This window comes from Coenobita brevimanus, chromosome 7 (assembly GCF_032717465.1).
Source record: "Coenobita brevimanus isolate Jiangsu-jjx chromosome 7, ASM3271746v2, whole genome shotgun sequence".
In the NCBI taxonomy this organism is placed as follows: domain Eukaryota; kingdom Metazoa; phylum Arthropoda; class Malacostraca; order Decapoda; family Coenobitidae; genus Coenobita; species Coenobita brevimanus.
In genome coordinates, this window is record NC_136960.1 from 36789881 (window position 1) to 36934059 (window position 144179).

Genomic DNA, 144179 nt, shown 5'->3' on the forward strand with positions numbered 1-144179 from the left:
TGAAATTTAAAGTCCATCCTTTTAAACAGATAAGGAATTTAAGTATCACACAAATCGAGGCGGAAATCAACCTACCTTATCACTGGGTATATTCCTGGAGCCCATTTTTCCACAGCAAAAATGGAGACTGAATATTTGGCCCAAAAAATCCAGGTGGACTGCCCCCGAGTCCTCTTCCCAAATCACTTAATGTTGGACACTTTCTCACATAATATCCCAATTTACATCACGGGTTCACTAAGGTATAATGAAGATGTTAGCCACGCCGAGCACTGTAATCCTTAGCCAGCCAAAGCCATGAAAGTGGTATTATGAGCCAAGCTGGACTGATTACCTCCTCCTTCCACCACTGACTTATGCTTCTGGAAATAGCAATAAACCGTTTGAACGTACCAATAAACCGTCTGAAAGTACAGTCGGCCTAAGAAGTGACGACGGAGTATCCAGAAGTTTTTGGTCAGCGACAGTGCACATACTCTTACTTATATCTCTACGAGGTGAAACCTAATACGTAAAATTGTTACAAAAAACAATAAATCAATGCTAAAGTACCAGTGTATTTCAAAACTGTAGGAAGCAGTTCGTTAGTTACTAAAATGCCCGCCGAGACCGCCACAGGACCTCCCACCTCACCACCCCCCACACCACCGCCGAGCCGCCACCCCACCACCACCCCAGGAGGACACACAGGTGAGGCTAGTGACCTCGGGCAAGAGGGTCATCGGGACATCCCGGCCCTGAGCCCCTATTCCTCGCAAGTGCCCCAACCCCAGGCGTTCAGACAACCTGAACTACTGTGTGGGAGGGGTAGTGACCGTCAGACCAGGGGTGGGACTGAAAAGAGGTCAGTCCCAAGTAGCACCGTCTTGACAGTCTTGCTACACCCTCTAGGGCAGGAAGAGGCCCAAGGCTATGGCCTTAAAAGAGAAATAGACACAGGCTACGGCCTGACAAAGTGTGTAAAGGGGAAGGTGACCCCAGGCTCCGGCCTTAACACGCTGAGGAGAGAGAGTTGCCTGTGTGCATCCCTCTCCAGTTGTACTTTGGCTACGGCCAGAATACGGTCCAGGGTAGAGAGACCCTGCTACCGTACGTGTAGCGCTACCCAATTACGGAAGCGGCGACTCGGGGCCGGCCTCTCGCCGGAGCAGACGGGTGATCCAGTTTCTCCGTTAGTCGATTCCCGTACGGGCAGACACTCAGCTTCGGCTGGGGCACGTACCAGGGTGGAGAATTCCCTGACGGTAGGATCTGTCCGCATTGGAGAGAGTGCGGCCCTCGTGCCCCTCACTCCGGCTTGTTCCCTACTGCGGGAGGAACACCACGCTGACGGCCGCTTGCCTCGGCGAAAGGGCGACCCCGATCACCCTACTGGTGTCCCTCGCACGCCGGACAAGTTCACGGCACCAGCCAAAGTCCATACTAGGGGAAGTGGAGCCCCACCTCAGCCCAAGGAACACACTCAGGGAACCACGAAGAGCGTGAGTCTCCCACAAGCCTCTTTCCCTCCGGGGAGCCCTTCGTCGCCATCCAGGCTTCTTGGCCAAGCGGAGGCGTTAGAGTGGTGGCAAGGCCCGATTGCGGAGTTACCGCCCACACCCGGACGCTTCTTAGCACTGTTGGAGCCCTACAGGAGTCGCTGCCGCAGCCCAGCCCTGACGGTGCGTCTCCCCCTGAGCACCTGCAGACCCCGGACGCCCAGGCCTTCCACCACGTTCCCCGACGACGGCGACCTAGGCTCTCTCACGCCCCAGCAGAAGAAGCAGCAGGCCCGAATCCTCCGCCTGTTCGGTCCTAGTCCCGAGGGCCCCCGATCAGGTCGAGGCCCCCAGACTACGAGGCCTCCCTGCACCCCACCAGTGCGGCCCTAGGAAGGAGCCGCCCCTCAGGTCAAGGCCCTAAACAAGGGAACCTCCCTGGAGAGTAAGTACTAGTGACCCAACTACCCAGGAAACAGGGTAGAACAGTGATAGTGACAGTGACCCCTAATACAGTGACGGTGATCCAATGCACAGTGGCAGTGACAAATAAAAGTTATGTTAAACAGTGATATCGAAGTCGTGCTTGAACATTAAACAGCTCAGTTCCCCCTCTCAGAAAGGAAGCGGGAAGTTTTCTGTGGAGTCGAAGGTAGGTGTGTGAACAAGCCGAAAGGCTAATGATTATTATTTTTTTTTATTTATTTTTTTTTTTCCTATCGACCATTGGGGCCGGAGCCCCTGGTCATTAAGGCAATATATATATATGTATATATATTGACACATATACACATATGTATACGAACATATATATATACATACTTACATACATACACACATCCATGCATATGAACATACACACTTTCATGCACACGTACATATATATATAATAATTTTTATTTTATTATTTTTTTGTAGTTTTATTTTTATTTTTATTTATTTTTTAATATTTTTAACCTTATATGACTTATAATCAAAAATACCTAATCTAAAGACCCTAAAACTAACCACCTAACAGACAAATCACTAACCTATACTAAATCCTAAGAGACAAATAACTAGACCTACACTAATGGTAAAAAAAAAAAAGCCTCGACCAAGAGAACACCATCGACTGCAGATATGTAATGCCTTTCTACATGACATACCTGCACTCATCACCTGGTGACTGTCAGTCAAGGCACAACCTAATATAAGGGACATCAATATATGAAAGGGAACCAGACGAGTCAGGAACATTTCCATATATGTCAGCTGTCGGCCCTAATTAGAATAACTTAAGCAAGATAATATAATGTATTTACATAATTTGTACAAAAAGTGAAGAACCTCGCCCAGCAGACCACCATCGACTGCAAGTGCCCAATACCTTCCTATATTGCACACTTGCACTCATCAGCTGGTGACTGTCAGGCGAGGAACTTGGCTTAATGTAGGGGACATCTATATTAGAAATAGATCAGTGGGAGGAGGAACTATTTAAAATATGTCAACTGTCAACCCTAATTAATATTACAATATATACATATTTACCGTTGATAAAAACCATAACCACACAGTAAAAAAGTCACATCACTCTGATCAGTCCGGTCTCTCTCAAGAAAGCCATCAATTTATCAGTCATAACAATGTCCCCATCACCCAGGATGGTGGAAAGGGTGAAGGGGACGTCTGCTGCGCCGCAGTAATTAATAAGTGAAGCGCGTTCACGAATAAATCGCCGACAGCGCAGGATGATATGACTGATAGATAACACCGCATCACAGATGTCACAGTGCGGTGGGAAGCGTCTTTCCATATATGGTTTTATGTGGGTTAAAACGGTGGCATTGAGCCGTAACCGTGCCAACACTTTTTCTTCTAGGCGACTGGGACGGTTGGCAGTGTCCCAGTCGCCTAGGTACGGTTTACAAGTTGGAATATTTAGTCTGGTCCACTGACCTTGCCACAGAAGATTTATTGATTTCTTTCCGAGAGAGAGACTCGACCGCAGATCACGAGGAACGTCCCAAGTCTCCTCGAGCTCTACAGCCGACTTTGCAAGTAAGTCAGCCTGCTCATTGCCGTAGATACGACAATGACCAGGCACCCAAATCAGCGTGAATGACTTGTTGCATGAATGCAACTTATTAACGATGCGGCCCTGGATCTCGTGAGAGTCCGTAGTACAAGATGCAATTGCCTGAAGGGCTGATTTTGAATCTGAAAATATGACAAATGAGTCATGTCTAGAATTGAGAGCATAGTCTATGGCTTTGTCAATAGCAAAAAGTTCTGAAGTAAACACAGATGTATGAGTCGGCAACCGATACCTGAGGGCACATTCAGTCGACCACACACTTGCACCCACACATTCACTCGACTTGGAGCCGTCGGTGTACAATTGATGGGACCCCAAGTGACGAACAATGATCTTACGAAACAAGTGGTGGACCTCCGACTCCGGCGCCTTGGCCTTTGGTGCTGGGAGCCATGTGACATCGACTGTCAAGCCGGGTGGCTCCCAAGGCGCTATATTTTTAAGCACCAACTTGTCACAGTCACTGGGGTCCACATCAAGCTCCTGAGTCAGTAAGTGGAGGCGAGCGGCAAGTGGCCGACGCACCCCCCGCAGAAGGTGGTGGAATTGACGCAGGGGGGTACAGGCCACATTGCCGATATTACATTTCCTAAATGTCCTTATACCATAGGACAAGGCCAGGTGGTCACGGCGAATACGGAGGGGAGGCACATTCGCCTCCACTTCCATACGAGCTACACGGGTACACCGGACAGCTCCAAGACACATTCGCAAACATTTATTCTGCAACACATCCAATCCTTTCAGAGTGGCATCGGATGCCGAGCCATACACCTGTGCGCCATAGTCTAGCTTCGATCGAATAAGGGACTTATACACCATTAATAAAGATTTTCTGTCGGCACCCCAGGTAGTACCCGCTAGGTACTTGAGGACATTTAACGGTTTATCACAACGAGCAAGCAAAGTATTAACGTGAAGTTTAAAATTCATTCTACGATCAAAATGTATTCCTAAAAATTTTACAGAATTTTGAAAAGGTACCGCCTGATTATCCAAAGTTAAGCACAAATTAGGTACGTTACGATTAGTGAAAACTATAGCGGCACACTTACGTACGGAAAACTTAAATCCCCACTGCAAGGCCCATTGGTGGACGGAGTCAAGGGCTGCTTGAATCCGCCCAGCCGAAAATTGTGCATTACGGGAAGAGTGCCATATTGCACAATCGTCAGCGTAGAGTGAGTATTTAAGATTCCTCGGGATGGGAGCTGATGACAGAATATCATTGATCATAATACTAAATAAAGTAGGACTAAGCACACTTCCCTGTGGCACCCCGTTTTCCTGGATAAATATATCCGATGTTACGTTACGGGGCAATTTGACAGAGAAAGTTCTGTCCCTTAAGAAATTTGAAATGAAAACAGGCAAATTTCCTCTTAAACCATAAGCATAGAGCTTCATTAGTACACCGTGTCGCCAGGTCATGTCATAGGCTTTATGGATGTCCAGGAACACCCCTATCATGAATTCTTTATTGGCAAATGCCTCTGCAATACAATGCTCCAAATTCATTAAATGATCTAGTGAACTTCTGTATTTACGGAAGCCACATTGTTGATCATTTAACAAATTCTTCGACTCTAAAACAAAAAGAAGCCTATTGTTAACCATTCGTTCCATGACCTTACATAGACAAGAAGTCAACACAATAGGACGAAATGAAGTGGGATTCATAAGACGACCAGCCTCTTTGGGTATCGGTATGACGTGCGCAAAGTGCCATGAGTTTGGGAACGTTCGAGACGCCCAAATCTCATTGTACAATGCTAACATCTTAATCAGGTTGTCCTGATTAAGATGCTGGATCATACCGTACGTGATGGTGTCTGGTCCAGGGCTGGTGTCTTTACAGGATTTAAGGGCAAGGAGCAGTTCATCTAGCGTAAACTCTTGGTTGTACGGGGAGTTTACGTCTTCTGTGGCAAAGTCTAATATCTGTAGCTCAGCCGTGCGTTTATGATGTTGGAAACGCGGGTCATAATTGGCTGAGCTACTTACATGAGAAAAACTCCTGGCGAGGATGTTAGCAACGTCCACGGGCTCGTCATAGATGTTATTATTTGTTTGCAAGGTGGTAATGGGGAAATATGGGCCTTTATTATTTAATATTCTTATGGTGGACCAGACTTTACGTAATGGTGTCGTACGAGTCACCGTGGACACAAAGGACCGCCAGGAGTCACGTTTGGCCCTTCTTATTATTCTCCTTGCCTCAGCCCGTGCCTGTTTGTATGCAATAAAATTTTTCTCAGTGGGCTGACTATCAAAAATCCTGTATCTCCTATTGCGTTTTCTTAATGCTTGTCGGCAATCCGGCGTCCACCAATGTGCTCTATGCTTCGCATGAACTGTAGAAGTCTTGGGAATAGCAGCCTCAGCTGCGTGTAATATGGAAGTAGTTATATTTTCGACCTTAACATCTATGGTCTCCCCAGATATATCTAAATTGGCGATCCTTGAGAAGGATCCCCAATCTGCTTTCTTATAGTTAAATTTTGGAGGTGGAGGGTCCGAAATGATGTCGCGTGTATAAGAAAGACAGATGGGTAAATGATCACTTCCCAAGGAGTCGTCGTAAGGGTCCCATGAGAGATCTTGATGTATACCAGGAGGCCAAAGATAAGTCAATGGCCGAAAAGTTACCAGTACGATCATCTACACGAGTCGCTCTACCATCGTTCAGAAGACAGAGGCTGGACTGTAGTATTAGGTCGGCTACTTGCTCCCCACGACCATCGATCCTCAAGCTACCCCATTGATAGTGATGGGCGTTAAAATCGCCCAACACTAACTTATTCCCAGGGAGATGTTCAACTAGTGAATTTAAAGCATCACTATGAATGGGGCCATGTGGAGGACAGTACAGAGAGCAAATAGACAGATACGTGTTATTAAATTTTACTCTGCACGCGACAGCTTCCAGAGTAGAATTTAGAATCACTTCCGTTTGTGGGTGTGATTTATGTGTGTATATGGCAACTCCGTGACCTTCATATCTTCTATACGAGTGATAGTGTCTGAACTGTGGAGGATCAGGGTGATCCTCCAGGCGCGTCTCCTGTAAACAAACAACGTCTGGCCTGTGTATAGAAAGCAAGATTGCTATATTGTGTAACTTATTCCCAATACCTCTACAATTCCACTGTAATACAGTGAAAGCGACGGTTTAAGATTTTCGTTGGGGGCCAGTGTGCTTTGTCTTTTTTTGTCTCCCGCCGGCAGGCGAGCGACTACCGGGGGACCTATCCCGGTGCTTGTTAATGGAAACCTCCATATTGTCATCAATAACTAGGTTCCCAGCCTCCCCCGAGGAAGAGCTAACCTTTCTCTCCCTCGCTGGAGTAGGAACCGGAAAGACATGAGGACGTGACTGTTTCGTGAGGGTGGTCATGTTACTTTTACTAGACTTGTCAGGCTTCGTTTTAGGCCGTACCGATGAAGAGGCAGCAGCAGCCTGAGAGTAAGTTGATGCCTTAGGGATGTCAGTGAGAGAGTTGGAACGGACAGGAGGTCGAGATGGAGATGTACTGTGAGTGGCAGGAGGGAGAAAGACAGGGTCAGTCTGGGTCTCTACAGAGCACATCACAGGACGGGACATTACCGCCGAAGCATAGGACCTATTCGGCGTGGGAGTTGCATGCAACTCCTTCACCTTTTTCCTAGCTTCGTAATAGGAAATGCCCTCAGTTGCCTTCACTGTGCAGACTTCCTTCTCCTCCTTCCACTTGGGACAATCCCTAGAGGAAGTGGAGTGAGCGCCCTTGCAGTGAAAGCAACAGACCGTCTCAGATGTACAATGTTCCGCATCATGACCCTGGCTTGCACACTTGCCACACACTGGCTGGGAAGCCCGACAAGTCTTCGAACCATGCCCATACAACTGGCATTTCAAACAACGGAAAGGGTTAGAGATGTATGGTCGAACGTGAATGATTTCATAACCAACTTTGACTTGACTAGGAAGAGAAATTTTGGCAAATGTCAAGATAATAGTTGCTGTCTTCGTCCTTATGCCTTCCGAATAACGAGTTATGAATTTAGCTTCAATTACATCTTGCTGCGCCAATTCTTGTACGATTTCGTCCTCGCTCATCACCATGAGATCCCTGCAAGTGACAACACCCTTGCAAGAATTCATGGAGACTGGGATTTTGGCTTCGACATCGTAACAGTGGAATTTACGCAGTTTCAGCAAATCTCTCACTTGTGACGAGTTAACAGTTTTTACCAGGAGATCTCCGTTAGCAAGTTTTTTCACTTGTTCGACTTCTCCTGCACAGTGGTCAATCACCTTCTTGATAAGGAAGGGATTGAGACTGGACAGGGGAGTCGAACCTAGAGCATGGATAATGACGAACGTGGCATTGTCAACAGGAACGTCAAGTGGGGCACGAGTTTGGCGTCAGTCAGTCTGGGGGTGGTCAGTCCGGTCGTTACATTCGTCAGGACCACCTCCCCCCCTGAAGGGGGGGGAGGCAGCAGGGGCGTCCGTCATAGCAACCACTTCCCCCTCACGGGGGAAGTGGGAAGAAGGAGAAAAACAAGCAAGGGACAAGGTACCTGGGAAAGACACACCTAGTCTGAGATTACCCTCTCAAACCACTCTCGGGAGGACGCGCCCGTGTATAACTCACACCCCAGAGCGATCAGTGGGGGGTACACTCCAGAGGTGAGTAAGCAAAGGCAATCTCAGGAAACAGATATAGACACTTACTATATCTCTAAAGGGCTGGGAGGAGAATTAGTACTAGCTAACCTAACTTTATTGAAAAACGCCCTAGTGGCGGAGAAAACAAAGCTAAAGCCGGTGAGGCAACCCTGCAGCTAGAGGAGAGCCAGAGAAACACGTCTGCACACTCCACGACCATGCATCAAAGTCCAGGCTAATGAAGTGCTTCCCTGCGACTAGGTGACGGTGTCGGATGTCGCCACACGCACCCTACCTTTATTATAGTATCATATCCCCCACAGACTCCCGATCACAGTGAATATAAGTGAGACTCCCCCGTTTATTATTATCCACCAGTGGCACGACCAGTGTTCTCGATTGACCATCGCAGTGAAGTGATATCTCTCCTCAATAACAGTAACCCATATCCCTGACTGCCCTGTGCCCTGTGCAAAAGTAGATTGGATCCAATTATAAGTGTATTGTTGTATCTCTGTGTAATTGTGTACCAAATGTTGTGTATGTAGCGCTGTAAGGGATAGAATTTAAGCAATAGATGTGATTCGGTGTACTGTCTCTTTTTATGCCCTGTTCCTTTGTTAGTGCATTACATCCGGTCTAGCCAAAGGACCCCGTCCAGTGCTCGTGTTTTTACGACGAGAAGTCGTCTTAAAAACACAGCATTACAGTTACGATAATAGGAAATCCTAAACGGAACTAATTCAAATTTCACAACTATCGCTCAGGGACAGTCAGGAATAATTTGTGGAGTTCAAGTCTAGTATGGTAACACGCAATAATTTTACAGTAGCGTAAGACTGAACCGAAGCAATCTGAAACTCTGCCATCACTTCTTGGGGCAACTGTATAAATGAAACCCCCCGAAAGTAACAACAAAACGATTGAAAGTACCAATAAAACGCCTGGAAATAGCAAGAGAAACGTACCCTACGAAACAGCAAAATAAAACAAAAACGTCTTTTACAGTAGTACTAAAACTTCCGGAAGTACTAAAAACTTTCGAAAGTACTGAACAAAATATGAAACTTCTCGAAGTGGCCCCCCCCCAAAAAAAAAAAAAAAAAAAAAAACACTTTCGGAAGTAGAAAAATCAGTCTGAACATCGCAAAATAAAACGGCTGGAAGTAGCACTATAGAAACGAAAATAAATATCGAATTACCAAGAGCGTGGTTCACTACAAGTCAGGAATTAGCAGTAAAAAGTTAAAAATCTGGAAGCTGAAAAATAAAACGTTTAGAGGTTGCAAATAAAACGTAGGCATAGAAGTAGCAATAATAAGAATCAAGTTCGTTCAAACTTCAGTGACAGCCCGCATCTGTGAATCAAAATGGCGGCCAGAATCTCAAGATAAGCCAGCGGGCTCAAGTCATGGAATGGAGCACGTGCTGCATAATCATCACTTGCTAGCTTATTTTTATGCCAATATAATCGTAAATGTGCACAAAAGCGTCAGTTTATTCACAATTATCCCATAAGGGCGGGAAATCACTGAGGTCGTATATAAATCTGATTAAGGTACATGGACAACGTTACGCAGGCCTGGTTAGAATTTCGTGCTAATACCTTATCGCAGTACGGTAACCCACTCTAAAGCTGAATAAAACTAACAGCCATGGTTAGTAATTAAGGGTTTTCAAGCAGTTCTACAAATACATTACCTACTGTATATTTATAAAGAGCATGTCCGGGAAGCTGCTCGCAGGCTCAACCTCACCACATCCACCCAACCGAGCGCTGTAACCCACTCCCAAGCTGAATTAACTACCTCAACGATTGCTAGAGAAAACAACTATGAACTTTCAAAGTCCTAAAAATTTCAAATTATTAATAATACTTACTAACCGGTGCAAGGTCGGAAATTCACGGACCGCAACCACACCTCACGACCGTCTCTCTCGCTCTGCCGACGTCTCTCGGGCCTCTGGGTGGAGCGGGGATTCTCAAGTTCAGCCTCCCGAACCAAGAAGTTAACACCCTGGGCAATCTCGAACCACAGCAATGCGAATCTTGACGGCAGAACTTTATATCAAATCTGCATTAAAGTATATTTCTCATTGTAACTATATTATTCTCGATATATTAATTTAAAGTATATTTCTCATTGTAACTATATTATTTCCGGTATCTTATTAAAACAAACTATAGCGATGGAGTTAAGAACCCCCTATGGAGATCCTCGAAATATGAATCCGAAGCACGACTCGAACGGCATGAAATAGTGGAGGAGGGAGTGAGAGGGATGGAGACGCAGAGGGAGGGGGTGGGGGATGAGAGCAGGCAGGAAGGGAAAGTAGTTTGAGCACTGAATTACTGAGATGCCTTTGTTCTTGTTATGATGCTGTGCTATTAATAAACGCCAAGAAATCCACCGTTTATCCCCTAAGTCTCTGCCAGTAGCGATTAATTAGGCGGTTTGGATAGAAGCTAAAGCAGAGAAGGAGGTGGAGGAAAAGAAGAATCGTGGTAACTCAAATATGGAGATGCAAAGTAAAATGCCCGCCGTGCCCGCCACAGGACCTCCCACCTCACCACCCCCCACACCACCGCCGAGCCGCCACCCCACCACCACCCCAGGAGGACACACAGGTGAGGTTAGTGACCTCGGGCAAGAGGGTCATCGGGGCATCCCGACCCTGAGCCCCTATTCCCCGCAAGTGCCCCAACCCCAGGCGTTCAGGCAAACTGAACTACTGTGCAGGCGGGGTAGTGACCGTCAGACCAGGGGTGGGACTGAAAAGAGGTCAGTCCCAGGTAACACCGTCTTGACGGTCTTGTTACACCCTCTAGGGCAGGAAGAGGCCCAAGGCTACGGCCATAAAAGTGGAAGAGAAATAGACACAGGCTACGGCCTGACAGAGTGTGTAAAGGGGAAGGTGACCCCAGGCTCCGGCCTTAACACGCTGAGGAGAGAGAGTTGCCTGTGTGCATCCCTCTCCAGTTGTACTTTGGCTACGGCCAGAATACGGTCCAGGGTAGAGAGACCCTGCTACCGTACGTGTAGCGCTACCCAATTACGGAAGCGGCGACTCGGGGCCGGCCTCTCGCCGAAGCAGACGGGTGATCCCGTTTCTCCGTTAGTCGTTTCCCGTACGGGCAGACACTCAGCTTCGGCTGGGGCACGTACCAGGGTGGAGGATTCCCTGAAGGTAGGATCTGTCCGTATTGGAGAGAGTGCGGCTCTTGAGCCCCTCACTCCGGCTTGTTCCCTACTGCGGGAGGAACACCACGTCGACGGCACCTTGCCTCGGCGAAAGGGCGACCTCGATCACCCTATAGGTGTCCCTCGCACGCAGGGCAAGTTCATGGCTACAGCCAAAGTCCACACTGGGGGAAGTAGAGCCCCAACTCAGCCCTCTGAACACACTCAGGGAACCACGAAGAGCGTGAGTCTCCCTTTAGCCTCTTTCCCTTCGGGGAGCCCTTCGTCGCCATCCAGGCTTCTTGGCCAGGAGGAGGCGTTAGAGTGGTGGCAAGGCCCGATAGCGGACTTACCGCCCACACCCGGGAGTTCCTTAGCCCTGTCGGAGCCCTACAGGAGACGCTGCCGCAGCCCAGCCCTGACGGCGCCTCTCCCCCTGAGCACCCGCAGTCCCAGGACGCCCAGGCCTTCCACCGCAGTCCACGACGACGGAGACCCAGGCTCCCTCACTCCCCGGAAGCAGAGGAAGCAGGCCCGAATCCTCCGGCTGTTCGGCCCTAGCCCCGAGGGCCCCCGATCAGGTCGAGGCCCCCAGACCACAGGGCCTCCCTGCACCCCACCAGCGCGGTCCTAGGAAGGAGCCGCCCCTCAGGTCGAGGCCCCAAACAAGGGAGCCTCCCTGACAGTAAGTACCAGTGACTTAACAACCCAAGAAACAAGGGTAAAACAGTGACAGTGACCCCGAATACAGTGACAGTGATCCAATGCACAGTGGCAGTGTCTAATAAAAGATATATTAAACAGTGGTATCATAGAAATTCGTGTGCAAAGTGTTAAACAGTTCAGTCCCCCTCTACAGGAAGGAAACGGGGGGTTTTCTGTGGAACTAGAGGTAGGTGCGCGAGTGAGCCGAAAGGCAAGCGAAGTGTTCCCCCGCGACTTGACACTGTCGAATGTCGCCATCCGCACCCTACCTCTATTATATTAATATCTCCGCCACAGACTCCCGATCACAGTGAACCAAAGTGAGACTCCCCCGTTTATTATTATCCACCAGTGACACGATAATTAATCCAAACTGACAACCACAGTGAAGTGATATTTCATCTAAGTAACAGTAAAGCATATCCACGACTGCCCTGTGCCACGTATATATATATATATATATATATATATATATATATATATATATATTGTATCAGGCTATGTAAATATATATATATATATATATATATATATATATATATATTGGATCAGGCTATGTAAATATATATATATATATATATATATATATATATATATATATATTGGATCAGGCTATGTAAACGAGTGTACTATTGTATATCTGTTCTATTATGTGCCAAATATTGTTGTATGTACACTGTAATGAGTAGAACTTAAGCAATAGATGTGATACGGTGTACTGTCTCTTTTAATGCTCTGTTCCTTTGTTAGTGCATTACATCCGGTCTAGTAAAAGGACCCCGTTCCAGTGCTCGTGTTTTTACGACGAGAAGTCGCCTTAAAAACACAGCATTACACAAAGGTTTATTTTCGTATTAATTTATATAGTTACCTTAATAAACGCCATGAAATTTACCCATCCTTCTACATGCAGTAAATTATCCTGTAGCAGCCATGAACACTCAGTTTAAAACTTCGAAAACACTTCATTGAGGTTTGATCGGTTAGAGAGGTGGATGTGGATGCGAGAGTGATAGTGTTGCCATCGAAGACATTTTTCCCCTCTTCAGCCTTTCAGTACGATGACGTTTTTATACTCGCTCCTCTACACGGTTTTATTCAGATTATGGGAGATACTTCGAAGTCTTCCCCTTCAGTTCTAGATTAACCTGCTTGCGCTGAATAAAATGGAGTTTGGTTATACACTTCCAGGGGAATGGAGTCTGGCTATTGACTGACAGACGGATCCAGATTTCTACCCACACCATCTCAAGGAATAGGCACCCAAGGCTAGACTACGATAGTCCAGTACATTTAAAGGTCAGAACACTAGCCAGCTTCTCTTGGCTGCTTGTTTTCAACTGACTTGGTAATCTGCAAAACTTGAATACCAAGTTGTGGTTGGGTGAAATTTGATAAACATTAGATAGGAGGCAGAGATGAGTCGAGTATCTAGTCAAGTTTATCGTCCATCTGACTACACCTGATCATCATATTTGCTGAACAGGGGATAGAGATCTCAGTCAGATAAAGACAAGCTGATGTGTATGATCAAAAAGCCTTCAGTCACCTCACGGGGATCGAATGTATGAAAGGCCTTAACTGTGGGGCATTTAACCACCCCTCACATTGTATCTAGCCAGGGATGTTGAGACACACAAACTCAGTACAATATATCACTTTTATAATCACTATTTTTTCATCAAGTACAAAAAGATTATATTACAGATTAAAACTGCATAACTTAAAGATTAATATCCTCTAAGTACATCTACACCAAGGCGCGTATCCTCATTGGTTAAGGCGGCTCCCCAGCATCTCTCCCTTAACAATTTATGTGTAATGTTAACATTCTATGCTATTTATGTAATCTATGTTGATATTAGTAATGGTGAGGGGCACCTTCATGCAAAGGCAACGATATAACCAGGTGTCAACATCCCCTGATTATAATAATGTTCTCAAATTCCTTCCCTGTTCCCCAAACGGAGGATGGTGGACTGCTGGATAAAGGAACTTCAGTCTGCAGTCCATTAGGTTTACATTTCAGATGAACCTGGGACTCCAACAATGTTGATATTAATCCCTTCAATCTAGGTGATGTCCTCTCTAGTAACTCTTGTCACTATCATGCAATTTCATTCTGTTCAGAAAAAGCCTCTTGTACTGCAGGAGTTTATTAGGCTATATTATATAACCCCTCCAATTCCAGAAGTCTACTCCATGTCAAATAAAATAATCAGTAACAAGAAAATAAAAATGGCATCTCTGGGACCAATGACTTAAAAAAAATATATAACAGCACAGGAAAGTGTAGTATATAAAATAAATCACTAAGGAAGAGGTGCTTGAGGGCCTTCTGAGCCAACGAGAGTCCGACTATAGGGCGAACAAGTTAACAAAGATGTGTGACTTATATTAATCGGAAAGTGGGACCATGATCAAACAATGCACTCATACCATTAACACCTTGACCACGATAACGGAGGTGTTCGCTCTTGCAGCCACAGGAAAGCAATTAAGAGGGACTTACACACAATTAACCTGTTCAATTATACTTCATGCATGACTTAACTTACCATAAACCTTTCACCGCTATGGGCTCTTGTAACATTGTACTTCACCCTGTATTTCACTCCAACTGATGCTGTGTGATTTTATTTGGGTGAACAAGAGCTGAGGCAGTCAAAGGGTTAAATCTACCCATGTCACTGATCCCATCTGCTATGCTACTGCCAATGTAAATGGATAACTGGCTTAACACATTAATTTATTTTGCATCTATGCATATCTCATAGATAAATTAACTTACATAAGATTCATATGGTACCCACAAACCTTTATTCATTACATTATTGTATAATGTACTGTATTAGTTTCAAGAGTATCAGCCTACACAACTGTAAATGTCCCTACACTGTATTGGTTAGTGTTATTATGATAATATAATTTATTGATAATGGTGCATACCGTATTGAATATATCTGTACAGTAAGCCCTTATTACATGTTGAGGATGCAGTCCAAAACACAGGTTGGTCCATATATAACACTCCACTTCCTCTCAGCCACATTCCTCTTCCTCTCTGCCGGGCAAATTCTTGTGCTGCAGGGATGATTCAGTCAAAACTATCAAAGGCTACTGTGCATCACTTAGTAATTACCTACTCCCACTGTTACACCTGTTACACCCACACCAGCAGACTAAGCCATCCCCACAACACAAGAATCATCAGATGACTTTCTTGTGCAGTGCTATTTACAGACCACCCTGTAAAACAACTTTCTTCATAAAAGTGGCATGGCAAACTGAGATAAAGCAGTAACCACCAACCTAGATTTTTATCCCCTTTGAGGTGTCAGGGTAAGGCTAGGCTACCAATCCAGTGAACACAAGGGTAAGTGACCAGCTTATATCCCCCTGTGGCATTACATGATCAAAAAGCCTCCAGTCACCTCACGGGGATTAAACCTTTGCAAGACTGTCCTTCCAACAGAAGCCTTGTAACCACCAGCTTTATTGGTGTTACCAGAACTTTATTTAGGAATCATTCTGTAACAGACTGTGGGCTTAAATGGGGAAAAAGGGTGTGAGGGGGACAACATATAACAAGGACTTACTGTTTATGCCAGACCATGATAATGATTACAGTTGAGGTATACATTTTTTTACATGCAAGTCGGTCTATTTTGGATCAGTCAGTCAGTCCTTAGTATATGTCAGGGATGTTCCAAACTGCCCTAACTTATTCCATACAACTGATTCTTTATGTGTGGGAAAACAAGCAAATCAATAGGTAGCAATGGAACTTTTAACATTTCTTTTTAATTTAATAAAAAAAGGTATAAAGGAGTGACACGTAACAAGGACTGACTGTTTAAGTAGCTACTGCAGTGCATAATGATATTACCACAGATATATAAAGCTTAAATATGATGTAGTAAAGAAAAACTGACTAAACCATACCAAAACTATTTTCCCCCAAATGTGTTCATAATCTTGTCACTGTCAGAGCAAATACCATTGGTGATCTAATCTTCTTTTTCTCTCAGCTGATTGTACCACTAAAACTGATGAATAATATGAAGTCCAATATTAAAGTTCATTCATGTGCCCTGCCTCTCCCATGGCTGGAGTTACTGATGCTTGAATGACACATAAAGGACAACGGTGCAGATAATCACCCACACATGTATGACTGATAGTATTCACCTCAGTCCACTACAACATATTCATGCATTATTCATCCAGACAGGAAAGAGAGACAGGAGTGACAAACAGACTTAAGTATTTGACTGTACATGAACTGCTCCACCGATTTCTAGAACTATTAAACTTAATTTGTTGTTACTCTTACCATTTTTTGACCAACGGACAATCCCGAGAGCATCACTCTACTTTGACATTATCATACAATACCATAATGAACTGAGGAACATGACCACATAGCTTTAAATCTTTGGCTTAAATATTAAGGTAAAAAAAAAAAAAAAAAAAAAAAAAAAATCACAATACGTGAGGAAAACTGGTTACCTTTCCCCTTGAAGTGAACTTTTTAAAAATTCCTACAGTGCACCCATCCACTCTACATGCAGGTTTGGTTTGCTGAAAAATACAAATATACAAACTTCATAAAATGGTGCATCACTATCCTGGGGTCTTACTGTCATCAGTTCAGGAATCTCCCAAGCACCTCTTCCTTATTTTGCATATTACACCTCAGCAACTGAAAGGGAGACTGAGAGAGAGAGGTCATGTGTCACACAAAAGAAAAATGAAGCAGCATACTGATGAGAGAAAACAAAGAGGAAAAGGAGTGTCTGAAAGAGAGAGGTGGAGTGGCATACTGGTGCGAGAAATGAAAAAGGAACGGGAATGCCTGAAAGAGTGGGAGATGTATGCAAGGAGAAAGTGACCTGGAGGAAATTCTGTCCCATTATCTTATATTGGGAGGAAGAAAGGTGTCCAAAATAAGGATGAGGACCTCTGTATCAAGCTGCATGTTATCATTCAAATATTCACACAGATAGCATAAATAACATAAAGACAGTACATATCAGTGAGCAATATCCAGAAACACGATGGTCTGGAAGAGGTGCGAGTAACCCTCAACGATGAAAACCCTGCCCCGAGCGTCTACATAACAGTGCATAACACTTTTGAGATATCTGGTAAAGCACAGTTTCTAACCCCGTGAATCCAGTGACATCTTAGCCTTAGTCTCGCTACGACCAGGGCCCAAATGCTGGTCAGTTACAGAAGCTCCCTAGCACTGTATCCTCAGTGATTTATTTTTGAATCTGGCTATTTAATATCATTTTGTACCTTACCTACAGAGAGTACGGCAACATTAAAACAAAAAAGAAGAGTACAGTAACGTATGATCAAAATAAACTGCTTACAAAAAGGTATTAGGGAGCTTCCATACCTGTTCAGACTATGGACCCAGATGATTTTAACCAACTTAGGAAAGGCTTCACATAAGGAACAGGTTAATGATGGCTGTGTTAAACTCCCCCAGCATAAAAAGTCTCTCAGATGCCTCTGGTGGTAGCAAGAATAAAATACATCACTGGCCTGGTGGGGCTGCTCTAGCTGAGGTCGGTTGTACATTAACAGCTCCTGCCTTCTTTACAAGAGATCATACCAATTTTACTGGAATACATTTAAACATATACAGTCAGTCCTCGTTAAGTCTTGGCTGTGTCTCAGAATAATCACACCTTCACCATACAACTAGTACTGTAAACTGGGAGAAACTGCCTATTCAGATTTATACATAGTGACTGAACCTGAACCTTCTTATGCTAGGGACTGCTCTTGTACTATACTTATCCAAGATACCATCTGATGATTTTATTCAGCTGAGTGAGTCACAGGAGTGAGAGTGTTGGTACTCATGTCCCTTTACTTGACTGGGCAAATCCCTTACTTTTACTCCAGCTGTCAGATAATTTAATTCACCTGAGAGAGTACAAGAGCCTGAGTGTGTTAACTGGTAATTTTTTTATAATTTACTGAAGACTTATTGGGAGAAAAAAAAAAAAAAAAAAAATTACAAGGACTCACTGTACAAGGTAAGTAATGTAGACATAATCCTTTCATAACAAACGTTTCTTAATAGCTGTGACTAGGATACACTAGCACATTTGTATTGCACATGTAAAAAAACAAAAAAATGCAATTACAAAATGCCACTAATTATGGTATGCAGAGCACTATCACAAGAATTTCGTACATGCTAAATACACTTGGAGTTCTTTCACACTAACTTGGCCTGGATTTTTCACACAGTCACAGAAAAGACTATACTGTGACTCTATATCTTTCCCATAGCATTTTCTCACAAATGACATCGTACTCTAATGTTAATCTCTTATTACGACTTAGAATTCACAATGAAGAGATGGTAAATTTAGGCCAAGTTGGAGTAAACAGAATAGCGTGTAATGTAACAAACACTTTGCCATTGACAGGCACTCATGGTCAGCTAAAATATACCAGAGTTTGAATCTTACAAAATGAAACCCATCAAGTTCACCAACTACTGCGATGTATCAGTATTAACTACCTACACTAAGATCCTGCACTGACCCATTTCTGATATGTCAACATAACTTTTAATTTCTCTACACATAATGCCTTGCCTGTATTCTCATCAGCTTATAAAGGCTTTGTAGCACCTCTTGAAGTAGTTAAAGTGGTCTACTGTTGTAAAAGATGAGTTCAATCCCAGGCTATAGCAGGGAACAGTCTGATGATCTGAATATAGTATTATTAAAATAGGCATCACTGGTCTTCGAAATGTCCCAATTATATATATACCAGTATATATATATATAAAGTGTGCACTCACTACAATGTATATTAATGTCAAAGTGGTGACGTGTGAAAGAGTGCAACACACGAGGACTGCTGGGCCTTAACAAAGGAACTGTGAAGTTAATGCTCTGATTTACACACACACAAAAATGTCTGCTTTCGCATACAACATTTAAACATTACCTTGCATTGTACTGTATATTATATATGCAAAGTACAATATGTTGGCATTATCAAGATCTAAACAGCATGAAAGAAAATGCTTCAAATACAGTGATGCATAAAGGAGAATAGTGAGGTGCTAGGAAGTCTGACAGGCTCACAAGAATTGGCATCATTGTCTGCAGATTCACAAGGTAGAGACAATATTGGGATCAACTGAAACATATCAAAGAATGTGTCTATACGAAAAGCTATCAGTAAAAATGAAAGACAATGTTAGTTACCAGTGGCTTCTTTCAGTACAACCTGACTGAATTAACATCTTCAGTTCAGTGATGCATATTTCATCTTAATTCTCGCAGCTACCAGATGTTTTTATTCAGCTTTAAAGAAAAGCTTCAAGCTAGAGATTAAATATATCCTTCATTAATTCCCTGTAGTACAAGATCTTTCCTGATTGTAGCTTCCTGACTTTAACTAGGCAAAGATTTTCATCCTTTTGCAGCTTATCTGCCATATCAAACTGGCAAAACAAGACATGAGCATGGTTCTACAGCCTTTCCACAGAACTTCTTCATCACTAGCACAACATTCTGGTGCTAATATTTTGTTGCAGCTCAGCATTACTGATGGAGAGGTGGCAATTTTACACCTAGTTAAAATGAACAGAGTATAGAACAGAAACATCTGATGGTAACACAGAATAGAATAGAATAATACATCACAGGCCTGAAGGAATTAATATGTACAGTCATGAGACATGGTTTCTGTTCACTTTCTCTACCTTCATCACTGGCTGAAAGAGTCACACCTGAATTTCACACCAACTGTAATGACCTGTCATTGTGGTCTGAAACTTTTTTAGGAGTTCAAGGTGAAGTGACACTGTGAACTGTTCCTTGGTCTTTGTTCAATCCTGCACAAATAACTACTTAATCACTTTAAAGCCTTGAATCCAGGTTACGTCCTTTCTTGCTTACCCTTACTACTAGTAAACAATTTTAATCAGCTTCAAAAAGAATTTCTTGTATGGAAGGAATGAAGATTAACATGACCCCTCCAGTTCCAAAAGTCTAACCTAAGTTAAATAAAAGTGTCACAAGATGACAATAAAATGAAAAAGACATCCCTGGGCTCCAAGGCTTAAGAGATGACAATAGTGCCTGACTTGGTGTCGATCACTATGACTACATTCCAGCCACAGGTACTGATACAGGATGAGCAAAAACAATGCCTTGTGAGTGTACTGTGGGATATTTCACTGAAGCTCAGTCCTCTTATATAACTCTTTACTGTTTTGTGTGGCATCTTCTTTTCCTTTAGTAATATGTACTTCACAAAATTTCAAATATACTTCGCCCCATTCATAACCTGATACTGTACAGGGAACTCTTGTTTAACTGCCACCCAAGTCTCTGGCATCAATCAGGCAGGCAAAGCTCATACCAAATCAAGTGATGCTGGGCATCTTCTTAAGGAATCCCAATAATGTGGCTGGCTATGGCATAACTGGTGCTTTCTATGGACTGGGAGCTAAACCAAGTGCCATAATCACCATTACTTCCCAACAGCTTCTGGAAACTGTTGGCAAATAACAAATATGTGTAACTGGATATGTAACAATGTAAGATTCTCAGTTGGACATACTTGTTTCATCATTCATCATCTACAACCTGTTTACTGCATACATCTGGTGCTATTGTTGTTATGGCACTAGGCTGATCTGGGCATGAACCCAGTGGACTGATTCCAAGGATCTTTTGCTGAGGGTATGTTGAAGGACTGCCTGAGATGTAACAGTGAGATGCAAAAGGTACTGTAATTAAATGTGTTAGGGTGTGGGCAGCTGTATTACAATGAGGGTAGAGTGGACTGATTCTGAGGTGTATTTTGTAATGGCACTGAAGCAAGGATGGATGATGGCGACATTGCACTCTGGGTGGGTGCACTTCTTTCTACATAGGGCGGTTTCTGAGGGAAGGTTCTGAGGTTTATGTTCCTAAGTTTTATTTTCCTACTTTGTGTGTTCCAGAATTTGTACAAAAATGCCTCTCACAGCTTTGGAATCTCTCGATTTCCAGCATAATTACCCCTATCCTGAACTCTAGATAAACAAGAGTCCCCTGCAGCTGACAGACTGACTACCTGGCAGGGGTATGTAAAGTACATCTAAAAATATAAATTAAAAAAAAGTGCAGATAGTTTGGCCTGTAAGAAGGAACCAGGATTCTTAGAGCCTGAAGGATGTGTGAATGAGTCTGGCTCATTTCACTGGGTATGCTGCTGACAGTCCTCCATTTTCAAACATTCTCTCTCTCCTTGCCTCTGATACCACCTCAAATATACGAAAACTCCAATTAACATTTTCCTTTTTAACCTTTTAAACGCGGCCGTGAACAGTTGACCCCCCCCCCCGAGTGGCGGGGTTGTATCGCAGTCTGAGTACCTGTAGGAAAACATTTGCCAAAAATCAGAGATTAACCCTAGAACATTATACTTGGTATGGCAGATAGTACTTACATTCAACTTTCTCCAGAGACATGTGCTGAGCCTTCGTGGACTACCCAAGGACTTGTGGAGACTTGCAAAGTTGGGTAACCAAATCTTCACTTTCACACCTCCAGCAAACCGGTTTCCCCTCTACCACAGCCTCATTCTGTCATAGTAAACTTTATACTACAACGTAAAGGTAGTTTGGAATCCGTATTTGTACAATAAGCACTGAAAATAAGGCTAAAATCAACGGAGCGTACGGCCGACATGCAGCGCGGCGGCGGTCTTCCCGTCACTCAACAAACATTTCCATTTTCACAGTTAAAAACATGTATACTACATTATTTTCAATCATATTACTTCCCAAAAGATCACCGCGGCGTGCTTTTTATTCTGCCTTACGCCCATCACTTTATTCTCGTTCCTGTTGGCCGCTTGCACTGACTCGGAAGAGCTAGAACTCGCCATAATGTCACTTTGACAGCCTGCAGTAAACTGATGCTAAACAGGGGCAAACCGTGCGAAAAAAGCTAGTGTTACAACTGGGGAAACAAGTGTTTCCTATTAGCATAAACTGCTTGTGAGAGGAGAGCGCAGATTTAGAGTTCTGAGCAGTCAGAGCGCTGCCATGTATCACAGCCAGGCTGGCCGGGCCGTGGTGGGGGGGAGGGGGGAAAAAAACGCGATACTTGGCAACAACGGAGGTCAGTACTACAAAGGTAAAGTATGCTAATTGTAGCTAAAGGGTGATGGTACTGATAGACAATACTAGCTGGAGCCTGCTTGCCCGCGGTTATTCAAAATTTACTAGAATCGCAAACGCGACGCTCCGCCGTTATGTCCTTTTTGCCGAGCGTTGCAAACGCAACGCTCCGCGTTTAAAGGGTTAAAGGCTCCAACATTCTTGCATGCATCAGCCTTGGTCACCTAATGGCAGCTCTCCATGCTGCTCGATCTCTAGCAGCCTCCCAATTATACTGCAGTAACTGCTGTAGCCAGTGTTTATACTCAATCCTCCATAAATTGGTTTTATTTATGGATTTGCAGAGTAATACACACTGCTAATATATACCACTACTAACTCTTTGGCATTTCCCTTATCTTCACTGTATTTTACCTGATAATACAATGTACCAATGGCCACAGAGGTTATTCAGTCCTGAAAATTTGTCACATTCACAAGCTTCAAGAAAAATGAATAACAATAATATAACAATTAAGCACAGTCAGGGGACATATTCTTGTCAGCTTATAAGGCTCTCTACCACATCTCCCTTAGTTATTTGTTTTGTACACAGCAGCTGATTATTCACAAGTACATTAATTATGTATCTGTTATACAGACACAGACTGCATAAATAACAAACAAGAATATATCAACAAACCAGATACAAAAACAATGTTGGTATGAATGATGTGGTATGAAGCCTCCTTAGCTAATGAGAAAATGGGTCTGGGATATAATGCATGTACCTGAAAAGAAACAGTGCTTGTCTTGTTGTAAATGTTATGTGAAAAATCAAGAATAATGAAAATAAAATTCAGATGGCAATAAACTTCCTCTGATAAAATTTTCAGATGTAGCAGTTAAATTACCTGCTAAGATATTGGTAGTTTTGTTAAGTACCGTAGCTTGTATCACCACCATGGTGTACTTCACTGACAATAAAACACTAACCAGCAAAAAATCTGTCAATATATACCATCTGCAATAACCACTTTTTAAAAAATGTACCATGAACAATCACACACAGTTTGTCAAACTTGGATTTATGTTAGCTTAAAAAAAAAATGCCTCACTGCCAGTTGTCATATGACGAGCACAATATTTGTCATGATGGGGCTCAGTGCTGTAGGTACACTCACAAACCAAACTCAATACTTCTCCCCTAGTCCATGCCAGCTGATGTTATAGCTAGAGGTGGTATTCTAAATGGCATCTCTACCATAGTGATTCATTTTGCATATTACACCTTCACTCTTCTATGTTATTTACATCATTTTAATATCAACACAGTTTGCACTAATAACATTCAAGATGATAATGAGGTGTAATGTGCAGAATAAATGGCTGAGGAAGATGTGCTAAGTGTCCCCTGATAAAATACAACCCACATTATCTGTTCACTCTCCATCCCAACCTCTGCTGAAAGGATGTGGTGGCACAAGGTCAACACCACTGAACCAAGACCTGTTACCAGGGGTTCAAAGTTGTCTGTTGTTGGTAATTCAAAGATTTTCAAGACTGCACAAGTAGCAGTGTCATTGTAAAGTAATCCATGGGTAGTCTGTGCATTTACTCTAACCTGAGAGATCACAAACACTTTTCAGCTCAGCTGATAGTCAAATATAGCTACAGAATCTTTATAATTAGAATCACGGAAAAATCGCTACTACCTCATAGCTTTTATCAAGTTTCATGTAACCACTGTAGTATTTAAGCTTTAAGAGTGGCCTACTTCTGTCATATAAAAACAAATCAACTATTATCACATCAACAATGGAACACGTCTTTGGTGTGAGATCCTGGCTACTACTCCATTGCAGACAGAGGTAGGAATGACAGACAGATATTATAGCTCATGAGTGTAACCAAGTTCAAATAATTTCTGTACTATGATCTGTGAGGTGGCTAGAGTCAAGGGATTTTACTCAACTCTGCTCAAATCATTCCTTCCAGAATAAGGAACTACTAAGGAAGAGAAGAATAACACTGTTTACTTCAACCTTCTTGCTTTCCATCAATATATCACCTGTTCTACTTCCCTATATTCCATTTCTCCTCATCCCTTTTTTGCTCCTAATCTACAGTCAGGGACAAAAGGTCACCTACTATTTCACTGCCTCTACGTCTCACTCTGGGCATGTCCGTCACTTTCCTCCCTGATGCATCCTATCAAAGAGCATCATATATGGGTACAGAGACAAACTAAGTCTCACTATGCTTTGGAATATTGCCCACCAGAGGAAAGTGAGAAGCAGAAGAGGTGAAATAAAAGGCAAACCTTTATCCGCAACTGAACCATGATGCATTGAGTTCAGTCAGAACTGTAGGATATCTAATCCTTTCACTTTTCCTCTTTAGCACCTCCTACTGCTCCCTCCTCTGGTTTTTCCACCTCCTTCTTCTCTTCACCAAACTCATTCTCCTTGAAAGCCTTGATGTGGTTAGTGAGGATCTCGGCATAATATTCTCCAAACACAGAACGGTTATGGGACACAAGCCGTAGCAATGTGCCACAGATGTGGGCCAGCTCCTCCTGAAGCGACGAGAGGCCTGGTGGCATCTGGACTGGCCGGGCCGTGGTGGAGCTCATCAGTGTGCCAATAAACTCCATTGCACGTTTTGCTGTGGAAGGTGGGACACGTAAAATTATACAGTACCATTTAACTCAAATAACTTGACTTAAAATTGTCAAGTTTTCACAACAGATTAACACTAGAATATGATGATAGTCAAGAAGTGCTATGGCATGGATCCAGACATGCAGCACTGTCATTTTCTTGCTACTGAACTATGTGAAACAAGCTAATAAAGGATGAAAATTTGGGTCAAGTAATGGTTAAGAAATATACATCCTACTCTGTAAGTTGACTAAACAGTGTTCCTTAACTCCACTGCACATCAAAGACAACTTAAACCAATTCAGTGTGGTTGATGCACTAAGGTATTTTATTCTAGCTAAGATTAGAAGCTGCAGTTCTACTGAAAGAGTTCCTAGCAATCACAAGGATTAAAACAGAATTTACTTTGTAAGGCTGACTAGTAAGTGACAAACACTACTGCATGAGTATTAATCAGCAACTGCACTGCACATTTGACTGGGCAAAGATGAAAGACATTACACATATTAAACCACATTTTAATTTAGAAGACTGACCACTGTACTTTATCAAATACCCAATACATTCCATGTCATGTTTAGCTGTGGAAGGCAACATACAGAACTACAGTTAACTTTATAAGGATACGTGTTGGAGCTATTCTGGCCCCAGGCTCGTCGGCACATGAACCCGGTTGACTGCAGGAAATTAGCCACTTGAACTTGGTGGTCCATTGGACATTTTGTTAAGGTGATGCTACAGGAGTGAGGTGGATGAGGTGAGTGTGTTGTGGTGTGGGCAGCTGCATTATAGTGAGGGCACAGTGCATTGATTTTTGGATGTACAGTATTTTGTGTTGGTATTGATATGATAGCCATGATACAGCAAGTAGAAACAAGCACAATTCATCAATCATTTTATATCTATATATAAATAAATAAATAAATATACATATATATATATATATATATATATATATATATATATATATGTATATATATATATAAATATATATATACTGTATATACAGTAAAACTCCTGTAATCCGAATCGCAGGGGTCAGAGGGTCTTTCAGACTATTGGGAGGGACCTCTGTAAACATTAGAAATATAAACATGATCATTTAATAAATAATTAAAATTATATGGGCTATTGATTTACTCAGAAGAAATGAATAGAAGTGTAGATTAACAGTTGCAGGCAGGTACACCCAAGTCCAAGGGCAAGTCCATGCCAGACAAATCCTTAGATAAAGGCCAGAAAAATTTGAAAAATCCCGGAAAATTTTGAAAAGAAGCCCAGAAAAATTTTAAAAATTTCGCCTTGACGAAATGGGAGAATTGGGATTTTCGGATTATTGGTGGCTGGATTAGAGGACTTTTATTGTGTATGTATGTGTGTGTGTATATATATATATAGGTATATATATATATATATATATATATATATACAGCAAGCCCTTAATTCACGCGAGGGTTACGTTCCCAGACCCTTCGCCTATGTGGTAAATTCGCGTATACATTCTGCCCTTGTGTGCACATAATTACGCATGTCTACTAAGTATATTACATCTGAATAATACTGTTTATGCATTACATACACCTTATAAACTAACATAAAGTATGAAAAACAACAAAAATTTAAGAAATTTAACACTGAAACCTGACAAGCACAAGCGTAGGTGGAGACACTTCAGCAGTCTGGTGCACAAACCCTCACTGCCTCCCATATGCTACATTCTGCCTTCTTTATTGTCCAAACAGTTGACTCATTCACTCCAAACATACGGTTCCGAGCCAGATCACAGGCGTAGGTGAAGACACTTCAGCACAGTCTGGTGCACTAGCCCTCACTGCCTCCTGTATGCTACATTCTGCCTTCTTTATTGTAAGAACGGTTGACTCACCCCAAACACACGGTTCCGAGACAATTCACCATGAAGTCAATTCACCATCAAAACATGGATGATTCCCTGTCATTCTATAAATATACTTATTATTGATTAATTAATTCTTTAATAAATAATTTTCAGGGGGATTTTATAACTCATATAAGTAAAAAAATAGTGTACTGTACTTGCTAAATAAACTGACATGTAAATGACGGGAAATCGTCCTGACGGAGAATTGTCACCGACATTCCTCCCTTAAGTTTGTCCAACACTTTAACTTTCTCTGTCAGCAACATCACTTTACGAGTCCGTTTTGGTGTGTTACCACATGCATCACTAGCACTACGGTTAGGCCCCATGTTGGCAGACAAGGCAAGCAATCACTGGAAGGCAGAAAAATAAGCCACAAATAACGATTCGCGAGTCAAGCATGGTTCGACCGTCGGATTCAAACTGACTGTGTGGTGCATGGTAGACCCACCTCCCACACACACACATACATATATATATGCACACGGGCAGCAGGTAGGCATTTTTATATTTTATTTATTTCTCTTGCATATTAAAATTATTTATTTGAATACTATAATTTTATGTTTTAATTATTGTACGAAAAATTCGTGGATAACCAAAATCGCTTGAAAAAAGTTCGCGTGAATTAAGAGATTACCTGTAAATAATTTCGTTTTTATTCGTTTTCGTTTTAAAAGGCTCCAACGTGCTTGCATGTGTCGGCCTTGGTCACCCAATGGCGGCTCTCCACGCTGCACGATCCATTGCAGCCTCCCTTTTCAGTCCCTTAACCCTGAGGTCACACTTAATGACCTCGTCCCATGTCTTTCTCGGTCTACCCCTCGTACCCCCACCCACAATATTAACACTTCTCACCTTCCTCACCCAATTATCATCCCCCATCCTCTCCACATGTCCAACCCATCTCAATCTACCTCTCCTCATCACAATACCAATACACTCCAGTCCCATCCTACCTCTCACCTCTTCCATCACTAACCCAGCCCCTCCAGGCCTTGGACGAAGGGACGCACTGCACATCCACCTAATCATTGTCATTTCTGTATGTCTGAGCTGGCGAATATCTTCCTCCTTCACTGCGCAGGTTTCACTACCATACAGCATTACACTCCTAACACATGCTGCATACAAAGACCCCTTAGCACATAGGGAGAGTCCTCTCAACATCAGGAGAGGCAAGAGCTCCTTGAACTTCTTCCAACCACTTCTCACCCTGGCCACAGAGCTAGCTCCAGCCCCACCTCCAGCACACAACATGTCTCCCAAATAACAAAACTCTTCCAAACACTCAAGAGATTCACCAGCAAGTTCAATCCTTTCATGTCTGATAATCTCCACCTGCTCATCCTGACACGCCATACACATAAAATCAGCATTATCTCGCAGTCTACCTCTGATACCACTACATCTCTTTTGCACCCATTTATCACAAACACTGCCCTTGTGGCAAACTGGACATGGCCACTCTCCGTCGTCTTTGACAGTACCACCACCAACCCTAGATATCATCACTTTTGTTTTATCTGTATTTACCCTTAAGCCCTTGTGCCCCATACCATCTCTCCACTTCCTAAACCTTTCCTCCGCCTCCCTTTCGTTCTCTGCAATCAACACCAAATCATCAGCATACAACAACTCCCACGGGAGTCCGTTTCTAAAGTCACGTGAAAGGGCTCAAGACTGACCCCTGATGCACACCAACATTCACGGAAAACTCATCACTAAAATCTCCATTCACTCTTGCCTGGGTGTGAGCACCCACATACATAGCCATAACCACCCTAACCAGCCACTCCTCCAAGCCAAGCTTTCTCATTGCCCACTTCACCACCTCTCTAGGGACTCTGTCAAAGGCCTTTTCCAAATCAACAAAAACAAAATAAAGATCCCTTCTCCTACCAATATATTTTTCCTGAAGCTGTCGAACAATGAATATAGCATCAGTGGTCCCCTTACCTGGCAAAAACTCAAACTGCATCTCATCAATATTCACTCTTTCTCTAATCATACCTTCTAAAACTCTCTCCATTACCTTCATTATCTGTTCTAAAAGCTTTATACCTCTATAATTTCCTCTTTCCAGGGCATCACCCTTCCCATTATACACATTTACAATTACTCTTCAGCCAATCATCTGGGACAACACACTCATAAATAATCCTATTTATCAGGTCAGTGACTAACCTCACCCCTATATCACCTGAGGCCTTCAACATTTCGGCAGTCAACCCAGACACACCTGCTGCCTTCCCCACCTTCATCCTGCCTATTGCCTCACTCTCAGTAGCAGTATCAATCAAAGGCCAAGGGCCAGACACTGGATCTGCTGGCTCCAAACCTTCCCTGTCCCAGTCAAACTCCTCATTCAACAACCGGTTATAATGCTCTCTCCATGCATCTTTAATATCCTCACTGTTCACCACTACCCTTCCTTCATCATTCTTCACACACTGCTCACCAATAATATCCCAATTATCCCTCTTCACCTGACCTGCCACCCTAAATGTCATATTTTTCCTTTCCCCGTGATTTATCAAGTAATAGTCTCTGTGACTCAGACTTTGCCCTGTATACCTCTCTTCTAGCCCTCTGCTTGGCAACCAGATATTCCTCTTTGCTACCACCCCTCTTCCATTCCCTGAAAAGCCTTCTTTTCTACTTAATTGCAGCTTCTACACCCTCATCCCACCACAAAGATACTTTATGTCATGGTGGTCCTCTTGTCCAACCGCATGTTACATCAGTAACTCTCAAGAAATTGTTCTTGAGGGCTCTGTACTGTTCATTAACTCCTCTGTCTACAGCTCCCTGTTCAGCCACCACTCTCCTCAACTCGCTATAGAAGGCATCCCTTACTACTTGGTTTTTCAGCTTCCATATTTTCCTCCTAGGTACATAAGTCCTCTTTTTCATCACTTGTTCTTTAAACACCATATCACAAATCAATAGTTTGTGCTGCTGCACACACTCCTCACTTCCTATAACTTTAACATCCCTCACTAACCTCCCATCGGCCCTCCTAACCAGAAATTAATCTATCTGACTGCTATTTCCCCCAGACTCATACGTAATTAACCTACTGTCTCTTCTCCTAAAATATGTGTTGCACACAATCATGTCTGTTGCCTCCCCAAACTCAAGTATCCTTTCCCTTTCTGCATTCCTTATTACATACGCACATCCCCCATGCACTCCTTCATAACCTTGTGCTGCTTCACCTACATGACCATTTAAGTCCCCTCCCAAAATCACTCTCTCGTCATCACGCATACCACCCACTACACGTATTAAATCATCCCAAAATCTATCTTTCTCTGCTACATCCAATCCTGCCTGTGGAGCATATGCTGATATAATCGCAGCTATCTTTCTACCCAACAGAATTTTCACTACCAATATCCTATCGCTTACTCTCAAAACATTCATAACATATTCCACCCATTTCTCCGCAACCATCACACCAACACCTCCATATATATATATATATATATACATATATATCTTCTGTCTTTCTTTCCTTCATTCTTTCCTCTTTCTTCTGCCTGTGGGTGACTTTACACTCCCTCTTGGGTCTTTCTTTCCTTCATTCTTTCCTCTTCTTTCTGCCTGTGGGTGACTCTACACTGAGTGACAAGCCAAATGATTTCCTGTACACCAGGAAACCATTTACTATGCTGGGTGGTAACCATATAACCAAATTTTGGCTCCTGGTGGTTTAGTGGGTAATAAAGGTGCTCCAATCGGATTGAGCCGGTGAAGGTTTATATCCAAGGGGTGGTTGGGGTTTATTGCTCACGTAATGCCACTCAGAGATGACTGAGGTTGGTCACTCTCATCTTAAATGCCAGGACCAACTTTCCTAGCCCCGGGCTCCTACACCCCTCATGGGGCAACGTAGGATTAGGTGATGGATAGATGGATGGATGTCTTACTATATATATACTGTATATATATATATATATATATATATATATATATATATATCCCACTAAGTGCCTGCCCATTCAACTCCTCCTTGCTTCTTTCTTTCCTTCCCCTTACATCCTTCTTTCCTTGTTTCTTTCCTCTTCTTTCTATCTATGGGTGACTCTATACTGCGTGACAAGCCAAATGGTTTCCTGTACACCAGGAGACCACTTACTACGCTACGTGGTAACCATATAACCAAACTAGCGCACCTGGTGGTTTAGTGAGTAATTAAAGCACTCCAACTGGATTGAGCCTGTGTAGGTTTATATCTAAGAGGTGGTTAGGGTTTATTGCTCACGTTATGCCACTCAGGGATGAGTGAAGCTGGTCACTCTCATCTAAAACGTCAGGACCAACTTGCCTAGCCCTGGGGTTCTACGCTTCTCGTGGGACAACATCCAATTAGATGATATATGTATGTAGGCATACAGTCCATTCGCTTAATATGTGAGTTTCTACAACGTGAAATGCCTTGAATGCGACGGAAGGGGGGATCAAATAATTGGTACTGAACGAGCTGGTTTTGAAAATGCAAAAATTGGGGTTGGCAAAGTGAGCCGAATCCAGTGTTGCACTACAGAGCATGACCTAACCCTGTACAGCGCACGTGGACGTGACGCAGGTCATGATGTCAGCATGCTATGTGATGTAGCAGGCATCTGCGCAGCTTCTCTCAGTTGAGGCTAGGCAACCTCAAGCAGTTTATACAGTCCCCTTGTTTACACAAAGCCAAACATTTTCTTGCCATCATCACCATATCTCCCCCAATGACAGAAGGAGCTCATCAACCAAAGCTCATCATGGAGGCAATAGAGCAAAAGAAGAAAGGAAAAGGCAATTCAGCCAATGGATAGCCTGTAGAGGCTATTGGGTGGGTTACGACATGTGTTTAATGTCCAATAATACATAAGCAAAATAACACACTAATGGAGAAAGGGGAGGCTTTTTGAGGCAGTCACCCTTCCAACCGGAATTTTCCCCATAAGGTATGTTATTCGTAAAGTGCGAAATTTCTAGACAGCGAGGTCTTCTACCGCTCAAATTCTCGCATATTGAGCAGATGGACCGCATTTACTATTTATATTGTTACGGTGGCGCCAGCCCGGGGCTATTACAAAAAGACAACAAGTCAGCCTTAGATGATCGGCCTCCACTGCGTTGCAAAAATAACGCAGACCCCGGCACTGACACTCCGCAAACTAGAGAAAAACTGCGCAACGGAAAAACTAAAACGCAACACTCTGTACTTTGATAATAAACGGAACAGCCTACCTATAGATCTAGCCTACTATCGTCACTACCGGAAGTAATACCGCCCGAGACAGTATACAGGAACACCTCCCACTTACTTCCGGTGGTGACGATTTTCTACTTAACCCGTGTCCAAGGGGGAACGCAGTTAATAGCTCACGATGGTTCTCACTAGCCTTGAGCAAAGAGATGGGATTAACTGTGTAGGGGTTAGGGGTGTGTGTGTGTATGTACGTGTGTTGGGGAACGTTAACAAAGGCAGCGAGAAGACCACGGTGAGCCAAACTGGCCCTCCAAAGACAACACGGTTACAAAAACAAAATAAAATAACTACTTCCCTCAGTCAGCAACAAAAGAATAAAAATAAACTTAAATGAAAACGCCAGCTCGGCATAAAAATGACTGGGGAGAGAGAGAGTGCACAAGCACCCGACACTAAAGCTGGCTGGGAAGACACTGGCCTACTGCTAGGCTCGTGTTCAGCCAAGCGCGAACGCATGAATCAAATTAATTAATAAGAACTTAAATTCGTGCCCCTCTCTCTCTACAATAAATTGGTACTTCTAATGCAAGCAAAACATCATTAAATATACTGGTAGCTCACATAAGACAATCAAAATAATCAAATGCATTCTCAGCATGGTATTAAATAAAATTGCCCTCAGTGGCAGGAACGAAAGAAACAAAAGAACTTGTAGCACTCGCTAATATAAACTCCGCGAATGACACGGATACATACTGCATAATCCCCCTAGCCCAGCTGCAACGGCTGCATCCGTGGGAACGGAAAGGCGGACAGCGTAACACGCCCTTCCCCAAGGGAAAATTTTGAGCCCTGGATCAAAATTTTCGAATCAAGACCCTGACCCCTCCCTGGATAAACAATCAGCAATTACGTTATCAGTCCCTTTAATATGCCTAACTTCTAAATTGTACTCTTGCAAAAGCAAACTCCAGCGGGTCAAACGCTGGTTCTTAAATTTAAACTTGTTCAAAAACTGCAGGGAATGATGGTCTGAATAAATCTTGATCACAGGGCCAAAAGGGGGCAGGTAGACAGCAAAGTGTTGCAGGGCCAGGATAATCGCTAATAACTCCTGCTCTATGACGGAATAGTTCTTCTGAGCTCTATTAAACTTCTTTGAGAAGTATGATATGGGATGTTCAACCTGGCCCTCATCTGGCTGCATCAACACTGCTCCTACCCCTACTCGGCTAGCATCAACTGCCAGCACAAAAGGTTTGTCAAAATCTGGTGCACGCAATATAGGGTGGTGGCACAGCAGAGACTTAACCGTAATAAAAGCTTGCTCACACTCGGCTGTCCACTGCCACTTCTTATCCTTGCGCAATAAGTCAGTAAGAGGGGCAAGCACTGTGGAGTAATTCCCAATGAATCTTCGGTAATAGCCGATCATGCCCAAAAATCGCTGGAGGGCACGGCGACACTGGGGTGCTGCAAAGTTGGAAATGGCATCCACCTTAGCCCGAGGTGGAGCCACTTGCCCATGTCCCACAACAAATCCAAGGTACTGGACCTTAGCACGTACGAACTCGCACTTGTCCAAGTTGACTACTAAGCCAGCTTCCTCCAACCGCTTAATGAGCATTTCCACATGATCAAGGTGCTCCTCCCACTTGGTGTCATACACAATGACATCATCGATGTAAACGACACAATTAGGTATGCCATCCACCACTTTATCCATAAGCCTCTGGAAAGTGGCTGGAGCATTCTTCAATCCATAAGGCATCACCTGGCACTGATATACTGCACCACTGACAACAAAGCTAGCCACTTGTTTAGCCCGTTCCGTCAGCGGGACCTGCCAGTATCCTTTTACTAAGTCAAGCTTGGTGATATAAGTGGCATTTCCCACCTTGTCCACGGAGTCATCGACCCGAGGTAAGGGATAAGCATCGGTCTTAGACAGTGAGTTAACCTTCCGGAAGTCCACACACAACCTAACCTTCCCATCTGGCTTCGGCTGTAAGGTAACTGGTGAACTCCACTCACTGAAACTCCTCTTGATCAATCCATGGTCCAACATATACTTGATCTCATTATCGAGAGCTTTCTGTCTGATAGGGTTGATGCGGTAGGGAGCTAATTTTACAGGCTTACTATCCCCAACGTCAATGTCATGAGTAGCCCAAGTTGTCAATCCCGGTGAATCTCCAAAAACTTTTGGATGTTTCCATAATCTGTTGCACAGCTCTCCTCGCTTTACTGGCTCAAGATGTCGCAATTTCTCCACCAGAGCTGCATAACCATTGCCCTCCCATAGGTCAGCTGGTAACATCTCACCACGACTAAACACTTCCTCCTGCTCCTCCAACTCACTACCAACCACCAAAACTACAGGAGCGCTCTTATCCCTGGTTCCCTCAACGTCCACTCCAAAGTCACCTTCCAGGAACTGTGGCTGTAACCCTGGTCCACCACTCACATCACCGGCACCAACAGCTCCCTCCACAGCACGTTCCCTTGATGCCACGTCCTCCCTTCCCCGTCCTTCACATCCCAGGTGAGAGACATCAGCAGTCATCCCACAATGAGAATCAACTGGGCGGTAGTATGGCTTCAACATATTAATGTGGCACAACTGAGTACTCTTCCGCCTGTCTGGGGTAACAATTAGATAGTCAAGTTCCCCAACTCTCTTCTTCACAATGTAAGGACCACTGAATCTAGCTGCCAGAGGTTTTCCTTGCATGGGCAGCAGTGCCAAAACTTCATCTCCTTGCTTAAACTCACGACTTCTGACCTTCTTATCATAATGAGCCTTCATTTTCGCTTGAGCCCCGATTAGATGGTCACGGGCAAGCTCTAAAGCGCAATGCAGTCTCTCCCGAGTGCGGCAGACATAGTCAAGCATGGATTCCTGGTTGCCAGATTTGTTGTTACTCCAGGCCTCTCGCACCACATCCAAGGGACCACGAACTCTGTGCCCAAACACTAACTCATTGGGTGAAAACCCTAACGACTCAGTTGGTACCTCTCTCACTGCAAACATAACAAAGGGTACCGCTAGGTCCCAATCCTTTCCACTATCATAGCAGAAGGTGCGCAGCATGGTCTTTAAGGTCTGATGATGCCTCTCCAGGGCACCTTGTGACTGCGGATGGTAGGCACTGGACAAAATGTGTTTGATGCCCAACTCTGTCATCGTCTGCTTAAATAAATTAGATGTAAAATTTACTCCACGGTCTGACTGCAACTCCTTGGGCAGGCCAAAATGAGTAAAGAACAGGATAAGTTGCTTGACTACTGACTTCGCCTGCATGCTTCTGATTGGTATAGCCTCTGGGTATCGCGTTGTAACATCCATTATGGTTAACAAATACTTGTTTCCAGCAGAAGTAGGAGGTAAAGGGCCCACAATATCAATGATTACCCGGGTAAACGGAGGTTCAACTGCAGGAATGGGAGTCAAAGGGGCCACAGGAAGAACTTGATTAGGCTTGCCCACCATCTGACACGTGTGACAGCTCTTGATGTACGCAGCAACTTGTCCCGGCATACTTGGCCACCAAAAATTATATCTTAAGCGCTGCACTGTCTTCCTGTTTCCCAAGTGACCTGCTAAAGGTCCCTCATGTGCTAACTGTATTAACGGCACCCTATACTGCACAGGCACCACCACCTGCACTAACTCACTCACTCCTCCATCTACCGTGGCGCCAGTGGGCGTCCATCGGCGATGTAAAACATTATCTTTAATCAGGAACTCCTCCTTACCACACTCCATACTTCTTTCTTCCCCTACTCGAGCAAACAAGGGCTTTAATGTTACATCCTCCTGTTGCTTCACCCTCAATTCTGCTGGCCCAACACCCGCCAGCTCTACTGAGGACTGAGATAAGGGACTAGTCGGGACACTGGATTGCGAAGGGCGATCAATCTCAGCGTCACCTCTAGTACACTCGACAGGGGTAGGAATGTCAGACTCCACACTGACATCATCACCTCTACCCTCAACAGTGACACTCTGTTCCTCAGGCGCGTTTGACGGAGGTCCTGCATCCCCGCAGTCGACCCCAGCGTCCTGAAATTCTCCTAATTCAGTCGATGGGCTGGGTTCAGTCTCCACACAGACACACTCAACACCACCTCTAGTGTCCTGAGTGGGAAGTGGGGCGGCGCCCATGCACGCATTCCCACTCTCCTCACCCACTACAGCAACACTCTGCTCACTAGGTTCCTCCATTGGTGGCCCTGCCTCACCACAGTCGACCCCAAGAACCTGTGACTTCACCAGTTCTTCCTCCCGGGCTGCTACCTGTGCCATAGATCGTGTAATTGCACAGACCGGGAACATGGCTTCCACTTCTGCATCAACTTCAATACCAATTTCTGGGGCGTCAAAACACTTCTCTGCCACAACAACTGGTGGGGGAAGAGATGGAAATACTTTCTCCCCAGCCAGGTCGTTCCCCAGCAGAAAATCAATCCCCTCTACTGGCATTACATCAGCAACAGCTACTTGAGCTGCAGCCTGAACAATGGGGCAATCGAGTTCCACATGAACATAATCATAGTATTCATCTGAGTTCATGCCTCTACACAGCACATACTTCCCTGAGTTTACAGGCCCTCCAGTCACGTTTCTGCACACAGACTGTTGTGCACAGGTATCACGAGCCACAGTAACTGGATAACTGATCCCATGAATTTTCACTGTGCCGTGACATATAAAAGGTTTACACCAGTCTAGGGACGATTTCTGAGGCAGTTCATCCGGAGGTGGCGTAGCATGTTGGGTAACCTTTTCAGCCTGAGCTGGCAGCGAGCACAGCCGGCTGCACTCCAGCTTTCCACAGACTTCTCCCTCACCGTTACCACTCTCCCAACTCCTCTCGTTCACCTGACTCGAACCTACAATTAATGCCACTGGTTTGGCATTTTGGGAGGCCTTCCACTTAGGGCAGTTAGGCTTGATGTGCCCACTCTGTTTGCAAAAGTAACAAACTAACTTCGAACTGGATACAGGGCTCTTTCTCCCAGAATTCTTTTTCTCCTCTGAACTTCCCTTGGACTGATTCACGGGAGATTTATCCCAGGCAGGGCCACTCACAGTCCTCTCCCTGGAATACTGAAAATTAGCATACTTGACCCCCATACTCCGCAAGGCAAACACCCGGTCATCAGCCCACGTCGCTGCTTCCTTCACGGTCTTAAATCTCTTCTCCCTAATTTTAACACCAATTTCTTTGTCAGCCATGTTGGTAAAATGTTCCATCAAAAGCAGTTCACGCACCTCGTTATACGAAGTGGCGCTCTCACTCAGCAACCACTCGTCTAACCTCTCCTCCAGATACCTAGCGTAGGCCATATAGGTGTCAGCAGGCCTTTTCCGAGCACCACGGAACAACAACCGATAAGCCTCTGGTCTAAGTTCATATGCCTTCAGGATGGCTGTTTTAAATTCATCATAATCATCTACATCCTCAGGGCTCAACCTATTATACACTTCCAAGGCTTTTCCCTTCAGCACATTAGATACCAACCCCACCCAGCGCTGCCTTGGCCACTCAAACTCCCTAGCCTTCTTTTCAAACCTGACAAACCATTCTGTCACTTTCAACTCATCAAATGCTGGCACTAATTTTAGACTCCTTGAGAACCAACTCTCCCTATCCTCTGCACAGCCTGAGGTTTGGGTATAAGTAGGTCTATTAGCAGTCAGCTCCAAGCGAGTCTTCTCCAGCTCAAATCGCATTTTTTCACGCTGCAACTCCATCTCCCTCTCTTCTTTCTCTCTGGCACGCTGCATCTCCCTCTCTTCTTTTTCACGCTGCATTTCCATCTCCATCTTTTTCAACTCCAACTGCAACTGAGCCTCCGGTGACAAGGCTCCAGGGTATATGGGAGTGGAATGAACAACTCCAGGGAAAGCACCAGACATCCCTGGGGGAACTGCTCTAAACTGGCTCGGCGGCATCATAGATGGTAATAGTGGGGTAGCGAAACGAGGCATTTCAGCACCATAGTCAAACTCAGGGCTCACACGGGGAGTACCTTTGCTATGTGCCTCTCGTTGTTCCATATCCACAGGTGACTCAGCACGTACGCGATCTGGTGTAGACACGCGTGACTCCATGGCGACAATTCAATGGCAGTACTGAATAATGAAATACTAATGCTGACTGAGAAACTACACACATCAACTCACCTCAAAGCACAGAGAACGCCAAGGTAACGATATCCTAGCAAGAAGAAGGCACTGTTAGGATATCCTGATGCGAGGTCGCCACTGTTACGGTGGCGCCAGCCCGGGGCTATTACAAAAAGACAACAAGTCAGCCTTAGATGATCGGCCTCCACTGCGTTGCAAAAATAACGCAGACCCCGGCACTGACACTCCGCAAACTAGAGAAAAACTGCGCAACGGAAAAACTAAAACGCAACACTCTGTACTTTGATAATAAACGGAACAGCCTACCTATAGATCTAGCCTACTATCGTCACTACCGGAAGTAATACCGCCCGAGACAGTATACAGGAACACCTCCCACTTACTTCCGGTGGTGACGACTTTCTACTTAACCCGTGTCCAAGGGGGAACGCAGTTAATAGCTCACGATGGTTCTCACTAGCCTTGAGCAAAGAGATGGGATTAACTGTGTAGGGGTTAGGGGTGTGTGTGTGTATGTACGTGTGTTGGGGAACGTTAACAAAGGCAGCGAGAAGACCACGGTGAGCCAAACTGGCCCTCCAAAGACAACACGGTTACAAAAACAAAATAAAATAACTACTTCCCTCAGTCAGCAACAAAAGAATAAAAATAAACTTAAATGAAAACGCCAGCTCGGCATAAAAATGACTGGGGAGAGAGAGAGAGTGCACAAGCACCCGACACTAAAGCTGGCTGGGAAGACACTGGCCTACTGCTAGGCTCGTGTTCAGCCAAGCGCGAACGCATGAATCAAATTAATTAATAAGAACTTAAATTCGTGCCCCTCTCTCTCTACAATAAATTGGTACTTCTAATGCAAGCAAAACATCATTAAATATACTGGTAGCTCACATAAGACAATCAAAATAATCAAATGCATTCTCAGCATAGTATTAAATAAAATTGCCCTCAGTGGCAGGAACGAAAGAAACAAAAGAACTTGTAGCACTCGCTAATATAAACTCCGCGAATGACACGGATACATACTGCATAATCCCCCTAGCCCAGCTGCAACGGCTGCATCCGTGGGAACGGAAAGGCGGACAGCGTAACAATATATATATATCGGATACGTTTATGTGAAGCTACAGAACGTGGTGAATGTTTTGGCGTATCTGGTGGAGCCAGGATTCCAGGGGTTTGAATGATGAATAAATGGAAGCGTGGCCTATTGGACTGGGGAAATTTGGGCTGTCTGGACATTGCTACTCCTCATCCTGCCCCTGGGTGGGAAAGGAGGTCCGGATGATGATGATGATGATGATGATGATGATGATGATATATATATATATATATATATATCTGGCAGAATGATTTTACTTCCTTGATTTGATTTTTTTCTTTTACTTAACTCCTGGTACCTCCAGATGATTATAATGAACTTCAAAAAGACCTAGAATACTGAACAGGTGTATGATGGATATATCTACATTATTCACCTCAAATAATCTCTATCCATCCATCCATCATCCAATCCTACACTGCCTTATGAGGAAAGTAGGAGCCCGGGGCTAGGCAGTTGGTCCTGACATTTAAGATAAGAGTGACCAGCTTCACTTATCCCTGAGTGGCATTACACGAGCAATCAACCCCAACCTCCCCTTGGATATATACCTTCACCGGTTCAATCCGACTGGAGCGAAATAATTACCCACTAAACAACCAGGCGCCAAAATTTGGTCATATGGTTACCACCCAGCGTAGTAAATAGTTTCCTGGTGTACAGGAAACCATTTGGCTTGTCACTCAGTGTACAGTCACCCACAGGAAAGAAAGACTGAAGAGGGAATGTAAAGTTACCCGTAGGCAGAAGGAAAAGGAAAGAATGAAGGAAAGAAAGACAAAAGTGGGAGTGTAAAATAAAACAATCTAGAGGTAGCAACATCATCTATATAATACGTCACCAGACTGATAGTAAGATACTCACAGATAAGGGCTCGGATACGATGATCAGGATTCTTAATTTCCAGAACTTGTGATTTGAGAGCGGTGACAGCGGAGGCTGGGAGTGGGGGTCGTGAATTCTCTTTTAGATGGTCCTCCACCTCCTTTACTACTTGTTCTGCAACATTCTCCATCAATGCCATAGTCTCACTGCCATAAAAAAAGCATAAATGGCTTAATTATGATTCTTTCATCTTTTCAACAAAACAAGATGTTATAATGCCCAATCATAATGTTTATTGTAAGTATTAACCTCCTCCATATCATTCAAGATAATCTGCATCCAATCACAACTGAGAGCTGGACAAAGCCCCACCCTCTCACTTTGATCTAACAAACTTAACACCCCCTCACTCCATACCTTCATCTCCCACCTATCCTCATCACCCACGTCCTCAATTATACTTTTTTTTTTTTTTATTGCCAAATAAATAAAATCACAGATTCCCTACAGAGGCGCAACACAAATAAACTACATATATAAATCATGAATATGGCATATCCCTTGTTTCAATCATAAGTAACATAAACACAATCACAAATACTGCATCTGGAGCATTACAGAACAATAATTCTAGACTTATGTACGTTTTGTGAGGAAGTGTTCCAGGTTTACTTGGGTCAGCATTAGTGTTATTCTGCTGACATACACCATGCATCTGAGAAGCCTTACTGACTGACTGACAGAACTAAGACCTTTAGCCTAAACTACAGATTATATGCAGATGAACAACTTGGTGTGGGGGGAAAATTCAAAATAAATAATGAACTTGAAGCATATCCTAAAATCACGAATACTGAGAGCATTTGATAATGATAGGCTTTTCATCAATATGCAGTTTCACAAATGCATATTACGGAGATATGCTTTTTCTTTATGCAAGGTGATTCTTTTATTCATAAACAATGACACATTCATCATCATCATCATCATCATCATCATCATCATGACCTTTTTTGCTGTCTTGGTCAAGATGATGATGATTTCCACTATCACACATCATCATCGTCATTTTGATCTTTTTTCCCCATTTAATTCAGGATGATGGTGATCTTTAAGCCTTTTAGCTCATATACCAAAGCACTGATGTACATTGTTAAAATCTCAACTGAAATCTGGTGAAGTGAAAACAAGTGAGTGTCAAATGTGACTGATAAACCTTCAATTGGTGGCGTGTGATGACACAGTGGCATAATAAATGCAGAATCTCACTCACTCTGGCTTATTCCTGCCCACCCTGGCTAGAGAGCGAGAGGCGGTGCTGTATTCCGCTGGTTCCGTGGGCAGACTAAGGGATAGATTAATGGGTCAAACTACATATGTGTTGTTAGTTGGAACAAAATGGGCAGGTATGTTTTTGAACCCTATTGGTATGATAACATCTTATTTAATTCTTTGGTACTACCGGAAAACTTTTATCAGCTTAGAAAAGACCAAGGGTATCCACAATACAACAGTTTGCATCTGAATGTAAAGAATCCCCCACATTGTAAGTTTCACTGGAGAGATGTGAATCTCACTTAGGATTCCAAGGCAACCACTCTAATAATGCTGTAACTATTTCAAAACTACTGTGTGCCTGTAAACATCACTGAGGAAACAGAAACAATGAAGGATTCCTTCATTAGCATCATAACAAAAGTCAGCAAATGTGGACAGTCCTTACTTCCAACTAGGAATGGGGCTAAACAGAGCCTTCATTAACCTCTTCACTGTAAGAAGTACTCGTAGGTGGTGGTGGTGACCATCATCCCTTCACTTAACAAGGTGCTGCCTACTTCTTCCTTCACCTTTAAAATTCTATTTCTGTATGTGTCCTTCTCCTTTCCCTTCCTGTCATTTTATTACTCTTCTTCCCATCTCATGTGGCTCTACATTGATTGCAAGTTAAATGGTTTTCTGTAACCCAGAGAACCATTTACAATGTTGGGTGGCACCCATGTAACCAGTTCAGGGGCAAGTGGAGCCCACCATGGTGCCCCTGTTACCTCAGAGGAGATGCAAAAACAGCATCTACACAGACACCAAACTGCCACATTTTTTTCTCATGCCTCACCACAGAGAACTGCTGTCAACTGCAACTGAACATGAGTTCACTGCATGGGAAGACCCTCCAGGGGTGATTGTTTGCTGTGGTTGATGGGTCTGCTCAGCCAGACAGACTGGAGTTGATCATGAACAACTACAAGAGGTGTCCTCTTAGCTGAATCAAATAATTCAATGGTGACAGTAACAAAACATATAAAGATGTCATCATAACAAACAGGTTCAAACAGAGGTGTCATACGTCAAAAACTTCAGATAAAACAAAGTGTTATAGACACAGCATCCAAATCAACACATGATAAATATTGCAATGTCAGTTTTTCTGTTCCCAGTGCCCTCCATGTACAGTAATTCAGTTTTTTCTAGTGTGGTATAAGTGCTGTAACATGCCAATCACAATCACATGCATGAACTCCTAGCATTTGCCAATGGTAATGGTTATGTTAGTCAAAGCACTGCTGTTTATGTAATATGGGACCAAAGTGCTTGAAGATATTAGTTCCTACAGGCACATCATGTTCTAGCATATTACCTCCCTTCATTTTTACCTCAATCTGTCTCCTCTTTTCCTGAGCAAGTAAAATTCACACTACTTCACTTATTAACCAATAAACTGCATATTATGTTCCAGAATCCACCAAGGGGGGGTTCAACAACTGATATTCTAGAATGCCATCCCTATCCCCAACTCACATCGATTCCTATCCCCTTCCATTAACCTCACGCCCCCTCACTCCCATCCTACACTCCTTGTCACCATACTATTACTCTGCTCCTGATATCCCTCAACACTACTACATCTTATGAAACTCCTATTTCCCTTCCCTATTGTTTCATTCTTCCCCATCTTCCTACTTGTCTAATAACGCAGAGGGCAAGGATAACGTAAATACGAGTAGGTTGTGCAGAAGTCTGGCCTGGAGAATGTCACCTAGCATTTTACCAGTATATTCGTCTTCTCATATTTCAACACCTCTTATAAAGCCCCTATTCTGCTTCTCTCCAGACTCACTCCTCCCCATTTTCCCATCTATCTCACAAAGGAAGATCGAGAATGATACACAAATAACTTATCAAATCCATCCTCCACTATCCCTTCAACACTACCTATCACAACACACTATTCCTTATCTATCTTGTCTCTTATCTCCCCTACTTCCTTATCTGTCTGACAATGCTGGGTTGACAATGATGTACAAATACTTTCTAACCAGCATATTAGGTTTCTGATATCCATGTAGTTCAATGATGGGCATTTTCATCATATCATGCATCCACCTGATGATTTTATTCAATTTATGAAAAACCTTTACTAAAGAAGGTGCTGATGAAGGGACCATCAAACCCTGGGGGGAAAAAAAAAAAAAAAAGCTACTGTAAAGTGAATAAAATCAACTGGAAAAAAAAAAAAAAAAAAAAAAAAAAAAGTCAAGGCAAAAGGAGTTAACAATATCTCTCACAAAAATTTCCTTCCTTCTCCCATGTCACTCCTCACCTGTCAGACAACGCTGGGTCCAGGATGATGCATAGGTTGCGCTTCAGCTTGGCCTTGAATGCGTCTGGGTTGGTGACGAGGGGCCCCACAGACGACATGGTAACCAAAACAACTGACCCCAGGATACACACTTGGCTTAGTCTATCTCGCAATTCCAGGATCCTGCTACCATCTAGAACCACTGTCTGTTGTGTGGAGAGAAGTGTGTTGATACGGCTAATTTGGAATGCCAGGAATAATTAACACCTTCAACCAAAAGACAGTATTTTCACAGCTCTGTCCCGTCCCTTTGTATACCCCTTTAAATCAAGCGACTCACCTCTGAAGTCAGTGAATGTACAGCGAGGTTGGATGGTGAGGAATTGGAAAATGTGAGTACGTTTAAGTACTTGGGTTGTGTGGATGGAGGTTTGGAGGGTGAAGTGCTTGAAAAGGTACAGCAGGGAAGAAAGGTTGCTGGTTCCTTGAAGGCAGTGATAAGAAACAGGGAAGTGAGCATGGAAGTGAAAAAGTTACTACATGACAGTATTGTGATACCAACTCTAACGTATGGAAGTGAAGCTTGGACATTGTTGGAAGGACACAAGTCAAGAGTGAGAGCAGTGGAAATGAGTTATTTATGAGGAGCCTGTGGAGTCACATGGAGAGACAGGCTGACGAATGAGGATATAAAGGAGCGTTGTGGTGCTGATGTGGATGTGATAGGAATCGTTATGAGGAACACACTGAGGTGGTTTGGCCATGTGGAGAGGATGGAGGGGGAAAGACTGACGAAGAGAGTGTATGTGAGTGAGGTGGAGGGGGGAAGAGGGAGGGGGAGGCCGAGGATGAGATGGAGGGATGGGGTGGAGAGGTATATGAGAGAGGGGGGCGTGAGTTGGGAGCAGGGCAGTGAAATGGCGGGGGACAGGGCGACTTGGAGGCGATTTGTTTGTGGCCACCCCAAACGGGATTGAGGCGTCTGGCAATAGATAGATAGATAGATAGATAGACTCACCTCTGGCAAGAGTTTATTATCAGGCCATGATAAAAGGCTGAGGTAGGCACGTGTAATAATGGAACTAACAGGTCCTCTCAGGGCCCCTGGGTCCTCCTTATAGTCCACCTGCAGGTCACCTTCCTCTACGTGTGCCAGCAGCCACGCACGTGTCAACTCCAGACCATCATTTTGGGTTTTTAGGAACTCAGCAAACTTCTTCTTTTCATATGTCACACTCTGGGGGAAAGAAAATGGTAAAAACAGTGACAGCTTATTCTTTATGATCCCAATGGAAATCTGTAGGCATGCACATGAAGTAATATTCTATGACAACTCATAAATGTGTCAAGTTTTTAGGAACTCAGCAAGTTACTTCTCTTCATGTATCACACAGCACTAGAAGAACATCAACTTTTAAAAAGGCAAATGAAGCAATACATGGTGACAGATAAGACTCAACCTTTACTGTCCCTACTGTATACTGTACAAGAACTCATGCAAGTGTCAACTCAACTCCAATTCTCCATTCCAAGGAACTAGCCAAACATCTTTTCATATGTCAAACTCAGGAGGGAGAAACAGGAGCTGTATGCTTCAAACATTAGAAATGTAAGTCAGGTGAAAAGGACAATTAGAGATTTGGTTGACAGTGAAGGAACATTACATGAAAGCTGCTATTTACCAATACTATGGCAATGAAACCTGGAGAGTCAAAGATAAAAAAGTTTAGAAATTTCACACCACAGAAATCAGTTTCCACACCAGCTGCCTTGAGAAACAGGAAAGTCTGTACAACACTTTACTTTCATGAATTTTTTTTTACAAAAGAAAATGATAAAGGGATGAAATGCAGCACTGAGTCATGGATCTTGGATAATGGGAAACAATGCATGTGGCTGAATACGATGCCACAAAAGTCTTTACAAGCAAAAAGTAAGAGCATTACAGGAAGAGAAGAGGAGCAGTAGGAGTAGAATGTTGTTGTTCTTGTGGCCCCAGCTCATCAGAAACTAAACCCAGTGGATAAGAATGCTGAAGTTGATCCTCCACAGTCCATTATCCTTCTTTTGGGAGACAGGGGGCTGAGAGACATTAATATAACCAGGCAATGGAGCATCCAGGTTATATCAATGACACCATGGGAAGGAGTCCCTCTCTGGCACCAGAGAGATAAGGAAGAGGGTAAAAAAAAAAAAAAAAAAAAAAAAGGTATGAGATAACAAAGTGGCACTGAAATAACGCCATCACAACAATGTTTTGGGAGATTCCTAAGATGAAGCAAGGTGTTAGAGATCATGATGAATTGTTTTGTTTCGTTTTTAAAGTCTTCAACATGCTTGTGTGCGTTGGCCTTGGTCACCTACTGGCGGCTCTCCATGCTGCTTGATCTCTGGCAGCTTCCCAATTTAGTCTCTTATCCCTGAGGTCACAGTCAATTACCTCGTCCTGGGTCTTTTTTGGTCTACATCTTGCTACCCCACCCCCAACATTAACACTTCTCACTTTCTGCACCCAATTATCACATGCCCAAACCATCTCAGTCTACCTCTTCTCGTCATAACACCAATACACTCCAGTCCCAGCCTACCTCTCAACTCTTCCATCATAAACCTAGCCCCTCAGGCCTTGCACTCAGGGATGCACTGCACATCCACCTAATCACTGCCATTTCTGTACAACTAAGATGCAAATATCCTCTTCCTTTACTGCCATGGTCTCACAACCATACAGCATTACACTCCTAACACATGCTGTATACAAAGATCCCTTAGCATGGAGGGAGAGCCCTCTCAATGTCAGGAGGGGCAACAGCTCCCTGAACTTCTTCCAACCACCCACTCTAGCCACAGAGCTAACTCCAGCCCCACCTCCAGCACATGTCTCCCAAATAACAAAACTCTTCCATACACTCGAGACTTTCACCAGAAAGTTCAATCCTTTCATGCCTGGCAATTTCCACATGCTCTCCCCAACATATCACACAAATGAAATCAGCATTATCTCACAGTCTACCTCTGATACCACAACATCTCTTATGCACCCACTTATTGCAAACACTGCACAAGATGGAATTACTTCCCATGCCCTTGTGGCAGATCGTACATGGCCACTCTTCCTCTTCTTTGACAGTACCACCCCCAGCCCTAGATACCATCAATTTTGTTCTATCTGCATTTATTCTTAACCCCTTGTGCCCTATACCATTTCTCCACTTCCTAAATCTTTCCTCCACCTCCCTTTCATTTTCTGCAATCAATACCAAATCATCAGCATAAAAAAATACAACAGTGCGGGAGGGAGACTGAGGAGGTATGGGAATTGTGTTGAATGGTATATGAATGAGGGTGGTGTGTATACGAAGAAAGGCAACCTGATGGCAGAGGCAGTGATTTGAGAAGTGGTTTGTTTGTGGCCACTAAGAATAAGGTGTCTTGCTATACACAAACAGGTAAAAGACAGAATACTTATCTGGCAATCAAATGCTCAAATCACACCCCACAAGCCCACTGTCCTCACCTGTGCAATGATGTGTGGTCTAATCTGCTGTATGGTGAAGTTTGCCATGTCTAGCCTCATCAGATCCAACGTCTCCATCACGCCCCTGAACACTGTCACCACATCTGTCTCTCGCATCAATGCTCGGATGGTCTCGTCTCGCACCGGAGCGCACAGACGAGCCATGATGGATAGCACGTACTGGGAATACCTGGTGAAAAGGTTAATTAGGTGGCTGTAAGGTTTGGGAAGCAACACTGTACTGGTGAAGGAGGAAATTTTGTTGACCTCTGATTCACTTAAAGTTGCATGTATATTATTTTTTTTTTTTTTAATTCGTTCAACTGAGAACCAGATGCATGTCTCAGAGTAGCATTTTGCCTCTGCACAATCTACACTTTAATGACGGAATGTACCTAAGTCGCTGAAACTCTATAAAACTGCTACTAAAATAGGAACATACACTTCATGATCATCAGTATAATAACTTTTTCCCATCTCAGGATGTAGTGAGAGGGATAGAGAGAGAGAGAGAGAGAGAGAGAAGAAAAGAACGCATAAGTACAAAAGTTAGAAAATTATCAACAGCATGCCAAGAGCAATGGTACATAAAGTAAGTCCAGACCCTAGAAGATTTCAATGTTAGATGGCTTATTTATTTCTTATCTTGTTATGTGCATATTTAATCCTTGCTATGCTTTTACTTATGTTGTACAATGACCTCTGCTGTTATGCTGCCATGATCTTTTTAATGCCAACAATCAATCAAACTTACAAAAATCTACTGTACCATTTTCCACCTGTTGCTTCATGAAGTCACTGTATCACAGATGTCCTGCCACAGCAAATTATGGAGGAGGAGTGTGATATCAATCAAGTTTTCCTTCACTTCATTTAGGCATTTCAGTCTAGCTGCTCAGTAATGCCCCTTCTTCCTCTGACACAACACAAGTTTTCCGTCACTTCATTTTGGCTTTACAGTTTAGCCCCCTCGTCCTTTACCACAAGAACCCTTCCTAACATACTCTTGAACCTCATCTCCCCATCTTGTTCGCTGTCCTCAGTCACACTCTCCTCCTCTACATATTTACTTCTACTAAAGTAACCAATGACATGTACTCACTGTGGAAAATCCAGTGTGCCATTCTCCGCCTGCTGTTTAATGAGGTCAATATCTAAAGTATCCTGGATGTCCTGTCGCAGGCGGGTGTGGTGGGGCAGAGTGATGTCCAGGAGGTTTTCCTTCACTTCAGTTAGCAGCACCAGGGCCTGAGCATAGCTTGGGGGGTCTTGGGACAGCTCTGTGCCTAAATGGTCCCAAAATGCCTTGTGCATTACCTCACGAACCTGTGAAGGTATAGAGGTGTGATGTTTTTTGTTTTGTTTATAATGGCTCCAACATGGTAGTGTGCATCAGCCTTGGTCACCCACTGGTTGCCCTCCATTCTGCTCGATCTCTACCAGCCTTACTATTCAGTCGTTTATCCATGTTAACAATAATCATCATGATCATTGTCATCCTGATCCCCGTTCCCTCTGACGACAGGATGAGGTGGGGTCCAGAGTGAGACTCATTTATGTGCCATTCAAACCCTAGAATCCTGGTTCCACCTCACAGGCCTAATACAATACAGATTATCAACACACATACACTAATATTATGGTCTGCTACACTCTGACAGTCATCTCTTCTCAAATACTGGACGCTAAGGGAGTTTGGGAATATTTCTGTCTAAATGGTTACCGAACACCTTGTGTATTACCTCGCAAACCTGCGAGGAATTAACCCCTTCATTCTAACAATGTATTTTTCATTACATTCATGCTATCAACAAACTATTTTCTTTAACTTAGTAAAGAGATTTCATACTGGAGGAGTTATGTACAGATTTAACCAACTTCATCAGTACTGATGTTGAACAGATTTATTGAATACTGTATAATTACCTGATCGCTGTGTGAATGAAGTGGAAAACTGTCACAGGACTGAAGGGATTCATATGTTATGAAAGTATTGGTGACACTGCCATTTACGAACTACACAAAAGGTTAAAACTATTCTAAGATTCCATTTAGAAAGGTGGCTTGTAAATCAAAAATTACCATGCTGAAAATCCCCAACAACTACCAGAAAATGGTGCCAAAATATTAAAAACTGCCACTCAACCCCGTGTATGAAGATGATGGGGAATAAGAGACTCAATAGGAATTAATGTAATGAGGTAGAGGGGGAGACCAAGGATAAGATGGAGGGATGGATTATAGATATATATGAGAGAGGGGGGTATGAGTTGGAGGGAGGGCAGGCAATGGCAGAGGACAAGGTAGCGTGGATGCAACTGCCTTGGCCACAAACTCCCAAATAACTTATATGAATACATAAAATCAAATACATCAAATGTTAGTCAATTAAACTCCTCTTTTTATGTGCTTTAAATATCACTGTAGTCACAAGAAAAATATTAATAACATATTTCCTCCCTACAGTGAGGAAAAGACGCTCCATTGTGATAAGTAAAAGAAATCACCAAAGTACGGTAGCATACCGTCTCATTTCTGTGACCGACCTTGTTCTTAGCTCAATCCATTGACGATAATGCTCTCATTATTTGAATGAAAAGAAAAACTTATATCTGTATATTACAGTATATATGAAACTAATATAAAGTAATGTGATTGCAAGATGTTAGTAGACCTCAAGTGAAGACCGTACGCAATGAGGCGTTCGTCCCATGACCGAGGGACCTTTAGAGTATTGTCTGTTACCTAGCTGGCAAGGAAACATTAGCATACCGTGTCATTTCTGGGACAAATATTTTTCTTAGCTCAAACACAAATTAATCACTCTGGCTCATACTCTTTCCTTACAATTTCAATATGTGAAAAATTTACATTCATATATGTATAAACAAAAGTAATACAAACCATCTGAATGCAAAATGTTGCTGCAGATGAATTTAAGATCTGCACCGACCTCACGCATCATGAATTAGGATTATTCGACACACGCAATATCAGCAGGCAGATTCATTTCCCCATGTTCCCAGTTTTGAAAGTTATACTTTTTTCATAAGTAACATTCGGTACATTCACTTCAGCATTTGCCAGACAAAGCAGTAATCTGTTTGAAAACTACACGATAAACATGCAGCGAGACTTGTAATATTATGTGGTGAATGCTATTGCACCACTTGTTGTTTTATGTACCGTACTTTAGTAAGTGTTCTGCAATATTTTTTTAGTAAATCATGTCTAGAAATGTTATAGTAATTAATGATTACATTACTGCAGAATTTATGTATCATTCATTAATAATTATCATGGATGCAATCCTAGAATGCATGAGACTGTGTGAGCCAGGAAGAGGTGACCGACTGCAACTGAGTTATCGGGTGTGCATTGGCAACTCGAGGGAGTTTGTAGCCAAGGGAATTTGTTTGTGGCCATCCCTTGTGGGATTAAGATGTTTGGTAATAGACTGACAGTATAAAGACACTGCATAACAATATATAGAAAGTACTGTACTGAACACTATAAATAAAACAGCACTTCCACTTCATATTTAGATGACTTTATGTCGTCAAAATTGTACAAATCAGATGCAGGGTAAATTCATCATTTTGGAGGCAGGTGCTCCGACATGCACACATTTCGGCACAACCTTACGAGAAAACTCCCTCTCCCCTGAAAACTACTATGAATTATTTGTTGCATATCCATGGAAACATAACATAATGACAGCTGATCATTTTGACACCAGGTTCAGTTCTGATTTTTTTTTCTTAAATACATCCAAATCTATGAATACTGGGACAGCTGCATTTAAAATGGTGAATTTACCCTACATACATTCAGTCTTTTTTTAAATGCACAATAATCTTTGGCAGCAGGATAAGTTACTACAGTACAACCTCCCAAATTCAAACATCCAATTTCCAAAAACCTCCACTTTGCAAAATATTTTAATGCATCAGGAGGGTGTTGATACTATCTGTCCTTACACAGACGTCGTATATTTGAAGACAAAGCTTATTTATGGACAAGTACAGTATAACACCAGATGATATGCAGTACTACTAACAACAAGCTACTGTCCTTCACTGCATTTACTGTTATCAGAGAAATTACCAATATGCCGGGAATCGAACCCGGGACTCTCAGGTGAGAGCCAGGCAGCATACCACTACACCACGACCAGGTAAAAGTTAACTCACGTTGTCACAATCTTGTAACCAACGTCCCTCCGCCCCCACTGTGGGCATGAAGAGGATGAGTTAACCCCCTGTGTAAAAAATACAGATTCTCTCTTCATGCATTTACTGTTCATGGTAATTTGCAATTTTCTACATGATTTCCTTTTAGTTATCATTATGATCCTACTTCCCCCCCCCCCAAAAAAAAAAAAAAAAAAAAAAATCCATGAAGCCTTTGGAACCAAAAATCCTGGATTTCAGAGTCTGTGCTGTACTATTACTTAATGTTTGCGAGACATCAAATTATACATTTGCAATGTGTTGTTATTCTTGCCTAGAGGATAGTAACTATAACTCCTTTTCTGTTACTGGTACTATTCATTTCTTAAACTGTAATCTCATGTAAGGTTTAAAAACAAATCAGTAATGTAGTGATGCTGCACACAATGTAAAAGAATGATGTTATCCCACCAACAAAACAATAACTATGTTGGCTACAAATACTCAGGCCAATAATAAAATGGTAACTTCTTGAGTGAGTGAGGTGAAGGTGGAGAGAGAGAAGATATTAAAATGATGCAGAATGGTGCATCAAAATGGTGGCAGCTGAAAGGAGGGCAACTTTATGACAATGCAGAGGATGATCTTTTTTTTTTTCCCACCCCCTCTGGAATTAAGGTGTCTACTGTAACTACAGACAAACAGGTAGACAGTTAGACATATACACAGATAGTTTTCTTTTTAAGCAAGCAAGAAGGAACCAAGGGCCAGAAGCCTGCAAGACTGTTCCCTTCAAGGAAAAAAACAAAAACATGTTAACAGAGAACCAAATTCAAGATCTGTTAGACAGACAGACAGACACATATCCAGAATGACAGATGGATGGATAAGCAGAAAGAGATGAATTGACAGAATTTCTTCAAAAAGAAAACAATAAATCATCCATACCTGCTTTTCAACGCTATTATCAGGAGGGTCAAACTTCTCCAGCTTGAAGTTACGATCAACAGCAATCTCGTGTGCCAATACCATGTTGCTGACTCCCTTCGCTGCCTTCATCACCTCCTCCAAAGACATAAATTTTGGAGGGGATGCAGCCACACCAGGAAAGATGAAGTTGTGGACAGGAGATGATCCACTCACTGTTCGCTGTCTGTAGGATGAGGAGAGTTAAAGACATATTATCAAAGCTGAGTGAACCAAAGTGCAGAACTGTTTTAATATGGAAATACAGTTCCAAATGGCAACAGTTGACTTGGACTGTATTTCTCTCCCAACTACATATAAAGATTGTTAATGCAAGTTCATAATGCTCCGTACTCTGAGGCCAGGCTACTGCCGTCCACACCCATTAAACTATACAGACCAGCCTACCCTATATTCCTGGCCATTTATATTGAAGACGCAATATACCATTAGCCTATGAGTGATGACAGATACAACTACTACCTGTACTGATATTACAATTATCGCTCTTGGGCTGGAAACTCAGTCACAAATACAGCCAACATTCAAGCTGAAAATCTAACACTATTATGGTCTTGTTACACAATGCTAATGCCTTCTCCAACAACTTCCAGTACAGTAATTATTATTGGCTAAAGAATGGTGCCTGGCTCAGCTTCCACCCCACAGATAATCAACACTTTTCCAGGTTCAGTCAACATGGGGAGGCACAGTGCTGTTTTAAATGATGACATGAAAGTACAGTAATTCCAAACATGCCTAATGCCTGAAGGAAGACAAGGTTGGATGTATGCAATGATTTCAGTAAAACCAAATACAGTATAATACAATTCCCTCAGTGACAATACAACACTATAGTACAGTAGAATCTAGTGTAAAATAAACAAGACTACTTAGCATCTTTATGTTACAAATTATCATAATATGTCCAAGTTGAGCCTCTTCATCACATCATTCTCCATGTTTACTCCCAATATGAAGAAAGGAAAAGGGAGCACATGAGAGCTGTGTGCAGGCAAGGACTAGTGAAGGTCAGTTAACAGTCAGTGGTTGGCCTTGGCAGAGGACAGGATGCCTGGTAACAAACTAATTAGACCACCACCACCATCACCACCATTTCAACAGCTAAAGGACCTGCATTTTAGAGGCACAGGAGACTTCATTGTGCCTTTTCCTTTGCAATTTTGCAAATTCATTTTAACATTCTCTTGTACATTAAGTTATTTATGCAGTTGGAAACTTCATAATATCTATTCCTTCATAAGTCTGCATATCGTACCTTAAGATTCTCTTCCATGTTATTTATATCATTTTAACATCAACACAATCTGCATCTGAAACAACTGAGGTGTAATGAGCAGAATACAGTAATTTGCAAAGGAAAGGTATTATTAAATCCCAAAAGCTATTCAGAACAGACCCTTTATCACCATCATCATCCGAACCTCCTTTCCCATCCTAGGGCAGGGTGAGGAGTAGCAACATCCAGAGAGCCAAAGTTTGCCCAATTCAATGGGCCATGCTTCCATTCACTCATCATTCAAGCCCTTGAAATCCTGGCTCTATCAGATAGGTCACAAAAATTTTCACCATGTTCTGTACCTTCACACATACCCATCTGACAAGAGCCAATCTGAACTGTCAAGTTAAAAAGGGGTGCTGAATCCCTGATCATGCACTTCTCCTCACAACATCATCCAGCCAGCTCTATCTCCTGTCAGTCACCTAGCCTCACCAACTTCCATACCTCTCTTCCTCACACACTCATCCACCATATCCCTCCACCTTCTTCTTGGTCTACCTCGCCTCCTCTCTCCTTCAAATGAGTTCAGATATACCTTTTTCACCACTCAATTGTCATCCACTATCTCCACATGACCATAAGAACTCAGTAAACTCTTTTCGATTCTGGTGTCCACAGACTTCCTCACTCCGCATCTTTCACGAATCATATTATTCCATATCCCATCTTCTCTCTGTACTCCACATACATTTCTAAGCAGTCCCATCTCCACTGCTCTTACTCCTGACTTTTCATTTTCATGCCACACCATAGTCTCACATCCATATGTTAAAGTTGGCACTAACACTCTTTCATGTACACCTCATGCAGCTGCAACACTCAAGCCTCTGTTTCTTATCAAGGCCTGCATAGCACCAGCTACTTTCCTATCTTGTGCCACTCTACTTTCCACTTCTTTTGCACATTTTCCTCTCTTTTCTATCCTGTACCCAGGTATCCGAACTCTCACCAGTTCCAGTCTCTCTCCATTCACTGTAACATCACACTGGGTGTCACCTTCTCTTTCAATAACCATCACTTTACTCTTTTCTACATTTACTCTCAAGACACGACGCTCATAGACATCTACCAAACTCTGCACTAGTCTACCAAGCTCTTGTACAGTATTTGCAAGTAGCACTGCATCATCAGCATCCAGTAAACTTGAGATATTCCATCCATTACCGTAATTTCTGAATGTAAAAAGTCAATATCATACACTAAAGAACACAATACAACACCCTAATAACCCTTCAAGACAAAACATAACTGCCAAATAACTTTTCATCATCATGATGGAAAGGTATGAAAGTGGGAAAACTATTAACAGCAGACTGTGAAATGGATCACACAGAAATTCACAAATCACTCAAACCCATTGGATCCTGGTTCCATCTCACATGCCTATCCATTTGCACTTATTTTCAGGTATTTTTCTTTATGGATTAGTTTCACATACACCTAAACTGTGCAAAATTTTCTCAACCATGAAAATGTAGATACCACGTTGAGTACACCGCTTCCTGTCCGATCAGCGAAGTTAAGCAACGTTGGGTCTGGTTAGTACTTGGATGGGTGACCGCCTGGGAACACCAGATGCTGTTGGCATCCCTACGTGTCAAGTGGGGTTGGTGGAGGATTAGTGCCCCTCCCTGTAAAACAATTAACTCTAAGCCCTTGGCCACCCCGTTTGGGATACATGGCGTCTGGCAATGAATGAATGAAAATGTAGATGTTTATGCCTACGAGACAGTCATGATTCCGAGCACTTGACAGTGAGTGAATGAGTGTGTTGCCCATTCAACTGGAGAGACTCAGTTTCTTTTTTTCTGAACACTATCTCATCCTATCCGAGGGTGGGAGAAGAAGTATGGATAAGATGATGATGACTGAATGCTACAGTAAACCCTTCTGCATACACAACTCACCTCTTAATAGGCTCAGAGCTGGGGCTCTTGCCACTCTCTGATGAACTCTCACTGTCCACCCGACTCCTGGCTCCCTGCACGTCTATACCAACTTTACTAGTCTCTTCTCTGGACTTATCAGCTGAATTTGCCTCACTTTCACTGTCAACGTCACTTCCACTGGCTTTACCGTCTGTTTCTGGCAAGGGTTTGAGGTCATCATCTATCCCATGTTCTAAAGGATCTGGACTGGTGGATTCGGATCCATTCTTGGAGTCAGACTTGGAATCCGATTCCTCAGAGTCAAACTCCAGCTTTTTCTTGACAGAGCGAAGCTTTGTGATTTCTTCTGTGCTCCCCATGCTGAGTGTGTCAGGTACTCTACAACCTGGGAAAGATAATACACATTTGGTTAATAACACTGTAGAGTACTACACTAGCTAAACAGATGCAAAATCCAATACACACAGCACTACACCTTCCTCATCCCATTAGGAGTGTAGGGGTTCAGGGCTTGGCAACAGTACTTTCACCAAACACATGGCGAACGTTCAGTCATATCAGCCAGAGTGCTTTAACCCACAAGTTTACCAGCCATCCAAGATTACAACATGCAATACAGTTCTGGTATTAATGTGCTAAAATAACAATTAAAACTGCCAGGACTAAGACACTGAACCAACAGAATAGGTGCTCTAATTAAGAACCTGGGTAATAATTCTGTCTTTCAAATATTTTGGGGTGGAATTCTCAAATATATTAATGATGGATTCCCTGTCATAACCTACGGTAAATATTTTTTTTAACCACATAGACAAGGGAAGATTTTTCACTCCTTTAACTGATCATCCTGCAGAAAACAGTTACGGTACAGTCTGCAAGTTTTTGTCTTGTAACTAATATTTATGAAATTAAAACAAGAGACAGAGGAGGACTCAAGAGCCTCTTAGTCCTTCCTGCAAATTAGAACCTGAGTTATTACAGGGAACTGATCATATTGTGTGTTTGAGTATACTGGTCCTGGAATCATCATTCTGCTTTATTTTCCTCTCTACTCAGTTCCATTGAACACTTCCTTAAAATATGAACAATCTAGTGTTCTACAAACCACAATACTTATATATGGCACAATTTATTAGTAAATATATTTAATCAATTCAATTAAAAGATGTATTTTATATTCTATTCTTGCTACCTACATACTGGAGGAATTAAACAAGCATCCACTCACTCCTCCACTACTAGAGGTCCTTAACTTTGGCAAACTCATCTAGTATGCCTGATGATGATAATAATAATAATAATAATGTACATAATGAGGCATGGCTAAAAATTCAATTCACAGTAACTATGTGCTCTTATTTAAGAATTACAGATGAAATTGTGAAACTCTAAATAAAACTGAGATAACACTTGGCCTGTAGAAAAAAAAAAAAAAAAAAAAAAAAAAAAAAAAAAAAGAGCCAGATATATACGGCATGTGTTCTCAGAAAATCTACATCATTGCAAGTGCAAAAGAACTACCACAATAACCTTTTGTCCCATTATTAACTTTCCAAAATAAAATCTTTCTGAAATGGTGCCTAGACTTTGTAATGTGCTCCTTTTTCTTCAACACATGCTCTGAACAGGATCTTAAAAATTATATATCAGCTGCCAAACATTATGAACAGACACATGATTAGAAAACTTACCAATATCTAATGTCTCTTTACATCAAAATGCTGACGTCCTTAACTAGTTGTCTTTGTGGCATATTAGCCCAATCCACTTCTATTGGGAATTCAAAGTAATACAAAATTTCTAGTTCTAAAGAAAACTGCCAAGTCACCACTTCTTCTAACAGTTTGGTGTATGTGGCAAAAATCAACGTTAATAAGGCCAACTTTTTGTCTTTTTTATACCTTGTCATGGTTCTGAGGGAAGCAACAAACCGTAAAGTTTATACTCCCGGACACAATGAAAAGAATGACGCAATACAATGCAAGACCCAGCATTTGGATATTACGACCCTCGATTTATGTGTAAGTTCCAATACAGTACCCATTAATAGGACCAGTGATTTCAGAAAACCGAGAGACACCCAACTGGCTCATGCTTGAAGAAAATTCACTTGCTACGCAGGTTAGCGAGGGTCCGCGAACCTTGATCCACTCTTGCCTCGGGCGATCGATATATGTATTTTCTACGAAATCCTGAGATATTCCATTAAGTATCCCTCCTTCACGAACACACAACAGCCACTGCAGATCATCTTACCTTTAAATAAGAGTAAAGTTGCAGCTCCGGGTATAAAATATAAAGGGAAAACGGGAAATAAGTGTGAGTAGAGCCGCAGACGTCCTACCTCGCCTTGGCTTAGCGTCGCTTTGTTTACCCGAGTCAGCGTGGACCCATCAGCTGTTCCGTGTTTACAGGTATGACGTCACGGTCTTAACCCTCCCCCATTGGCCACTCACAGGCACATGCGTCCTCCCATTGGTGGTCTGTCAGCTGGAAGCCACTCTGCCGATGTGCCATTCACTCCCAGGCTTGGGCTTTAAAGCGGCGTTGCCACACCATCAACATCACAGCCCAAGCGAAGTAACATTGTGCTCTTCCGAAAGGAAGTTCAGTATTCACCTTCACGATAACGTGGAAAGCTATCAGACAAGCGAATTTAAGAAGATAATCTGGGCAGCACCCTGACAAACTGAAGGCTGTCTGTCTCTCACATTATTGATACAAAATATTCAATATTGCATGCAAGGTTGGTTGCACAAAGTACAACGACGTTTTGCTTCGTCACCATGGCATCCATAAAGAAGCATGAGGTAGAGGATAAAATTTCGTCTAATATTTCACTTTTTTCACTTTCCTCTGCTGGGTACTATTCCTAGGCTTGGTGTATTACCATTCCATTAATGATGATGCTCTAGTATAAATGCATTGGGGAAGAAAGTGGCGGCCATATTGAAAGTGTGAAGCAGGCGCAGTGATATAATAAGCGAACTTCCATCTCACCTGCATAATTATTACCAAACAGAAAGGAAATTCATCCGCTATGGAGTGGCAATGAGCCCGTCAACATTCTCGTAAGTTCTAGAAGTCTCTCAACCTTGACGCTCGCTGCGGAATGGCTTGATGTGTTGTAACCTGCGCTCACTTTCCCCCCTTAAGTCCTATTCTTAAATCATCCTTAAGTCTTATTCTCAAATCACACTGGTAGACCATATATAATCCGCAATAGTATTTTCAAGAGCTCAAGTCAGTAATTTTAAGTGAACCAGCTACGTAACCCACTTCTGTTATCTCTCTCTCTCTCTCTCTCTCTCTCTCTGTGGAACAAGCCTTAGTAGAATAATCAGCCTAACATCCTTTAATATTAATAAATGGTTCCATTATTTTTTTTTTTAACCTACATAAAAAAAAAACACCAAACGACTGTTGTGCATTTACTTTCCTATTTAGCTTCGTTGTATGGCCAAGCGTGGTCAGATTCGAGGGTAAATTTGGCTAGTAACCAAGGAGACCCACCCCTACCTCACAGCCAAGGCTACTTGAATTCCATGCTTTGTAGGAGTAGCCGAGTTACGTCATTACACTTTCGTCCCTTTTCACATCACGCAGGTATGATTCAAATATACGAGTGTCTAACTTATAATAAAATAATAATAATAATAATAATAAACTATAAGGTAATAATCAATAATAATGATAATCATCATCATTTGTTATATTTTCGCGCTACCTTACCCCAAATTTTCGTCAATTTGCATTTTACTTCACTAAACTCAGCCCCAGAAGACTACTGTGGCTCTACTGTACATCCTTCCCATAACACTTCTTCATGACTAGGACCACATTCTAGCATTTTTCTCCTGTTACATCTCAGTATTCAAGATGGATAGATCACAATTTTAGGCCAAGTTAGAGTCAAAGGGGTATATCACTTCCCCTAGGTCAAGAGAGGTGGATGCGAGAAAATGCAGCAAGATGGGGTGACAGAAAAGTTGTACTATACTCATTTCACCTTAACCTGGCATAGATTTTTCTTATGTGGCTTATTTAATTGCTCAGGGGTAGAAAAAGATTACAAAGACTAGGGTTGTACATCGTTCCAAAGCACATGATAATATTACACGTGCATCCTTGCCACACCACGTCTATTTCCTTATGGTGTTTTCTGTTATAACTCAATACTATAAATGGGGAGATGGTAATTTTAGGCCAGGTTAAGGTAAATGGTGTACAGTAGTGACAGTGGTGTAGCTAAATGGTGTACAGTAGTGACAGTGGCGTAGCTACATGGTGTACAGTAGTGACAGTGGTGTAGCTAAATGGTGTACAGTAGTGACAGAGGTATAGGTAAACGGTGTACAGTAGTGACAGTGGTATAAGTAAATGGTGTACAGTAGTGAGTGGTAGAGCTAAACGGTGTACAGTAGTGAGTGGTAGCGCTAAATGGTGTACAGCAGTGACCAGTGGTAGAGCTAAATGGTGTACAGTAGTGAGTGGTAAAGTTAAACAGGGTCAAGATCACCACTGCCCCACCACACCACCACATACAACGTACCACCAGCACAGCACATCACCGGGGCATGTCTCCCCCACGTCACCACCACCGCCGCCACCCCACGCCACACGTACAATCACCCCTTCACAGCGTGGCTTGGCTGGTGCAGCGTGGGTGGGGGGTGGGGGGGTACGCCATGTCTAGTGTTAATATCAGACACACACACACACACACCATTCTGTATCTACTTACCTATTCTGTATCTACTTACCTATTTATATAAAGAACACTTTAAACCAATAATACGATAAGTAACCTTGTGCACTATCAATTTATTATCACACACACACACCATTCTGTATCTACTTACCGGTACCTACTTCTAGGTAACCTTGTGCACTGTCAATGTATTATCTCTCTCTCTCTCTCTCTCTCTCTCTCTCTCTCTCTCTCACACACACACACACACACACACACACACACACACACACACACACACCTATAATGCGGTTGTTCTCCATTTATTAAACCAATCTTTAATTCTTCACCTCGCAACTCTTTACATACCAACCAAGCCCCCGCCATGAACACAGAGATACTGAAGCGGACGTGTGTGTACAAATGAGATAACCCACCTTACATAACATTTCGTCGGCTTCTACACTCCTGTTAGTGAATTATTTGCTCTGCGTGGATGGATAGGGTGTTCAATCTGACAACGGAGCCTTACTTATGAGGCAGGATTTGAGTCTCCTTGGTTACTAATCTATAGCCAGATGCCTTAATCCCGTAAGGGGTGGCCACAAACAAATCGCCTCCATGTCGTCCTGTCCCCTGCCATTTCGTTGCCCTCTCCCCAACTTTACTATAGTTCTATAAACCCTCCCTGTACCCTGCCATTTCGCTGTCCTCCCCCTAACTTACACTACTGTAGTCCTATAAACCCTCCAATCTGACTACTTCTGGCCATCGACTTAGCTGCAAGGTATGTCTGGCCGGTTAGAGCAAGGAGTAAAGGTTCTGTATATGCGACGCGTGTGAAGCAGACCTTTCCTGCCATCTAACGGTACAACACGAGCTTAATTAATCCATCCTCGCATTCACTCCCTTGCCACGCCAACTTTTCTTCTTCATCTTTTTCCCTTCCTTCTCCTCCTCCTTCTTCTTCTCCTGTACGATCTTCTTCCTATTTTTTTTTTTTCTATGGTTGTGTTGAAAGGGTGTGTTGTGGTGTGGAAGGTGGGTGGGGTGGAGTAAAGGTTTGTACGTTTATAAGGCTCTAACATGCTTGCGGACGTCTGCCTTGGTCACCTAATGACGGCTCTCCATGTTGCTCGATCCCTAGCAGCCTCTCTTTTTAGTGCTTCATCATCGAGGTCACACTGTATGACCCTGGCCCCCTTCCTCCCTTTTTCTTCTTTTTCGGTCTGCCTTGGTCACTGTATGGCTGTTGTTCACCCTGCTCGATCTCTAGCAGCCTCCGTATTCTGTCCCTTAACACTGAGGTCACACTGTATTTTTTTTTTTTTTTTTTTGCCGTGTTTACTTAATGGCGGTCTTCCAGGCTGCTCGATCCCTAGCAGCCTCCCTATCGTCCCTGATCCGTACGACCTCGTCCTAGGTGTTTTTCGGTCTTCTCATTTAACTCTACCCTCAACGCCTCTACCTTTTATCTACCCGACTGTGACAAAAAGGAAAGAAAAAGAAAGAAAAGAACAGTAAAGGTGGTAAAGATAAGACGGACGCCACCTTGCAAACCAGCCAGTCATTCCATCTGCGCATCTTCGTCATCATCATCCGTCTGAGAGAGTCCACTGCACGACACAGGCATATAATAGTAGTAATAATAATAATAATAATAATAATAATAACTATAATAAAAATATTATAACAATGATAAAAATAAATAATAATAATAATAATATTTCTAGATTGCCACTCACTCTTTTGGTTCACATGTATTCTATTTTTACATAAGACAAAATATACTGTAAATACGTTAATTCCTCCTTTTTAACTGATGATGATGATGATGATGATGATGGTGGTGGAGGTGGTGGTGGTGGTGCAGAGAGAGAGAGAGAGAGAGAGAGAGAGATGGGAAGTAGGGTGTGTGGGCGGGGGTTGAGGGTCTGTATTTAGCAACCCCCTTCACGCTGGCAGAGTGATACCAGCGCTAGGGTGAAGTGGGCGGGCTGGGCGACAGGGGCGTGTGGGTGAGTTGCTAGGGTGAAGGAGTTGGTTGTGGGTGGATAGGGTGCATGAGGAGGGATGGTTGGATGACAGGGATGAGCCATGGTGAGAAGGGTGAGTTGGGTGGTTGGAGGGTGAGATGCTAGGGTGACAGGTTGATTAATTGAACGAGTGGATGGAAAGTAAGAGTGACTAGGATGAGATGGGTGGGTTGGTTGCTAGGGTGAGGTGCCAGAGTGAAAGAGGGTTGCCTGGTTTGGTTGCCGGGTGAGGCGTTAGGGTGAAGCAGATGAGGAAAAGGGTGAAATGGATGAGTCGGTGAGTTATTACGATGAGAGAAGTGGAGGGATGAATTGATGGATGGATGGATGGATGGATGAAAGGAAGGAAAGCAGCAAGAATGGATGGATGGATGGATGAAAGGAAGGAAAGCAGCAAGAATGGATGGATGGATGAAGGGATGGATGGATGGATGAAAGGAAGGAAAGTAGCAAGAATGGATGGATGGACAGATGAATGGAGAATGGATGGATGGAAGGAACGGAATGGGAAGGGATGAAGGGTAGATGGAAGGAAGAAAACAGGGAATGAAAGAACACGATGGTAGGAAGGAAGGACGGAAGGAAGGAAATGTGGACGGAAGATAGTAAAGCAGAATGAAAAGGAAGGAAGGAAGGAAGGAAGAGGCTGGAATGGTAGGAAGTGTGTAAGGGATGAGCTTTGGGTGAGCAAATGGATATATGGAGCAGGGGGGGGGGTAAATAAATGGCAGGGGGGTGAAGATATATGGGAGTATAGAAAGCGAGGTAGTGGCGAGGGAGTGGTGCAGGCTAAGTTAGATGGATAGCTGGGTGGAGCTTTGTTAGAAATGTTAGGTGGATTAGCAAGTGGAGCGAAGATGAGTTAGAAGTGTAGAGTGAAGGTTAATTTAGAAAGCGAAGAGTTAGTTATTTTAGACGGTATAGAAGACAAGTTAGAGTTAAGTTAGGTGAGTCAGGAGAGAAGTTAGATGGATTATAGAGTGAAGATCTGACGGATAAGGAAGTGTGAATGTATATACTCTTTTCACCTTAACTTGGCCTAGATTTTCGTCCTTTTGCAGCTTATTCCACGTAGCCCAGTGGAAGAAAAAGACAATAGCATCCTCCCCATAGCACTTCTTCGTGACTAGCATCATATTCTACCGCTTATCTCTAGCCACAACGCAGTATTCAAGACGGAGACTGCGATTTTAGGCCAAGTTAGGGTAAAACGGGGACACACACACACACACAAACTTTATTTTCTGTTTTGACTTTCCATATGCATCATTGTCTTATTATCAGAATCTGACCTACAATTCCCGCCAATAGTAAGGCGACCAATCAGTGCTCAAAATGCTGATGACGTCAAACTCGAAACAACCAATCACAGCGCGTTTTGCCAGTGACGTCATTCAAAACAGCCAATCACAGCGCTTTTTGCCAGTGACGTCATGAAGTTTGAGGAGCTAAATTTGTTTGTGTTCCGGTGGGTCAATAAACAGAACTTGCTGTGCTTGACCGAAAAACGAAGATATTTCTCTTGGTGTCTACTTTTCTTGTCAGTCGTTACGTTATCGCCATTATCACTGACGTCATCGATAATGCATATATCATTCATCACTACCACCACCGTCAGCATCATTGTTATATTTTATCCACCATCATCACCACCACCACCACTACTACCACCACCACCACTACTACTACTACTACTACTACTGCCTCTACTACCTCCAGTTTAAAGTTTCTACTGAGCAGCAAAAAATAAGGAAAAATGCGTCCTCGGTATGAAGCTCTTGTCATTTCTCCTTAACCAGTAATCCATCTGGTGTGTGTGTGTGTGTGTGTGTGTGTGTGTGTGTGTGTGTGTGTGTGTGTGTGTGTGTGTGTGTGTGTGTGTGTGTGTGTGTGTGTACAACCTTGGAAGTCGATAAAGCCAGTATGTCAAAACACCTCGGGAGAAAAAATAATCGTGACTAATATTGAACAAGGCTAATATTATCGTCAGTTATGGAAGCTCCCAAACACCTCTTCTTTACCGATTTATCTTTGGATACGGCTGGCTAAAATCGTCTTGTAATTTGTTCATGCATTGTACGGCGATATCTGAATGACGTAACTGATACAGAAGAGGACGGGATGGTGTAATAAACAAAATAAATCGCTCAGGAAGAGGTGTTAGGGGGCTTCCTTAACCGACGAGATGCGAGCCTAAGTTTGAATTTCGTACTGACATTCGGGAACAGTGAAAAATATTGTCTTTAATTTTAACGTCGCGAAAATCAGCCTGTGTTAATATTTTGTGCAATGAAGACAGCTGGAGTGAAGAAATGAGGAAGAGAAGGAAGGACAAATGTGGACGGGAGAAAATAGAAAAGATGAAGAAACAGGAAGAGAAAAATGAAAGAGGGGTTAACGGAAAAAGTTTAAAAAGAAAGTGGAATGGAAGGGATGAAAATGATGGAATTGGTTGAGGATAAAGAAGTGAGAGGGAGAGAGAGAGAGAGAGAGAGAGAGAGAGGATAATGAAGAGCAAGATGCAAGAAGTAAAGGAAATGGAAAAAAGTAAGAAGAGTAAGACAGAAGGAAGGAAAGAAAGAAAGAAAGAAAGAAAGACAGACAGACAGAGGAAAGTCGTTGGTGTGAGTGGGCCGTGATGAGAGAATATTCTAGAAGGATTTGGATCTTCAGTGCTCACTTGACTATTTTGGGAGAAACAATGATGACAGAGATAATCTGATGATGATGATGTTGATGATGATGGTACCGAGAATGTTGTTGTTGTTGTTGTTGCTGGTGGTGATGGTGGTGGTGTTAAAGGTGGTGGTGATGGTGGTGGTGATGTTGATGGTTGTGGTGTTGATGGTGGCGGTGGTGGTGGTAGTGGTGGTGGTGACGGTGGTGGTGGTTGTGGTGGTGATGGTGGTGGTGGCGGTGGTGGTGATGGTGATGGTGGTGGTGGTATTGATGGTGGTGGTGGTAGTGGTAGTTGTGACGGTGGTGGTGGTTGTGGTCGTGATGGTGGCGGTGGTGGTGATGGTGTTGGTGGTGGTTCGTTCGTTTGAGTATTTCCTCCACCTATAGTGCAGGCCGGGCCATACATTAGCCCGGTTGGTGGTGGTGATGCCTCCTTCCTAATTTACCTCCCTCTCTCCCCTCTTCTCGTATCACCTTCCTCCCCTCACCCTTCTTCTCTACCTCTCCCCGTCCCTCCGCACCTCTCTCCATCCCACCCTCCCCTTCTCCATCTCTCTACCACCCCTCCCTTTCCTCCTCTCCTCCTCCTCCTCCACCCTACGCTGGCTAGTCAAGGTTACCGACCCCAACACAACATACACAGGGAGGGAGGAAGAAATGGAAGGAGGAAGGGAGAGGAGGGAGGGAGGAAGGGACAGGAGGGAGGAGGAGGGAGGGAGGGAGAGAGTGAGCAGAAGAGAAGGAAAGTAGGAAAGGACGAAGTCAAGAAAGGAGGGACGGAGGAAGGGAGAGACTGTGAGCAGAAGGGAGAGGGAAGGAAGAAGGAAAGTAGGAAAGGACGAAATGAAGAAAGGAGGGAGGGAGGGAGAAGAGGTGTAGAGAGAGAAGGACTGAGATGGAGGAGGAGGGAGGAAAAGTTGGAGAGCGGGAGGGGAGAAGGGAAAGAGGAAGGAAGGAATGGAGAACAGGAGGGAGGAGGGAGGAAAAAAGGAAAGGGCGGAGTGAAGGGAGGAGGAAGGAGAAATATAGAGAGAGGAGGACTGAGATGGAGAAGGGAGGGGTAGGGAAGAAGGGAGGTGGGAAAGGAGAGAGAGAGAGAGAGAGAGAGAGAGAGAGAGAGAGAGAGAGAGAGAGAGAGAGAGAGAGAAGCAATGGGAGGGGGGGGTGAAATTAAAGAGCTAGAAGGAAAAGAAAGAGAGCTAGAGAGAATGGAAAGAGAGAAGTGGAAAAGAGGGGAGGGAGAACTGGGGAAGAGAGATGGAGATCAAAGTAATACAAAGAGTACAAAGGAGAGAGAGAGAGAGAGAGAGAGAGAGAGAGAGAGAGAGAGAGAGAGAGAAACGATTATGGAAGGTGAGGCAAGGGTAGGATGGGCTCGAGGGAAGGAACACAAAGGAGAGAGTTACGTAGACCACTCAGACCCTGCCCCTCTGTATAAAGAATTGAGAGAGAGAGAGAGAGAGAGAGAGAGAGAGAGTTACACACCTTACCAGCCTGTATGGAATGACTGGAATGACTAATAGTGTGTGTGTGTGTGTGTGTGTGTGTGTGTGTGTGTGTGTGTGAGAGAGAGAGAGAGAGAGAGGCCGGATGGGAAGGTCTCGCTCTACTTTAAGTAATAAAACAAAATAGTCGGAAGTGAAGGAATCCAAGGCCTACACCCACACAATTATATATATATATATATATATATATATATATATATATACTGTATATATGAGAGAGAGAGAGAGAGAGAGAGAGAGAGAGAGAGAGAGAGAGAGAGAGAGAGAAATACACACCCAAACATGCATACAAAAAAAAGAAAAACACCACGCATACACAGCAACACATACACACGTACACATAACATACAGACACTAAAATAAACACGCACTCACACACACACGAATTTCCTTAAGCAGACCTTACTGATCCACCAGAAGGTCCGTCGACATGTAAAACTACCCCCGCTAATACCAATACACCAGTCCCGTATGCAGACAGGCCTGGCATGTATTCAGTATGGATGGTGGGTGTTGGCGCCGAAGTGGTGACATGTGGTGTGTAGTATGTAGGACTACTGGGCCTTAGAACGCGCCGTGAAGCTTATCCCCACAGCCGGACATTAAAACACACACACACACACACTCACATACACAGCAACACGTTTCACTCATGCTCAGCCACCGTGTAGTAGCAGATCCACCCCAGCCAGCCCTGCGCCACGATGGGAGTACCCTAATGACGTCACAGTCCCGTTATGGCGTCACCTTCACCGTCACATGTTGCTGCTCACGTCACCTTGCCTACTTCCCTGTGCCTTTACCTCGCTGACTAAGACCCTCACACGCCGTCACTGCCTTCCTTATTCTTTAGTTACTTTATATCGTATATTTCCTCAGGCTACGAAAAGAGACACCCGATATGACCGTGGGGCTTCACTGCCTGGATATACACAAATTAATGTCTTTCAGCTCCCTCCCTATCTCCTCAAAAGGCGGATGGTGGTCTGCAGAGAATTCCGGTCTGCACTCCACCACGATGACAGATGAGACTAGGGATGCAGCTACTACCCATTTGTAACCCTCCCGTAAAAAAAAAGAAGACCCAAATAAGTATATGTATGTATGTACGTATATATATATTCATTATTGGAGTTTTTATTCAATTCCCCCACGAAGCTGACTGCAGCTTCTGAAAGGCCGCTAGACTGATCCTACACTGCTGCTGGGAGGGCCTGAAGGACTGAATTTCATAACAATAGCCTTAACTGGTCTTGTCCGAACCAGCACGTCATACAACCAGCGCCGTTAACACAGACGGTTAAATTGCCTTCATGTACGTGATTAGAAAATAGTGTCCCGATTTCAAACTAGGAAACGGAAACCAAAATTTCTCGTTTCCTCTTTCCTTATATTCGAGATTGATAATTAGACAGACAGATATGAATAAAAGTGTTTGGGAGAGTCCTATATCGTGCAGCGGAATGATGCAGGCTGATGATGCTGATAATACTGATCGTCAACATGAAAAATAACAGAACAGGTGAAGCAGGTGTACAGGTGGATGTTCTGCTGCGGGAAAAACAAATACTGAAGAGATGATTCGGGCATACGATGAGAAAGGAGTGTTCTTATGTGTGAGATGGCTGGAGGAGGGAAAAAATGCCATGAACTGTGTGTGTGTGTGTGTGTGTGTGTGTGTGTGTGTGTGTGTTTTAGTGTATCTGTGTGTGTGTGTTTTAGTGTGTGTGTGTGTGTGTGTGTGTGTGTGTGTGTGTGTGTTCTAGAAAGCGGCTTCATTACTCTACAGGGACATTTTATGCTTGGAGAACCTTTTGTCGAGGACACACACACACACACACACACACACACACACACACACACACACAGATAAACGTCAGCGAATTATTTTATTTCACATACTTGCGCTTTGAATCCTATTTTAATAGGTATGGGAAATTCCATAACACCCCTTCCTTAGCGATTTATTTTGGCCATTATACCTCAATATCCACTTCCATTTCAATGATGCAAACTACGTCGATAATAAAGCGATATTAAAAAAACGTATAAGATAATGGTGTGGGAGAGTCAGGATTCCAGGAGCTTACTGGGTGAGGGAATGAGAGTGTGGCCCATTTACTCTGATAGACTTGCTAGTTACCTTTCCATCTTAGTTTTTCCCTGCCATCTGGACCCCACCTACCTACCTACGTCTATCTATCCATTTATTTATCTATCCAACCGTCCATCTATCGTTTTATCTACTTATCTATGCATTTATCTATCTATCCGAGTGAGGTGTAGGTATATGTGATACAAGCTCAATCTATTAGTGCCGTGAAGTGTTCTATTTATCTATCTATCTATCTGAGTGGGGCTTAATCTGTTGTATCTCATAGTAAACATAATTTCAGTATGTAGGTGAAGGTGACTGAGGTGGAGAGGGAGACTGAGGATGATATGGAGGGATGGGGTGGTGTTGTTTGGAGAAAGGGCAGCCAAATAGCAAAGGACAGAGTGACATGGATGCGATTTGTTGGTGGCCACCCTGTTTTGGGATTTAGGCGCCTGGAGAGAAACACAGACAGACAGATTGACAGATAATACGCATACGGACCAAGTGCAAAACCCCATCCAACCCCACCAAAATATACACAACCTCTCCGCCCTCCTCTTGCTCTTGCTCTACACTCTTTCAGTATTCAACGTTCGGTGTCAAAATCTTTCGGTATTGTTAAGTCATCGCACTAGGTTCACGTTCGTGCTGGGTAGGCGGGTCATAAGCCTCTGAGTCTGTGCTAATTTTGTCCCTTACCCACCTATACGCTACTTTAAGGTGCTGGAGAGGGACGCCTTCACGTGGTGGCACCGATATGGGTGGACAGTGGGGCTGCAAGGTTACATAAGCGTCCCTCTCCTCCCTAACCCCTGAATGAAGGATGACAACAAAAGTAGGAAAACTTCAACCCGCAGGTTTACTTTCAAATGAGCATGGGGTTACAGTCACTACTACCGCAACTTTACTTTACGATACCAAACATTGAACTCCGAATAACAATACAAACTAAAAATCATTCACTTCTCATATCGTACGGGTTTCACTTTCGTACTCCTGTGTTATTTCGGTCCCTCGCCCACCTATTCGCTGCCTTACGTTACCAACCCGTACAATCTTCAAACACTATCAGTATCACCTCTAACATTAACAGTCAACAGCTTAGTTTGCTTTTCCGTTAAGTAATTTGGCTTTTCAATTACAGTACGGTTCGCTTGATAGCACTGAATTTCTGCAACTATTATAGTAAGATCTTTTAAATATTAATAGTTTCAAATGAAGTTTTTTTTTTTTTAATGAGCAATCTGGTATTTCATTTATATTTTGAGACGTGAACTCATGCTATTACCCTCCACTAGCTTCTGATTAACTAATTTCCAAACCCAACACTGCACTGCCAACACAGTAGCATTAAAGGCCGCCAAATATTAATACAGTTTCAAGTGAAGTTTGTTTTCCCATGAGTAATTTGGCATTTCCTTTGTATTTACCAAAGGGAGACGTGGCACCAACGCGTAACTTCTGGGAAATTGCCGGCGCGCAGGTTGGCAACACTCCAGCACTTGGCGCCAAGGGGGTCAGTTTGCATATTTTCCTTACATACCTATTCAAACCCATAAAGGAAGAATACAGAGCTTACAGGAAATATTTTCTGCATGTGAATATATATATCAAGAGGTGTATTTTACCATTATAAATAAGAGTGTATCTATATTCAAAGATGCATTTACTACCGTTATAAATACGAGTTGCTCAGTTCGCACATTTTCCGTACTTACTAAAACCCACAAAGGAAGAATACAAGTTTAAGGGGAGTATTTATGCGTGTGTGTGTGTGTGTATATATATATATATATATATATATATATATATATATATATATATATATATATATATATATAGGCATGTCTATAATTAAGATACCGTATGTATTTCACCGTTATAAATAAGAGTCGCTAGGTTTGAGTTTCTGCATATACCAAGTCCATCACATAAACGGATACAAATCATACAGGGAGTATTTGTATGTGAATATAAATTATATGTATTTTACCACTGCAAATAAAAGAGCTCACCTGTTATTTTTTTCATAAAGGAGTCAGTTTGTAGTTTCGTTCATATTCAAAGGCTTAGTACCTTTGAATTAGTATATATAAGTCTACAGGATTATTCAGTTTGCAGATGCCACATGACCTGACACACAAACAGGAAGAACACAAAGCTTGAACTGTTTCATAAGAAGAAAGTTTAGCTGACAGGGTTATGAAGTGATAATTTTGCAGTTTTCGTATGAGCTTATTCAAATCAGCCAAGGATGAACACAGACATTTGTGTGTGTGTGTGTGTGTGTGTGTGTGAGAGAGAGAGAGAGAGAGAGAGAGAGAGAGAGAGTATTTTACGAACACAATTACATAAATGTGGAAAACGTGTAGCACAAAGTATTTCCCGTAAAAACCTAAACTACTTTCCAATTTCCTGTAGGAAGGGAAAACACTGGCTTGGCGTGGTACAGGAACAACTTCACCTGTTACGTCATGGGTACAAAGACAGACAAAAGCTTACAGGATTAGGTTCGAGGACATGACATGCAGTTTTTTCCATACAGCAACACACCATCGTCAACTCTACGTGATGAAGTTACGTGAAGGTAAATTACGTGAAGTTACATGAGGAGGTAAGTTACTTGAAGAAAAGTTACGTGAAGGTGTTCCGTGAAGAAGGTAAGTTACGTGAAAATAAGTTATGTAAAGAAGGTAAGTTACGTGAAGAAAAGTTAGGTGAAGGTAAGTTACGTGAGGAAGAAAAGTTACGTGAAGGTGTTACGTGAAGAAGGTAAGTTACGTGAAGAAGGTAAGTTACGTGAAGGTAAGTTACGTGAAGAAAAGTTACGTGAAAACTTACGCGAAGAAAAGTTACGTGAAGGTAAGTTACGTGACGAATGTTACGTGAAGCAGGTAAGTTACGTGAAGACGACGACGATGGAGGAGAATAAAAGTTAAGTGAAGAAGAAGATGATGATGATGATGATCAGGAGGAGGAAGAGGAGGAGGAGGAAAGAAAAGACAGGAAAAAACAAAAGGAGAGAAAAGGGAAAGAATGAATAAATTGGTGAATAATATGTGAAAAGAAGGAAGGAAGGATGGATGTATGCACAAGCGGGTAAAAGGAGGGCAAGGTCAGTGGATGAGAGAGAGAGAGGGGGGGAGAGAGAGAGAGAGGGGGGGGAGGGTCGGTGGATGGGTAGGTGGGAGGAAATGTATTTGGGAGGTGGGTGGGTGGGACGGGTGAAAGAGAGAGGGGTGTTTGGGTGGGGTGCGGGAGAAAGCGAAAGAGAGAGTGGTTGGATGGGGGAGAAGGTGGGTGGGAAGACAGGTGGGTAAGTGTGTGGGTGGGGTGTGGAGGGGTGGGAGAGAGAAACACTGGGGTGGGTGGGTGGAGGTAAGAGGTGGGTGGGAGGTTGTGTGGGTAGAGGGAGGGGTTAGATGGGGTGGGGTGGGAGAGAGAAACACAGGGGTGGCTGGGTGAAGTAAGAGGTGGGTGGGAGGTTATCTGGGTAGGTGGGTGGGTGAGAAGGGGTGGGGGGAGAAGGGGTGGGGGGAGAAAGGGAGGGGTAGTTGGGTGGGGTGAATGGGAGAGAAAGAGATGATTGTGGGTGGGTGGATGGAAGAAAGAAATTGGGGGGGTTTGGTGAGGGAAAGTGTAGGTAGGTAGGCAAGTGTAGTGTGGGTGGATGGGTAGGTAAGTGTGTGGGGAGGTAGGTGTTAGGTGGGTGGATAAGTGCGTGGGGTGGGTGGTTAGGTGGGTGTTGGGTGTGGCGTGGGTGGGTGGGTGTGTTGGGTGGAGGGCACGTGCACACCACCAAGGCCAACCCCCGTGACGTCATCAAGGAAGTGGCACGGTACCGCCATATTCGACACCAGTTACATCACTCGCCGCAACAGTACACTCACAACGGTACAGTAACCCCTTCAAGGCCGACACAACTCTACCATTCCACTCCAAAACATTAAGTAAACACTCCAGCAAGCAAAACAAACGCTCCAAACAAAAGGAAAAAAAACACAAACATTTTTTCCTCTGAGTATCAAGCCCTTCTACTGTACACGACAACATTTCCCGACACATGACACGACGGCACAAACATCCTTCAATCGTCTTGGTGTTTGTTTTTCCTGCCTACAGACGATTAATTTGCCCTGCAGGTGATTTAGTGATGAGGACAGTGAAGGCTCTATTTAGCCCCCACCCCCCGTTCGAAAAGTACCCCCAAAAAATCGTCTGAAAATACCAAAAAATATGTAAAAATGGTCAATGGATTAGGGAAATCGATATCTGCAAGCTTTATCTAACCCCTACAGGTCCAAAATGACCATTAGAGAGCGTAAAATCGTCTGAAAGTACCATTTTCGTCAGTCAGGTGGGGTGTTTTGGCACCCCCATTTTTTTTTTTTTTTTTTTTTTTTTTTTGAGCACATACTTCCTAGCCGGTAATTCGAATATTTCTCTCCGCTCCAGTACTCTTCTGATTCAGTGAGGGGAGGGAGCATGTGGATTGGTTTAGTCCTGCCTCTGCTGCAGTGAGAGAGAGGGGCACTTCCCCTCCCCCCTGGGGTGTCCAGTCACCCCATCAGACTAACCATTTAGATCATACTGTGATACAGATTGCTTTTTTATCCTATTTTTGCATATTGTTTATCATTACACTGATTTTAAAAATCACAAAATGTTTTTTCCTTTGCATGTTTACCTGACAAATGAGCCATTTGTTATTTTTTTACTGATATTATAATTTATTGTATTTTATTATTATAAATTAATACACACCACCTACAAGGCATTCAATCTTTCATTAGTGATTGCAGAGATATGCTGAAGCGGCAGTATGAATATATTATACATGTTAGTAACACTACATGTATTTTTGTATTGGGCTGTTGTAACACCCCACCGGACTAACCACGTCTTAATACCCCACAGGACTAACGGGAGATTAATAATAATAATAATAATAATCAGTATAATAATAAAAAGCATAATAATAAAAAGTAATAACCATCATAAAAACAGTAAAAAGTACGGTAGTAGTAGTAGTAGTAATAATAATAATAAAAATAATAACAATAACAACATTAAGACAAAAGCATTCGAGGGCCGGATGCTAATCGCCCTCCAAAACATGTTGTTGGCTAAGGTATAAGGCTTCTGCACAACCACAGTTGCTATTTCCTGAAAGTTTGTTGATAATTAGGCCATAACTTTTTCGAGAAATTTTGGCAACACACACACACACACACACACACACACACCGACAACATCTATATCGCCTCGCGTTGCTGGAGACGGGCGATAATAAAACGGTCAAGGTATCAAGGAAGTACTGGCCTTCCTCCCGTATTTGGCGCAGCATTCCTGTTGCGTCACACGGAACAAAAGTGGACTTGAATCGTATATGACACAACCTTATCTCGGTATCATGGATGGCTGAGTGAATGTGTTCGTAATAATAATAATAATAATAATGCCACCACCACCACCAACAACAACAACAATAAGAACAGCAACAAAAACAAGAACAATAATAATAATAATAATAATAATAATAATAATAATAATAATGATAACCATGAACAACAGCAATAATAATACTGATCATCATCATCATCATCATTATAATAAATGCAGATGTGTAGTATATTTTCATCTCATCCCTTGAATATATCTCAAGCCAAGTACAAGAAGTTGAAATTAAAATAATAATAATAATAATAATAAAAATACAAGAAACCATATCAGTGTAAAGTGCAGCTAAATCGATCAAGGACAAGTGTTAGGGAATTTACGAGAATAATAAAATCAAAATAAGAGATGAATATTAGCAGAGAAGATTGTGTACTTAAAGCCGTAGGAATATTAGTAAGGAGAAGAATATCAGTAATAGAACAACAGAAGAAGGATAGGGAAACCGTGGATTGGGAGAGTGAGAGGCATCATCATTATCATCATCATCCAACAACTGTACTAGCATCACTACCACTACCTCATTACTACCATCATCATCATCGGCAACATCATCACCCGACAGTCTTAGTAACATCACAACCACTACCACATTACTATCATCATCACCACCATTAATGCTATCATCATCATCATCATTACCACCATCATCACCACAACCATTAACTCGTTACTATCATCATCATTACCACGATCATCAATGTTATCATCACCATCATCATTCATCACAACCATCACCACCATTCACGAAGCATCCTCCTCCTCATTCCAAGTCATCCATGCAGCATCTGTCATTCAATCATCATCTTCAATCCATCGTTATCTCTGCCATCCATCGTCCAAGAAGTTTCCTACATCCACATCCACTCAATCATCACTCCATTCACTCATTCACAAAGCAACATCTTATTCATCACTCAGGAACTACATCTGTATTCACTTTCATTCACTCGCCACCTCCATTCATTCACTATTTACCAGACCCCCACCTCCAATCACCCCCATTCATTCCTCACTCAGTACTTGTTAATACAGACATTAAAACAATTATATTTCTAAATTACTGGTACCTCAATTGTCTCTCTCTCTCTCTCTCTCTCTCTCTCTCTCTCTCTCTCTCACACACACACACACACACACACACACAGCCTACCCTCTACAAAACAGCATCAAAAGTGACGATTGGTCTGTTGTTATTTGTTCTCTCTCTCTCTCTCTCTCTCTCTCTCTCACACACACACACACACACACACACACACACACTTCTCAAACTTCACTTCCCTCAGTTATTCTCCTTGACCTTCTTCACCATCTCACTAACATCGTTTTTAAATGATCAACTCTTACCTCATCTTCCACTTTCACTTCGAGTTATTTTTATTTCTATTTTTATTTCTCACATGATGCTACTTATGTTTTAATCTTGTATATACCTTACCCCCTTGAAAGGTTATTATTCCTCCCCTCATTCTACCTGTCTATTTGTCTTCCTGCCTACCTGTCTATCTACTTATTTATCTATCTGCATCACTAACTACATTTTTCTTATTTTCAAGTAAAGTTTAACTCTCTCACATCCTCTTACTCTCTCCCCCTCACTTTTCCACTCTTTCTTGATAACTTTGCGTCTCTCACTCCCTCTCACACTGCTTTCCTTTCCTTCTCTCTCTCTCTCTCTCTCTCTCTCTCTCTCTCTCTCTCTCCTGTACAACTCTCACACCTCTCCCTCTCTCACTCCCTCTCACTGTCATTCCCTTCAACATTTTCGCTCACTCACTCTCTCTCTCTCTCTCTCTCTAATTTCACCTCTCTCACTCTCTCTCACCATGGCTCTCTCACAAGGTTGCCAGGAAGCTGCGAGTTGTGATACATCCTGTGGTCCCTTCATACACACACACACACACACACACACACACACACACACACACACACACACACACACACACACACACACACACATCCATACACAAACACACTTTCTACAGGAGCACAACCATTAACTTTCTCACTCAACCACAGACTGACGTACACAACCACACACACACACACACACACACACACACACACACACACACAACAGGATGTACACATAGTCATAAACACAGCAAGTATAGGTCAGATACATACATTGCACCTTACACACACATACACTTCCACTTTATACACACACACACACACACACACACACACACACACACACACACACACTCATATACATATATACACACACATACATACAGTACATACATGCATAACAAACTTACACACACACACACACACACAAAGTATTTCGTAGCTTTAACTCTCTCTCTCTTTCTCTCTCTCTCTCTCTCTCTCTCTAACATCCGGTAGTCACTGACCTCATAACAATGCGTAGAGAAGATGCGTAAAATGCTGTATTGCTGATGTTAGAGAGAGAGAGAGAGAGAGAGAGAGAGAGAGAGAGAGAGAGTCAACCATACACCAGCCACACTCAAACACAGGATGTCAGAATATGGTGCCATTAACACCAGTACGAAGGGAAGAAAATAGTCTGCCATCTGCATATATACAGCAGTAGTAGTAGTAGTAGTAGTAGCAGTAGTAGTAGTAGTAGTAGTAGCAGTAGCAGCAGTAGTAGTAGTAGTAGTAGTAGTAGTAGAAGTAGTAGTAGTAGTAAAAGTGGTTGTGGTAGCGGTGGTGTAGTGCTGTTGTCGTTGTTGTTACTAGTATTATTAGTATTAGTATTATTATATCATCAGCATTAGTAGTAGTAGTAGTAGTAGCGGTGGTAGTAGTAGTAGTAGTAGTAGTAAAAGTGGTTGTGTTAGTGGTCGTGTAGTGTTATTATTATTAGTAGTAGTATTATCATCACCATCATCGTCATCATTAGCAGTTGTAGTAGTAGTAGTAGTAGTAGTATCCCAAGTTCAAGTCAAATGTGAACCCTGTGGACTGCAGACTAAACCGGGCCTCTACAATCCACCACCCTTCTATAGTGAGACAGAGAGTTGAAGGATGTTTGTATAACCCGGCAGAGGAGTGGCTTGGTTATATCAGTGCCACCACGTGAAGGCGCCTCTCTCCCACCTCGTACTAATGGGGTTAAATTGAGCCAAAACAACAACAACAGTTAAAACAAGAAAAACAACAAACATTACAACTCCTTTACTACATAAGAAGTCAAAATAACAAAAAAATATATACAAAGACGAAGGTATGAAATAAATGACGATTAGGTCAGACACACACACACACACACACACACACACACACACACACACACACACACACACACACACACATTATCAGCACAGTAGGAGTGTGATGATTCAGACATTCTCTCTCTCTCTCTCTCTCCCTCTCTCTCTCAACGCAGCAGTCACAGCATAAATCCAACTCATAACAAGTACACTTCAAGGCGCCTCTAAGTCAAGTTTGTCTGTCTGTCCTGATGTCAACAATGCTCTACTCTGTTCACTTTAAGCAGCCGTAAAATCTGCTTCTATAAATCCTGAATGCTAGATCAAGGGATTAACACTACAATACGCTGCTACTCACGAAGAAGTGCTACTGAAAGGATGCAAAGCCGTAGAACTATCTATTTTCTGCCACTGAGCTACGTGAAATTAGCAGCAAAAGGGGAAAAAATGGCAAGGATGCAAGGCCTTGATAGCGTCCATTCTGCCACTGAGCTACGTGAAATAAGCTGCAGCGGAACACTAAGCTTAAACAGTTTACATTACACAATCACAGGCATACACATAAAGCGCGTCTTGGTTAGCGGCGTAAGGGCATACATCCGACTCATATAACAGTAAATAACCTACGTTTATTGGATCCACTCCTAGTCGACCCCAGGCTGTCTCTCTTGTCCCCTCGCATCGAAGTCTGACAGTGAACGGAAACAAAACAGTCTCAGACGTGTGGTCACAGTGTCAGGGGAAACGGATACGGTATAACAGGGAAGGGTGTTAATGGCGATACTATCCTGGGTCTCCTTGAACCTAGCCAAGATACCCAACTCCTTACAGCTCAGATGATGGCCAGGTGTTGTCAGATCTGAGGGTTGTTGAGTAAGCCCGTTGTCTGGCCGAGCACATCCATCAACTGCAGGCAAGCAACCGCCCCTGCTGGGTTGTTCCGCGCAGTGAACCGATGTACTCCTACGGTGGGCAGTTCTTCGTCAAAGCGAGGTGCGGGAAAGAGTATGGGGGTTTGGTTCCAGTTGGACGCAGCATTTGCGTCTCACCCACTTAACAAGGGCACCATAGTAGGCTCTACACTACCCAGTTATCTGGTTATATGGCTACCACCCAGCGTTGTAAATGGTTTCCTGGGTTACAGGAAACTACCAGGCTCGTCACTCAGTGTGTATTCACCTATAGTGGAAAGATGAGGAATTAAAAGTGACAGGAAGGATGGGAGAATTAGGAAGTGAGGAAGGCACACACACACACACACACACACACACACACACACACACACACACACACACACACACACAAGATAAAAGTGAAGGAAGAAGTAGGTAACACTGTATCAAGTGAGTGGATGATGATCGCCACTACCTACTGTATATAATCAAGATCTGAGGGTCGATCTAACTAGTAACCAAGGAGACTCGTTGCCAAAATATACGTATGGCTTAACGAATTTCATGGATCCAGGCTTTGTGTGTGTGTGTGTGTGTGTGAATAGTCCACTTCGGTCAGGTTAAAATAGTGTACAGGATTATAACACACGAACTATACTCCGACCACTTTAACTTGGCGCAAAACTATCATATCTTGAACACTGAGTTGTAACACGAAATTTACAACAGAATGCCCTGCTAGTCACGAAGAAGTGTTATGGAGAGAATGTAGATTAGTATTATTATATTCTGACACTAAGTTAATGGAAAGAGACTGTATAAGGAAAATCTCAGCTTAGATAAAATGAATGAAATGTAGGCGGAGGTATTAGTTATTGTTGTTGTTATTATTATTATTATTATTATTATTATTATTATTATCATTATTATTATTACTGCTACTACCATTACTGCTATTATATATTTTTTTTACCTTTTTGCCCGTAACTCAATGACAAGACAATACCATGGCTCTACATCCTTCCCCTAAAACTTCTTCGTGACTAGCATCATACTCTAGTGTACCTCTTCTCAGCTCATCAATGAATTAGGAGAGAAGGCAACTATAAGGTCAGTGAAGTGAACAGAGTACAGTAGGTGACGTAAACATACCCATACAAAACGACCACCGTCACCAGGTAACATAAGGGCACAAGCAGGGTAATTACACGTGAAGGCTAGAAGCATCAAATCTAATTGTTGTTTCTTCCTCTTCCGGCCTCCACACCTGCCCTGCCACGTGCTACACCTGCCCGGCCACGCACTACACCTGCCCTAACACGTGCTACACCTGCCCTAACACGCACTACACCTACCCTGTCACGTGCTATGCCTGTCCGTACTACACCTGCTCTAACGTGTTCCACCTGTTCCACCACGTGCTACACCTGCCCTGTCACGTGCCACACCTGCCCTAACACGTGCTACACCTGCCCTGCCACACCTGTCCGTGCTAATGAGTTCTTGGCACAGGTGGACACAGAGGCAGGTGGTATGTCAGGCTTACCCAGTGCGTTTTGTCACTCTTATGTAAGGACTGAGTTGCCTGAGTCTACCTACAGCCGAAGTGAGCGAAAATGAGAGGGAAGTGAAAATGAGGGAAGGTGAGTGAAAATGAAAAAGTGAAAGTGAGGGAAAGTGAGTCAAATTGAGAGGGAAAGTGAGTGCAAATGAGAGGGAAAGTGAAAGTGAGTGCAAATGAGGGAAAGTGAAAGTGAGTGCAAATGAGAGGGAAAGTGAAAGTGAGTGCAAATGAGAGGGAAAGTGAAAGTGAGTGCAAATGAGAGGGAAAGTGAAAGTGAGTGCAAATGAGGGAAAGTGAAAGTGAGTGCAAATGAGAGGGAAAGTGAAAGTGAGTGCAAATGAGAGGGAAAGTGAAAGTGAGTGCAAATGAGAGGGAAAGTGAAAGTGAGTGCAAATGAGAGGGAAAGTGAAAGTGAGTGCAAATGAGAGGGAAAGTGAATGAGTGCAAATGAGGGAAAGTGAAAGTGAGTGGAAATGAGAGGGAAAGTGAAAGTGAGTGCAAATGAGAGGGAAAGTGAAAGTGAGTGCAAATGAGAGGGAAAGTGAAAGTGAGTGCAAATGAGAGGGAAAGTGAAAGTGAGTGCAAATGAGAGGGAAAGTGAAAGTGAGTGCAAATGAGGGAAAGTGAAAGTGAGTGGAAATGAGAGGGAAAGTGAAAGTGAGTGCAAATGAGAGGGAAAGTGAAAGTGAGTGCAAATGAGAGGGAAAGTGAAAGTGAGTGCAAATGAGAGGGAAAGTGAAAGTGAGTGCAAATGAGAGGGAAAGTGAAAGTGAGTGCAAATGAGAGGGAAAGTGAAAGTGAGTGCAAATGAGAGGGAAAGTGAAAGTGAGTGCAAATGAGAGGGAAAGTGAAAGTGAGTGCAAATGAGAGGGAAAGTGAAAGTGAGTGCAAATGAGAGGGAAAGTGAAAGTGAGTGGAAATGAGGGAAAGTGAAAGTGAGTGCAAATGAGAGGGAAAGTGAAAGTGAGTGCAAATGAGAGGGAAAGTGAAAGTGAGTGGAAATGAGGGAAAGTAAGTGCAAATGAGGGAGTGAAAGTGAGTGGAAATGAGAAGGAAAGTGAAAGTGAGTGGAAATGAGAAGGAAAGTGAAAGTGAGTGGAAATGAGAAGGAAAGTGAAAGTGAGTGGAAATGAGAGGGAAAGTGAATGTGAGTGGAAATGAGAGGGAAAGTGAGTGGAAATGAGAAGGAAAGTGAGTGGAAATGAGAAGGAAAGTGAATGAGTGGAAATGAGAGGGAAAGTGAGTCAAAATGAGGAACGTGAACATGAGGGAAAGTTAGTGAAAATGACCGAGGAGTGAAAATGTGAGGGAAACACTGAAAATGAGAGAGAGAGAGAGAGAGAGAGAGAGAGAGAGAGAATTACAATAACACGAGAAAAGGCCTTATTATTAAATTTAATGTTAATGAATGTCTGGTCTCTCTCTCTCTCTCACACACACACACACACACACACACACACACACACACACACACACACACACACTTGCTAAAACGGTGGTGTATGACTGAGTCCATTAAGGGGTTAAGGTGACACACATAAAGCAATGAGCAGAAAAGAACGCATTAGGGAGCCTTCTAAGTACACGAGAACACGAGTTAAAGTTAGTGAGAGGGTGTGGGTGACTGTGAGAGAGTGAGAGTGATAGGCTATGAGTGAGTGAGTGTGAGTGAGTGAGAGAGGGAGGGAGTGAATACGTGTAAATGAGTGAGTGTATGAGTGACTGATTCATTGAGTAAGGTGGTGGTGGCAGTAGTAGTAGTAGTTGTAGTTGTTGTTGTTGTATCTCAGGTTCAGGTGAAAGGTGAACCCAGTGGACTGCAGGCTGAAGTTCCCTCACCCTGCAGTCCATCGCCCTCCTTTTGGGGGATAGGGAGGGGGGTGAGGGACGTGTGTGTACCCAGGCAGTGGAGCCGACTGGGTATATTAGTGCCACCACGTGAAGGCGCCCCTCTCCACCACCACTCCGGTACTGAAGGGGTTAAGGCTTTGGGATGAGGAGGTTGATTTGGAGAGAACAGTGAGGTGAGACAGTGAGATTAGAGCTTGCTTCCTCTTCCTTGTATTATCTGTTACTTGTGACTTGAATGAGAGAGAGAGAGAGAGAGAGAGAGAGAGAGAGAGAGAGAGAATGTATTTAATTCGCCTTTATTACTAGTTTACTACCACTTATACTGCTGAAGGTGAGTGAGTGGAAAAGAAAGCGAGAGAGAAAGAAAGCAAATGAGAGAGAGTGAGAGTGAATGAGCGAGAATGTGAGGAGCTACAGAATTAAAGAGAATGTGAGCGAGATCAAGAGTACGAGAGAGAGAGAGAGAGAGAGAGAGAGAGAGAGAGAGAGAGAGAGAGAGAGAGAGAGAGAGAGAGAGAGTTAAAGCGAATATGAAAGAGTGTTGGAGTATGGAAGTAAGAGATGAAAGTGAGGATAAGTGGGAGTGAGTGAGTGAGTGAGTAAGAAAATGAGCGAGTGAAAGAAAGTAAGTGTTAGCATGTAAGTCTGAAAATACGAGACAGTAAGAGAGAGTGAGCTTGAGTGAGTCGGTGAGCGAATGTAAGCGAGAGAACGAGAAAGTGAGAAAAATTTAACACAATACCACACATCACCGCACCAGAGAAAAACTTTTATAATCACTGTATCCTTCCTCTTGTTGGCGGCGGGTGTGAGCGAGTGAGAGAGAGTGAGTGAGAGAGAGAGGGAGCCACAGGCAGAACTAGAGCTATCTCACGTGGCCAACTCCAGCCTGGCACCCTGCAGTGTTACCAGACTCCATACCCAAACATACCCTTACATCTTGCCTACGTTTTTTTTATTTATCTGGCTATACTGAGATTTTACCCCTCAGTTAAAGTTATCGCTATTTTCTCACACACTTGGGATGTTTATATTGTGAGTGAGAGAGAGAAAGCTGGTGGGATTAGAGCTAGTTTTAACTGCAGGGTTACTTGCTGGATTGGTAACATGGTGACTGAGAGAGAGAGAGAGAGAGAGAGAGAGAGAGAGAGAGAGATTATGGAAGTAAAGAGGATAGGGTTAAAGAATCTCTCTCTCTCTCTCTCTCTCTCTCTCTCTCTCTTGGTTCTCTTTCTTCTGTTTTACACAAGGTCTATGTAACCCACGTGGGATTTTGTTGTTGTTGTTGTTTGAGCACTTGTTAATCCCTCTCTCTCTCTCTCTCTCTCTCTCTCTCTCAAACTGAATAAAATCATTTGGTGGTTGGCATGGTAAAACAGACTTAACGAAATAAACAAATAACTATATATATGCAATAAATAACGAAACAAGACACGGTCCAAGGCACAGCAAACCCGTCCCCGGCAGTCATTTTAGTGCTGACGTATAAATACAACAGGATATCTAGTCAAAGATGTCACATATCAAATTTGGAGTAAATTGGGTGAAAAATGACGATTTTATGCCCATTTGAAATTGTAAGTCCGACCCACCTGACACTGACCCCCCTACCGCTAACTGGGGGGTGACCCCCCCCCATGTAATAAGGCATGTTATAAGATGTAGATTTGAAAGATGCACATTTAGGTTTTGGTTTCATGTCGATATGACGAATTGGAAAGGAGTTATGGCGAAAAAAAAAATTACCCGTCCCCCTTTTTTTTTTTTGGGGGGGGGGGGGGGCCTACAGCCTGGGCCTTGGCTCAATTTGGCTGAAAATTTAATTAGGTGATCAGAAGATCCATCATCCCTGTAATATTAGTGAAAATCGCACCAGCAGTTTTCGAGTAAAGTTAACAGACAGACAGACAGACAAACAGACAAACCGAGTGAAAACAACGCCCGTCCCAGAGCCCCTCCTGGGACGAGGACGGGTAAATATTAGTGTATAAATTCGAGTGTCGTCTTTTTTTCTTTATTCCTCCAAGCGACTATATTCAGTTTTTCATTTTTCTTTTTCGAATTGGAGTTACCCGCAGTCCTTACCAACCCCTGAATTACTACACAGTCTTCCCAAATTACGGTAAATCGCCCGCAGAGAGGAAAAATAAAACAAGGAAGTACGTAATTGGATTGAAAGGATTAAACAGAAATTTTATAACGCGTGATATATACAATACTTTCGAAAATATTTGCCGGTGAAAAAAAATAAATATATACATTCAAAATCGCTATAAAACCATCGATTTTTGGGCGAAGATTTATTTTCATCATTATTTATCTACCCATCTATCTATTTATCTATTCATTTGTCTAAAAAATCGTGAACACAAACAACACTCGCTATAAAACTATCTATCACGGATTTAATTTTTTTTAATCATTTTATTTACCTATCTATCTCTCCACCTACCTATCTACTTATTTCTTTATCTATCTATCCACCTATCTATCTATTTATATCTTATCTATCTATCCACCTACCTATCTAATTATCTCTTTATCTATTTCTTTATCTATCTATCTATTCGTGGCGTTACACTAGCACACGCAAAAATTTCTCCGCCAATCCATCCCGTACCAGCCTCTGTTTGGATTTCCCTGCCTAACATTTCTCCACGTACGTCATCCTTCTTCATACTGCTCTTCTGTTATGTATTGCTATCACATTAACTGTTCTTCCTTCACATACTGTTCTTGTGTTCTATACTGCTATCACATAAACTGTTCTTCCTTCACATACTGTTCTTGTGTTCTATACTGCTATCACATAAACTGTTCTTCCTTCACATACTGTTCTTGTGTTCTATACTGCTATCACATAAACTGTTCTTCCTTCACATACTGTTCTTGTGTTCTATACTGCTATCACATAAACTGTTCTTCCTTCACATACTGTTCTTGTGTTCTATACTGCTATCACATAAACTGTTCTTCCTTCACATACTGTTCTTGTGTTCTATACTGCTATCACATAAACTGTTCTTCCTTCACATACTGTTCTTGTGTTCTATACTGCTATCACATAAACTGTTCTTCCTTCACATACTGTTCTTGTGTTCTATACTGCTATCACATAAACTGTTCTTCCTTCACATACTGTTCTTGTGTTTATATTGCTATCATTTTTTTTTTTTTTGCGAGGAAGAAGGAATGAAAGGCCAGGAGCCCGCAATTAATGTTCCTTCCAAGAGAAAAACAAGATGCAAGAGAGCCAAATTCAAGATCCGATCATTTCGAGATGCCTAGACACACTGCGTTTGAAAGACTGGAGATCACAGGAAGCAGGAAATACAGACAGAGGGAGACAGATCCATAGCTGACCTGTTGCATAAATGAAGGACTGCGAGAGAGTTGGACAGAAAAGGGATGAGAGTTTGCTGCTAGACGGGTGCTACGCGCCCGTCGTAGAGGTGGAGGAATGCATGCAGACAGTTCAGAGGAGCAATAACCATTGAAGTTGCGATAGAAAAAGAGATAAAGATGCAACAGTGCGGCGAAGACACAGAGGTTGCAGGGAGTCAGTTAGAGGAGGAGAGTTAATGAGACGAAAAACCTTTGACTCCACCCTATTGAGAAGAGCTGTATGTGGGGAGCCTCCCCACACATGAGAATTGTACGCCACACAGGGGCAGATAAAACCCGTGTATAGAGTCAACAGTTGTGCAGGGGTAAAGAAGGAACGGAGTCAGCTTAGCACACCTAATCTCTTAGAAGCAGATTTTACAAGAGATATAATATGATCTTTCCAAGATAAGTCCCGAGTAAATGAAACCCCAAGCATGTTCAAGGATGATGCAGGATTATGCTGAATATTATTAAACATTAGTGGGTATACCTGTGGAAGATTTTGTCGGGTTGATAGGTGGAAGAACTGAGTCTTTGATTCATTAAAAACAACCATATTATTTTTACCCCAGTCAGAGATACGAGCCAAGTCAGACATTAGGTGTGCCATAGCCTCATCCCTTGTTTGTTGAAGTAACTGCTGAGATGGACGTTGCGGGAACCGAATAGAAAGGTGAAGAGTGGATAGGGTTAGATGTACAGCTTAGAAGGTCATTGATGAACAAAAAGGAAGAGAGTTGGTGATAGGACAGAGCCCTGAGGAACACCACTGTTGATAGTTCTAGGAGAAGAACGATGGCCGTCTACAACAGCGGCTACAGAACGACCAGAAAGGAAGCTAGAGATGAAGGCACAGATAGAAGGATAGAAACCGTTAGAGGGCAGTTTAGAAATTAAAGATTTATGCCAGACTCGATCGAATGCCTTTGAGATGTCAAGTGCAATGGCAAAGCTTTCGCCAAAGTCCCGAAAGGAGGATGATCAGGAGTCTGAAAAGTAAGTGAGAAGATCGCCAGTGGAGCGTCCCTGACGGAACCCGTACTGGCGACCAGAAAGAAGGTTGTAATAGGAAAGATGCTTTAAAATTTTTCTATTAAGAACTGACTAGAGAACTTTTGAAATACAGGATGTTAAAGCAATTGGACGATAGTTAGAGGGTTGGGAGTGGTCACCCTTCTTTGGGAATAAACTGTTCTTTCATCACATACTGTTCTTGTGTTCTATACTGCTATCACATAAACTGTTCTTCCCTCACATACTGTTCTTGTGTTCTATACTGCTCTCATATAAACTGTTCTTCCGTCACATACTGTTCTTGTGTTCTATACTGCTCTCATATAAACTGTTCTTCCCTTACATACTGTTCTTGTGTTCTATACTGCCCTCATAAACTGTTCTTCCGTCACATACTCTTCTTGTGTGTCCTATATTGCTATCATAAACTGTTCTTCTCATACTGTTCTTGTGTTCTATACCGCTATCACATAACTGTTCTTCCTTCACATACTGTTCTTCTGTTCTATATGGCAGTCACATAAACTGTTCTTCCTTCACATACTGTTCTCCTGTGTTTTATCATGCTATCACATACAAGAGTTATCCCAAGCATGAGAAAGTCAAATTGGCAGAAATATATCGATAAAGAGTAGGTGATGGGATTTTTTTTTTTCCTCTCTCTCTCTCTCTCTCTCTCTTGGCACTAACTTGGGGAAAACCAGTTACTCTTGGCACTCAACAGGGCACGCACACGCGCACACACACACACACACACACACACACACACACACACACACACATAACCCCATTCATCTACGCACACATTCCATTACACATTCTCACGTACATACATACATTCTGACACACACACGTACACAAACACATACACAGACACAAAAGTACACACAAAAAACTGCAATCATTCATCCACATAGCGCTCTCTCTCTCTCTGTTGGAAAATCTATAGTCTGTTCACTTCAAATGGGCAAAACAATATACTGTATCATCAATTCCGAAATATAACGATAGATTGACACTAGAATATGATGCTAGTCACGAAGAAGTGTTATAGAGTGGATGCAGAGCCGTAATATTGTCTCATTCTGCCTTGCAACTACGGAATAAGACAATGGTATGGCTCAATATTCACTCCGTAGCACTTCTTCGTGACTAGCACCATATTATAGTGTTAATCTATAACTCAGCATTCAAGATGGAGAGAGGGGTATTGTAAGTCAGGTTAGAAGGAAATGGGCCTAGTCACGAAGAAGTGCTGGGAAAAGGATGGAGTGAGAGAGAGAGAGAGAGAGAGAGAGAGAGAGAGTGTGTGTGTGTGTGTGTGTGTGTGTGTGTGTGTGTGTGCAGCTGACGTTACATACCTCTTACGCATCTAATTATTCTAACACCAAGACGAAGGACAAGGAAGTCAGTACGCACAGCTCTCATTTTCCTGCGTACCTACCTGCGTCTCAAGCTAGTCACGAAGAAGTGCTATTAAGGGATTTTGAGCCATGTGAAGTGAGAGAGAATGGGGGAAAATTGGTCCTCTTTACCTGCCGATCTACCTGTGCCTCAAGACGTAATTAACTCATCTACGCAGGTATTCCTTGTACGGCGTAGGTACCCGTGGCATGGCTAATATCTATCTACTGCCAGACGCCTTAATCCCGTACGGGGTGGCCACAAACAAATCGCCTCCATGTCGCCCTGTCCCCCGCCATTTCACTGCACGGCTAATACTACACAATATTTAATTAATCCATCGATCCTACACTCCTCTGACTCTAACGTGGCCTAAAATTACCATCTCTCCATCCTGAATGCTGAGCTGGAGGAATGGATTAGCACGAGAATATGATGCTGGTCACAAAGAAGTGCTATGCAAAGGAGAGACGGAGAACTCTGTCTGTCTGTCTGTCTGTCTGTCTGTCTCTCTCTCTCTCCCTCTCTCTCTCTCTCTCTCTCCCCCTCCCGCAAAAGGACGAACATCTAGTCAAGTTGAAGTGACAGAACTATAGTATAACGTGATAAAAAAAAATAAATACATAAATAAATTCCCCCGTGTTTTGTCAGTACAGGAATCGCGTCGGCAGATCATCACTCTCAGCCCGAATGCCGGCCCCCCCCCCACATTTTTTCACCACTTCCGGCTATGCCACAGTTGGCTGGCACCGTCACCACATGGCCTGCGTCCTCGAGGGCTTAGCAAGCTCCTTGACACCTCTCACTCACCAGTTTATCTTATCACATGACATTTCATATGGTACGTGTGGGTGCCCATCATCCACTCACTCGATGTAGTGCTACCCCTGTGACTCAACACTGGGTGACATGCCAAATGATTTCCTGTAACCCTGGAAACCATTTACTACGCTGGGTGGTAACCATGCAACCAAATGACGCCTGGTAGTCTGGTGGGTCAAGGCGCTCCAATCGAATGAAGTCTTTAAGGGCTTCCATCTGAGGGGTGGCTGGGGTTTACTGCTCAAATTATGCCACTCAGCGACGTGTGAGACTGGTCACCCTTGACTTCGGGACTGGGTAGCCTAGACCTGGGCCCCTACGCTCCTGATGAGGCAAAAGAAAGGTTTGGATGATGGCTGGGCAAACCAAGCACTCCACACCTTTGACGTGGTTGTTGCTGTTGTTGAATTGTTGCTTCCTTCCCACGACTTTACTCAATGTTCTCTAGAATAAACGAGGCTCCTTGATACGTGTTTTGTCTGTGCAAAAGGCAAGTGATGGTATTAGACAAGCAGGTCCCCAACACCCTCACTGTTTGTATATTTCAGCATGTGGCGTGGTTCTGTTACTGTCTATGCTGTGTTTATACAGCGTCCTTATTACAAAACACAACTCTCCTGCTTGACATCATTTCACTCAATTACTTCCACCCACTTCCCTCCCTCACAGCCTTAATCATACCTTCACCCCTACACACCCTTAACCCACACATTCCACACCTCACACCCTCACTATATACACTTCCTAACCCTCATCTCACACCCCACCACATCTTAACCCTCATCCCACACATTCTCTACCCCACGCATCCACACACTCTTACTACACCCCTCAAACACACACACACACACACACACACACCGTACCGTAACTTCCTGGGTTCGATGGCAGGACGAACAAATGCCGGTACGTGCTGTATGTGGGTCAGGGCGGGGAATTCCCTCTTTTTTTCATCATCATCCCTTCACCACCGTAACACATTCACCACCACGACGGCCGAGGACGAGGAGCCTACGCGTGGTGGCTGGGTGCACTCTGCGTGAAGCAGCTGCGGCGTCCCTCCGAAAGCCAAACTCGTATTTCCCAGCACTTCATCGCGGGAATGACATGGGTCCAACTCTACAAAGACGCTGCCTACCATGTAGGGGCGCCATATCCCTATTTGGTGCATACGAGTGTCCTGTACTATAACTGCTGGACGACGCCACAGGACCAGCTCCTTACCTGTGGTCGACAGGTCTGCTCGGGTAGACAAACCGGGATTTAGCAGCAAGAGCAGCAGCAACCATAACGTGCTTTGCGTTTTGTTCTGTAGTTCATTCATTTTCATTATGGGATGATATTGTTCCTTCCGCAGCTTCTTTCCCGTGTCTTAGTGGCGGAATATAATACCGGCCTGTACTGTGGCCCAATATCCTTTCCGTAGAACGTCTTGTAGGATTAACACCATATCTAATGTTATTTATTTATATACTTATTACAACTTAGAACTCAAGATGGCGAGATGGTAGTTTTACGCCTAGTTAAAGTGAACAGCGTATAGGTATCAGGAGACGTTTACGCAGTTTAGGAGGTCCTTTATTGAGACAAGGGGTCCATGGACTCTTTCCTAAGCTGAGTAAGGCGCCTCCACACCAAAGGCTTGCTGGTGCGGCGAGGGTACTGCATCGATTTAACCCTTAGAAATTCTCCCCCGCACCCGCCTGCGTCCAGTGGGGCCACTTATATGACTTACTATGATATGAAATTCCCGCCTACACCAGCAGGTACTTGGTGTGGACGCGCCCTAATGTTGTCTGGCCTCGGTGAGAGTATATTACTGGGTAAAGACATGAGGTTAAAAATCCAGATTCCTCTCTCCTCTCTCTCATTTGTGCCTGTGTTTCCTTTTCTTTGATCCCTTGTGGAGATAAACAAACTACTTTCAAGAATGTCGCGTCATTGGAGAGAGAGAGAGAGAGAGAGAGAGAGAGAGAGAGAGAGAGAGAGTGTGTGTGTGTGTGTAATTCACCGGGTCGGTCAGGATCACTTGATGGTCGTGATCGTCAGCTTTTACCCTCCCGGAAGGGAGCTGAGAGCTAATATAGTCCGATCTAAGGGCAAGGCTGTGACCTTCACACACGCACACACCCGTCCCCTTGCTCAAGGGAGACAGCAACCACCCACTTCGTCAGTGAAACTTTTTCGCAACCTGAGCGAGGCTCGAACTCCCGTCCACCAGTTGGCAAGCGAGAACGTTACCACTGCACCAGCGAGCGGTGTGTGTGTGTGTGTGTGTGTGTGTGTGTGTGTGTGTGTGTGTGTGTGTGTGTGTGTGTGTGTGTGTGTGTGTGTGTGTGTGTGTGTGTGTGTGCGGAGAGGTGGGAGACGGGAAGGAGAGGGAAGAATGTGATATAAAAGTTAGATAAAGGTAGCATAGGAGGAAGGGAAGAGGAGGGGGAAGAATGGAGAGACAGAGAGAGAGAGAGAGAGTAGAGGGAAAGGGAGAGGAAGAGAGTGGAGGGAAAGAAAGAAGCGAAAGAAAGGAAGAAAGAAACAGGAAGAGGGGAGAGAAAGAGAGGGAGGGAGTAGAGGGAAAGGGAGAGGAAGAGAGTGGAGGGAAAGAAAGAAGCGAAAAAGAGGAAGAGAGAGATAGAAATAGGAAGAGGGGAGAGAAAGAAAGAAAGTAAGAAAGGAGGCATATTAAAATTCTCGTGATTCTATTCATGCAAACTATGTCGATATTAAAGCGATATAAATTCCATGTGAAAACTTATTAGGTGATAGTGTCTTACTCCTTGGACGACGTGTGTGTGTGTGTGTGTGTGTGTGTGTGTGTGTGTGTGTGTGTGTGTGTGTGTGTGTGTGTGTGTGTGTGTGTGTGAGAGAGAGAGAGAGAGACCTTGGGGATGGCCGGTACAAGACTACTGGACCACTCAGGCGCCAGACTTACCCATGGGGGCGGCAGTGGACTCAGAGGGAAGGTGAAAATATTAGCCAACCCGGAGATGGAGCCACAGAATGAGGTACACAGAGAGATGGAGCCACAGAATGAGGTACACAGAGAGATGGAGCCACAGAATGAGGTACACAGAGAGATGGAGCCACAGAATGAGGTACACAGAGAGATGGAGGCAGAGGAAGAGGTACACAGAGAGATGAAGGCAGAGGAAGAGGTACACAGAGAGGTGGTGCCAGAGGAAGAGGTACACAAAGAGGTGGTGCCAGAGGAAGAGGTACACAAAGAGATGGAGCCAGAGGAAGAGGTACACAAAGAGGTGGTGCCAGAGGAAGAGGTACACAAAGAGGTGGTGCCAGAGGAAGAGGTACACAAAGAGATGGAGCCAGAGGAAGAGGTACACAAAGAGGTGGTGCCAGAGGAAGAGGTACACAAAGAGATGGAGCCAGAGGAAGAGGTACACAAAGAGATGGAGCCAGAGGAAGAGGTACACAAAGAGATGGAGCCAGAGGAAGAGGTACACAAAGAGGTGGTGCCAGAGGAAGAGGTACACAAAGAGATGGAGCCAGAGGAAGAGGTACACAAAGAGGTGGTGCCAGAGGAAGAGGTACACAAAGAGATGGAGCCAGAGGAAAAGGTTCAAGAGATGGAGGCAGAGGAAGAGGTAGCAGAGGAAGAGGTACACAAAGACATGGAGCCGGAGGAAGAGGTACACATGGAAGAAAATGGAGCGAGAGAGAGTTATACCACATCGTTAAATTGTAGTGTTGTCTTATATTACACTGTTACGTCCCACATACATTACAGAATAACCTCTCTCTCTCTCTCTCTCTCTCTCTCACACACACACACACACACACACACACACACACACACATACCTCTGCCTCTTAAACTGTACTAGTGTCTTATATTACACTGTTACATCCCACATACATCACAAATAACCTCTCTCTCTCTCTCACACACACACACACCTCTGCCTTGCTCTCCACACATCCCTCCTCTCCCTCCCTGCACCACAACACACACACTCGTTCAACCCCGCAAAACAACCAAATCCATTAACCACATACGCAGGAGAGTGAAGCCAAGAAATTACCACACAACACCACACGAGACGCCAAAAACACGATGCTCAAAAGTACAAGGAAACGAACAGAGAGAAAATAAATAAAAATAAAACTACTGCTAAGAGTCTACGAGACAAAGAGATGCACTGACTTTGGCATGGTAGACTCCGCTGTACTTCTATCTGGGTGATTTTATTTTGCACATCTTAATATTCTCTACTAAGTTTGGTCATACGTGGTAGGCGGCGGCGACCATCATCCACTCACTTGATGTAGTGCTGCCTACTTCTTCTTTCACCTCATCATTCTTTTTCTGTGTCTGCCGTTCTCTCTTCCTATTTCTCCCATCCTCCCAGTCACTTTTTACTACTCTTCTTTCAATTCAGGTGGCTTTACACTGACTAACATGCCTATTGGTTTCCTGTAAGCCGGGAAATCATTTACAACGCTGGGTGGTAACCATATAACCAACCCACACGTGTTCCCTAAGTGTCAACAAGTGGGTTGGCGGAGGGTTAGTGCCCCTCCCCGTAAATCCACTAACTCAGAGACAAACCACCACCACTTACGGGACTATGGCGTCTGGGTATAGACAGACAGAAAGACGTTTGGTTATGTGGAGGGGATGGAGAATGGAAGACTGACTGGAAGAGTGTGTGAGCAAGGTGGAGGGGAAGCCCGAGGATGAGAGGGTGCTATGGGGTGGAGAGATATATAAGGGAGGAGACAGGGGATGCGAGGGTGGGATAGGATGCAGATATATTATGAGAGGGAGGGATGGAGAGATATATGAGAGAGGGGGGGAACCAAGGATGAGGGGGTGGGATGGGGTGTAGAGATACATGAGAGAGAGGAAGACCGAGGATGAGATGGAAGGAAGGAGTGGAGAGATACTATGAGACAGGGGATATGAGTTGGAGAAAGGGCAACCTGATGGGGAAGGACAGGGTGACATGGAGGCGATTTGTTTTTGTGGCAACCGCTTATGTGATTAAGGGATCTGGGTATAAGCAGACAGACAAACGTTCATTCAAAGCTTCACAATATCTACAAAGTTACTCTACGTTACATAAAGGGGAAAATAAGGCAAAATAAATCGCCGAGGAAGATTTGTCACGAAATTTCCAAACTAGAGAAAATTCGGTTAAGGTTTTTTAGGCAGAGGACATTTACATTCACTGGTGGCAGGGGATGGTACAGGGGTGTGGCATGGAGGGACATTTACACTACCACTGATGGCAGGGGATGGTACAGGGGTGTGGCATGAAGAGGACAGAGTTAACGAAGGCTGCATCTAACCACCCAGTTCAAAAAGCATAATATCATCGTGAGAAGATACCAGTAACACAATCCAAACAAGGGGCATTGAGGGAGTGCAATACCCACGCCTCGCCACTGTTTTTCTTCTTTAATGCAAGGATGAAGGCCAAACATTTAACTCTACCCCGTAACCTTGACTCCGATCGCTCTCAAATCCCAGAGACTTCACTACTGCCCGTCAACCCGTCCACCAAGTCGGGTCGAGGTCAAAGAAAAACTGATGATTCATTTTGTTGACCCGCAGACGCATGGATCAAACTAGGACTTTCCCTTGTGATTCAGTGTTATGAAAACCACACCCCTTCCTTCTTGCATTACCCTCAACCCTTCCCCTAGTGTGGTCTACATCAAATTGCAGGGTCAAACTTCTACCTAGCCTTGTGACCCTGACCTCTGACCTACTATTCTCAAACACAAAAGGACAACGCCGTAGCTGTTCCTCTACCCTGAGGTAAAATTTGGTTAAAACTGGATATGAACTGCTCTCTCTCTCTCTCTCTCTCTCTCTCTCACACACACACACACACACACACACACACACACACACACACACACACACACACAAGCCTCCGCAATGGGTGTGTACAAATGAGGTGTTGGTAAACTGCGAATCCAACCACAACACTGACACCAACACACAAGAGGTATGAGGACAGGATGCCAGGCACGAGCAGACACCACAACGGAGAGAGACCTAGAATAAGACAAGGATAGGAGATGGAAAAGACTGCACTAGGAAAAATCTAATATACAAAGATTTAATATTACTGAAAAAGAAGGGAAACCAATACACGGAAAAAGGGTAAAAAAAAAAAATGTATGCAAGATCTACTGAACTAAGAGAGAGAGAGAGAGAGAGAGAGAGAGAGAGAGAGAGAGAGAGAGAGAGAGAGAGAAATGTGTACTACAACCAAAAAGATAAAATTTACTAACAAAGGGATAAGGGAAAAAAGGCAGGTAAATCCAATAAAGGAAAGAGGCAGTGTCAGGCTGTCCACTCCCCGACGCCTTGCTTTATTTTATTACTGCTTTTTACACGCGATTTTATTGATATGGAAAAAAGGTGGTCAGTGTTAAAGGCATTGGTAGAGGATAAATAGAAACTCCAGTAAAACACACACACACACACACACACACACACACACACACACACACACACACATTTTAGACTCTCTCTCTCTCTCTCTCTCTCTCTCTCTGACATACACACACACACATTTTAGACTCTCTCTCTGACACACACACACACACACACACACACACACACACACACACACACATTGAAGACTCTCTCTTTCTCTCTCTCTCACGTGGTGGTGGTGGTGGTGCAGTAGGTGTGGCGTCCGTTGTGGTGGTTAGGTGCGTGTGGGCGGTGGTTCCCGTTTTCTTTATATTCAAAAACTTTCCTACCATTCCTTCCTTTTTGTAACTAACTTTTTACTCTAACTTTGCTCTAAGTTGCTAGTCACGAAGAAGTGTTATGGTGTCTGGTCTTTTTATAACTCGGCTCAATTGCTAGTCACGAAGAAGTGCTGTGGATTGCCTATACTCTTTTTAGACTAACTTGTCCTAAAACTGCCATCACTTCTTAAATTCTGAGTTGTAACAATAGATTAACGCCAGAATACGATGCTAGTCACGAAGAAGTGCTGTGGATAGTCAAAGTGCTTTTCACTATAACTTAAAACCGCCATCTCTCCATCAAGAACGCTAAGCTGGAGGAAAAGAAGAAAACTAGAATATAACGCTAGTCACGAAGAAGTGCAACGGAAATGTAGAGCTGTAGCATAGTCACTTTTCCTGCCAGTGGGGTACATGAAATTAACCTAAAGACAAAAACCTCTGGGCCATGTTAGGGTGAAACACGTATAGGATTTTGTTCTGCTGGAAGGACAGAGTGAAAGACTGACTAACAGGGTGTATGTAGGTGAAGTGGAGGGAGGGAGAGGGAGGGGGAGACCGAGGATGAGGTGAAGGGATGGAGTTAAGAGGTATATGAAGGAGGGAGGAAGTGAGTTGGGGGGAGGGCAGTCAAATGGTGGGTGATAGCGCGACTTGGAGGCGTTTTGTCTGTGGCCACCCTTTGCGGGATTCGGGCGTCGGACTATAGATAGATAGATAGACAGACAAAGGACCCTACTCCTAAGTGGTCTCGGAGTGCATCCTAACGCCTTTTTCTCAGCGATTTATTATTTACATTAAACCTCAGTATCATCTTGTGTCTTACTGAAGCAGTCTGTGCCGATATTAAGATGATATACATAACCAAGACAGTGTTATACAGACAGAAAGATGGATAGATAGATAGATATAGATAGATAGATAGTTATACAGATAGATGAAAAATAATTCGCTAAGGTGCATGCGCTACGGAGCCTTCTATACATTTAATACACCCTACGAAAGAGGAAAAAGAGAAAGAAACAAAAGGAGGAAGAGGGAAAGATAAAATGGAAGAAGAGGGGTAGGGGAAAAAAAAAAGTATTTCCGTTTCTTGTTTTCCCCGCTGAGAGAGAGAGAGAGAGAGAGAGAGAGAGAGAGAGAGAGAGAGAGAGAGAGAGAGAGAGAGAGATTCTGTTGAGCTTGTCTGTGAATTTGTTTTCAGTGAGTCAGCATGCTTGCACACAACGTTGGGACAGCTCTCTCTCTCTCTCTCTCTCTCTCTCTCTCTCTCTCTCTCTCATGCCTGCACACAATGCTGGGATAGCGCTCTCTCTCTCTCTCTCTCTCTCTCTCTCTCTCTCTCTCTCTCTCTCTCTCTCTCTCTCTCTCTCTCAAACAAATTCTATCTACATCAAAGGAAGGTGGTGGGTCTTGGGACACACCTCTTTAAGAAAACGAAAAAAAGACACAAGAAAGTGAGAAAAAGATGGATATACCCTGCAAAACGGAGAGAGAGAGAGAGAGAGAGAGAGAGAGAGACGTTTTATTCATGGACCCCAATTCTCGTCTGTTAGCAAAGCTCCCTAACACCTTTTCCTTAGCGACTGATTCTGTTTATTACACCTTACTGTCCTCCTCCCTGTAACATAAATCCCTCCAATATCGCCATACTCTGCATAAATAACGTACAAAAGGATAATAACCAGCCATATCCCAAACTAAATCGCTAAGGAACAGGTGTTAGGCTGCTTTCTTTCCTAACGAGAACACGGACCCTCGAAATCCGCCCCAGATTTAACAAGTCTGGCTATACATACATACATACACAAATACACACATACATACATACACATATATACACATACATACCCAAATTCATACATACATACATACACAACTTCATACATACATACACAAATTCATACATACATGCATACATACACAAATTCATATATACATACTCAAATTCATACATACACACATACACAAACTCATACATACACATACATATCCATATATACATACAATTTCCCAGAATTTTGACACCCAGTTCATCAAAAAACCACATACACAAAAAAGTGGCTTGTAGTCCTAACGGCCCCGGCTCCAAATCCCGCTGGGGCGGGGAACAGTTTAAGGATTTGAATTTCATAAATATCAGACTTTACTGATCTACCAGAGGACCCGCCGACATGTCGTAAAAATACCCCCACTAATACTAATACACCAGTCCTGTATGAGACAGCCCTAGCATGTATTCAGTATGGACGGTGGGTGTTAGCGCCGAAGTGGTGACATGTAGAGGTGTACGGTACGTAGGAGGGCTACTGGGCCTTGTAAGCAGGCTGTGAAGCCTTTGCCCAGAGTTGGACACAAAAAAAAGTAGTAATAGTAGTAGTAGAAGTAGTAGCAGTAATAATAATAATAATAATAATAATAATAATAATAATAATAATAATAATTATAATAAAAAGAAGAAGAAGAAAAGAAGATGAAGAAGAAGACTAAGAAGAAGACGAAGAAGAAGAAGAAGGAGAAGAGGAAGAAGAAGAAGAAGACGAAGAAGAAAAGAAGAGGAAGAAAGGAAGAAGAAGAAGAAGAGAAGAAGAAGGAAGAGGAAGAAGAAGAGAAGAAGAAGAAGAAGAAGAAGAAGAAGAAGAAGAAGAAGAAGAAGAGAAGAAGAAAAGAAGAAGAAAAGAAGAAGAAGAAGAAGAAAAGAAGAAGAGAAGAAGAAGAAGAAAAGAAGAAGAAGAAGAAAAGAAGTAAAGAAGAAGAAAAGAAGAAGAAAAGAAGTAAAGAAGAAGAAAAGAAGTAATGAAGAAGAAAAGACATAATGAAGAAGAAAAGAAGAAGAAAAGAAGTAAAGAAGAAGAAAAGAAGTAATGAAGAAGAAAAGACATAATGAAGAAGAAAAGAAGAAGAAAAGAAGTAAAGAAGAAGAAGAAAAGAAGAAGAAAAGAAGTAAAGAAGAAGAAAAGAAGTAAAGAAGAAGAAAAGAAGTAAAGAAGAAGAAGAAGAAGAAGTAAAGAAGAAGAAAAGAAGAAGTAAAGAAGAAGAAGAAGAAGTAAAGAAGAAGAAAAGAAGAAGTAAAGAAGAAGAAAAGAAGAAGAAAAGAAGAAGAAAAGAAGAAGAAAAGAAGTAAAGAAGAAGAAAAGAAGTAAAGAAGAAGAAGAAGAAGAAGAAAAGAAAGAAAGAAGAATATGACGAAGAAGTAAAGAAGAAGAAGAAGGAGAAGAAGAACGAGGAGAAGAAGAAATGAAGGAAGAAGAAAAAGAAGAAAAAAAGAAGAAAAGAAGAAAAGAAGAAGAAAAGAAGTAAAGAAGAAGAAAAGAAGTAAAGAAGAAGAAAAGAAGTAAAGAAGAAGAAAAGAAGTAAAGAAGAAGAAAAGAAGAAGAAAAGAAGTAATGAAGAAGAAAAGAAGTAATGAAGAAGAAAAGAAGAAGAAAAGTAAAGAAGAAGAAAAGAAGAAGAAAAGAAGTAAAGAAGAAGAAAAGAAGTAAAGAAGAAGAAAAGAAGAAGAAAAGAAGTAAAGAAGAAGAAAAGAAGTAAAGAAGAAGAAAAGAAGAAGAAGAAGAGAAGAAGAAAAGAAGAAGAAAAGAAGAAGAAAAGAAGAAGAAAAGAAGAAGAAGAAAAGAAGAAGAAAAGAAGTAAAGAAGAAGAAAAGAAGTAAAGAAGAAGAAGAAAAGAAGAAGAAAAGAAGTAAAGAAGAAGAAAAGAAGAAGAAAAGAAGTAAAGAAGAAGAAAAGAAGTAATGAAGAAGAAAAGAAGAAGAAAAGAAGAAGAAAAGAAGTAAAGAAGAAGAAAAGAAGTAAAGAAGAAGAAAAGAAGAAGAAAAGAAGTAAAGAAGAAGAAAAGAAGAAGAAAAGAAGTAAAGAAGAAGAAAAGAAGAAGAAAAGAAGTAAAGAAGAAGAAAAGAAGAAGTAAAGAAGAAGAAAAGAAGTAAAGAAGAAGAAAAGAAGAAGAAAAGAAGTAAAGAAGAAGAAAAGAAGAAGTAAAGAAGAAGAAAAGAAGAAGAAAAGAAGAAGTAAAGAAGAAGAAGAAAAGAAGAAGAAAAGAAGAAGTAAAGAAGAAGAAAAGAAGAAGAAAAGAAGAAGTAAAGAAGAAGAAAAGAAGAAGAAAAGAAGAAGAAGAAAAGAAGAAGAAAAGAAGAAGAAAAGAAGTAAAGAAGAAGAAGAAAAGAAGAAGTAAAGAAGAAGAAAAGAAGTAAAGAAGAAGAAAAGAAGAAGAAAAGAAGTAAAGAAGAAGAAAAGAAGTAAAGAAGAAGAAAAGAAGTAAAGAAGAAGAAAAGAAGAAGAAAAGAAGTAAAGAAGAAGAAAAGAAGTAATGAAGAAGAAAAGAAGAAGTAAAGAAGAAGAAAAGAAGTAAAGAAGAAGAAAAGAAGAAGAAAAGAAGTAAAGAAGAAAAGAAGTAATGAAGAAGAAAAGAAGAAGAAAAGAAGAAGAAAAGAAGTAAAGAAGAAGAAGAAAAGAAGAAGAAAAGAAGAAGAAAAGAAGAAGAAAAGAAGTAAAGAAGAAGAAGAAAAGAAGAAGAAAAGAAGAAGAAGAAAAGAAGAAGAAGAAGAAGAAGAGAAGTAAAGAAGAAGAAGAAAAGAAGAAGAGAAGAAAAGAAGAAGAAGAAAAGAAGAAGAGAAGAAAAGAAGAAGAAAAGAAGAAGAAGAAGAGAAGAAAAGAAGAAGAAGAAGAAGAAGAAGAAAAGAAGAAGAAGAAAAGAAGAAGAAGAGAAGAAGAAGAAAAGAAGAAGAAGAGAAGAAGAAGAAAAGAAGAAGAAAATGGCAAGAGCGAAAACTCTGACCTATATAACTCAAAACTCAAACTAAGATCATTTGCTATTCTATTTCTGGGAACCTCCTTCACAGTTTAGATAAAAGTGTGTGTGTGTGTGTGTGTGTGTGTGTGTGTGTGTGTGTGTGTATTTCTTTTTTTTTCCATCACGACCAAACGATTCAAATTCAAAATGCGTCTCTCATATACATTTTTTTTTTTTACGTCCAATAATTGAGGTCGGGAGCAGTGACATGTGGAAGTGCGCAATGAAACATATCTCTTGCCAAAACTATAAAGAGAGAGAGAGAGTGAGAGAGAAAAAGAAAACGCACAATCCATCCAATATAGGTGACTTTAAACTAGCGCTCCTCTCTCTCTCTCTCTCTCTCTCTTCAATATTATTTCACTGTGACTGCCTAGCGGACACCCAGACACAGCACTCCAACCCATCACTCCCTGGAGGAACTTCACTACTGCCCACGACACAAGGTTCCTATTCACTGCTACGTTAACATGGGCTACGGGTGTTTGGGGATCTGAACCTGGGACCTTTCTGCTGTGAACCGAACGCCCTGACCACTGTACCACAGGCCACCCGCAGCAAGTGGTGATTTGGCGGGTTATCTGAGCGAGGGAAAGCCTGTCAGCAGCCTCTAGTTTCAGTATTTGGACGCCTCCCCTCCCTCTATACGATTTATACGTTATCTCTCGCACTGAAGGGGTTAAGGAAGGCTGCATCTAACCCTGTCTAACCCCTCCAACTCCTAGTCTCCCCTGAGCTGAAACAAATAGTCTTTCGGTCGTAAGGAATGAGGGGAAATGCGTCATCAGGTGAAGGGATGGTGACAGCAGGAGGTGGGCTTTATTCATTTCTTGCTGGAAGTGAGACGTGTTGTGCATGATTCTAAATGTGGATATGTATTTGCAACGGTTTAACTCTCTCTCACTCTCTCTCTTAAATGTGGATATGTATTAGCAACGGTTTAACCTCTCTCTCTTTCTCTCTCTATCTCTCTGTCAGGTGCACAACGCCACATCCAGTGAGGGGTGGCCTCAGCCACAGAATATCCAGGCATTTCCATCCCTTCTCAGTAACAACCTATCTTCCCACGAACTCTAACCCTTCCTCTCTCTCTCTCTCTCTCTCTCTCTCTCTCTCTCTCACACACACACACACACACACAAAACCTTATCCCTCTTCAGTAATAAAATTCATTTCACCAGGAGGGGTTTTCCGAGGCTAATAATAATAATAATAATAGTAATAACGATAATAATAATAATAATAATAATAATAATAATAATACATCCATCCATCATCCAATCCTACATAGCCCCATGAGGAGCGTAGGAGCCCGGGGCTAGGCAGTTGGTCCCGACATTTAAGATGAGAGTGACCAGCCTCACTCATCCCTCAGTGGCATTACATGAGCAATCAACCCCAACCATACCTTGGATATAAACCTTCACCAGCTCAATCCGATTGGAGCACAATAATTACCCACTAAACCACCATCTGCCCCTCTCCCGGTGACGACTCGAGGTGCCTGGAACCACTGTCTGACTCTCTTCTTCATTTCTGCAACATTCGCGGCCTTTCATCTAACTTTCGCTCTGTTGAGCACCACCTCTCCTCCTCTAAACCTCACCTTCTTTTTCTAAAGGAGACTCAGCTGTCTGAGGCAACTGACAGCAAACCCTTTTCTGTATCCTCCTACTTTCTCTATACTCATTTCAAAGCCAAAGGTGGCTGTTGTGTATACATACGCAACGACTTATCTTGCTCTCGTGTTCCTGAACTTGATTCTTCTGAATTCTCCACACTCTGGCTTCGGCTTTCCTGTCATTCTCTGACTAAATATATCTGTGCTGTTTACTTATCCCCTAATTCTACTATCAAAAATTCTTCGACTATCTTACTTCTACGATGGAACACATTCTGTCCATTTCTCCTTTCTCTGAAATCTCCATTCTTGGAGATTTCAATGTTCACCACCACCTTTGGCTCTCCTCTCCTTTCACAGATCCACCTGGTGAACAAGCCTACATCTTTTCTATCCTTAATGACCTAGAGCAGCTTGTACAGCACCCTACCAGTATCCCTGACCGCCTTGGAGAGAGCTCCAACATACTTGACCTCTTCCTCACAACTAATCCTTCTGCTTACTCTGTTAATCTTTTCTCTCCGTTGGGCTCCTCCGATCACAACCTTATTACCTTTAACCTTTCCTATCACTCCGGTACAGCCTGTGGACCCTCCAGGGAAACGTCGTCCGTGGCATTTTGGAGCCGCGGACTGGGAGGCCCTCAGGCAGTACTTCTTTGATTTTCCCTGGAATGATTATTGCTTCCATGGCCGTGAGCCATCTGAGTGTGCCCTGCGCATTTCAGAGGTTATTCTCTCGGGCATGGAAGCATACATTCCTTTCTCGTATCCTTTGACTAACGCAAGAAAGCCTTGGTTTAATCACGCTTGTTCTAATGCTGTCCGCAACAAGGAGAAGGCCTACAAAAGGTACCGGAGCCAACCCACCCCTGAATCACATCGTCTTTACGTTTCTGCCCGGAATCGTGCTAAGTCTGTTCTTCGCTCTACTAAAAATAATTTCATCCATACTAAATGCTCTCAACTCTCCAACTCGAATTCTTCCCGCTCATTCTGGCACCTTGCCAAAAATCTTTCTAACAACTTTACCTCATCATCCTTCCCTCCTCTTTTCTACTCTGATGGTTCTGTAGCTATTTCTTCTACTGATAAAGCAGATCTCTTCGCACAGACTTTCTCCTCCAATTCCACCTTAGACGATTTCGGTGCTGTTCCTCCATCACTTCCCCCCTCTGACTTCCTCATGGCTGACATTAAAATTTCTTCAGTTGATGTATTTTCTGCCATCACTGGCCTCAGTACTAACAAGGCATATGGGCCTGATGGGGTCCCTCCTGTTGTTCTCAAGAACTGTGCTCCTGTGCTTACACCCTGCCTAGGCAAACTCTCTCGCCTTTGTCTGTCAACTTGTACCTTTCCTTCTTGCTAGAAGTTTGCTCTCATTCAGCCAGTCCCAAAGAAGGGTGACCACTCCCAACCCTCCAACTATCGTCTAATTGCTTTAACGTCCTGTATTTCAAAAGTTTTCGAGTCAATTCTTAATAGAAAAATTTTAAGGCATCTTTCCTATCACAACCTTCTTTCCGATCGTCAGTATGGGTTCCGTCAGGGACGCTCCACTGGCGATCTTCTCACCTACCTTTCAGACTCCTGGTCATCCTCCTTTCGGGACTTTGGCGAAAGCTTTGCCATTGCACTTGACATCTCAAAGGCTTTCGATCGAGTCTGGCATAAATCTGTAATTTCCAAACTGCCCTCCTACGGTTTCTATCCTTCTATCTGTGCCTTCATCGCTAGTTTCCTTTCTGGTCGTTCTATAGCCGCTGTTGTAGACGGCCATCGTTCTTCTCCTAGATCTATCAACAGTGGTGTTCCTCAGGGCTCTGTCCTATCACCAACTCTCTTCCTTTTATTCATCAATGATCTTCTAAGCTGTACATCTAACCCTATCCACTCATATGCTGATGACTCCACCCTTCACCTTTCCATTCGGTTCCCGCAACGCCCATCTCAACAGTTACTTCAACAAACAAGGGATGAGGCTATGGCACACCTAATGTCTGACTTGGCTCGTATCTCTGACTGGGGTAAAAATAATATGGTTGTCTTTAATGCATCTAAGACTCAGTTCTTACACCTATCAACCCGACAAAATCTTCCACAGGTATACCCACTAATGTTTAATAATATTCAGCTTAATCCTGCATCATCCTTGAACATGCTTGGGGTTTCATTTACTCGGGACTTATCTTGGAAAAATCATATTACATCTCTTGTTAAATCTGCTTCCAAGAGATTGGGTGTGCTAAGCCGACTCCGCTCTTTCTTTACCCCTGCACAATTGTTGACTCTATACAGGGGTTTTATCCGCCCCTGTGTGGAGTACAACTCTCATGTGTGGGGAGGCTCCCCACATACAGCTCTTCTCAATAGGGTGGAGTCAAAGGCTTTTCGTCTCATTAACTCTCCTCCTCTTACTGACTCCCTTCAACCTCTGTCTCTTCGCCGCACTGTTGCATCTTTATCTCTTTTCTATCGCTACTTTAATGGTCATTGCTCCTCTGAACTGTCTGCTTGCATTCCTCCACCTCTACGACGGGCGCGTAGCACCCGTCTGGCAGCAAACTCTCATCCCTTTTCTGTCCAACTCTCTAATGCAAGAGTTAACCGTTACTCCCAGTCTTTCATTTATGCAATAGGTCAGCTCTGGAACTGTCTCCCTCTGTCTGTATTTCCTGCTGCCTATGATCTCCAGTCTTTCAAACGCAGTGTGTCCAGGCATCTCAAAATGATCGGATCTTGAATTTGGCTCTCTATTGTATTTTGTTTTTCTCTTGGAGGGAACTGTTACTGCGGGCTCATGGCCTTTGGTTCCTTCTTCCTCGCATTAAAAAAAAAAAAAAAAAAAAAAAAGTGCCAAAATTTGGTTATATGGTTACCACCCAGCGTAGTAAATGGTTTCCTGGTGTACAGGAAACCATTTGGCTTGTCACTCAGTGTAGAGTCACCCACAGGCAGAAGGATGAGGAAAGAATGAAGGAATGAAAGACAGAAGAGGGAGTGTAAAGTCACCCGTAGGCAGAAGGACAAGGAAAGAATGAGGGAAAGACAGACAGAAGAGGATGGAGGGAAAGAAGGATGGAGAGGAAAGGGCTGACACCCGAGAGCAGCACTACATCGAGTGAGTGGATGGTGAGCGTCCCCACCTACCACAAATAATAATAAAAATAATAATAATAATAATAATAAATAAATCGCCTACAGGTACCAAAAATATACAAAAATCGCTATATTACTGAAAGAATTAATGAAGAAATTTTTAACAACTAATTACAATAGTTCTCCCTTACAGAGAGAGAGAGAGAGACGCAACAAAACCTGCCTTCTCCCACGCACAACCTCCTAACTCTCTCTCTCTCACACACACACACACACACACACACACACACACACACACACACACACACACACTTCAGTTTTTTGTCTTCCCTGCCTCATCTTTCTTTCTTTCTCTCTCTCTCTCTCTCTCTCTTTCTAAGTCTGTTTCATGCATTCAGTCAGCTCCCTCCTATCTTTGGGGGAAACAGCCTAGGTATATAGATAGACAGGTGGATAGATAGATAGATAGATAGATAGATAGACAGACAGATAGATAGCATTCACTCATTGCTGTGTCTCTCTAAATTTGTCTCATGCATTGACGGTCATTACTCTCTCTCTCTCAAGTTGTTTCGTGCATCCAGTGATTGCTCTGCCTCGCTCTCTCTAAATTCGTCTCATGCATTCACGGTCATTACCCTCTCTCTCTCTCTCTCTCTCCATTTCCCGTTCACTAAAACTTCTTCTATCTTCCATCTTTTGCCAGACGCCATAATCCCGTACGGGGTGGCCATTTGACTCTGAGTTATTTGTTTTACGGGGAGGGGCACTAACCCTCCACCAACCCACTTGACACGTAGGGAGCACGTATGGTTTGGTTATATGGTTAACACCCTGCGTTGTAAATGGTTTCTACACTAAAACACAAGAGTTAAATACTTTAGTGTAGACAAAAGATGAAGAGAGAGAGAGAGAGAGAGAGAGAGAGAGAGAGAACTTCCTTCCTCTCACTCCTGTATACATCTTGGCTCAATAAAACCGTCTGACATAATCCTGACACAAATAAGCCGCTGCATCCTTGAGAGTAAATGTTAAAAAAATATATGAAGTAGGTGTAGTGATTGATTTTATAGCTACAACGGTGGTGGTGGTGGTGGTGGTGGTGGTGGTGGCGGCTGAGGGTGGTGGTGGTAACTGTGGTAAATATGGTGGCAGTGTTGGTAAATACGCTTAAGTTGTTGTTGCTGTGGTGGTGGTGGTAGCGGTGGTGGTAGTGGTGGTAAATAAACACGAACTGTGGTTGTGGTGGTGGTGGCAGGGATGGTGGTAGTAAATAAAGACGACTGGTGGTAGTTGTGGTGGTGGTAGGGATTATGGTAGTGGTGGTAGTTGTGGTGGTGGTAGGGATTATGGTAGTGGTGGTAGTTGTGGTGGTGGTAGGGATTATGGTAGTGGTGGTGGTGGAAGGGATTATGGTAGTGGTGGTAGTTGTGGTGATGGAAGGGATTATGGTAGTGGTGGTAGTTGTGGTGGTGGTAGGGATTATGGTAGTGGTGGTAGTGGTGGTGGTGGAAGGGATTATGGTAGTGGTGGTAGTTGTGGTGGTGGAAGGGATTATGGTAGTGGTGGTAGTTGTGGTGGTGGTAGGGATTATGGTAGTGGTGGTAGCTGTGGTGATGGAAGGGATTATGGTAGTGGTGGTAGTGGTGGTGGTGGTAGGGATTATGGTAACGGTGGTAGTGATGGCTGGCGAGAAGGGTAGGCAAGATAGATAACGAAGAAAAAAATCATTAAAAAGAGAGAGAGAGAGAGAGAGAGAGAGAGAGAGAGAGAGAGTGAGGAGGGGAGACAGGAAGAGTGGAGACAGAGAGGACGAAGATACAGGGAAAAGAAAGGAGGGAGGGAGGGAAGGGAGGAGAGAGAAGAAAGACAGAGGAGAGAAACAGAGTGAAGGGAAAGACGCAGAGTGAGAGAGAAGGAGGGAAATAGGGAAGGAGAGAGAGAGAGAGAGATGGGAAGAGGGAAGCAGGAAGGACAAAGAGAGGAGAAGGGTAGAGAGGGGGAGGAGGGAGGGAGAGGGGAGAGATGGGGGGAGGAGAGGGGAAGGGAAGCAGGAAGAAAGACAGCGAGAGGTGGGGTGAGGGAGGAAGGAGGTAGAGAGCGGGGAGAGAAGCAGGGAGAGGAGGGATGGAGGGAGGGGGAGGAGGGAGGTTAGAGAGAGGGAGGGAGAAGGGAGATGCGGGGAGAGGAGAGGAAGATGGAGGAGGGAACGGGGAGGGGAGAGGAAGATGGGGGAGGGAACGGGGAGGGGAGGGAAGGGGGGTATTGGCAAGCTACATTAACCGACAATTGCGAACTTGAGTAGGTAGATAGATGATAGATAGATAGATTGATACAGGTAAATAGACAGATAGATAGACAGATAGATAGATAGACAGGCAGATAGACAGACAGATAGATAGATGGATAGACACAGATAGATAGATAGATGGATAGACAGATAAACAGACAGATAGATAGATGGATAGATAGATAGGCAGATAAACAGACAGATAGATGGATAGATAGATAGACAGGTGCGTTGGTGAGTAGGAAGAGAAAAAGGTACAACTGACAGCATATACGTAAGAGATCACGTTTATGAAAAAGGGAGGATGCAGATGGGAGAGAGTACAAGAGCAGGAGCAATATCTAAGGACGAATAAATGAAAGACAAAGAGGATAAAAGAGTAAGAGGCCGAAAAAAATTGAGAAAGAAAGAAAGAATGAAGGAAAGAAAGAATGAAGGTGAAATGAGAGTACCCCATGCTGTTTATATCCTCGTGGTGAATGGGTACAATATGAGAGGAAATGACAGTGGTACCAGATGCACAGGGCGAAGGAAGGAAGGAAAGAAGGAAGGAGGGGAGGGAGGGAGGGAGGGAGGGAGGGAGGGAGGGAGGAAGGAAGGAAGGAAGGAAGGAAGGAAAGTAGGAAGGAAGGAAGGAAGGAGAAATGGGAAGAGGCGTAGGGAGGAAGAGGAGGGAGAAAGGAAGAGAAAAAGGGAGGAAGTGAGGGGAGGAAGAGAAATAGGGAGGAAGCGTTGGGAAGGAGAGAAGAAGAAAAATGGGAGGGAGGGAAGGAAGAAAGAAAGAGGATGAAGGAAAACAGGAGGGAAGAGAGGGAACAAGGCATATGGGAGGGAAGACGGGAAGAGATGGAGGGTGGGAGGAAGGGGGGAGAGAGAGGAAGAGAGGAAGGGAGGAGAGGGAGGGAGGGAGGAAGGGAGGAGATGAAGGGAGGGAAGAAGGGAAAGGTTAGGGAGTGGCATCACCTTAACAGCACAGGTGGGTCCGTCTAGAGGAGGAGGAGGATGAACAAGGAGACACAAACAGATGAGGATAAAGTACATAAATTACAGGAGAAGGAGGAGGAGGAGGAGGAAGAGGAGGAGGAGGAAGAAGAAGAGGAAGAAGAAAAAGAGAGGAGGAGGAGGAGCAGGAGCAGATGTGGAAGAAGATATGGAAAAAGAGGAAACGGAAAGAAAAATAAGGTGAAAGAGGAGGATAATAAATGATAGAGAGAGAGAGAGAGAGAGAGAGAGAGAGAGAGAGAGAGAGAGAGAGAGAGAGAGAGAGAGAGAGCCCTAATACGCAGTTCTATATACCCCAAAGGACAACGCCCAGGGACACACACATGAGGAAAAAGAGGAAGAAAATAAAGGAATAGCAATGAAGAGGAGGATAAGGATGGAACTGGAGGAAGGAGGAGGAGGAGGAGGAGGAAACAAAAAGAATGAAGAAATAAAGAAAATAAATGTAATATGAGATCTATATTCTATTCACTCTAAACAGGCGCAAAATCACTCTTTCTCTTAAATACTGCGCTGTAACGAGATCAAATTTAAACATGGTGCTAGTCACGAAGAAGTTCTAGCGAAGCATGTTAGTCGTGGTACTGTCTTATTTCTGTACTACGGGAAATAGGCTGAAAAAGGACATGACAATACTATGGCTACACAGCACTTCTTCGTGACTAGCATCATATTCTAATGTTATTCTCTTGCTAAAATTCAATACTTAACCCATCTGCGCTCAGTACCCCCAGTATAGGACGGAACTGGGTATTTTCAACAGCAAATCAAGAAGGGAACCCCGGGGTGGAGACCTGTGAGCTTCGCGACTATGAGCCAATGGGCGGAGGACAGAACGCTCAGTACCCTTTCAGCACAATCCCTTACACAGGAACCCTGGGAGCTAATGGGTTACGATGAAGAGACGGTTATTTTACGCCTACACCCTTTTTACTCTAACTCAGCCTTAAATTGTATCTTGAACCCCGAGCGGCAGCAAGTGATTAGTACTAGAATATGGTACTAATCACGAAGAAGTGGTATGGAATGAATGTACAGCTGTGATTCGTCTTTTTCCGCCCGTGACCTACGTGATATAAGCTGCAAAGGACGAAAACCTGGGCCAAGTTAAGGTGAAAGGATTGAAGTGAAGGACGTGTATTTGAAATGAATTAAATATGTGCGCCTTATATAACTCCTATTCCACTATGCTGGGTGATTTCTGGTGTCTTGCGGAAACGGCTCAATGATATCTGTCTATCCTCCATCATTTACTCATTTCCTACTCCCACTGCCACACCCACGCCCACACCAGCAGCTTGAGCCGTCCCCGCACCACACACGATACTGCCACGTGAGTTTCCAGTGGAGCGATATTTACGGATCATCTGTATATTAAGATGTGTTGGTGAGGGAACGCTAAGACGCAGTTGCCTAGACTCAAGACAACGCCTGGATACACACACACACACACACACACACACACGCACAAGCAAGAACCAGTCACCTATATTACCTACCTCACCCTTTCTGCTGCCTGGCCACGTAGCGGGAATATAATCATTTGCCAACACTGAAACTGTACAAAGCCATAGAAGTCACGTAATCCTGCCATACCCCTTCTGACGGGGTGCCTACACGTGGTGGCCTGTGCCCCCTGGGTGAAGCAGCTGCGGCGTCCAACCAGGAGCCAAACCTCCTCAATACTACCCTGTACCTCGCTGTAAGAAGGAACCCGGTGCGACCCTGGTGAGGCGCTGTCCACCACAAGGGTGCGCCGCGCCGGATTGCTACACGGTGTATGTACTGTACTGTACCTGCTGGACGCCCCCACAGAAGCAGTTCCTTACCTGTGGTCGACGGGTCTGCTTGGCCAGACTGGAGTTGAGAAAAAAAAAAAAAGCAACAACCCCTTCTGTTGTCTTGGCAGTGTCAAATAAATAATCTGCCAACACGGAATTTACAACTTGTGTCGCGATATATATATAATTTTGTTAATAAACTTCAGGAAAGCTGCGGGAGGATATACACAGAAAAACTGTATGATGAAGACGATACAGCTAAAGAAAGGGAGAATGGTGGAGTGCCAAGACGTACCCTCAAAAAGGCACAGGTCTTTACCCTCCTTTAGTATGTCGCCGACCTTATTCTCGCACCGGGGCAAGGCGTCGTGGCGGTACGTACAAGCAGGTGTGAGTTACCTGGATGTCAACCAGCAACCACATCCTCACAGTGCGGTCCCTTGAGAAATGATCACTTCCACCTCCCGACTAAAGGAGAAACTGGAAAATCCTCTTGCATCTTTTATTTTATCATTATTATCATTTTTTTTTTTTTTTGAAGGAGACAGGAGGGGGACACAAGTTTGGTCTGATATAATTAGATTCATAATTATGCTGAGTTACAACAAGTTTGGGATTTCGAAGGATATTTTCGGTGCCCCAGACCGGACACAAAAATTCCGGGTGTAGCTTCTGTGCGTCGTTAACAGTCACACTCAACCCCATCACAGTTGTAGGAGCTTTATGAGTCATGTTCCCCGGTCAATCGTTGGCCAAGCATATACCCTCATTGGTGACATTATGACACAACACTGTTAAGATCATCTGAAGCTGTAACCACAGTTTGCTTGGTTAAAACATATATATGGAATTTAGGCTACTGTTACCCCCAATACAGCAAGGCGTTCAGGGCCCAATAGCGCGTGACCACGTAGGCTAACACAGACCTTGGGTGCAACAATGATACACCACACCAAGGGTACCCCTGTGTGTGCATGCCAGACCTGCTCCACGCTCTTCTTGGCACAATGTTGACTGTGTGACTGTAATCAAGAGCAGGTCGGTCATTAGTCTTAGGCCAATGATGTAACAGCCAGGCAATTAATTTGTCACTGACATAAGGTAAAGTAGTACTTACATGCTCGAGCCTATGTGCCAAGCATGCAACAATACCTTGGCCTGATAATTAGGCACTACTTGATCTCTGACTAGAGGTGATTTTATTATATATATTTATATATATATACTGTATATTACGTCGACTGACAATCTTAATGCTGTAGAACTTCTGGATGGTGGACGGGCAGGTGGAGGACAACTTCTGCCGTCAATCTACCAGGTTCACGTTCAGATGAGCTGGGGTAACAGCAACAACAACAGATTCACACGTTAGCGTTCCTTCATGACGAATCAACATTGTAATTCCTCGTCTTCATCAAGGCTTGCCCCAGAGTGAAGCAACGTGTCCGTTAATACTGAGTCAGCCGCCCCCTGCCCCACACCCTAACACCATCACCACTATCAATAACTCTAACAGATTTTATTTAAGGAGATTACGTATATTTACGGACGGAAATGATTACACACACACACACACACACACACACACACACACACACACACACACACACACACACTCAAGACCATGTAATGAGAAAGGAAATAAGTTGAAGGTAAGTGTTTTCAAATGCCAATGTATTTCAACTTTTTCTTCTCTCTCTCTGTCTCTCTCTCTCTCTTCTTTACCTGTCTTTTCATCCCCGAACTTGAATGTCAAAGATACTGGTCAGAAGGAAATTGTTCATCAGAGAGAGAGAGAGAGAGAGAGAGAGAGAAGGAGGGGGGGGGGCGTGGGCGGAACTGCGTGTTGTGATGGGTGCGACTTCTTCCCTCCCTCCCTCTCCCTCCTCCATCTATTCGCCTCTCCCTCTTTCTCTCCTCTTACTCCCTCCCTCTTCGTCTCCTCTTACTTCCTCCCCTCTCCCCCCTTCTTTGTCTCTTCTTACTCCCTTCCCTCTCCCTCCTTCTTTGTCTCTCCTTATTCCCTCCTCTCTCCCTCCCTCTTTGTCTCCCCTTACTCCCTCCCCTCTCCCTCCCTCTTTGTCTCCCTTTACTCCCTCCCTCTCTGTCTCCTCTTACTCCCTCCCCTCTCCCTCCCTCTTTGTCTCCTCTTACTCCCTCCCCTCTCCCTCCCTCTTTGTCTCCTCTTACTCCCTCCCCTCTCCCTCCCTCTTTGTCTCCTCTTACTCCCTCCCCTCTCCCTCCCTCTTTGTCTCCTCTTACTCCCTCCCCTCTCCCTCCCTCTTTGTCGCCTCTTAGTCCCTCCCCTCTCCCTCCCTCTCTGTCTCCTCTTACTCCCTCCCCTCTCCCTCCCTCTTTGTCTCCTCTTACCCCCTCCCCTCTCCCTCCCTCTTTGTCTCCTCTTAGTCCCTCCCCTCTCCCTCCCTCTTTGTCTTCTCTTACTCCCTCCCCTCTCCCTCCCTCTTTGTCTCCTCTTACTCCCTCCCCTCTCCCTCCCTCTTTGTCTCCTCTTAGTCCCTCCCTCTTTGTCTCCTCTTAGTCCCTCCCCTCTCCCTCCCTCTCTGTCTCCTCTTACTCCCTCCCCTCTCCCTCCCTCTTTGTCTCCTCTTACTCCCTCCCCTCTCCCTCCCTCTTTGTCTCCTCTTACTCCCTCCCTCCCTCTTTGTCTCCCCTTACTCCCTCCCTCTTTGTCTCCTCTTACTCCCTCCCCTCTCCCTTCTTCTTTGTCTCCCCTTACTCCCCCCTCTCCCTCCCTCTTTGTCTCCCCTTACTCCCTCCCTTCTCCCTCCCTCTTTGTCTCCCCTTCTTCCCTCCGTCTTTGTCTCCCCTTACTCCCTTCCCTCTCCCTCTCTCTTCGTCTCCTCTCAATCCCCTCTCCCTCACTCCTTCTTTTACCTCCATTTATTTGTCTCTTCCTCCTAATCTCTCCCCGTCCCTCTCTCCTTCCCTCCCTCCCCGTCTCCTCTTACTTCTCCAATTCAGCGCAACACATTTTAATATACCCTTATTCTATTTGCCCCAGGAACTAAACCACCCCTGCCTAACTCCTATACTACGTTCACTCTCACTTGACAGGAAATTGCCGCCTCCATATCGCATACCGGGGTGGGATATTTGTACATACATAAGCTCGAATCCCTGGCCTAAGTTATACAGCATTTGATTCTACTGGAAGAACTAGAAGCAGGGATATTGCACTCTCCCTGCCTTGTTCTTCCTAGCATACACCCTCCCTGCCTTGTTCTTCCTAGCATACACCCTCCCTGCCTTGTTCTTCCTAGTATACACCCTCCCTGGCTTGTTCTTCCTAGCATACACTCTCCCTGCCTTGTTCTTCCTAGCATACACCCTCCCTGCCTTGTTCTTTCTAGCATACACTCTCCCTGCCTTGTTCTTCCTAGTATACACCCTCCCTGCCTTGTTCTTCCTGGTATACACTCTCCCTGCCTTGTTCTTCCTGCATAATATAACCAACGATAATTTCCTCCTGTTGCAGTGAGTTATTTTTTCTAGGAAGAACAAGGGACATGGGAACACCTGGCCCTCTCCTCCCTTGCCCCTCCTGGAAAAAGCAAGTCCAATTTACGACAGAAGCGACCGTTTTCTTGCGTAATATATATATATATATATATATATATCAATTTTTTGCGGTAACTACGGTAAAATATTCAGTACGCTACATGGTCACTAATAAAGAAAAATAACAATAGTAGTAGTAGTAGTATTAAAAGAAGTAGTAGTAGTGAAATGATAATGATGATGATGATGATAATGACGATGATGATGATGATGATGATGATGTTAATAATAATAATAATAATAATAATAATAATAATAACAGTAATAATGATAATAATGATGATAATAGTAATGATGATGATGATGATGATGACGATGATGATCTATCTATCTATCTATAGCCCGACGCCCTAATCCCGCAAAGGGTGGCCGCAGACAAAACGCCTCCAAGTCACTCTGTCACCCACCATTTGACTCCCCTCCCCCCAACTCACCCCCCCCTCCCTCATATACCTCTCAACTCCATCCCTCCACCTCATCCTCGGTCTACCCCTCCCTCTCCCTCCCTCCACCTCACCTACATACACCCTCTTAGTCAGTCTTTCATTCTCCATTCTCTCCACATGTCCAAACCACCTCAGTGTATTTCTCCTAATCTTTTCAACCACATCCACATCTACCCCACAACGTTCCTTCACTTCTTCATTCGTCAACCTGTCCCTCCACGTCACTCCACATGCTCCTCTCAAGTAACTCATTTCCACTGCTCTCACTCTTGACTTGTTCCCCTCTTGCAAGGTCCACGCCTCGCTTCCATACGTCAGGGTAGGGATCACAATACCATCATGCAGTGACTTCTTAACTTCCATACTCACCTCCCTATTTCTCATCACTGCTTTCAGTGAACCAACAACCTTCCTTCCCTGCTGTACCCTTTCACGCACTTCATCCCCCAAAGTTCCATCCTTACTCATCACACTACCCAAGTACTTGAATGCACTCACATTCTCCATATCCTCACCATCCAACCTCACTGCACACTCTGTGCCTTCATTCCTCTCAAACACCATAACTTTACTTTTGTTTACATTAACTTTCAGATTCCTCCTCCTACACACTGTCCCAAATTCATTCACCAAACCTTGCAACTCCCATTCATCTTCACTCAACAATACTGTATCATCAGCAAACAGCATCACCGGAAGCTTCCAAATCTCACCCTCATTCATTAGGGCCACCCTCACATCCACTGCCCTACCTTGTACGATGATGATAATAGTAATAATAATAATAATAATAAAAATAAATAAATAAATAATAATAATAATAATAATAAAAATAATAATAATAATAACAGATCTCAATTTAGCCCCTGGGTCTATAAATAACCACTATGGAAGGATGTTTTAGGAAGTGGGCAGGTGTAAATACAGACCAAGGACACAGGCACAAGAAACACAGGTGGGTCACGTGTTGTTCTCTCTCTCTCTCTCTCTCACCGCATTAACAGACTGACTCACTCTCACTTGACACGCAACACATTCAACAGACGAAATAAGTGGCCATAGAGGAATACGTATGTCTGTTTTGTCTATATTCACTCGTTGGTGGCGACCATCATCCACTCACCTGACGTAGTGCTGCCTACGTTTTCCTTCACCTTTATCAACTTTTCTGTGTCTGCCTCCTATCTTCCTCATTCCTCCCATCCTTCCTGACACTTTTTAATATTCTCTTTCCACTTCAGGTGGCTCTACACTTGAGTTTCATGGTTTTCTGTAAAGCAGGAAACCATTAGCAACGTTGGGTGGTAACCATATAACCAAATGGGGTGATGTGGAGACTACAATGGTGCCCCTGTTAAATGAGTGGAGACAAATAAAGCAATAATAATAGTAATAACGGATAATGATGCTGACGATCATCATCAGCATCATGAAGTTTTCCTCATGCAGACTAAAAAGAAACTTCTCATATATCAATGTTAGACGATGCTTAATCTGCTTTACTTCTGAAACTTTGCATAACTAACGGTTTCACTATAACATCATCAACACCACCACCACCACCATCACCATCCAATATCCACTACAGTAAATGCTGTGGGTATAATCCAGACCCACGGAATGAAACACAACGCAGCACACGACAGTACGCCACACCCCCATTTTCACTCCAGTCACGCCAAACAAACTGTCGTCACACACGCCTCACCAGCACAGATACAGCCCCTGTGTTGACGTAAAACACCGTAAAATTATAATAAACAGATGAATTTAGTACATGGCACACAAACAGGGCTGAAGCAGTCAACACCTGGGAAACAGCAACTACACACAAAGGATTACGGCATATCTATAACTATCTTCATATATATAGATAGATAGACAGATAGACAGACAGACATACAGAGAGATACAGATAGATAGATAGAAATACATATAGAGATAGATATAGATATAGATACGTGTGTGTGTGTACATGTGTTCATATAATATGGAGAGAGAGAGAGAGAGAGAGAGAGAGAGAGAGAGAGAGGTGGGAAAGTAAAACCAGTTATAAAGTGCACTAACCTGCAAGACAAAGACCTCTTAACCTTTCCAAGTAAGTTCTAATACTACGTGAATGAGGACAACACACGCGACCCAGCACCTGTCTACCATCCCACGCCTGTACTCTTTTTACTCTAACTTGGCCTAAAATTGCCACCTCTCCTTACTAAAACCTGAACTATAACAAAAGATTCATACATAAATACGGTACTAGTCACGAAGAAGTGCAGAGGTAAAAAAAAAGTAGAGCCATGAATATTCTGGCACTGAGCTACGTGAAATAAGCTGCAAAATGACGAAAATCTGGGCCAACATATTAAAAAGGGGTATAGTCACGAAGAAGTGCAACGCTAAAGGATGTAGAGCCATAGCATATTCTAAGCAACGTGAAATAAGCCGCAAGAGGACGAAAATCAGAGGTATGCTAACGTGAAATGGATATAGTCACGAAGAAGTGCTACGGAATGACTAAAAAAGAAAAGTATACCTGAAAACCGTCTTTGTACTGGAAGGGCTAATGAAAACTGGTATCTAATTTAATGGGGTCAGTCTTAAGCTGTGGAAAATCGTCTGCCAGTGATATAAATTGTCCGGTGGTAGTTAAAATTCTCTCTCTCTCTCTCTCTCTCTCTCACACACACACACACACACACACACACACACACACACACACACTTAGTGGGTTAATGGTCTACCCAAACCCCCTTCACTACGACACGCCTCTCCACACTATTAAATAAACCCATCTTGAAAAAGTAAGAAAAAACTGAAAGGGTTAAGTATGAGAGAGAGAGAGAGAGAGAGAGAGAGAGAGAGAGAGAGAGAGAGAGAGAGAGAGAGAGAGAGAGAGAGAGAGAGAGAGAGAGAGAGAGACCCTTTTCAATTCGACAACGCATTCTTCATCCCATGTCACTTACTCCTCCACGTCAATAAGCTGCATAAAACCGTCTGGAGGTGGCAAGAATAAGGGAATAAACCACCTGTCTGAGAGGGTTAAGAGCAGGTAAATCTCACGTAAATCGTCCTACACACCTGGTCGTAATTGAAACCTCTTTTTTTTTTTTTTTTTTTTACTTGAGAAATTGCGTGTTTTCTTCTAATACTCATCAAGCAAGGCAGATGGACAGTATGCATTCCAATTCTTGTAGTAGTAGTAGTAGTAGTAATAGTAGCAGTAGTAGTAGTTGTTGTTGTTGTTGTATCATCACCACTATTGTTATTATTGTTATTATTATTACTTCTATTATTATTATTGTTGTTTGCGATAGGTGGTGGCGTCCAACAACCACTCACTTGATGTAGTGCTGCCTACTTCTTCCTTCACCTTTGTCACTGTTTTTGTGCCTGGGTTCTGCATTCCTGTTTCTCCCATTTTTCTGGTCACTTTTCATTCCTCTTCTTTCCTTTTCAGGTGGCCTTACATAGAGTGACAAGCCTAATGGTTGCCGGTGGGCCTGGAAACCATTTACGACGCTGGGTGGTAACCATATAACTAACCCACGCGTGTTCCTTACGTGTTAACAAGTGGGTTGGCGGAGGGTTAATGTCCCTCCCCGTAAAACAAGAAACTTAGAGACAAATGGCCACCCCTTACGGGATTATGGTGTCTGGCTATATATAGATAGATAGACGGACGGCTAGAGAGATAATTATTAGTTATATTTTTTTACTACTACTGCTACTACTACTATCCTCCTCCTCCTCCTCCTCATCATCATCATCATCATTCTCATCATCATCATCATCCTAACACGAGGAAGGCCGAGGGAAACCCACAATCTTGAGAATAATTTTACCTTCTTTGTGACAGCAGAGAGAGACAAGGGTGGGGGAGTCCCGACCTAACTTTAGCCTCTTAATATTAGAGAGACAAGAGCAACGACCCACCAGCCTCTTCCTCCTTACTACACCCTCACGCTGCACTTGCCCTCCATCCATCATCAGCATCAGCAGCAGCAGCAGCAGCATCCTTAAAACCACCACCACCATCTTCATCATCATCTTCCTCCTCCTCATCATCATCATCATCAGCATCCTTAAAACCACCACCATCATCATCATCTGCCTCCTCCTCCTCATCATCATCATCGTCATCCTTACCAACACCACCACCACCATCATCATCATCATCTTCCTCCTCATCATCATCAGCAGCAGCAGCATCCTTAAAACCACCACCATCATCATCATCATCATCATCATCTTCCTTCTCCTCCTCCTCATCATCATCATCCTTACCACCAACACCAACATCATCATCATCATCATCATCACAAACATCCTTATTCTCCTCCTCCTCATCATCATCATCACCAACATCCTTCTCCTCCTCCTCATCATCATCATCTTCCTTCTCCTCTTCCTCCTCCTCATCATCATCTTCCTTCTCCTCCTCTTCCTCCTCCTCCTCCTCCTCCTCCTCATCATCATCATCATCATCATCATCTTCCTTCTCCTCCTCTTCCTCCTCATCGTCATCATCATCATCATCATTTTCATTTTTTTATTTCATCATTATCATCATCATCATCATTTTCCTTCTCCTCCTCCTCTTTCATCACCACCACCACCACCACCACCACCATCATCATTATTATTATTATCCTGGTCTTTATTCCCAGCTAAAGATGGGTTGAGGAAAAAAAAAAAAAAAAAAAAGGAAAAGACCCGTCAATAATTGTTTCTTATACTCAGCGAAATTGGCCACAAAAATCGTTCCAAAATCTTTCAGGTCTTCGTTTTATTACTCCCCCCTACAGTCAAAACCATCTACACATTCCCTTCTGCCATTTTCTTTACATATACACTTCACACACACCTGAGAGAGTAAAGGAGAGTAAAGAGGGCAAAGAAAGAGAGTAAAGGGAGTGAAGAGAGTCAAGGAGAGTAAAGAGAGCGAAGAAAGAGTAAAGGAGAGTAAAGAGAGCGAAGAAAGAGTAAAGAGAGTGAAGAAAGAGTAAAGAGAGTGAAGAAAGAGTAAAGGAGAGTAAAGAGAGCGAAGAAAGAGTAAAGGAGAGTAAAGAGAGTGAAGAAAGTAAAGAGAGCGAAGAAAGAGAGTAAATGAGAGTAAAGAGAGCGAAGAGAGTAAAGAGAGCGAAGAGAGTAAAGGAGAGTAAAAAGAACGAAAAAAAAGAGTAAAGGAGGGTAAAGAGAGCGAGGAAAGAGGTTAAGGAGTGGCAAACCTAATGTGCTAAGTACATGATTCATCCAGCCTACTCAATCATGTCAGTTTCTTAATCTCAACATCCATTTTATGTCTTCCTCACTCAAATTTCCCACATCCAACATACCTTCTTGGCCTACCACGCCTCCCCCCACCTACAAACACTCACACACACCCTCTCCACCACCCAATCAACAGCTAATTCTATCCATATTAACTACGCAGTCCCTTCTTCCCTATATATTAAAATTCCTTAGGCTACATTATCTGCCAACAAAACCATTCTTTCCTTATGACCATCCAAGCACACTATCATTTACCCTCTTCATTAGCTGACATCCTTACTCTACCTTTCTCAAGATTCACATTATATCTTATTCCGTCCACTCCACGCAATCTCTTCTCTCTTGTGGCACCAAAATTCCTTGTTCCACATTATTTGTCATTACATACATTCCCTCTATATACCACCAAACCATCCAAGCACACTCTTCTACGTTATTATACACACACGCACACACACACACAACGAGAGAGAGAGAGAGAGAGAGAGAGAGAGAGAGAGAGAGAGAGAGACCGATCAGAATAGAAAAAAAAATGTCAAACACTGAATTTCTTTAGCGTTCGCGAAGGAAAATGAGAACGTGACGCTTTAAGGACGACGTTATCTGAACCTCCAACACAGCAAAGCATAAGCCCCGGTGTTCCCCAAGCCCACCTGTTGCCCGCGCCGGTAAGAAGACGTTGAAGTACGACCTGGATTCAAATTTCAAACCAAGCACACACATACCGACCCCTTTAAACCTATAATCTGTTTTGTTTTTCCTGCCTCCATTTTTTATTCAGCTTCGGGCAGACCTCTTGTAGTGAACGGATTAATGGTGAGAGTAAACCTTCAATTCAAAGAGCCTGTCTGAAGTTGAACAGTTACCCAATGATTGTAAAAAGAAATTAATAAATGTCTCGAATGAACGCGATAACAAATTTCGATCAACTTCGCCGAACTCACTCACTCACTCACTCACTCTCAGGAAGCACTAAAACACGTAAAATCCTCCTTTGTCTCATATTCCTGCATACACAAATTTTACTTGCAACATGGCACTGACCCGAAATTTGTGACTCACGTGAGGGTTTAAAACGAAGACAATTCTACCCTAAGGAATTGGGGTGAAAGGGGTGATTAAATATATACACAGCTTACACAGAGATTTTATCGCCACTAAAATCTGTTGTTACTCCAAATACACTTCGTAACGCAAAGGAGAAAAGAGGACGAAGAATGGAATACGAGAAAGAGAGGAAGAAAATAAATAATAATAATAATAATAATAATATGATGATGATGAGGAGGAGGAGGAGGAGGAGGATGGAGGAGGAGGAGGGAAAAGGACCGTGGCAATGTTTAGAAATGTGGTGAATGAGGTTCAGAAATTCGTTTAAAACATAAATAAAGCGTGGAAATAACAGCCCGTCATGTTGGTTTACGAAAATATTGGTTAACATCAGGGTAATAAGTGAATATGTCCGATATCATTAAACCCTGCTATGCTACGTTCAGCCTAGTCTAGCTTACCCTAACCTAACCTAACTTGCTGTAAGCTAGGTTCGACCTAATCTAACCTACATAACCCTTCCCTACCCTAACCTAAATAACACAGCAGCCTGGAATTACGTTGTCTAGCCTAACCTAATCTAACAACCTAATTTAATATACCCTAACCTACTTTATCCCAACCTAACCTAACTTGATAAGTTAGGTTCAGCCTTGCTAACCCAACCAGCCGTACATTTAACAAACATCCATCCTACTATAGCAGCGCATCTCCACCCTACTACATTGTATCAATGAAACTTTTCTTCATGAATTTAAATCTATGTATATTATGTTTAATATACTGCAGTTACGGGTGAATTCTACGTACAGCTTTCTTTACTTAAGAATCCACTATGCTGAGGCTTGGATTAAAGTTACATTGCGACTTGGAAAAAAAAAAAAAAAAAAAAAAAAAAGCGAATTGTAGATATAAACAAAAACTATCAACAATAGCTAACTGTGCCAAAAAATAAAAAGTACTTCTGGGCTCTAGCTTATACTGATGATTAATACGGAAATGAAAAGGCATTACTGAAGCTTGCTCATTAACACCATCATTTCCACACCTCTTTCCAATTCACATCCGCAGGCAGGGCGAGATGGTAAAGAATTCAAAGGAACAAAGCGTAGAATCATGTGTGCTGGTTTGTTCTCAATAACTTTGTAAAAAATCAGTATAATGTATCATAACTATCACAAATGTTGAAGCTTCTACTGAGTGGTAGATAATACGGATAAACAAGCACACATACCTACAGCAGGGTTCTCTACCACCAACTGATGGTAAACAGTGAATGCAGAAATATAAAATTCACACATACCTTTAGCTGGATTCTCTAACACTACTACGAATTCTCATCTTCCAGTGGGCGTCGATGCACGTCTAGGAAAGTTGATGGACGAGGCAATCAGAATATTTGGCACATGCAAAACACTCTACACTCGCCATAATCGCGACCGACCGCTACCCCGAGTCTTCTTCTTGCGGGTGCAACACCTTCCCCGAACAGTTATCAATTTAATAATATTAATAATAATAATAGTTTTATTTCGTCAATAAAGACACAGCAGACAGTATTTATAATAAACGGTTATTATTGTCGTGGTGCCTTATATAAGTAAAGGGATATAATCTGGATATTATTTTCCATTCAAGAATATTTTTTATTATTTATTACGACTGTTACGGTAAGAGAAATGCTTATAAATCATTTGACATTAAATCTAAATCTGGGATATTTATTTCCATTCAGGATTATTTTTAGTTATTTTTTATTAAGGTTGTTACGGTAAGCGAAATGCTTATAAATCATTTGAACTCTTTAAACTCTTAAAATGTCCAGCGCGTAGTGGCGTGTGTTTACTCCACTGCAGCTGATCTTGAAAATTCTTGCCATTTCTCTTCACCTTGGTGGAATATGTGCCATAATCTCATTGGCTTCGGAGATTTCGTTGCTCCTCTTCCTTAGTGATTTCTTTTGCGTGTTACACCCTAACATCATTTTGTATATTAATGACCAAACTTGACGATACTGGAAAATATATAAATACAAAAGCAACACTATCAATCTATCTATCGCCAGACGCCTTAATCCCTAGAGGTGGATCGTCTCCATGCACCTGTCCTCCGTAAGCAAGCTGTCGTTTCTCCAACTCACAGACACCCATATGACATACAAAACAATACTAAGGTGCAATAATACGCAAAATAAATCACAAATAAGATACTACGAAGTCTTTTATGCCAATTCATTCGCTGCGTTATCATTTATATAATATACTACTATTGTGCTCTCAGATGGATTGATGCGCGTCCACACTAATGCTTACTGCCGTGGGGGGAAATTCGGCACTATTGTAACCCAGAGAAATTTTTGTTCGCACCCACACGTGTCCAGTAGGACCGCTTATATGAGCTGTGATACAAAACTCCATCTAAGTTATGGTGAACGGACTATTGTTGATTTGGGGTACTTTGTCTACCCCGTTAGGTTAGGGGTCTGGAAAGTAAAATAGTACGTGGGAATAATAATATGACGCTCTGTGTTTAAATTAAGACTCGTAATCTCGTCAGGTAAGGAGGCTCCCTAGCACTTTTTCCTGACCGATTTATTTTCCTAACTAACCATTAATATCTTCTTTGCTTCTTATATCATTTTTAGGGCGACATAGATTGCATGAATAACACACAAGAATAACGAAGCAGAATCAGAAATAATCCGTTAAGGAAGAGGTGTTAGTAAGCTCCCTAACGACACGAAAATGACTTACAGTATGGAAATATGCGGGATGTGCCTGCTATACTCTTTCTACTCTAACTTGGCAAAAAAATCCCATCCCTACATTGAATAGTGAGATGAATAGATTGGCACTAGATTATGATGCTAGTCACAAAGAAGTGCTATTGAGAGTATACACAGCGGTAGCACTGACTGCAAACGGACGAAAATCCAGACCAAGTTATAATAAAAATGGTACTGTAGGGTTAGTCTCTTGCCACAGTTATCAAGATGGACAGACGGTAGATTTACGCCAAGTTAAAGTGAGCAGATTGTAGGTTGCGTTGCGGCTACTGTGAATGCGTAAAGGTGATTATCCTGGCAAAAGGAAACATAAGGCGCGTTTTTGTGAGGCCTGAGGCTCAAGCCTGGCTTCGCTTTTTGGCTTAAGCCAAAGTGGCCCCGCAAAAGCAGTACTCGAGCCGGATGCATTGCGAAGCAAGTTGCTGTCTGCAACAAGCCTAAGAAGTCCCGAAAATATTTGAAAAGACAATGTGGAGACAAAAAGATGATACTGGAGACGTAGGCAATGGAGGAAGGAAGGGAGCAAGGAAGAAAAACTGCAAGAGCTGTGCTTTTGAAGGAAAAGTGGACGAAGAAGAGTTGTGTGGAGGCTGTGCTGACGAGAAGAAGCGGGAGACATGTAAACACTGTAAAAAGGTGGGAGCTCATGAAGATGGGCTACAATGTGACAACTGTGCAACCTGGTTCCACAGGCGATGTGAAAAAATAGGCCTAGAAATGTATAAGGAGCTAAATGTGAAGAAAGAAATGTTGTGGTTCTGCAGGGCGTGCAACCCAAAGGTGAGGAAAAGCCTGCAGGAAGTGAAGATCATCAAGAAGGACAACCAGGAGATGAAGGCTGAGCTACAGGAGTTAAAAGAGCATAATGAAAAGGTATGTGAAAAAATGCAAAGTATTGAAGAAAACCTGAAAAAAGGAGATGGAGAGGGGGAGACAGGTAGAAATGAAGGAAGTCTAAGAGATGAGCTCGAAAAGTTAAGGGTGATGAATGAAAACCTTCAGAAGTAGTTTGTAGAATTTGAAAATAAGTGGCAGGAGAGAGAAATACGTGGCAGGAAAGTGAAGGTGGATGGAATAGTTGGTGAGTGGGGTGTGCCTGCTGAGATAGATGAGAATGGGAGTGCCTTAGTGGACATTTGTGCTGGGAGGGGGTTGGTGATAGCCAATACCCTCTTCAGGCATAAAATGATCCACAGGTATGCATGGCGAGTGATGAGAAGAGTGGGTGGTGAACTGAATGAAAGGAAGGCAATGATTGATTATGTGTGTGTGGATGAAAGGATGCGAAGATGTGTAATGGATGCAAGAGTTTTATAGAGGTTGGGGGAGTGGACTTTCTGACCACTACTTGGTGGTGGCCAGAATTAAAATTCAAGTAAGATGGAGGAATAGAAGAAGGGAAAGACGAGAGGAAAGAGTAGTAGCAAGGAGAGTGGAAAGGTTACAAGAGGATGAGAAAAAGGCAGAGTATAAGAGAGAAGTGGAGGAACGATTGGGCAAATATGAATTGGAGCAGATGGGAGATGTGGAAGGTGTGTGTAGGATATTTACAGAAGAAATATGTGCAGCATGTGATGTGGTGTGTGGAAGGAAGAGAAGACGGAGGGGGGTGCAAGGAACAGCGTGGTGGACTGAGGAGGTGAAACAGGCTGTGGCACAAAAGAAGAAAGCATACAATGAATGGATGAGAAATAGGGGCGTGGAAGAAGTTGAGAGGGCGGAAGAGAGAGTTATATATAGAAAGAAAGAGGTGAAAAGATTAGTAAGAGTAAGAAGAGAGTGGATGAGGAATATGGAAGGAATTTGAGTGTAAAGTGGAGGGACTGTGAGAAAATGTTCTGGAAAGAGGTGAAAAGAGTAAGACAGGGTGGAAGTGAAGTTAGCAGGGGAGTGAAAGACAAATATGGTAGATTACTAGTGGAGAAGGGAGAAAAAGTGAGCAGATGGAGAGAACACTTTAAGGAATTGTTGAACATAGAGGATGGAAGTAATGCGAGTATAAGTGGCTGGGGAATGGCTGGGAGAAGGAGGGAGGTGAGAAGACAGGAAGAAATCAGTAGGATAGAAGTTGTGGAAGCAATGAAGAAAGTTAAATCAGGGAAAGCCCCAGGAATTGATGGAGTGTGTGGTGAAATGCTGAAGCATGGGGGAGAGATAGTAGTAGAATGGATGTGGAAGATGTGCAGATTGGCCTGGGAGGAAGGTAGAGTCCCGGAGGATTGGAAGTCAGGTATAATTATTCCCTTGTACAAAGGAAAAGGGGAAAAAGAAGTGTGTGGTAATCATAGGGGCATTTGTCTTCTTAGTATAATAGGAAAAGCCTATGGTAGGATACTTATTGACAGAGTTAGAAAAAGAACAGGGAGGCTTTAGGAAGGGAAGAGGTTGTGTAGATTAGATATTCATTCTTAGATCTTTAGTGGAAAAGTTTCTAGAGAAGGGAAAGAAGTTGTATGTGGCTTTCTTCAGGGGGGCGCGGTAGCACAGTGGTAGCGCGCTGGACTTGTGATCGGAGGATTGCAAGTTCGAGCCTCGCCCGGGCTGCCGTGCCGGGAGGGGTAGCTCCCTCCTGTAACCCTAGTGGGGCTATATAGTCCTATACAGGGCTTAGCTCGGGGGAATTCCATTTCTCCCATGTGGCTTTCATGGATTTGGAGAAAGCATATGACAGGGTGGATAGACAAGGATTGTGGAAACTGTTAAGAATATATGGAGTAGATGGGAAGTTGTCGAATGCTGTGAAGAGTGTGTACGATGGTGCGAAGGCTGCAGTGCGTGTGGATGGTGAACTAAGTGAATTTTTCTCTGAAAGTTGGTTTGAAACAGGGATGTGTCATGTCTCCATGGTTGTTCAATCTGTACATGGATGGGGTTATAAAAGAGGTACAAGGTAGGGTAGTGGATGTTGGAGTGACCCTGGTGAGAGAGGATAGTGTTTGGAAACTCCCTCTACTGTTGTTTGCAGATGATACTGTGTTGTTGAGTGAAGACGAAGGGGAGCTGCAAGGCTTGGTGGATGAGTTTGAGAGAGTGTGTAAGAAACGGAATCTAAAGGTGAATGTAGGGAAGAGTAAAGTGATGGTCTTTGAGAGAGGTGAAGTCAGTGAATGTACAGCGAGGTTGGATGGTGAGGAATTGGAAAATGTGAGTACGTTTAAGTACTTGGGTAGTGTGATGAGTAAGGATGGAGGTTTGGAGGGTGAAGTGCTTGAAAGAGTACAGCAGGGAAGAAAGGTTGCTGGTTCTTTGAAAGCAGTGATAAGAAACAGGGAAGTGAGCATGGAAGTGAAAAAGTTACTACATGACAGTATTGTGATACCAACTCTAATGTAAGGAAGTGAAGCTTGGACGTTGTTGGAAGGACACAAGTCAAGAGTGAGAGCAGTGGAAATGAGTTATTTAAGAGGAGCCTGTGGAGTCACACGGAGAGACAGGCTGACGAATGAGGATATAAAGGAGCGTTGTGGTGTTGATGAGGATGTGATAGGAAGCGTTATGAGGAACACACTGTGGTGGTTTGGCCATGTGGAGAGGATGGAGGGTGAAAGACTGACGAAGAGAGTGTATGTGAGTGAGGCGGAGTGGGGAAGAGGGAGGGGGAGGCCGAGGATGAGATGGAGGGATGGGGTGGAGAGGTATATGAGAGAGAGGGGTGTGAGTTGGGTGCAGGGCAGTGAAATGGCAGGGGACAGGGCGACTTGGAGGCGATTTGTTTGTGGCCACCCCAAACGGGATTGAGACGTCTGGCAATAGATAGATAGAGTGACAGAAAGAGAAGAGGAGCTTGTAAGAAGGGTAATTGAGAAAGTAATAGGAACTCGAGAAGAAAGAGAGGACAGGGAGAGAAGGAAGAAAAATATTATCATTTTTAACATCCCTGAAAGTAAGAAAAACACAGCAGAAGAAAGGGAGAGAGAAGACAGAAAATTTTGTGAAGAGTTATTTTGTGATGTACTGAATGTCCAGGATACACAGATAGAAAAAACATACAGATTAGGCTCCAAAGAAAATGGAAGAGAAAGAGCTTTGATTGTAGGATTTAAAGAGGTACATATGAAATGGGATGTCTTAAAGAAAAACAAAATTCTGAGAGATGTTACAGAGCAAAGGTACAGAAAGACAGGAATAGGAGCTGATATGACAAAAAAGGAGAGGAAGGAAAATTCTAAATTAAGGGATGAACTAAAACAAAAAAGAGAAAGAGGAGGAAAATGGATCATCAAGAAAAACAGAGTAATACAGGTACGAGAGGAGGAAAATGAATATTGACAAATAGGGAAAGAAGAGAAGCATGAGGAGGAGGGAAAATATGTGGTTTTTAAGGTAATCAACATACAAGGTCTAACAAGGGTGAAAAGTATAGAAGTTGAGGAAATTTTGGAAACTAGTAGCATTGTTTGTTTGACCGAAACACAAAAAAATATAAGAGATATAGTTTTTAACGAGAATATTAGTGTGATTGAAAATATGAGAGGTAAGCAGGAGAAAAAAGGAGGAGTGATGATACTTTACAGGAAAGGGTATAAAATTTTCCAAAATACCAACAAAGAATAAAGACATTTTGTTTGTCAGTGGTTCTGTTGGAAAATGGGAAATGAAAGTAATGGTAGTTTATTTTAGTGTAAATGAAAAGAACAGAAATAGTGAGATAAGAAAGGAAGTAGAAGAGATAATAGTAGAAAATGAAGAACCCTTACTAATAGTTGCAGATTTCAACGGACATGTTGGTTTTAAGGGTGAGCAAGCATTGGATATAAACGGAAAAATGATCCTTGAGTGGATGGAGAAATATAACCTAATAATGTTAAATGATGATGCAAGGTGTCAAGGAGTTCACACATGGGGTAGAGGTGGACAGAAAAGTGTAATAGGTTTTGCACTGGCAAATGATAAAATGTATAGTAAATTTCAGAAGATGATAACAGATGAAGAGAAAGAAGACTTTGATATATCTGATCACAATTTACTGAAAATATATTTTAATGTAGGCACAGAAAGGAAAGATTACAAAAAGGACTGGGTGATAAAGGAATATTATAAAACAGATAAAGAGTCATTAAAAGTTTTTACAAAAGAGATGGAAAGAAAAGGAAGGGAAAAAGAGGCAAAAAACATGATTGAGTTAGAGGAGAGGATAAAAATCACTGCAGATGAAATATTGAAGTGCAAATATAAAACTAGGCAAAGAAAGAATAATAAAGAAGTAGAACCAGCTTGGATAAACGAAGAGATATGAAAAGAAATAAAGGAAGGAAAGAAACTAAATAGAAACAGAAGGAATGCAACAAGTACAAAGGAGAAGGAAAAATGGAAAAAGAGGTATGAAGAACAGAAGTGTAAAACACAGAAAATTATAAGAAATGAATTATTTAAACATGAAGAAAAACTAACCCGAGAAATCAAGGAAAGCAAAGACAGTGGAAGGAAGATGTGGAAATACATAAATAAATTGAAAGGAAACCGAGAAAAAGAAGATAATGTAAGGATATATGGAGAAGATGGAAAAGAACTGGATAAAGCTGGTATAAGAAAAGAAATAGTACAATTTTGGAGCACAGTATATAGGAAAAATGAAAACAATATAAGTAAGGTATGGAACAGTAAAAGAAAAGAGGAATATGAAAAAGAATATGAAGAAGTAAAGAAAAATATACAGATAGGCAGAGAGGTGTGTTTTCAGAGTGAACAAAATGGTAAAGATAAAACCAGAGGTACATATATCAGGAGCTGCAGTGTGATGCAAAGAGAGCATTTTGAAATTATAACAAAAATGGAAAAGGGAATAATTCACATAAGTAATGAAATCGTAAGTGAGGACAGGGTGAGAAAATGTTTGAAAAAGATGAGGTGTGGGAAGGCAGCAGGGATGGATGGATTAAAGCCTGAAATGTTCAAAAGTTTAGGGGAAAGCAAGCAGTTGGTAGAAGAAATGATAAGAAGTTTAAGAGAGACAACAGCAACAGGAATTATACCAAAAGGATGGAAACAATCACGAACAACTATGATACCAAAAGTAGCAAAACCAAAAGTGCAAGAGCTAAGACCAATTGCATTGACAAACCAAGGATATAAACTAATGATGGGTGCAGTGAGACTGTATTTAGAAGATCATATAAAAAAGAACGAGCTAGAAAAGGATGTTCAAAGAGGGTTCACAGAAAAAGCAAGAATGGAAAATAATTTATTTATACTGAGATACTGTGTGGAAAAGTCTTTTGAAATGAAAAAGCCGTTATTTGTGGTAGCAATTGACTATAAAAAGGCTTATGATAGTATAAAGAGAGAGGAATTGATAAATATACTTATGAAAAACAAAATAAACCCAAAAATCATTGATTTGTTGGCTGAAATCTATAATGAAGATAAAACAATAATTGAAACTGGGGAAGAAAGAGTAGAAATGGAAGTGTCAAGTGGGATACGTCAGGGCTGTACAGTGTCTACGACATTATTCAAACTAGTAACATATGAAATAATTAAAAAGTCAGAGGAAGTGGACAAAGGGTTTCAGGACGAATACTTTAAGATATCATCTCTTTTCTTTGCGGATGATGGAATGCTGTTGGCCAGTAGTCAAGAGGAGGCAGAAGAGGTGATAGATGAAGCGATTAGAGTGAGTAGAAAATACGGATTGGAAATGAATAATACAAAGTGTCAAATATTAATTTATAATTTGAAAGAAAAACCAGACAATATTAGAGGTATAAAAGTTGGAGACAAAATTAAATATCTGGGCCTAATGATAAATGATAGTAAGAATGTTTTAAAGAACAAAAGAAAGTACCGGGTACTGTTGGACAAGGCACGAAAATGAGCAAATATGACATATCCTGTGATAAAACAAAGCTGCTCAAGATTATTTATAGGGAAAACTTTCTGGAAAAGTATAGCATTACCATCGATATTATACGGAGTCAGTGTGATGGATATGACTAAACAAGAAATAGACCAACTACAAAGAGTGGAAAATAGTGTTTATAGAATGATTTTGGGAGCATCCAGCTACACTCAAACAGCAGCTCTGAGGGGAGAGATTGGTGCAGCATCCATGAAGGATAGAATACTAGAGGACAATGGAAATTTTTAAGTTACAGCATGAAAGAAGAAGGAAATGATTTGTTAAGAAGGATAGTAGAGGTCACAAGAGAGGAAAAGAAAAATAGATGGATGAAGGAGCTGGACAAAGAGTTAAAGAAAATAGGAGTGCAGGATGGAGCAATGAAAAATAGTACGGACGAAGAAATAAGAAGAAAAGTGAAGGAATGGAACAGGATAGAATGGAAAAAGATTATGAATGAGAAAGAAAGCTTAAGTATTTATAGAGAATGGAGAACAGAATTAGGAAACCAAGAAAGTGCATATGACAATAGACAGAGCTCTGTTTTATAATTTAAATGCAGAACTAACAACTTAAATTTAAATGATAGGAAAAGGTTTAGAGAAGACAAAATGTGACCTATGTGACAGTATAAAAGAAGATTTGACTCATTTTATTTTGTGGTGCCCAGCATACAATGAGGAAAGGAGAAAGTGTATTAGATTACAGCAGCCTTACGAAGAAACTGTGAAAAATGTTATTGGAAAGTTTTTTTTTTTTTTTTCATTCACTGCCAGACGCCATGTATCCCAAACGGGGTGGCCAAGGCTTAGAGTTAATTGTTTTACAGGGAGGGGCACTACTCCTCCACCAACCCCACTTGACACGTAGGGAGATGAAACAAAGGAAATTATGTATTCGTTTTGGAAGATAAGGGAAAAGAAAATGGGACATAAACAAGATTAAAGAAAAGTATAACCAGACAGCGACAATAACATCAGGGAGTGCTGTTAAAAAGGCTATACTCCCGAACATTACCTGAAACCTGTAAACAAACACCCCGGTCAGTTGACGACGCAAAGCAGCATGGCAGATATTGAAGAATCAGATATTTTCGATCTAAGCAGTAGTTCTTCCCTCCAGATGGGAACTACTCCATTGTTTGCAGAGACACGAGTCTGCGACTGTTGTGTCCACTCTTGTAGAGGAATACATGAGCCAGGTCACTGCGTTGTCGTCTTTAATGGCAACAGGCACTAGGGTACATAAAGCAGATGTGTTAATCACTGGAAAGATGAAGGTCATTATATAAGGAAAGCTTTAAATTTACAAACTTGGGGTGCTTGTTGAGAACCCTAGGAACAAGGTACTCTCAGTGACAGTGTATGGGAAAGAAGACAGAACTCTTATTAATATTATGGTGCAGTGGTAGCAAGCTTAATAATAATGCTGGAGACAACACATTTGTGACCATCATGTTTGTAATGTGGTCAAAAAGTTATGTTGTTGATGGTAGGAAACAACTGGAATCATGGACTGTGAGCATTGCACCTTGAGAGTAAATGTAGAAAAGAGAAAAGTGATGGTTATTGAGAGAGAAGGTTCCTCCCAGTGCTATGTTGCAGTGAATCGAGAGAGACTGGAATTGGTGAAAGAGTTCAGTTACTTGGGTACAGTGATAGAAAAAGAGAGGAAAATGTGCAAAAAAAGTTGAAAGTAGAGTGACAAGGAAAAGTAGTTGGTGCAATGAAGGCCTTGATAAAAAACAGAGGATTGAGAGTTGCAGCTGCATGAGGCTTACATGAAGGAGTGTTAGTGCCAACTTTAACATGAGACTCCAATGTGGCATGAAAATGAAAAGTCAAGAGTGAGAGCAATTAAGATGAGACTGCTAAGAAATGTATGTGGAGCACCGAAGGTGGATAGATACGAAATAATGTGATTCGTGAAAGACATGGAGTGAGGAAGTCGGTGGACACCAGAATCGAAGAGAGTGTACTGAGTGGAGAGAATGGATAACAATAGAGTGGTGAAAAAGGTATACCTGAGTGAATTTGAAGGAGGGAGGAGGTGAGGTAGGCCAAGGAGAAGGTGGAGAGATATGGTGGATGAGTGTGAGGAAGAGAGGTTTGGAAGTCTGTGAGGCTAGGGAACTGACAAGAGATCGAGCTGGCTGGATGGATGTTGTGAGAAGAAGTGCATGATCAGGGATTTGGCACCCCTTTTTAGCGTGGTATCGTCTGGATTGCTTCTATCGGATACGTTTGTGTGAAGCTACAGAACATGGTGAATGTTTTAGCGTATCCGATAGAGCCAGGATTCTGGGGGCTTGAATGATGAACGTATGGAAGTCACTCCTCACTCTGCCCTGGGGTGGGAAAGGAGATCCTATTTCTTGATATTTCCCAAGTTGACCTGGCAATGAAGTTTCAATATCTAACACTGAAAATGCCTGGAAACTGTAAATAAGCTCAAATTTTAATATTTCATACTGAAAGTATTATTGATTATTATTATTTTTGTATTTTATTATTTTTTATTTTTTTTATTTTTTTGACAGACAGGAGTTTAAATGATATTCAGAGTTTGCCAGAAGTGCAGATGTCAATTATAAAGTTCCATAAAATCATAACACAATTATTGTGTTTTTGACACCTGGAAACGTAATAAAAACATCGTTGAAAATACAGAAATCAAATATAATAGTGACAAATACAATAATGTCAGGAAATGTGTTGCAAATCCTGGTTACAGAATGCATATAATAATTGCATTAACTATCAGATAGTAATGAAGAACACACAGTATTTGTATGATATCATATAAACTCCAAAGATGCATGAATGTGAGAATATGTGCTATAATAAAGGATTGTAAAACTGAAAAAAATAATTTACCAGCTACTGCTGCTCTGTCTATCTATCTATTGCCAGACACCTTAATCCCATAAGGGATGGCCACAAACAAATTGCCTCTATGTTGCCCTGTCCAATGCCATGCTCCCAGCTTACACACCCCGTTCTCATGTACCTCTCCACTCCTTCCCACCATCTCATCCTTGGCCTTGCCCTCCCTCCACGTCACTCACACACACACTCCTCGTCAATGTCACTCTCCATCTTCACATGCCCAAACCACCTCAGATTGCTTCTCGTAACGCTTCCTATCCCATCTACATCACAACGCTCCATCACATCCTCATTTGTCAGTCTGTCTCTCCATGTGACTCCACATGCTCCTCTCAAATAACTCATTTCCATTGCCCTCTCTCTTGACTTGTGTCCTTCCAACAAGGTCCAAGCTTCACTTCCATATGTTAGTTGTTATCACAGTACTGTCATGCAGTAACTTTTTCACCTCCATGCTCACTTCCCTGTTTTTTATCACTGCCCTCAAAGAACCTGCAACCTTTCTTCCTTGTTGTACCCTTTCAAGCACTTCATCCTCCAAACTTCCATCTTTACTCATCACATTACCCAGGTACTTAAATGCATGCACATTTTCCATTTCCTCCTCATTCAATCTCACTCTGCATTCACTGACCACTTCTCTCAAAGACCATAACTTTACTCTTCCCTACATTCACCTTTAGATTCCATTTCTTACACACTCCCCCAAACTCATCCAACAAGCCTAGCAGCTCCCCTTCATCTTCACTTAACAACACAATATCATCTGCAAACAACAGTACAGGGAGTTTCCACACGCTGCCCTCTGTCATTAGGGCTGCTCCAACATCTGCTATCCTACCTTGTATCTCTTTTATAACCCCATCCATATACAGACTGAACAACCATGGAGACATGACATGTCTCTTTCAATCCAACCTTCAAAGAGAACAATTCACTCAGTTCCCTATCCACATACACTGCAGCCTTAGCACCCTTATACATACTCTTCATGGCTTTCAACAACTTCCCATTTATTCCATGTATTCCTAATACTTTCCACATTCCTTGTCTATCCACCCTGTCACATGCTTTCTCCAAATCCGTGAAGCCATATACAACTTCTGTCTGCTCTCTAGAAACTTCTTCACTAAAGACCTAAGAATGAATATCTGATCTGCACAACCTCATCCCTTCCTAAAACCTCCCTGTTCTTCAACTAATTCCTCTGTTATTTCCCTAACTCTGTCAGTAGGTCTCCTACCATACACTATTTCCCCTTTTCCTTTGTTTTTCATTCATTCATTCATTGCCAGACGCCATGTATCCCAATCGGGGTGGCCAAGGGCTTAGAGTTAATTGTTTTACTTTGTACAGGGGAATAATTATACCTGACTTCCAATCCTCCGGGACTCTGCCTTCCTCCCAGGCCAGTCTGCACATCTTCCAAATCCATTCTACTGCCAGTAAAGATACTTCTCCACCCCTTAGTATGAGAACCCCTTATCTCAAGCCCATCTCAGGTCTTTCTATGGTGTGTGTTCCTTATTGTGTCTTCACTTTCTATTAATCTAACCATGCCTGTGTGTGTTTCTGATACACAGCATATCATACTGTATGTATTTAGTTGGTCTGTGTTATTGTCAAAGGGAAAATTTGGGATTGCACTTGGGATGCCCGGTACTGTAGGGTAAATCCCATAGGTAGTGTGCTTTTGTTATTGTGCAAGTTCTTTATCACACACCAAGCCTTGTACCAGTTATGCATGATAACCAAGGGATCACAGTACCGTATATAAACGTGTGTTGCCAGGTGAGCTTGACTGCGACATTTTCTCTCATTTTTCTGTGTCTGTCCTCATCTCTTCCTATTTCTGCCATCTTTTCTGTCACTTTTTGTTAATCTTGTTTTCTTTTTCAGGTGGCTTTACATTGATTGACAAGCCAAAAAGTTTCCTAGATGCCAGGAAACCATTTACAACATTGGGTGGTAACTATATAACCAACCCATACATGTTCCCTATGTGTCAGCAAGTGGGTTGGTGGTGGGTTAGTTTCCCTCCATATAAAATAACTAACTTGTAGCCAAACGACCACCTATTACGGGATTATGGTGTCTGGCAATAGATATATAGGTAGATAGACAAGTACAGTATCCTTGAGTTAGTGAGTAATGTGGTGTGGTGGTTTTCAGGAGTAGAAGGATTGCCATTGCTGGTGACTCAACTCTGGCCATTTCTACCTCTTCACCAAGTTAGCCGCCATCCATGACTGGACTAAACCACATATCTGCAGTTGGTACTACACATCAAGTTAAGCCATAGTGGAATGAAGGTTAGCATTGCTTTGCAGTTCTGTAGCAATTATCAGTCATTGGTATCATTATCCATGTGTAGTTTTCTTTGGGGCAGAGGGCAGTGAAATGGCAGGGGCAGGGCGACATGTAGGTGATTTGTCAGTGCCCACCCCTTACAGGATTAAGGCGTCTGCTTAGATAAATATAGTTTTCTTTGGCACAGGATGTAAAATATCCAGAACTATAAAAGGAGGCAGGTAAATGGGAAGGTTTAACAGAAGAGTAACGAGTAAAATGGGCTTTACATCCATTTATTTTACTGTCAATCTTTTAAAAATTCTCAGCTCCATTTAGAAGGCATTACTATCTATCTATCTATTGCCAGACACCTCAATCCCGTTTGGGGTGGCCACAAACAAATCACCTCCAAGTTGCCCTGTCCCCTGCCATTTCATTGCCCTGCTACCAACTCTCACCCCCCTTTCTCATATACCTCTCCACCCCATCCCTCCATCTCATCCTCGGCCTCCCCCTCCCTCTTCCCCCCTCCACCTCACTCACATACACTTTCTTCGTCAGTCTTTCACCCTCCATCCTCTCCACATGGCCAAACCACCTCAGTGTGCTCCTCATAACGCTTCCTATCACATCCACATCCACACCACAACACCCCTTTATATCCTCATTCGTCAGCCTCTCTCTCCATGTGACTCCACAGGCTCCTCTTAAATAACTCATTTCCACTGCTCTCACTCTTGACTTGTGTCCTTCCAACAACGTCCAAGCTTCACTTCCATACGTTAAGAGTTGGTATCACAATACTGTCATGTAGTAACTTTTTCACTTCCATGCTCACTTCCCTGTTTCTTATCACTGCTTTCAAAGAACCAGCAACCTTTCTTCCCTGCTGTACCCTTTCAAGCACTTCACCCTCCAAACCTCCATCCTTACTCATCACACTACCCAAGTACTTAAACGTACTCACATTTTCCAATTCCTCACCATCCAACCTCGCTGTACATTCACTGACTTCACCTCTCTCAAAGACCATCACTTTACTCTTCCCTACATTCACCTCTAGATTCTGTTTCTTACACACTCTCCCAATCTCATCCACCAAGCCTTGCAGCTCCCCTTCGTCTTCACTCAACAACACAGTATCATCTATAAACAACAGTACAGGGAGTTTCCAAACACTATCCTCTCTCACCAGGGCCACTCCAACATCCACTACCCTACCTTGTACCTCTTTTATTACCCCATCCATGTACAGATTTGACAACCAAGGAGACATGACACATCCCTGTTTCAAACCAACTTTCAAAGAGAAAAATTCACTTAGTTCACCATCCACACGCACTGCAGCCTTCACACCATCGTACATACTCTTCACAGCATTCAACACCTTCCCATCTACTCCATATATTCTTAACACTTTCCACAATCCTTGTCTATCCACCCTGTCATATGCTTTCTCCAAATCCATGAAAGCCGCATACAACTTCTTTCCCTTCTCTAGAAACTTTTCCACTAAAGATCTAAGAATGAATATCTGATCTACACAACCTCTTCCCTTCCTAAAGCCTCCCTGTTCTTCTCCAACTAATTTCTCTGTTCTTTCTCTAACTCTGTCAATAAGTATCCTACCATACACTTTTCCTATTATACTAAGAAGACAAATGCCCCTATGATTACCACACACTTCTTTTTCCCCTTTTCCTTTGTACAGGGGAATAATTATACACGACTTCCAATCCTCCGAGACTCTACCTTCCTCCCAGGCCAATCTGCACATCTTCCACATCCATTCTACTACTATCTCTCCCCCATGCTTCAGCATTTCACCACACACTCCATCAATTCCTGGGGCTTTCCCTGATTTAACTTTCTTCATTGCTTCCACAACTTCTATCCTACTGATTTCTTCCTGTCTTCTCACCTCCCTCCTTCTCCCAGCCATTCCCCAGCCACTTATACTCACATTACTTCCATCCTCTACGTTCAACAATTCCTTAAAGTGTTCTCTCCATCTGCTCACTTTTTCTCCCTTCTCCACTAGTAATCTACCATTTTTATCTTTCACTCCCAAGCTAACTTCACTTCCACCCTGCCTTACTCTTTTCACCTCTTTCCAGAACATTTTCTTACAGTCCCTCCACTTTACACTCAAATTCCTTCCAAATTCCTCATCCACTCTCTTCTTACTCTTACTAATCTTTTCACCTCTCTCTTTCTTTCTACATATAACTCTCTCTTCCGCCTCTCAACTTCTTCCACGGCCCTATTTCTCATCCATTCATTGTATGCTTTCTTCTTTTGTGCCACAGCCTGTCTCACCTCTTCAGTCCACCACGCTGTTCCTTGCACCCTCCTCCGTCTTCTCTTCCTTCCACACACCACATCACATGCTGCACATATTTCTTCTGTAAATATCCTACACACACCTTCCACGTCTCCCATCTGCTCCAATTCATATTTGCCCAATCGTTCCTCCACTTCTCTCTTATACTCTGCCTTTTTCTCATCCTCTTGTAACCTTTCCACTCTCCTCACAACTACTCCTTCTTCTCGTCTTTCCCTTCTTCTATTCCTCCATCTTACTTCAATCCTAATTCTGGCCACCACCAAGTAGTGGTCAGAAAGTCCACTCCCCCAACCTTTATAAGCTCTTGCATCCATTACACATCTTCGCATCCTTTCATCCACACACACATAATCAATCATTGCCTTCCTTTCATTCAGTTCACCACCCACTCTTCTCAGCACTCGCCATGTATACCTGTGGATCATTTTATGCCTGAAGAGGGTATTGGCTATCACCAACCCCCTCTCAGCACAAATGTCCACTAACGCACTCCCATTCTCATCTGTCTCAGCAGGCACACCCCACTCACCAACTATTCCATCCACCATCACATTCCCAACTTTACCATTCATATCACCGATCAAAAACACTCTGTCGTTTCTTCCAAACTTTTCCATGCACACTTCTACAATTGTCCAGAAGTCTTCTCTCACTCTTCTAGCACGATCTTGCGTTGGTGCATACACACACACACAATCGCCCACATTTGTATTCCAACTTTCAGCTTTACCCACACAGTCCTTGACCCAACTGATTCATACTGTCTTATGCTCTTCTTCCATCTTTTACTCACAACTATACATACTCCTTCCTTTGCCCTCTCATTCTCACCTACTCCTGCACATATACCCCATCCATACTCCCATTCTCTCACACTTTCTCCTCTCCATTTTGTTTCAGTTATTCCACATACATCCACTTTCGCACCCTCAAGCACCTGGACAATGACCTTATATTCTCTTGCAAGTTATTCATTTTAGAGGGACAGCATGGTAAATTATCCAGCCTCTACCAGGTGTGCTTTATTGGAAACATCATGTGTTGACTGTAAATACAAAAACAAAACGATGTGTTGAGTTTTATAAATCACTACGGTCAGGCAGGGTTGTGGAGTCGGTGATAATATTTCCTGACTATGACTCTGACTCCAGAAATTTTACAAGTACGACTCTACCAACCAACACATGTTCTCTATGTGCCATCAAGTGGGTTGGTGGAGGGTTAGTGTCCCTCTGTGTAAAATAACTAACTCAAAGTCAAATGGCCACCTGTTACTGGATTATGGTGTCTGGCAATAGATAGTTGATAGACTAGTACAGCATCCTTGAGTTAGTGAGTAATGTGGTGTGGATGGTTTTTAAGTGTGAAGGGTTGCAACTGCTGATGACTCTCAACTCTGGGTTTGTCCATCTGTTCACCAAGTGAGCCGCCATCCATGACTGGACTGCCATAAATGGTAGTAATTTACTTTAAGTCGTTGAGGAATCAAGGTGGGTATTACTGTAATTTTTCATTACAGTAAACCCTTGATATAACAAATTAATTGGGGGAGGGGTGGGTCGCTACATACGAGGTTCAGTATTTCCGAGGGATTACCAAACCAGTTCCCTATGTAAGTGGAGTCGTTCTGTCCAACATGCTACCTAAAGTAATTCAGTGAAGTTTTACATGGAGAATTCAATGGTTTACGAAGTTGTACATGTAAATATAATACTGTATGAAGTTGTACATATAAATACAATATCTATAATAAGAATACAGTATAATGTAGTACTGCTGCAGTACATTTACTGTCCCAGGAAGGGATGCTGTTGTCACTGTGGGCTGATTTGCGAATTTCCCCCTCATTTAGCGACCTTTGTTCGCAAAATCCAGGGGAAGCTCAGTCGTGATTTGTCTGTTCGTTATATCCGAAATTCGCAATACCAGGCGTTGGATTGTGAAACAACCGCTCTTACCGGCATCGTACCGTATTACTTCAGCTCAGTTTCAAGGTGATTTTTCAATTTTATGCCAAGTTTGTAGTATAAGTAATAGTAGTTGCAGCCTGTGGTTCATTGAGCAACATGAACCGAGTGGGCTGCAGGTGGAAGTTCCTCTTCTGCAGTCCACCATTACTTCAGTGCCACCCCATGAAGGCTGCAGGGTTATTCCAGGCCAACTCACCCCAAACCTCCCAATTCATGCCGTCAATTTTCTTGGAAATATTCAGGAAAATGCTTGTATTTGTTTGTGGCCACCCCTTATGGGATTAGGGCATCTGGCAATAGATGGATAGATAGAACCATGCAAAATCTTGCTGTCTTCAGAGAATGTTATGAACTTAACCAGAGACTGAAAAGGTTAATATATAATTTTCACTTTCAGGTTAGAGTTGACCCAGCCGTGGAAACTGCCATGTCATCGTATCATATCGTACATAACGGCTCCAACATGCTTGCCTGCGTCAGCCTGGGTCACCTAATGGCGGCTCTACATGCTGCCCGATCTCTGGCAGTCACCATGACAATTATCTCCACTGTCTAGTAAGTACCTGAATGTGGTTGCATTTTGTTCAAGACTAAATCTGGGGGTTTGCAGGCTGATGTTGCCCTTCTCCTGCAGTCCACCATGCTCCTCTTGGGGTTTAGGAAGTTAGGAATGTTTGTCTATTGGCACCACTGCATGAAGACATTCCTTTGCAGTACCAGTGGTTTAATGCTCCATATTATTGACTAATGTGCTCATTATTCACTTTATCATATTTTTCTATTCTCCTGCATTCTAAATCCTACCTTACCCTGTCTTTGGATGGGACAAGAGGGAGGGATGATGGTTTTCTTGTACGTAATATTACTTTCCAATTGTTTATCATGTATTTTTCCCTGTGTAATATAAGCCACCATATTTGCCTCAGTTTCCTAGCCTTATCAGCTTCCGTATCTTGCCTTCATATATGATCATTTCCTATATCCATCCATCCTCTTGCTCTGTGAGAGAGAGGGGTGTAAGTTAGGGGAAAGGCAGCAAAATAGCAAGGGACAGGGTGACATGGAGGCGATTTGTCTGTGTCCACCCTTTACACGATTATGGTGTCTGGCTGTAGATAGATAATTATGATAGGTTCTTGTCCTACCATGCCTCCTTTCACCTCTATAAACTCTTTTCACCACCATATCTGCATCCATTCTCTCCATATAATCATTTCTGTCTAATGTCACGCTCGTTAGGAGAAACACATTGAGGTGGTTTGGCCATGTGGAGAGGATGGAGAGTGAGAGACTGACAAGGAAAGTGTATGTGAGTGAGGTGGAGAGGGAGGGGGAGGCTAAAAATGAAAAGGAGGGATGGAGTGGAGAGGTATGTGAGAGAGGTGGATGTGTGGGCTGGGAGCAGGGCAGTGAAATGGTTGGGGACAGGGCGACATGGAGGCGATTTGTTTGTGGCCACCCCTTATGGGATTAAGATGTCTGGCAATAGATAGATAGACACACTCTCTAACACTTACATCACCAAGTTTCCTCACTTCGTATATAATTTTTACCTCAGTTGTTGGCTGCCCCTAGAAGTGTCGCAGCTCCATGCCTTTTATAAAACTGACATTTCATCACTCTTACAAGAATTTGTAAGCCCCAGCCTTGATAGTGTGTCCTGTAGTGCTGTGTTTAGGAAGAAAATTGGTAGATAACTTAAGAGTAGATAGGAACTTGAAGTCAGATGATTTTTTTGTCTCGGAAGGAACAGCAAGTTGGTCAGGGATGGGAAGGATACATTTGGTGAGCAGTTTGTGTCATAGGATTAACTACCAGACTCACACCTCAAGCTTAGGAACCAATTTAGGAAGTAAAGAAGCCATGAAGTCAAGAAACTTTGTGTAGTGGAGGGAGGTGTGGAAATTTAAAGAGTAGGGGGGGCAGACTATCTATCTATCTATCTGTTGTCAGATGTCTTAGTCCCGTAAGGGGTGGCCACAAACAAAGCACCTCCATATCGCCCTGTCCCCCACTATTTCACTGCCTTGCTCCCAGCTCACACCCCTCTCTCTCATATGCCTCTCCACTCCATCCCTCTATCTCATCCTTGGCCTCCACCTCACTCACACACTCTCTTTGTTAGTCTCTCACTCCATCCTTTCCACATGGCCAAACCACCTCAGTGTGTTTCTCCTTAACGCTTCCTTTCACATCCACATCACAACACTCCTTCACTTCCTCATTTGTTTGTCTCTCTACGAGACTCCTCATGCTCCTCTTAAATAACTCATTTCCACTGCTCTCACTCTTGATTTCCTCTAAACCTGGAAAGCATTTACAACACTGGGTGGTAACTTTATAACCAACCAATACTTGTTCTGTACCTGGCAACAAGTGGGTTGGCAAAGGGTTAGTGCCCCTCCCCGGAAATCAGCTCCTGTAACTAAAAATACGAACATGGGAGGTAGACAAATAGACAAAATAAACTTAGGCTGAGTTACTGAAGATGGCAATGAGTACAATATGGAGTAGAGTAGAAGCCAGAGATGTAGTCTGGCTGGACAAGCGAACCCCTAGGTATAAGGTGACTTTGTGATGGAAGTATGAAGTGAAAACAGGACAGAATGTAGTGCTTGATACATAGAAGAAAGGTAGAGTGAGGGAGAAGGAAGGTAAGAGTTAGGGAGAAGAAAGATGGAGTCAGGGAGTTTACCCTTTTTTTTGAGCTGTACTCCATGTCCCCTTTTTTCAATAAGGGCTAAGGCGTTGCCCCTGGATAGAGGACCTTGTTTTTATAGCTTTTTATGACTAGATGCCCTTCATGATGTCTACCAGTGACCCTTGGGTGGATGCGAACCTCTGACCCTTCAATCAGACCTGAACACTCTTAACCCACTGAGCCACGGCTGCTACATTCCCCCCACCCCCTGAAGGAACTAACGAACAAGACAGGTGCCAGAGGGGAGGGGGGGACATACTGTACTGCTATATTTGTGGATTTGGGGAAGGCATTTAATACAGTAAAAATGGGCTGTGGAAAGACAGGTTATTGATGCAGCTGCTGTATGAAGAGGAAACTGTGTGTGTAAGAGGATGGAGGGTGAAGCAAGGAATTCTGTGAGTGGGGTGCATCAGAGTTCTGTGTTGAATCCTATGCTGTTATCCTGGCACTTAATGTCATTGTCCGTTAGTTACTACCTTGGGAGCTTTTATGTACTGATGAATTATCTTTGAATGCCGAGAGTATTCAAAGGGCTAGAGAGAAATACGAGAGGTGAGAGGATGGAGTGGAAACAAAGGTACTGAAAATTAATGCTTTACTAATAAACAGAGGTTGTAGTCAGCTGGTGTGAGTAAAGTAGAACAGAGTATTGTGCCTTCTGCTGTTATGTACAGGGTATTTCTGAATGGCACTGGCAAACTTTGGGAATAAATCCCTTTTTGAAAAACAAAATCACATTATTCTACAATGATGGGGGGGGGGAGGAAATGAGCTACTGATGAGATGCAGGACATGAACTGAAAACAGTAAGCGCTGTACTAGGCCAAGCCTATGGATACTTAGTACCAATCCAAACACTGGTGCCTCGTCCCTCACCCCGTCCCCCTCCCCCTTCCACTTGTTATACCCATGTGCTGTCCATAGTTACGGTCGAATGATGATAATACTGTACATAATGTTTACTGTGGTGTATAATACTGTACATGAAACACTGAGTCCTTGAACAGTTTAATTATTATTGTAATACACTTATTACATGGCCATTTAAAAACTATCTATCTACTGCCAGATGCCTCACTCCCGTTTGGGGTGGCCACAAACAAATTCCCTCCACGTCGCCCTGTCCCTCGCCATTTCACTGCCCCGCTCCCAGCTCACACCCCTCCCTCCATCTCATCCTCAGCCTCTCCCTCCCTCTTCCCCTTTCCACCTCACTCACATACAATCTCTTCATCAGTCTTTTTCCCTCCATCCTCTCCACTTGGCCAAATCACCTCAGTGTATTCCTCCTAACGCTTTCTATCACATCCACACCACAACGCTCCTTTATATCCTCATTCGTCAGCCTCTCTCTCCATGTGACTCCACAGGCTCCTCTTAAATAACTAATTTCCACTGCTTTCACTCTTGACTTGTGTCCTTCCAGCAATGTCCAAGCTTCACTTCCATACATTAGAGTTGGTATCACAATACTGTCATGTAGTAACTTTTTCACTTCCATGCTCACTTCCCTGCTTCTTATCACTGCTTTCAAGGAGCCAGCAACCTTTCTTCCCTGCTGTACCCTTTCAAGCACTTCACCCTCCAAACCTCCATCCTTACTCATCACACTACCCAAGTACTTAAACGTACTCACATTTTCCAATTCCTCACCATCCAACCTCGCTTTACATTCACTGACTTCACCTGTCTCAAAGACCATCACTTTACTCTTCCCTACATTCACCTCTAGATTCTGTTTCTTACACACTCTCCCAAACTCATCCACCAAGCCTGTAATAAATCGTAGTGTTGTACACAGCATACGGTTGTGACCTGCTCACCAATGCAGATATGCTACCATTTCCACATTAACTCCCAGCTGTCTGACATCAGCATAACATTCAGTATGGTAGCAAAGTAAATGGAATATGATTCTGAAAAATAACAATCAGTATTTCTAGCAATCTCAGTGTCTGTCACGGAGAAATTATTTTGTTAACTGTATCATAATGTTTGACATTAGGGGAATTAAACAATCCCCACCAGACTAATGTAAATACATGAAAATAGACTCATGTACGTACATTACAACAGGGGTTCCACATGTCTCCCTCCACCTTCATTATATACTTGACATCGCCGAACCATAAACTACGCACACGCGCAAATGCACGTGGTGTAGTACGTACACAATCACATGAACGGGTACAGTAGTTCATCCTCAGTGTCAACAGACATTTCATAAACTAGTGATTTTAGATGGCCCTACAGGTAGAAATCAAAGGGATTTAGGTCAGGGGATCATGCTGGCCAGGATATGAGACCGCCATTTCCTATCCACCTGTTGGGAAACTGGGCATCAAGATATTCCCATACAGTCATGCTGAAGTGCGCAGGTGCACCGTCATGCATGTACCACATGCTTCTGCACCTTGCTAGAGGTACATCATCTAGTAATGGCAGTAAATCCTGCTTTAAGAAATCACGATGCATAGGGGCTGTTAGGCGACCAGGAAGTACATGTGGACCTATGATACAATCACCACAGTAATTATGCTGCACCATACATGTATAGAACAGCGATGCTGATATCCTCTCCACCATGTAATATAGG

General features: G+C 42.9%; 1 protein-coding gene and 1 pseudogene across 1 annotated transcript; one reads left to right on the forward strand and one right to left on the reverse strand.

The window, feature by feature from the left end:
- Positions 1-24175: 24175 nt before the first annotated feature.
- On the reverse strand, positions 24176-57832 carry LOC145404544 (T-complex protein 11-like protein 1). The gene is made up of 10 exons (XM_080276080.1): positions 57771-57832; positions 55533-55899; positions 52305-52509; positions 48287-48510; positions 47185-47374; positions 44686-44904; positions 43689-43873; positions 41364-41435; positions 40130-40296; positions 24176-24904 (listed from the first exon to the last, which is right to left on the reverse strand). Exons 2-10 carry the CDS (start codon positions 55871-55873, stop codon positions 24624-24626), a joined length of 1884 nt encoding a protein of 627 aa, XP_080132206.1. The 5' UTR covers positions 55874-55899; positions 57771-57832; the 3' UTR covers positions 24176-24623.
- On the forward strand, positions 55094-55212 carry LOC145405481 (5S ribosomal RNA; annotated as a pseudogene).
- Positions 57833-144179: the final 86347 nt, after the last annotated feature.

What these genes read in the sequence shown, in the direction of transcription:
- LOC145404544 (XM_080276080.1), bottom strand. Translation starts at nt 55,873, where the DNA reads ATGGGGAGCACAGAAGAAATCACAAAGCTTCGCTCTGTCAAGAAAAAG. An exon ending in GACCACACATCATTGCACAG is followed by an intron (nt 44,905 to 47,184) that starts GTGAGGACAGTG and finishes TCTTTCCCCCAG; the next exon opens with AGTGTGACATATGAAAAGAA. An exon ending in GTGGGCAGGAATAAGCCAGA is followed by an intron (nt 40,297 to 41,363) that starts GTGAGTGAGATT and finishes TTTTTATGGCAG; the next exon opens with TGAGACTATGGCATTGATGG.